Consider the following 144,179-nt stretch of genomic DNA (forward strand, 5'->3'; position numbering starts at 1 on the left):
TCATTTCCTGGAAAGATAATTGTGTATTTGAAGAGTTTTACCACATTTTGACAGTTTCCTTAGAAGTACATACTTGAACCTTCAGGATATGAACTGTTTCAGTCAAAAGACGCCTCGCCAATTCAGCGTCAATTGAAAACATAAACAGTATTCTCCACATTTATAAGTTTTATACACAAGTTCAGAGCTCTATAAACAGGAATTCTTGATGTTTGAAATCACAATTTACTGAAAACGCCACTTGAAATATCCGGAATTGTTTACATTTTGAGAATTCTCGTCATTTCAGAGCTTTCTTCCTGTGATCTCCGTAATTGAACTGGGAATTAAATGTAGTTAGATTCTATTTACTTGTGTTTCAACTGTTTGCTACACGTTCATATTCATTTTCTGGAGAGGTAATTGTGTATTAAAAGAGTTTTACCACATTTTGAGAGTTTCCTTAGAAGTACATACTAGAACCTTTAGGATATAAACTGTTTCAGTCAAAAGACGCCACTCCAATTCAACCTCAATTGTAAACATAAACACTATTCTCTACATATAAAAGCTTTATACACAAGTTCTGAGCTCTATAAACAGTAATTCCTGATGTTTGAAATCACATTTAGTGAAAACTCCACTTAAAATAGCCGGACTCTTTAATATTAAGAGAATTCTTGTCCTTTCAGAGCTTTCTACCTGTAATCTCGGTAATTGAACTCGGCCTTAAATGTAGTTAGGTTCTATTTCCTTGTGTTTCAACTGTTTGTTACACGTTCATATTCATTTCTTGGAGAGGTAATTGTGTATTTAAAGAGTTTTACAACAGTTTGAAAGTTTCCTTAGAAGTACATAAAGAACCTTCAGGATATCCACTGTTTCGTTCAAAAAACACGTGGCAAAGTAAGCCTCAATTGTAAACATAAACAGTATTATCCTCATTTAAAAGCTTTATACACAAATCGTGATCTCTACAAACAGGAATTCTTGATGTTTGAAATCACAATTTACTGAAAACGCGATTTAAAATATCCGGACTTGTTAATATTATGAGTATTCTCGTCATTTCACAACTTTCTTCCAGTAATCTCGGTAGTTGAACTCGGCCTTAAATGTAGTTAGATTCTATTTCCTTGTGTTTCAACTGTTTGTTACACGTTCATATTCATTTCCTGGAAAGATAATTGTATATTTGAAGAGTTTTACCACATTTTGACAGTTTCCTTAGAAGTACATACTAGAACCTTCAGGATAGGAACTGTTTCAGTCAAAAGACGCCTCGCCAATTCAGCGTCAATTGAAAACATAAACAGTATTCTCCACATTTATAAGTTTTATACACAAGTTCAGAGCTCTATAATCAGGAATTCTTGATGTTTGAAATCACAATTTACTGAAAACGCCACTTGAAATATCCGGAATTGTTTACATTTTGAGAATTCTCGTCATTTCAGAGCTTTCTTCCTGTGATCTCCGTAATTGAACTGGGAATTAAATGTAGTTAGATTCTATTTACTTGTGTTTCAACTGTTTGCTACACGTTCATATTCATTTTCTGGAGAGGTAATTGTGTATTAAAAGAGTTTTACACATTTTGAGAGTTTCCTTAGAAGTACATACTAGAACCTTTAGGATATAAACTGTTTCAGTCAAAAGACGCCACTCCAATTCAACCTCAATTGTAAACATAAACACTATTCTCTACATATAAAAGCTTTATACACAAGTTCTGAGCTTTATAAACAGTAATTCCTGATGTTTGAAATCACATTTAGTGAAAACTCCACTTAAAATAGCCGGACTCTTTAATATTAAGAGAATTCTTGTCCTTTCAGAGCTTTCTACCTGTAATCTCGGTAATTGAACTCGGCCTTAAATGTAGTTAGGTTCTATTTCCTTGTGTTTCAACTGTTTGTTACACGTTCATATTCATTTCCTGGAGAGGTAATTGTGTATTTAAAGAGTTTTACAACATTTTGACAGTTTCCTTAGAAGTACATAAAGAACCTTCAGGATATCCACTGTTTCATTCAAAAAACACGTGGCAAAGTAAGCCTCAATTGTAAACATAAACAGTATTATCCTCATTTAAAAGCTTTATACACAAATCCTGATCTCTACAAACAGGAATTCTTGATGTTTGAAATCACAATTTACTGAAAACGCCACTTGAAATATCCGGAATTGTTTACATTTTGAGAATTCTCGACATTTCAGAGCTTTGTTCTTGTAATCTCCGTAATTGAACTGGGAATTAAATGTAGTTAGATTCTATTTCCTTGTGTTTCAACTGTTTGTTACACGTTCATATTCATCTCCTGGAAAGATAATTGTGTATTTGAAGAGTTTTACCACATTTTGACAGTTTCCTTAGAAGTACATACTAGAACCTTCAGGATAGGAACTGTTTCAGTCAAAAGACGCCTCGCCAATTCAGCGTCAATTGAAAACATAAACAGTATTCTCCACATTTATAAGTTTATACACAAGTTCAGAGCTCTATAAACAGGAATTCTTAATGTTTGAAATCACAATTTACTGAAAACGCCACTTGAAATATCCGGAATTGTTTACATTTTGAGAATTCTCGCCATTTCAGAGCTTTGTTCTTGTAATCTCCGTAATTGAACTGGGAATTAAATGTAGTTAGATTCTATTTACTTGTGTTTCAACTGTTTGTTACACGTTCATATTGATTTCCTGGAGAGGTAATTGTGTATTAAAAGAGTTTTACCACATTTTGAGAGTTTCCTTAGAAGTACATACTAGAACCTTTAGGATATGGACTGTTTCAGTCAAAAGACGCCACTCCAATTCAACCTCAATTGTAAACATAAACACTATTCTCTACATATAAAAGCTTTATACACAAGTTCTGAGCTTTATAAACAGTAATTCCTGATGTTTGAAATCACATTTAGTGAAAACTCCACTTAAAATAGCCGGACTTTTTAATATTAAGAGAATTCTTGTCCTTTCATACCTTTCTACCTGTAATCTCGGTAATTGAACTCGGCCTTAAATGTAGTTAGGTTCTATTTCCTTGTGTTTCAACTGTTTGTTACACGTTCATATTCATTTCCTGGAGAGGTAATTGTGTATTTAAAGAGTTTTACAACATTTTGACAGTTTCCCTAGAAGTACATAAAGAACCTTCAGGATATCCACTGTTTCATGCAAAAAACACGTGGCAAAGTAAGCCTCAATTGTAAACATAAACAGTATTATCCTCATTTAAAAGCTTTATACACAAATCGTGATCTCTACAAACAGGAATTCTTGATGTTTGAAATCACAATTTACTGAAAACGCGATTTAAAATATCCGGACTTGTTAATATTATGAGTATTCTCGTCATTTCACAACTTTCTTCCAGTAATCTCGGTAATTGAACTCGGCCTTAAATGTAGTTAGATTCTATTTGCTTGTGTTTCAACTGTTTGTTACACGTTCATATTCATTTCCTGGAAAGATAATTGTGTATTTGAAGAGTTTTACCACATTTTGACAGTTTCCTTAGAAGTAGATACTAGAACCTTCAGGATATGAACTGTTTCAGTCAAAAGACGCCTCGCCAATTCAGCGTCAATTGAAAACATAAACAGTATTCTCCACATTTATAAGTTTATACACAAGTTCAGAGCTCTATAAACAGGAATTCTTAATGTTTGAAATCACAATTTACTGAAAACGCCACTTGAAATATCCGGAATTGTTTACATTTTGAGAATTCTCGCCATTTCAGAGCTTTGTTCTTGTAATCTCCGTAATTGAACTGGGAATTAAATGTAGTTAGATTCTATTTACTTGTGTTTCAACTGTTTGTTACACGTTCATATTGATTTCCTGGAGAGGTAATTGTGTATTAAAAGAGTTTTACCACATTTTGAGAGTTTCCTTAGAAGTACATACTAGAACCTTTAGGATATGGACAGTTTCAGTCAAAAGACGCCACTCCAATTCAACCTCAATTGTAAACATAAACACTATTCTCTACATATAAAAGCTTTATACACAAGTTCTGAGCTTTATAAACAGTAATTCCTGATGTTTGAAATCACATTTAGTGAAAACTCCACTTAAAATAGCCGGACTCTTTAATATTAAGAGAATTCTTGTCCTTTCATACCTTTCTACCTGTAATCTCGGTAATTGAACTCGGCCTTAAATGTAGTTAGGTTCTATTTCCTTGTGTTTCAACTGTTTGTTACACGTTCATATTCATTTCCTGGAGAGGTAATTGTGTATTTAAAGAGTTTTACAACATTTTGACAGTTTCCCTAGAAGTACATAAAGAACCTTCAGGATATCCACTGTTTCATTCAAAAAACACGTGGCAAAGTAAGCCTCAATTGTAAACATAAACAGTATTATCCTCATTTAAAAGCTTTATACACAAATCGTGATCTCTACAAACAGGAATTCTTGATGTTTGAAATCACAATTTACTGAAAACGGGATTTAAAATATCCGGACTTGTTAATATTATGAGTATTCTCGTCATTTCACAACTTTCTTCCAGTAATCTCGGTAATTGAACTCGGCCTTAAATGTAGTTAGATTCTATTTGCTTGTGTTTCAACTGTTTGTTACACGTTCATATTCATCTCCTGGAAAGATAATTGTGTATTTGAAGAGTTTTACCACATTTTGACAGTTTCCTTAGAAGTACATACTAGAACCTTCAGGATAGGAACTGTTTCAGTCAAAAGACGCCTCGCCAATTCAGCGTCAATTGAAAACATAAACAGTATTCTCCACATTTATAAGTTTATACACAAGTTCAGAGCTCTATAAACAGGAATTCTTAATGTTTGAAATCACAATTTACTGAAAACGCCACTTGAAATATCCGGAATTGTTTACATTTTGAGAATTCTCGCCATTTCAGAGCTTTGTTCTTGTAATCTCCGTAATTGAACTGGGAATTAAATGTAGTTAGATTCTATTTACTTGTGTTTCAACTGTTTGTTACACGTTCATATTGATTTCCTGGAGAGGTAATTGTGTATTAAAAGAGTTTTACCACATTTTGAGAGTTTCCTTAGAAGTACATACTAGAACCTTTAGGATATGGACTGTTTCAGTCAAAAGACGCCACTCCAATTCAACCTCAATTGTAAACATAAACACTATTCTCTACATATAAAAGCTTTATACACAAGTTCTGAGCTTTATAAACAGTAATTCCTGATGTTTGAAATCACATTTAGTGAAAACTCCACTTAAAATAGCCGGACTTTTTAATATTAAGAGAATTCTTGTCCTTTCATACCTTTCTACCTGTAATCTCGGTAATTGAACTCGGCCTTAAATGTAGTTAGGTTCTATTTCCTTGTGTTTCAACTGTTTGTTACACGTTCATATTCATTTCCTGGAGAGGTAATTGTGTATTTAAAGAGTTTTACAACATTTTGACAGTTTCCCTAGAAGTACATAAAGAACCTTCAGGATATCCACTGTTTCATTCAAAAAACACGTGGCAAAGTAAGCCTCAATTGTAAACATAAACAGTATTATCCTCATTTAAAAGCTTTATACACAAATCGTGATCTCTACAAACAGGAATTCTTGATGTTTGAAATCACAATTTACTGAAAACGGGATTTAAAATATCCGGACTTGTTAATATTATGAGTATTCTCGTCATTTCACAACTTTCTTCCAGTAATCTCGGTAATTGAACTCGGCCTTAAATGTAGTTAGATTCTATTTGCTTGTGTTTCAACTGTTTGTTACACGTTCATATTCATTTCCTGGAAAGATAATTGTGTATTTGAAGAGTTTTACCACATTTTGACAGTTTCCTTAGAAGTAGATACTAGAACCTTCAGGATATGAACTGTTTCAGTCAAAAGACGCCTCGCCAATTCAGCGTCAATTGAAAACATAAACAGTATTCTCCACATTTATAAGTTTATACACAAGTTCAGAGCTCTATAAACAGGAATTCTTAATGTTTGAAATCACAATTTACTGAAAACGCCACTTGAAATATCCGGAATTGTTTACATTTTGAGAATTCTCGCCATTTCAGAGCTTTGTTCTTGTAATCTCCGTAATTGAACTGGGAATTAAATGTAGTTAGATTCTATTTACTTGTGTTTCAACTGTTTGTTACACGTTCATATTGATTTCCTGGAGAGGTAATTGTGTATTAAAAGAGTTTTACCATATTTTGAGAGTTTCCTTAGAAGTACATACTAGAACCTTTAGGATATGGACAGTTTCAGTCAAAAGACGCCACTCCAATTCAACCTCAATTGTAAACATAAACACTATTCTCTACATATAAAAGCTTTATACACAAGTTCTGAGCTTTATAAACAGTAATTCCTGATGTTTGAAATCACATTTAGTGAAAACTCCACTTAAAATAGCCGGACTCTTTAATATTAAGAGAATTCTTGTCCTTTCATACCTTTCTACCTGTAATCTCGGTAATTGAACTCGGCCTTAAATGTAGTTAGGTTCTATTTCCTTGTGTTTCAACTGTTTGTTACACGTTCATATTCATTTCCTGGAGAGGTAATTGTGTATTTAAAGAGTTTTACAACATTTTGACAGTTTCCCTAGAAGTACATAAAGAACCTTCAGGATATCCACTGTTTCATTCAAAAAACACGTGGCAAAGTAAGCCTCAATTGTAAACATAAACAGTATTATCCTCATTTAAAAGCTTTATACACAAATCGTGATCTCTACAAACAGGAATTCTTGATGTTTGAAATCACAATTTACTGAAAACGGGATTTAAAATATCCGGACTTGTTAATATTATGAGTATTCTCGTCATTTCACAACTTTCTTCCAGTAATCTCGGTAATTGAACTCGGCCTTAAATGTAGTTAGATTCTATTTGCTTGTGTTTCAACTGTTTGTTACACGTTCATATTCATTTCCTGGAAAGATAATTTTGTATTTGAAGAGTTTTACCACATTTTGACAGTTTCCTTAGAAGTACATACTAGAACCTTCAGGATATGAACTGTTTCAGTCAAAAGACGCCTCGCCAATTCAGCGTCAATTGAAAACATAAACAGTATTCTCCACATTTATAAGTTTTATACACAAGTGCAGAGCTCTATCAACAGGAATTCTTAATGTTTGAAATCACAATTTACTGAAAACGCCACTTGAAATATCCGGAATTGTTTACATTTTGAGAATTCTCGTCATTTCAGAGCTTTCTTCCTGTGATCTCCGTAATTGAACTGGGAATTAAATGTAGTTAGATTCTATTTACTTGTGTTTCAACTGTTTGTTACACGTTCATATTCATTTCCTGGAGAGGTAATTGTGTATTAAAAGAGTTTTACCACATTTTGAGAGTTTCCTTAGAAGTACATACTAGAACCTTTAGGATATGGACTGTTTCAGTCAAAAGACCCCACTCCAATTCAACCTCAAATGTAAACATAAACACTATTCTCTACATATAAAAGCTTTATACACAAGTTCTGAGGTTTATAAACAGTAATTCCTGATGTTTGAAATCACATTTAGTGAAAACTCCACTTAAAATAGCCGGACTTTTTAATATTAAGAGAATTCTTGTCCTTTCAGAGCTTTCGACCTGTAATCTCGGTAACTGAACTCGGCCTTAAATGTAGTTAGGTTCTATTTCCTTGTGTTTCAACTGTTTGTTACACGTTCATATTCATTTCCTGGAGAGGTAATCGTGTATTTAAAGAGTTTTACAATACTTTGACAGTTTCCTTAGAAGTACATAAAGAACCTTCAGGATACCCACTGTTTCGTTCAAAAAACACGTGGCAAAGTAAGCCTCAATTGTAAACATAAACAGTATTATCCTCATTTAAAAGCTTTATACACATATCCTGATCTCTACAAACAGGAATTCTTGATGTTTGAAATCACAATTTACTGAAAACGCCACTTGAAATATCCGAAATTGTTTACATTTTGAGAATTCTCATCATTTCAGAGCTTTGTTCTTGTAATCTCCGTAATTGAACTGGGAATTAAATGTAGTTAGATTCAATTTACTTGTGTTTCAACTGTTTGTTACACGTTCATATTCCTTTCCTGGAAAGATAATTGTGTATTTGAAGAGTTTTACCACATTTTGAGAGTTCCCTTAGAAGTACATACTAGAACCTTCAGGATATGAACTGTTTCAGTCAAAAGACGCCTCGCCAATTCAGCGTCAATTGAAAACATAAACAGTATTCTCCACATTTATAAGTTTTATACACAAGTTCAGAGCTCTATAAACAGGAATTCTTAATGTTTGAAATCACAATTTACTGAAAACGCCACTTGAAATATCCGGAATTGTTTACATTTTGAGAATTCTCGCCATTTCAGAGCTTTGTTCTTGTAATCTCCGTAATTGAACTGGGAATTAAATGTAGTTAGATTCTATTTACTTGTGTTTCAACTGTTTGTTACACGTTCATATTGATTTCCTGGAGAGGTAATTGTGTATTAAAAGAGTTTTACCACATTTTGACAGTTTCCCTAGAAGTACATAAAGAACCTTCAGGATATCCACTGTTTCATTCAAAAAACACGTGGCAAAGTAAGCCTCAATTGTAAACATAAACAGTATTATCCTCATTTAAAAGCTTTATACACAAATCGTGATCTCTACAAACAGGAATTCTTGATGTTTGAAATCACAATTTACTGAAAACGCGATTTAAAATATCCGGACTTATTAATATTATGAGTATTCTCGTCATTTCACAACTTTCTTCCAGTAATCTCGGTAATTGAACTCGGCCTTAAATGTAGTTAGATTCTATTTGCTTGTGTTTCAACTGTTTGTTACACGTTCATATTCATTTCCTGGAAAGATAATTGTGTATTTGAAGAGTTTTACCACATTTTGACAGTTTCCTTAGAAGTACATACTAGAACCTTCAGCATATGAACTGTTTCAGTCAAAAGACGCCTCGCCAATTCAGCGTCAATTGAAAACATAAACAGTATTCTCCACATTTATAAGTTTATACACAAGTTCAGAGCTCTATAAACAGGAATTCTTAATGTTTGAAATCACAATTTACTGAAAACGCCACTTGAAATATCCGGAATTGTTTACATTTTGAGAATTCTCGTCATTTCAGAGCTTTCTTCCTGTGATCTCCGTAATTGAACTGGGAATTAAATGTAGTTAGATTCTATTTACTTGTGTTTCAACTGTTTGTTACACGTTCATATTCATTTCCTGGAGAGGTAATTGTGTATTAAAAGAGTTTTACCACATTTTGAGAGTTTCCTTAGAAGTACATACTAGAACCTTTAGGATATGGACTGTTTCAGTCAAAAGACCCCACTCCAATTCAACCTCAAATGTAAACATAAACACTATTCTCTACATATAAAAGCTTTATACACAAGTTCTGAGGTTTATAAACAGTAATTCCTGATGTTTGAAATCACATTTAGTGAAAACTCCACTTAAAATAGCCGGACTTTTTAATATTAAGAGAATTCTTGTCCTTTCAGAGCTTTCGACCTGTAATCTCGGTAACTGAACTCGGCCTTAAATGTAGTTAGGTTCTATTTCCTTGTGTTTCAACTGTTTGTTACACGTTCATATTCATTTCCTGGAGAGGTAATCGTGTATTTAAAGAGTTTTACAATACTTTGACAGTTTCCTTAGAAGTACATAAAGAACCTTCAGGATACCCACTGTTTCGTTCAAAAAACACGTGGCAAAGTAAGCCTCAATTGTAAACATAAACAGTATTATCCTCATTTAAAAGCTTTATACACATATCCTGATCTCTACAAACAGGAATTCTTGATGTTTGAAATCACAATTTACTGAAAACGCCACTTGAAATATCCGAAATTGTTTACATTTTGAGAATTCTCATCATTTCAGAGCTTTGTTCTTGTAATCTCCGTAATTGAACTGGGAATTAAATGTAGTTAGATTCAATTTACTTGTGTTTCAACTGTTTGTTACACGTTCATATTCCTTTCCTGGAAAGATAATTGTGTATTTGAAGAGTTTTACCACATTTTGACAGTCCTTAGAAGTACATACTAGAACCTTCAGGATATGAACTGTTTCAGTCAAAAGACGCCTCGCCAATTCAGCGTCAATTGAAAACATAAACAGTATTCTCCACATTTATAAGTTTTATACACAAGTTCAGAGCTCTATAAACAGGAATTCTTAATGTTTGAAATCACAATTTACTGAAAACGCCACTTGAAATATCCGGAATTGTTTACATTTTGAGAATTCTCGCCATTTCAGAGCTTTGTTCTTGTAATCTCCGTAATTGAACTGGGAATTAAATGTAGTTAGATTCTATTTACTTGTGTTTCAACTGTTTGTTACACGTTCATATTGATTTCCTGGAGAGGTAATTGTGTATTAAAAGAGTTTTACCACATTTTGACAGTTTCCCTAGAAGTACATAAAGAACCTTCAGGATATCCACTGTTTCATTCAAAAAACACGTGGCAAAGTAAGCCTCAATTGTAAACATAAACAGTATTATCCTCATTTAAAAGCTTTATACACAAATCGTGATCTCTACAAACAGGAATTCTTGATGTTTGAAATCACAATTTACTGAAAACGCGATTTAAAATATCCGGACTTATTAATATTATGAGTATTCTCGTCATTTCACAACTTTCTTCCAGTAATCTCGGTAATTGAACTCGGCCTTAAATGTAGTTAGATTCTATTTCCTTGTGTTTCAACTGTTTGTTACACGTTCATATTCATCTCCTGGAAAGATAATTGTGTATTTGAAGAGTTTTACCACATTTTGACAGTTTCCTTAGAAGTACATACTAGAACCTTCAGGATATGAACTGTTTCAGGCAAAAGACGCCTCGCCAATTCAGCGTCAATTGAAAACATAAACAGTATTCTCCACATTTATAAGTTTTATACACAAGTTCAGAGCTCTATAAACAGGAATTCTTGATGTTTGAAATCACAATTTCCTGAAAACGCCACTTGAAATATCCGGAATTGTTTACATTTTGAGAATTCTCGTCATTTCAGAGCTTTGTTCTTGTAATCTCCATAATTGAACTGGGAATTAAATGTAGTAAGATTCTATTTACTTGTGTTTCAACTGTTTGTTACACGTTCATATTCATTTCCTTGAGAGGTAATTGTGTATTAAAAGAGTTTTACCACATTTTGAGAGTTTCCTTAGAAGTACATACTAGAACCTTTAGGATATGGACTGTTTCAGTCAAAAGACGCCACTCCAATTCAACCTCAATTGTAAACATAAACACTATTCTCTACATATAAAAGCTTTATACACAAGTTCTGAGCTCTATAAACAGTAATTCCTGATGTTTGAAATCACATTTAGTGAAAACTCCACTTAAAATAGCCGGACTTTTTAATATTAAGAGAATTCTTGTCCTCCAGAGCTTTCTACCTGTAATCTGGGTAATTGAACTCGGCCTTAAATGTAGTTAGGTTCTATTTCCTTGTGTTTCAACTGTTTGTTACACGTTCATATTCATTTCCTGGAGAGGTAATCGTGTATTTAAAGAGTTTTACAACATTTTGACAGTTTCCTTAGAAGTACATAAAGAACCTTCAGGATATCCACTGTTTCATTCAAAAAACACGTGGCAAAGTAAGCCTCAACTGTAAACATAAACAGTATTATCCTCATTTAAAAGCTTTATACACAAATCGTGATCTCTACAAACAGGAATTCTTAATGTTTGATATCACAATTTCCTGAAAACGCGATTTAAAATATCCGGACTTGTTAATATTATGAGTATTCTCGTCATTTCACAACTTTCTTCCAGTAATCTCGGTAATTGAACTCGGCCTTAAATGTAGTTAGATTCTATTTGCTTGAGTTTCAACTGTTTGTTACACGTTCATATTCATTTCCTGGAAAGATAATTGTGTATTTGAAGAGTTTTACCACATTTTGACAGTTTCCTTAGAAGTACATACTAGAACCTTCAGGATATGAACTGTTTCAGTCAAAAGACGCCTCGCCAATTCAGCGTCAATTGAAAACATAAACAGTATTCTCCACATTTATAAGTTTTATACACAAGTTCAGAGCTCTATAAACAGGAATTCTTAATGTTTGAAATCACAATTTACTGAAAACGCCACTTGAAATATCCGGAATTGTTTACATTTTGAGAATTCTCGTCATTTCAGAGCTTTCTTCCTGTGATCTCCGTAATTGAACTGGGAATTAAATGTAGTTAGATTCTATTTACTTGTGTTTCAACTGTTTGTTACACGTTCATATTCATTTCCTGGAGAGGTAATTGTGTATTAAAAGAGTTTTACCACATTTTGAGAGTTTCCTTAGAAGTACATACTAGAACCTTTAGGATATGGACTGTTTCAGTCAAAAGACCCCACTCCAATTCAACCTCAAATGTAAACATAAACACTATTCTCTACATATAAAAGCTTTATACACAAGTTCTGAGGTTTATAAACAGTAATTCCTGATGTTTGAAATCACATTTAGTGAAAACTCCACTTAAAATAGCCGGACTTTTTAATATTAAGAGAATTCTTGTCCTTTCAGAGCTTTCGACCTGTAATCTCGGTAACTGAACTCGGCCTTAAATGTAGTTAGGTTCTATTTCCTTGTGTTTCAACTGTTTGTTACACGTTCATATTCATTTCCTGGAGAGGTAATCGTGTATTTAAAGAGTTTTACAATACTTTGACAGTTTCCTTAGAAGTACATAAAGAACCTTCAGGATACCCACTGTTTCGTTCAAAAAACACGTGGCAAAGTAAGCCTCAATTGTAAACATAAACAGTATTATCCTCATTTAAAAGCTTTATACACATATCCTGATCTCTACAAACAGGAATTCTTGATGTTTGAAATCACAATTTACTGAAAACGCCACTTGAAATATCCGAAATTGTTTACATTTTGAGAATTCTCATCATTTCAGAGCTTTGTTCTTGTAATCTCCGTAATTGAACTGGGAATTAAATGTAGTTAGATTCAATTTACTTGTGTTTCAACTGTTTGTTACACGTTCATATTCCTTTCCTGGAAAGATAATTGTGTATTTGAAGAGTTTTACCACATTTTGACAGTCCTTAGAAGTACATACTAGAACCTTCAGGATATGAACTGTTTCAGTCAAAAGACGCCTCGCCAATTCAGCGTCAATTGAAAACATAAACAGTATTCTCCACATTTATAAGTTTTATACACAAGTTCAGAGCTCTATAAACAGGAATTCTTAATGTTTGAAATCACAATTTACTGAAAACGCCACTTGAAATATCCGGAATTGTTTACATTTTGAGAATTCTCGCCATTTCAGAGCTTTGTTCTTGTAATCTCCGTAATTGAACTGGGAATTAAATGTAGTTAGATTCTATTTACTTGTGTTTCAACTGTTTGTTACACGTTCATATTGATTTCCTGGAGAGGTAATTGTGTATTAAAAGAGTTTTACCACATTTTGACAGTTTCCCTAGAAGTACATAAAGAACCTTCAGGATATCCACTGTTTCATTCAAAAAACACGTGGCAAAGTAAGCCTCAATTGTAAACATAAACAGTATTATCCTCATTTAAAAGCTTTATACACAAATCGTGATCTCTACAAACAGGAATTCTTGATGTTTGAAATCACAATTTACTGAAAACGCGATTTAAAATATCCGGACTTATTAATATTATGAGTATTCTCGTCATTTCACAACTTTCTTCCAGTAATCTCGGTAATTGAACTCGGCCTTAAATGTAGTTAGATTCTATTTGCTTGTGTTTCAACTGTTTGTTACACGTTCATATTCATTTCCTGGAAAGATAATTGTGTATTTGAAGAGTTTTACCACATTTTGACAGTTTCCTTAGAAGTACATACTAGAACCTTCAGGATAGGAACTGTTTCAGTCAAAAGACGCCTCGCCAATTCAGCGTCAATTGAAAACATAAACAGTATTCTCCACATTTATAAGTTTATACACAAGTTCAGAGCTCTATAAACAGGAATTCTTAATGTTTGAAATCACAATTTACTGAAAACGCCACTTGAAATATCCGGAATTGTTTACATTTTGAGAATTCTCGTCATTTCAGAGCTTTGTTCTTGTAATCTCCATAATTGAACTGGGAATTAAATGTAGTTAGATTCTATTTACTTGTGTTTCAACTGTTTGTTACACGTTCATATTCATTTCCTGGAGAGGTAATTGTGCATTAAAAGAGTTTTACCACATTTTGAGAGTTTCCTTAGAAGTACATACTAGAACCTTTAGGATATGGACTGTTTCAGTCAAAAGACGCCACTCCAATTCAACCTCAATTGTAAACATAAACACTATTCTCTACATATAAAAGCTTTATACACAAGTTCTGAGCTCTATAAACAGTAATTCCTGATGTTTGAAATCACATTTAGTGAAAACTCCACTTAAAATAGCCGGACTTTTTAATATTAAGAGAATTCTTGTCCATTCAGAGCTTTCTACCTGTAATCTCGGTAATTGAACTCGGCCTTAAATGTAGTTAGGTTCTATTTCCTTGTGTTTCAAGTGTTTGTTACCCGTTCATATTCATTTCCTGGAGAGGTAATCGTGTATTTAAAGAGTTTTACAATACTTTGACAGTTTCCTTAGAAGTACATAAAGAACCTTCAGGATATCCACTGTTTCGTTCAAAAAACACGTGGCAAATTAAGCCTCAATTGTAAACATAAACAGTATTATCCTCATTTAAAAGCTTTATACACAAATCCTGATCTCTACAAACAGGAATTCTTGATGTTTGAAATCACAATTTACTGAAAACGCCACTTGAAATATCCGGTATTGTTTACATTTTGAGAATTCTCGTCATTTCAGAGCTTTGTTCTTGTAATCTCCGTAATTGAACTGGGAATTAAATGTAGTTAGATTCTATTTCCTTGTGTTTCAACTGTTTGTTACACGTTCATATTCATCTCCTGGAAAGATAATTGTGTATTTGAAGAGTTTTACCACATTTTGACAGTTTCCTTAGAAGTACATACTAGAACCTTCAGGATATGAACTGTTTCAGGCAAAAGACGCCTCGCCAATTCAGCGTCAATTGAAAACATAAACAGTATTCTCCACATTTATAAGTTTTATACACAAGTTCAGAGCTCTATAAACAGGAATTCTTGATGTTTGAAATCACAATTTCCTGAAAACGCCACTTGAAATATCCGGAATTGTTTACATTTTGAGAATTCTCGTCATTTCAGAGCTTTGTTCTTGTAATCTCCATAATTGAACTGGGAATTAAATGTAGTAAGATTCTATTTACTTGTGTTTCAACTGTTTGTTACACGTTCATATTCATTTCCTTGAGAGGTAATTGTGTATTAAAAGAGTTTTACCACATTTTGAGAGTTTCCTTAGAAGTACATACTAGAACCTTTAGGATATGGACTGTTTCAGTCAAAAGACGCCACTCCAATTCAACCTCAATTGTAAACATAAACACTATTCTCTACATATAAAAGCTTTATACACAAGTTCTGAGCTCTATAAACAGTAATTCCTGATGTTTGAAATCACATTTAGTGAAAACTCCACTTAAAATAGCCGGACTTTTTAATATTAAGAGAATTCTTGTCCTCCAGAGCTTTCTACCTGTAATCTGGGTAATTGAACTCGGCCTTAAATGTAGTTAGGTTCTATTTCCTTGTGTTTCAACTGTTTGTTACACGTTCATATTCATTTCCTGGAGAGGTAATCGTGTATTTAAAGAGTTTTACAACATTTTGACAGTTTCCTTAGAAGTACATAAAGAACCTTCAGGATATCCACTGTTTCATTCAAAAAACACGTGGCAAAGTAAGCCTCAATTGTAAACATAAACAGTATTATCCTCATTTAAAAGCTTTATACACAAATCGTGATCTCTACAAACAGGAATTCTTAATGTTTGATATCACAATTTCCTGAAAACGCGATTTAAAATATCCGGACTTGTTAATATTATGAGTATTCTCGTCATTTCACAACTTTCTTCCAGTAATCTCGGTAATTGAACTCGGCCTTAAATGTAGTTAGATTCTATTTGCTTGAGTTTCAACTGTTTGTTACACGTTCATATTCATTTCCTGGAAAGATAATTGTGTATTTGAAGAGTTTTACCACATTTTGACAGTTTCCTTAGAAGTACATACTAGAACCTTCAGGATATGAACTGTTTCAGTCAAAAGACGCCTCGCCAATTCAGCGTCAATTGAAAACATAAACAGTATTCTCCACATTTATAAGTTTTATACACAAGTTCAGAGCTCTATAAACAGGAATTCTTAATGTTTGAAATCACAATTTACTGAAAACGCCACTTGAAATATCCGGAATTGTTTACATTTTGAGAATTCTCGTCATTTCAGAGCTTTGTTCTTGTAATCTCCGTAATTGAACTGGGAATTAAATGTAGTTAGATTCTATTTACTTGTGTTTCAACTGTTTGCTACACGTTCATATTCATTTTCTGGAGAGGTAATTGTGTATTAAAAGAGTTTTACCACATTTTGAGAGTTCCCTTAGAAGTACATACTAGAACCTTTAGGATATAAACTGTTTCAGTCAAAAGACGCCACTCCAATTCAACCTCAATTGTAAACATTAACACTATTCTCTACATATAACAGCATTATACACAAGTTCTGAGCTTTATAAACAGTAATTCCTGATGTTTGAAATCACCTTTAGTGAAAACTCCACTTAAAATAGCCGGACTCTTTAATATTAAGAGAATTCTTGTCCTTTCAGAGCTTTCTACCTGTAATCTCGGTAATTGAACTCGGACTTAAATGTAGTTAGGTTCTATTTCCTTGTGTTTCAACTGTTTGTGACACGTTCATATTCATTTCCTGGAGAGGTAATTGTGTATTTAAAGAGTTTTACAACGGTTGACAGTTTCCTTAGAAGTACATAAAGAACCTTCAGGATATCCACTGTTTCGTTCAAAAAACACGTGGCAAATTAAGCCTCATTTGTAAACATAAACAGTATTATCCTCATTTAAAAGCTTTATACACAAATCCTGATCTCTACCAACAGGAATTCTTGATGTTTGAAATCACAATTTACTGAAAACGCCACTTGAAATATCCGGAATTGTTTACATTTTGAAAATTCTCATCATTTCAGAGCTTTGTTCTTGTAATCTCCGTAATTGAACTGGGAATTAAATGTAGTTAGATTCTATTTACTTGTGTTTCAACTGTTTGTTACACGTTCATATTCCTTTCCTGGACAGATAATTGTGTATTTGAAGAGTTTTACCACATTTTGACAGTTTCCTTAGAAGTACATACTAGAACCTTCAGGATATGAACTGTTTCAGTCAAAAGACGCCTCGCCAATTCAGCGTCAATTGAAAACATAAACAGTATTCTCCACATTTATAAGTTTTATACACAAGTTCAGAGCTCTATAAACAGGAATTCTTAATGTTTGAAATCACAATTTACTGAAAACGCCACTTGAAATATCCGGAATTGTTTACATTTTGAGAATTCTCGCCATTTCAGAGCTTTGTTCTTGTAATCTCCGTAATTGAACTGGGAATTAAATGTAGTTAGATTCTATTTACTTGTGTTTCAACTGTTTGTTACACGTTCATATTGATTTCCTGGAGAGGTAATTGTGTATTAAAAGAGTTTTACCACATTTTGACAGTTTCCCTAGAAGTACATAAAGAACCTTCAGGATATCCACTGTTTCATTCAAAAAACACGTGGCAAAGTAAGACTCAATTGTAAACATAAACAGTATTATCCTCATTTAAAAGCTTTATACACAAATCGTGATCTCTACAAACAGGAATTCTTGATGTTTGAAATCACAATTTACTGAAAACGCGATTTAAAATATCCGGACTTGTTAATATTATGAGTATTCTCGTCATTTCACAACTTTCTTCCAGTAATCTCGGTAATTGAACTCGGCCTTTAATGTAGTTAGATTCTATTTCCTTGTGTTTCAACTGTTTGTTACACGTTCATATTCATTTCCTGGAAAGATAATTGTGTATTTGAAGAGTTTTACCACATTTTGACAGTTTCCTTAGAAGTACATACTAGAACCTTCAGGATATGAACTGTTTCAGTCAAAAGACGCCTCGCCAATTCAGCGTCAATTGAAAACATAAACAGTATTCTCCACATTTATAAGTTTATACACAAGTTCAGAGCTCTATAAACAGGAATTCTTAATGTTTGAAATCACAATTTACTGAAAACGCCACTTGAAATATCCGGAATTGTTTACATTTTGAGAATTCTGGTCATTTCAGAGCTTTGTTCTTGTAATCTCCATAATTCAACTGGGAATTAAATGTAGTTAGATTCTATTTACTTGTGTTTCAACTGTTTGTTACACGTTCATATTCATTTCCTGGAGAGGTAATTGTGCATTAAAAGAGTTTTACCACATTTTGAGAGTTTCCTTAGAAGTACATACTAGAACCTTTAGGATATGGACTGTTTCAGTCAAAAGACGCCACTCCAATTCAACCTCAATTGTAAACATAAACACTATTCTCTACATATAAAAGCTTTATACACAAGTTCTGAGCTCTATAAACAGTAATTCCTGATGTTTGAAATCACATTTAGTGAAAACTCCACTTAAAATAGCCGGACTTTTTAATATTAAGAGAATTCTTGTCCATTCAGAGCTTTCTACCTGTAATCTCGGTAATTGAACTCGGCCTTAAATGTAGTTAGGTTCTATTTCCTTGTGTTTCAAGTGTTTGTTACCCGTTCATATTCATTTCCTGGAGAGGTAATCGTGTATTTAAAGAGTTTTACAATACTTTGACAGTTTCCTTAGAAGTACATAAAGAACCTTCAGGATATCCACTGTTTCGTTCAAAAAACACGTGGCAAATTAAGCCTCAATTGTAAACATAAACAGTATTATCCTCATTTAAAAGCTTTATACACAAATCCTGATCTCTACAAACAGGAATTCTTGATGTTTGAAATCACAATTTACTGAAAACGCCACTTGAAATATCCGGAATTGTTTACATTTTGAGAATTCTCGTCATTTCAGAGCTTTGTTCTTGTAATCTCCGTAATTGAACTGGGAATTAAATGTAGTTAGATTCTATTTCCTTGTGTTTCAACTGTTTGTTACACGTTCATATTCATCTCCTGGAAAGATAATTGTGTATTTGAAGAGTTTTACCACATTTTGACAGTTTCCTTAGAAGTACATACTAGAACCTTCAGGATATGAACTGTTTCAGGCAAAAGACTCCTCGCCAATTCAGCGTCAATTGAAAACATAAACAGTATTCTCCACATTTATAAGTTTTATACACAAGTTCAGAGCTCTATAAACAGGAATTCTTGATGTTTGAAATCACAATTTCCTGAAAACGCCACTTGAAATATCCGGAATTGTTTACATTTTGAGAATTCTCGCCATTTCAGAGCTTTGTTCTTGTAATCTCCGTAATTGAACTGGGAATTAAATGTAGTTAGATTCTATTTACTTGTGTTTCAACTGTTTGTTACACGTTCATATTGATTTCCTGGAGAGGTAATTGTGTATTAAAAGAGTTTTACCACATTTTGAGAGTTTCCTTAGAAGTACATACTAGAACCTTTAGGATATGGACAGTTTCAGTCAAAAGACGCCACTCCAATTCAACCTCAATTGTAAACATAAACACTATTCTCTACATATAAAAGCTTTATACACAAGTTCTGAGCTTTATAAACAGTAATTCCTGATGTTTGAAATCACATTTAGTGAAAACTCCACTTAAAATAGCCGGACTCTTTAATATTAAGAGAATTCTTGTCCTTTCATACCTTTCTACCTGTAATCTCGGTAATTGAACTCGGCCTTAAATGTAGTTAGGTTCTATTTCCTTGTGTTTCAACTGTTTGTTACACGTTCATATTCATTTCCTGGAGAGGTAATTGTGTATTTAAAGAGTTTTACAACATTTTGACAGTTTCCCTAGAAGTACATAAAGAACCTTCAGGATATCCACTGTTTCATTCAAAAAACACGTGGCAAAGTAAGCCTCAATTGTAAACATAAACAGTATTATCCTCATTTAAAAGCTTTATACACAAATCGTGATCTCTACAAACAGGAATTCTTGATGTTTGAAATCACAATTTACTGAAAACGGGATTTAAAATATCCGGACTTGTTAATATTATGAGTATTCTCGTCATTTCACAACTTTCTTCCAGTAATCTCGGTAATTGAACTCGGCCTTAAATGTAGTTAGATTCTCTTTGCTTGTGTTTCAACTGTTTGTTACACGTTCATATTCATTTCCTGGAAAGATAATTTTGTATTTGAAGAGTTTTACCACATTTTGACAGTTTCCTTAGAAGTACATACTAGAACCTTCAGGATATGAACTGTTTCAGTCAAAAGACGCCTCGCCAATTCAGCGTCAATTGAAAACATAAACAGTATTCTCCACATTTATAAGTTTTATACACAAGTGCAGAGCTCTATCAACAGGAATTCTTAATGTTTGAAATCACAATTTACTGAAAACGCCACTTGAAATATCCGGAATTGTTTACATTTTGAGAATTCTCGTCATTTCAGAGCTTTCTTCCTGTGATCTCCGTAATTGAACTGGGAATTAAATGTAGTTAGATTCTATTTACTTGTGTTTCAACTGTTTGTTACACGTTCATATTCATTTCCTGGAGAGGTAATTGTGTATTAAAAGAGTTTTACCACATTTTGAGAGTTTCCTTAGAAGTACATACTAGAACCTTTAGGATATGGACTGTTTCAGTCAAAAGACCCCACTCCAATTCAACCTCAAATGTAAACATAAACACTATTCTCTACATATAAAAGCTTTATACACAAGTTCTGAGGTTTATAAACAGTAATTCCTGATGTTTGAAATCACATTTAGTGAAAACTCCACTTAAAATAGCCGGACTTTTTAATATTAAGAGAATTCTTGTCCTTTCAGAGCTTTCGACCTGTAATCTCGGTAACTGAACTCGGCCTTATATGTAGTTAGGTTCTATTTCCTTGTGTTTCAACTGTTTGTGACACGTTCATATTCATTTCCTGGAGAGGTAATCGTGTATTTAAAGAGTTTTACAATACTTTGACAGTTTCCTTAGAAGTACATAAAGAACCTTCAGGATACCCACTGTTTCGTTCAAAAAACACGTGGCAAATTAAGCCTCAATTGTAAACATAAACAGTATTATCCCCATTTAAAAGCTTTATACACATATCCTGATCTCTACAAACAGGATTTCTTGATGTTTGAAATCACAATTTACTGAAAACGCCACTTGAAATATCCGAAATTGTTTACATTTTGAGAATTCTCATCATTTCAGAGCTTTGTTCTTGTAATCTCCGTAATTGAACTGGGAATTAAATGTAGTTAGATTCAATTTACTTGTGTTTCAACTGTTCGTTACACGTTCATATTCCTTTCCTGGAAAGATAATTGTGTATTTGAAGAGTTTTACCACATTTTGACAGTTTCCTTAGAAGTACATACTAGAACCTTCAGGATATGAACTGTTTCAGTCAAAAGACGCCTCGCCAATTCAGCGTCAATTGAAAACATAAACAGTATTCTCCACATTTATAAGTTTTATACACAAGTTCAGAGCTCTATAAACAGGAATTCTTAATGTTTGAAATCACAATTTACTGAAAACGCCACTTGAAATATCCGGAATTGTTTACATTTTGAGAATTCTCGCCATTTCAGAGCTTTGTTCTTGTAATCTCCGTAATTGAACTGGGAATTAAATGTAGTTAGATTCTATTTACTTGTGTTTCAACTGTTTGTTACACGTTCATATTGATTTCCTGGAGAGGTAATCGTGTATTTAAAGAGTTTTACAACATTTTGACAGTTTCCTTAGAAGTACATAAAGAACCTTCAGGATATCCACTGTTTCATTCAAAAAACACGTGGCAAAGTAAGCCTCAATTGTAAACATAAACAGTATTATCCTCATATAAAAGCTTTATACACAAATCGTGATCTCTACAAACAGGAATTCTTAATGTTTGAAATCACAATTTACTGAAAACGAGATTTAAAATATCCGGACTTGTTAATATTATGAGTATTCTCGTCATTTCACAACTTTCTTCCAGTAATCTCGGTAATTGAACTCGGCCTTAAATGTAGTTAGATTCTATTTCCTTGTGTTTCAACTGTTTGTTACACGTTCATATTCATTTCCTGGAAAGATAATTGTGTATTTGAAGAGTTTTACTACATTTTGACAGTTTCCTTAGAAGTACATACTAGAACCTTCAGGATATGAACTGTTTCAGTCAAAAGACGCCTCGCCAATTCAGCGTCAATTGAAAACATAAACAGTATTCTCCACATTTATAAGTTTTATACACAAGTTCAGAGCTCTATAAACAGGAATTCTTGATGTTTGAAATCACAATTTACTGAAAACGCCACTTGAAATATCCGGAATTGTTTACATTTTGAGAATTCTCGTCATTTCAGAGCTTTGTTCTTGTAATCTCCGTAATTGAACTGGGAATTAAATGTAGTTAGATTCTATTTCCTTGTGTTTCAACTGTTTGTTACACGTTCATATTCATCTCCTGGAAAGATAATTGTGTATTTGAAGAGTTTTACCACATTTTGACAGTTTCCTTAGAAGTACATACTAGAACCTTCAGGATATGAACTGTTTCAGGCAAAAGACTCCTCGCCAATTCAGCGTCAATTGAAAACATAAACAGTATTCTCCACATTTATAAGTTTTATACACAAGTTCAGAGCTCTATAAACAGGAATTCTTGATGTTTGAAATCACAATTTCCTGAAAACGCCACTTGAAATATCCGGAATTGTTTACATTTTGAGAATTCTCGTCATTTCAGAGCTTTGTTCTTGTAATCTCCATAATTGAACTGGGAATTAAATGTAGTAAGATTCTATTTACTTGTGTTTCAACTGTTTGTTACACGTTCATATTCATTTCCTTGAGAGGTAATTGTGTATTAAAAGAGTTTTACCACATTTTGAGAGTTTCCTTAGAAGTACATACTAGAACCTTTAGGATATGGACTGTTTCAGTCAAAAGACGCCACTCCAATTCAACCTCAATTGTAAACATAAACACTATTCTCTACATATAAAAGCTTTATACACAAGTTCTGAGCTCTATAAACAGAAATTCCTGATGTTTGAAATCACATTTAGTGAAAACTCCACTTAAAATAGCCGGACTTTTTAATATTAAGAGAATTCTTGTCCTTTCAGAGCTTTCTACCTGTAATCTGGGTAATTGAACTCGGCCTTAAATGTAGTTAGGTTCTATTTCCTTGTGTTTCAACTGTTTGTTACACGTTCATATTCATTTCCTGGAGAGGTAATCGTGTATTTAAAGAGTTTTACAACATTTTGACAGTTTCCTTAGAAGTACATAAAGAACCTTCAGGATATCCACTGTTTCATTCAAAAAACACGTGGCAAAGTAAGCCTCAATTGTAAACATAAACAGTATTATCCTCATTTAAAAGCTTTATACACAAATCGTGATCTCTACAAACAGGAATTCTTAATGTTTGAAATCACAATTTCCTGAAAACGCGATTTAAAATATCCGGACTTGTTAATATTATGATTATTCTCGTCATTTCACAACTTTCTTCCAGTAATCTCGGTAATTGAACTCGGCCTTAAATGTAGTTAGATTCTATTTGCTTGAGTTTCAACTGTTTGTTACACGTTCATATTCATTTCCTGGAAAGATAATTGTGTATTTGAAGAGTTTTACCACATTTTGACAGTTTCCTTAGAAGTACATACTAGAACCTTCAGGATATGAACTGTTTCAGTCAAAAGACGCCTCGCCAATTCAGCGTCAATTGAAAACATAAACAGTATTCTCCACATTTATAAGTTTTATACACAAGTTCAGAGCTCTATAAACAGGAATTCTTAATGTTTGAAATCACAATTTACTGAAAACGCCACTTGAAATATCCGGAATTGTTTACATTTTGAGAATTCTCGTCATTTCAGAGCTTTGTTCTTGTAATCTCCGTAATTGAACTGGGAATTAAATGTAGTTAGATTCTATTTACTTGTGTTTCAACTGTTTGCTACACGTTCATATTCATTTTCTGGAGAGGTAATTGTGTATTAAAAGAGTTTTACCACATTTTGAGAGTTCCCTTAGAAGTACATACTAAAACCTTTAGGATATAAACTGTTTCAGTCAAAAGACGCCACTCCAATTCAACCTCAATTGTAAACATAAACACTATTCTCTACATATAAAAGCTTTATGCACAAGTTCTGAGCTTTATAAACAGTAATTCCTGATGTTTGAAATCACATTTAGTGAAAACTCCACTTAAAATAGCCGGACTCTTTAATATTAAGAGAATTCTTGTCCTTTCAGAGCTTTCTACCTGTAATCTCGGTAATTGAACTCGGCCTTAAATGTAGTTAGGTTCTATTTCCTTGTGTTTCAACTGTTTGTGACACGTTCATATTCATTTCCTGGAGAGGTAATTGTGTATTTAAAGAGTTTTACAACGGTTGACAGTTTCCTTAGAAGTACATAAAGAACCTTCAGGATATCCACTGTTTCGTTCAAAAAACACGTGGCAAATTAAGCCTCATTTGTAAACATAAACAGTATTATCCTCATTTAAAAGCTTTATACACAAATCCTGATCTCTACAAACAGGAATTCTTGATGTTTGAAATCACAATTTACTGAAAACGCCACTTGAAATATCCGGAATTGTTTACATTTTGAGAATTCTCATCATTTCAGAGCTTTGTTCTTGTAATCTCCGTAATTGAACTGGGAATTAAATGTAGTTAGATTCTATTTACTTGTGTTTCAACTGTTTGTTACACGTTCATATTCCTTTCCTGGACAGATAATTGTGTATTTGAAGAGTTTTACCACATTTTGACAGTTTCCTTAGAAGTACATACTAGAACCTTCAGGATATGAACTGTTTCAGTCAAAAGACGCCTCGCCAATTCAGCGTCAATTGAAAACATAAACAGTATTCTCCACATTTATAAGTTTTATACACAAGTTCAGAGCTCTATAAACAGGAATTCTTAATGTTTGAAATCACAATTTACTGAAAACGCCAATTGAAATATCCGGAATTGTTTACATTTTGAGAATTCTCGCCATTTCAGAGCTTTGTTCTTGTAATCTCCGTAATTGAACTGGGAATTAAATGTAGTTAGATTCTATTTACTTGTGTTTCAACTGTTTGTTACACGTTCATATTGATTTCCTGGAGAGGTAATTGTGTATAAAAAGAGTTTTACCACATTTTGACAGTTTCCCTAGAAGTACATAAAGAACCTTCAGGATATCCACTGTTTCATTCAAAAAACACGTGGCAAAGTAAGCCTCAATTGTAAACATAAACAGTATTATCCTCATTTAAAAGCTTTATACACAAATCGTGATCTCTACAAACAGGAATTCTTGATGTTTGAAATCACAATTAACTGAAAACGCGATTTAAAATATCCGGACTTGTAAATATTATGAGTATTCTCGTCATTTCACAACTTTCTTCCAGTAATCTCGGTCATTGAACTCGGCCTTAAATGTAGTTAGGTTCTATTTCCTTGTGTTTCAACTGTTTGCTACACGTTCATATTCATTTCCTGGAGAGGTAATTGTGTATTTAAAGAGTTTTACAACATTTTGACAGTTTCCCTAGAAGTACATAAAGAACCTTCAGGATATCCACTGTTTCATTCAAAAAACACGTGGCAAATTAAGCCTCAATTGTAAACATAAACAGTATTATCCTCATTTAAAAGCTTTATACACAAATCGTGATCTCTACAAACAGGAATTCTTGATGTTTGAAATCACAATTTACTGAAAACGGGATTTAAAATATCCGGACTTGTTAATATTATGAGTATTCTCGTCATTTCACAACTTTCTTCCAGTAATCTCGGTAATTGAACTCGGCCTTAAATGTAGTTAGATTCTCTTTGCTTGTGTTTCAACTGTTTGTTACACGTTCATATTCATTTCCTGGAAAGATAATTTTGTATTTGAAGAGTTTTACCACATTTTGACAGTTTCCTTAGAAGTACATACTAGAACCTTCAGGATATGAACTGTTTCAGTCAAAAGACGCCTCGCCAATTCAGCGTCAATTGAAAACATAAACAGTATTCTCCACATTTATAAGTTTTATACACAAGTGCAGAGCTCTATCAACAGGAATTCTTAATGTTTGAAATCACAATTTACTGAAAACGCCACTTGAAATATCCGGAATTGTTTACATTTTGAGAATTCTCGTCATTTCAGAGCTTTCTTCCTGTGATCTCCGTAATTGACCTGGGAATTAAATGTAGTTAGATTCTATTTACTTGTGTTTCAACTGTTTGTTACACGTTCATATTCATTTCCTGGAGAGGTAATTGTGTATTAAAAGAGTTTTACCACATTTTGAGAGTTTCCTTAGAAGTACATACTAGAACCTTTAGGATATGGACTGTTTCAGTCAAAAGACCCCACTCCAATTCAACCTCAAATGTAAACATAAACACTATTCTCTACATATAAAAGCTTTATACACAAGTTCTGAGCTTTATAAACAGTAATTCCTGATGTTTGAAATCACATTTAGTGAAAACTCCACTTAAAATAGCCGGACTTTTTAATATTAAGAGAATTCTTGTCCTTTCAGAGCTTTCGATCTGTAATCTCGGTAACTGAACTCGGCCTTAAATGTAGTTAGGTTCTATTTCCTTGTGTTTCAACTGTTTGTTACACGTTCATATTCATTTCCTGGAGAGGTAATCGTGTATTTAAAGAGTTTTACAATACTTTGACAGTTTCCTTAGAAGTACATAAAGAACCTTCAGGATACCCACTGTTTCGTTCAAAAAACACGTGGCAAATTAAGCCTCAATTGTAAACATAAACAGTATTATCCTCATTTAAAAGCTTTATACACATATCCTGATCTCTACAAACAGGAATTCTTGATGTTTGAAATCACAATTTACTGAAAACGCCACTTGAAATATCCGAAATTGTTTACATTTTGAGAATTCTCATCATTTCAGAGCTTTGTTCTTATAATCTCCGTAATTGAACTGGGAATTAAATGTAGTTAGATTCAATTTACTTGTGTTTCAACTGTTTGTTACACGTTCATATTCATTTCCTGGAAAGATAATTGTGTATTTGAAGAGTTTTACCACATTTTGACAGTTTCCTTAGAAGTACATACTAGAACCTTCAGGATATGAACTGTTTCAGTCAAAAGACGCCTTGCCAATTCAGCGTCAATTGAAAACATAAACAGTATTCTCCACATTTATAAGTTTTATACACAAGTTCAGAGCTCTATAAACAGGAATTCTTAATGTTTGAAATCACAATTTACTGAAAACGCCACTTCAAATATCCGGAATTGTTTACATTTTGAGAATTCTCGTCATTTCAGAGCTTTCTTCCTGTAATCTCCGTAATTGAACTGGGAATTAAATGTAGTTAGATTCTATTTACTTGTGTTTCAACTGTTTGTTACACGTTCATATTGATTTCCTGGAGAGGTAATTGTGTATTAAAAGAGTTTTACCACATTTTGACAGTTTCCCTAGAAGTACATAAAGAACCTTCAGGATATCCACTGTTTCATTCAAAAAACACGTGGCAAAGTAAGCCTCAATTGTAAACATAAACAGTATTATCCTCATTTAAAAGCTTTATACACAAATCGTGATCTCTACAAACAAGAATTCTTGATGTTTGAAATCACAATTTACTGAAAACGCGATTTAAAATATCCGGACTTGTTAATATTATGAGTATTCTCGTCATTTCACAACTTTCTTCCAGTAATCTCGGTAATTGAACTCGGCCTTAAATGTAGTTAGATTCTATTTCCTTGTGTTTCAACTGTTTGTTACACGTTCATATTCATTTCCTGGAAAGATAATTGTGTATTTGAAGAGTTTTACCACATTTTGACAGTTTCCTTAGAAGTACATACTAGAACCTTCAGGATATGAACTGTTTCAGTCAAAAGACGCCTCGCCAATTCAGCGTCAATTGAAAACATAAACAGTATTCTCCACATTTATAAGTTTTATACACAAGTTCAGAGCACTATAAACAGGAATTCTTAATGTTTGAAATCACAATTTACTGAAAACGCCACTTGAAATATCCGGAATTGTTTACATTTTGAGAATTCTCGTCATTTCAGAGCTTTGTTCTTGTAATCTCCATAATTGAACTGGGAATTAAATGTAGTTAGATTCTATTTACTTGTGTTTCAACTGTTTGTTACACGTTCATATTCATTTCCTGGAGAGGTAATTGTGCATTAAAAGAGTTTTACCACATTTTGAGAGTTTCCTTAGAAGTACATACTAGAACCTTTAGGATATGGACTGTTTCAGTCAAAAGACGCCACTCCAATTCAACCTCAATTGTAAACATAAACACTATTCTCTACATATAAAAGCTTTATACACAAGTTCTGAGCTCTATAAACAGTAATTCCTGATGTTTGAAATCACATTTAGTGAAAACTCCACTTAAAATAGCCGGACTTTTTAATATTAAGAGAATTCTTGTCCATTCAGAGCTTTCTACCTGTAATCTCGGTAATTGAACTCGGCCTTAAATGTAGTTAGGTTCTATTTCCTTGTGTTTCAAGTGTTTGTTACCCGTTCATATTCATTTCCTGGAGAGGTAATCGTGTATTTAAAGAGTTTTACAATACTTTGACAGTTTCCTTAGAAGTACATAAAGAACCTTCAGGATATCCACTGTTTCGTTCAAAAAACACGTGGCAAATTAAGCCTCAATTGTAAACATAAACAGTATTATCCTCATTTAAAAGCTTTATACACAAATCCTGATCTCTACAAACAGGAATTCTTGATGTTTGAAATCACAATTTACTGAAAACGCCACTTGAAATATCCGGAATTGTTTACATTTTGAGAATTCTCGTCATTTCAGAGCTTTGTTCTTGTAATCTCCGTAATTGAACTGGGAATTAAATGTAGTTAGATTCTATTTCCTTGTGTTTCAACTGTTTGTTACACGTTCATATTCATCTCCTGGAAAGATAATTGTGTATTTGAAGAGTTTTACCACATTTTGACAGTTTCCTTAGAAGTACATACTAGAACCTTCAGGATATGAACTGTTTCAGGCAAAAGACGCCTCGCCAATTCAGCGTCAATTGAAAACATAAACAGTATTCTCCACATTTATAAGTTTTATACACAAGTTCAGAGCTCTATAAACAGGAATTCTTGATGTTTGAAATCACAATTTCCTGAAAAAGCCACTTGAAATATCCGGAATTGTTTACATTTTGAGAATTCTCGTCATTTCAGAGCTTTGTTCTTGTAATCTCCATAATTGAACTGGGAATTAAATGTAGTAAGATTCTATTTACTTGTGTTTCAACTGTTTGTTACACGTTCATATTCATTTCCTTGAGAGGTAATTGTGTATTAAAAGAGTTTTACCACATTTTGAGAGTTTCCTTAGAAGTACATACTAGAACCTTTAGGATATGGACTGTTTCAGTCAAAAGACGCCACTCCAATTCAACCTCAATTGTAAACATAAACACTATTCTCTACATATAAAAACTTTATACACAAGTTCTGAGCTTTATAAACAGTAATTCCTGATGTTTGAAATCACATTTAGTGAAAACTCCACTTAAAATAGCCGGACTCTTTAATATTAAGAGAATTCTTGTCCTTTCAGAGCTTTCTACCTGTAATCTCGGTAATTGAACTCGGCCTTAAATGTAGTTAGGTTCTATTTCCTTGTGTTTCAACTGTTTGTGACACGTTCATATTCATTTCCTGGAGAGGTAATTGTGTATTTAAAGAGTATTACAACGGTTGACAGTTTCCTTAGAAGTACATAAAGAACCTTCAGGATATCCACTGTTTCGTTCAAAAAACACGTGGCAAATTAAGCCTCATTTGTAAACATAAACAGTATTATCCTCATTTAAAAGCTTTATACACAAATCCTGATCTCTACAAACAGGAATTCTTGATGTTTGAAATCACAATTTACTGAAAACGCCACTTGAAATATCCGAAATTGTTTACATTTTGAGAATTCTCATCATTTCAGAGCTTTGTTCTTGTAATCTCCGTAATTGAACTGGGAATTAAATGTAGTTAGATTCTATTTACTTGTGTTTCAACTGTTTGTTACACGTTCATATTCCTTTCCTGGACAGATAATTGTGTATTTGAAGAGTTTTACCACATTTTGACAGTTTCCTTAGAAGTACATACTAGAACCTTCAGGATATGAACTGTTTCAGTCAAAAGACGCCTCGCCAATTCAGCGTCAATTGAAAACATAAACAGTATTCTCCACATTTATAAGTTTTATACACAAGTTCAGAGCTCTATAAACAGGAATTCTTAATGTTTGAAATCACAATTTACTGAAAACGCCACTTGAAATATCCGGAATTGTTTACATTTTGAGAATTCTCGCCATTTCAGAGCTTTGTTCTTGTAATCTCCGTAATTGAACTGGGAATTAAATGTAGTTAGATTCTATTTACTTGTGTTTCAACTGTTTGTTACACGTTCATATTCATTTCCTGGAGAGGTAATTGTGCATTAAAAGAGTTTTACCACATTTTGAGAGTTTCCTTAGAAGTACATACTAGAACCTTTGGGATATAAACTGTTTCAGTCAAAAGACGCCACTCCAATTCAACCTCAATTGTAAACATAAACACTATTCTCTACATATAAAAGCTTTATACACAAGTTCTGAGCTCTATAAACAGTAATTCCTGATGTTTGAAATCACATTTAGTGAAAACTCCAGTTAAAATAGCCGGACTCTTTAATATTAAGAGAATTCTTGTCCTTTCATACCTTTCTACCTGTAATCTCGGTAATTGAACTCGGCCTTAAATGTAGTTAGGTTCTATTTCCTTGTGTTTCAACTGTTTGTTACACGTTCATATTCATTTCCTGGAGAGGTAATTGTGTATTTAAAGAGTTTTACAACATTTTGACAGTTTCCCTAGAAGTACATAAAGAACCTTCAGGATATCCACTGTTTCATTCAAAAAACACGTGGCAAAGTAAGCCTCAATTGTAAACATAAACAGTATTATCCTCATTTAAAAGCTTTATACACAAATCGTGATCTCTACAAACAGGAATTCTTGATGTTTGAAATCACAATTTACTGAAAACGGGATTTAAAATATCCGGACTTGTTAATATTATGAGTATTCTCGTCATTTCACAACTTTCTTCCTGTAATCTCGGTAATTGAACTCGGCCTTAAATGTAGTTAGATTCTCTTTGCTTGTGTTTCAACTGTTTGTTACACGTTCATATTCATTTCCTGGAAAGATAATTTTGTATTTGAAGAGTTTTACCACATTTTGACAGTTTCCTTAGAAGTACATACTAGAACCTTCAGGATATGAACTGTTTCAGTCAAAAGACGCCTCGCCAATTCAGCGTCAATTGAAAACATAAACAGTATTCTCCACATTTATAAGTTTTATACACAAGTGCAGGGCTCTATCAACAGGAATTCTTAATGTTTGAAATCACAATTTACTGAAAACGCCACTTGAAATATCCGGAATTGTTTACATTTTGAGAATTCTCGTCATTTCAGAGCTTTCTTCCTGTGATCTCCGTAATTGAACTGGGAATTAAATGTAGTTAGATTCTATTTACTTGTGTTTCAACTGTTTGTTACACGTTCATATTCATTTCCTGGAGAGGTAATTGTGTATTAAAAGAGTTTTACCACATTTTGAGAGTTTCCTTAGAAGTACATACTAGAACCTTTAGGATATGGACTGTTTCAGTCAAAAGACCCCACTCCAATTCAACCTCAAATGTAAACATAAACACTATTCTCTACATATAAAAGCTTTATACACAAGTTCTGAGCTTTATAAACAGTAATTCCTGATGTTTGAAATCACATTTAGTGAAAACTCCACTTAAAATAGCCGGACTTTTTAATATTAAGAGAATTCTTGTCCTTTCAGAGCTTTCGATCTGTAATCTCGGTAACTGAACTCGGCCTTAAATGTAGTTAGGTTCTATTTCCTTGTGTTTCAACTGTTTGTTACACGTTCATATTCATTTCCTGGAGAGGTAATCGTGTATTTAAAGAGTTTTACAATACTTTGACAGTTTCCTTAGAAGTACATAAAGAACCTTCAGGATACCCACTGTTTCGTTCAAAAAACACGTGGCAAATTAAGCCTCAATTGTAAACATAAACAGTATTATCCTCATTTAAAAGCTTTATACACATATCCTGATCTCTACAAACAGGAATTCTTGATGTTTGAAATCACAATTTACTGAAAACGCCACTTGAAATATCCGGAATTGTTTACATTTTGAGAATTCTCATCATTTCAGAGCTTTGTTCTTGTAATCTCCGTAATTGAACTGGGAATTAAATGTAGTTAGATTCTATTTACTTGTGTTTCAACTGTTTGTTACACGTTCATATTCCTTTCCTGGACAGATAATTGTGTATTTGAAGAGTTTTACCACATTTTGACAGTTTCCTTAGAAGTACATACTAGAACCTTCAGGATATGAACTGTTTCAGTCAAAAGACGCCTCGCCAATTCAGCGTCAATTGAAAACATAAACAGTATTCTCCACATTTATAAGTTTTATACACAAGTTCAGAGCTCTATAAACAGGAATTCTTAATGTTTGAAATCACAATTTACTGAAAACGCCACTTGAAATATCCGGAATTGTTTACATTTTGAGAATTCTCGCCATTTCAGAGCTTTGTTCTTGTAATCTCCGTAATTGAACTGGGAATTAAATGTAGTTAGATTCTATTTACTTGTGTTTCAACTGTTTGTTACACGTTCATATTGATTTCCTGGAGAGGTAATTGTGTATTAAAAGAGTTTTACCACATTTTGAGAGTTTCCTTAGAAGTACATACTAGAACCTTTAGGATATGGACAGTTTCAGTCAAAAGACGCCACTCCAATTCAACCTCAATTGTAAACATAAACACTATTCTCTACATATAAAAGCTTTATACACAAGTTCTGAGCTTTATAAACAGTAATTCCTGATGTTTGAAATCACATTTAGTGAAAACTCCACTTAAAATAGCCGGACTCTTTAATATTAAGAGAATTCTTGTCCTTTCAGAGCTTTCTACCTGTAATCTCGGTCATTGAACTCGGCCTTAAATGTAGTTAGGTTCTATTTCCTTGTGTTTCAACTGTTTGCTACACGTTCATATTCATTTCCTGGAGAGGTAATTGTGTATTTAAAGAGTTTTACAACATTTTGACAGTTTCCCTAGAAGTACATAAAGAACCTTCAGGATATCCACTGTTTCATTCAAAAAACACGTGGCAAAGTAAGCCTCAATTGTAAACATAAACAGTATTATCCTCATTTAAAAGCTTTATACACAAATCGTGATCTCTACAAACAGGAATTCTTGATGTTTGAAATCACAATTTACTGAAAACGGGATTTAAAATATCCGGACTTGTTAATATTATGAGTATTCTCGTCATTTCACAACTTTCTTCCAGTAATCTCGGTAATTGAACTCGGCCTTAAATGTAGTTAGATTCTCTTTGCTTGTGTTTCAACTGTTTGTTACACGTTCATATTCATTTCCTGGAAAGATAATTTTGTATTTGAAGAGTTTTACCACATTTTGACAGTTTCCTTAGAAGTACATACTAGAACCTTCAGGATATGAACTGTTTCAGTCAAAAGACGCCTCGCCAATTCAGCGTCAATTGAAAACATAAACAGTATTCTCCACATTTATAAGTTTTATACACAAGTGCAGGGCTCTATCAACAGGAATTCTTAATGTTTGAAATCACAATTTACTGAAAACGCCACTTGAAATATCCGGAATTGTTTACATTTTGAGAATTCTCGTCATTTCAGAGCTTTCTTCCTGTGATCTCCGTAATTGAACTGGGAATTAAATGTAGTTAGATTCTATTTACTTGTGTTTCAACTGTTTGTTACACGTTCATATTCATTTCCTGGAGAGGTAATTGTGTATTAAAAGAGTTTTACCACATTTTGAGAGTTTCCTTAGAAGTACATACTAGAACCTTTAGGATATGGACTGTTTCAGTCAAAAGACCCCACTCCAATTCAACCTCAAATGTAAACATAAACACTATTCTCTACATATAAAAGCTTTATACACAAGTTCTGAGCTTTATAAACAGTAATTCCTGATGTTTGAAATCACATTTAGTGAAAACTCCACTTAAAATAGCCGGACTTTTTAATATTAAGAGAATTCTTGTCCTTTCAGAGCTTTCGATCTGTAATCTCGGTAACTGAACTCGGCCTTAAATGTAGTTAGGTTCTATTTCCTTGTGTTTCAACTGTTTGTTACACGTTCATATTCATTTCCTGGAGAGGTAATCGTGTATTTAAAGAGTTTTACAATACTTTGACAGTTTCCTTAGAAGTACATAAAGAACCTTCAGGATACCCACTGTTTCGTTCAAAAAACACGTGGCAAATTAAGCCTCAATTGTAAACATAAACAGTATTATCCTCATTTAAAAGCTTTATACACATATCCTGATCTCTACAAACAGGAATTCTTGATGTTTGAAATCACAATTTACTGAAAACGCCACTTGAAATATCCGAAATTGTTTACATTTTGAGAATTCTCATCATTTCAGAGCTTTGTTCTTGTAATCTCCGTAATTGAACTGGGAATTAAATGTAGTTAGATTCAATTTACTTGTGTTTCAACTGTTTGTTACACGTTCATATTCCTTTCCTGGAAAGATAATTGTGTATTTGAAGAGTTTTACCACATTTTGACAGTTTCCTTAGAAGTACATACTAGAACCTTCAGGATATGAACTGTTTCAGTCAAAAGACGCCTTGCCAATTCAGCGTCAATTGAAAACATAAACAGTATTCTCCACATTTATAAGTTTTATACACAAGTTCAGAGCTCTATAAACAGGAATTCTTAATGTTTGAAATCACAATTTACTGAAAACGCCACTTGAAATATCCGGAATTGTTTACATTTTGAGAATTCTCGTCATTTCAGAGCTTTCTTCCTGTAATCTCCGTAATTGAACTGGGAATTAAATGTAGTTAGATTCTATTTACTTGTGTTTCAACTGTTTGTTACACGTTCATATTGATTTCCTGGAGAGGTAATTGTGTATTAAAAGAGTTTTACCACATTTTGACAGTTTCCCTAGAAGTACATAAAGAACCTTCAGGATATCCACTGTTTCATTCAAAAAACACGTGGCAAAGTAAGCCTCAATTGTAAACATAAACAGTATTATCCTCATTTAAAAGCTTTATACACAAATCGTGATCTCTACAAACAGGAATTCTTGATGTTTGAAATCACAATTTACTGAAAACGCGATTTAAAATATCCGGACTTGTTAATATTATGAGTATTCTCGTCATTTCACAACTTTCTTCCAGTAATCTCGGTAATTGAACTCGGCCTTAAATGTAGTTAGATTCTCTTTCCTTGTGTTTCAACTGTTTGTTACACGTTCATATTCATTTCCTGGAAAGATAATTGTGTATTTGAAGAGTTTTACCACATTTTGACAGTTTCCTTAGAAGTACATACTAGAACCTTCAGGATATGAACTGTTTCAGTCAAAAGACGCCTCGCCAATTCAGCGTCAATTGAAAACATAAACAGTATTCTCCACATTTATAAGTTTTATACACAAGTTCAGAGCTCTATAAACAGGAATTCTTAATGTTTGAAATCACAATTTACTGAAAACGCCACTTGAAATATCCGGAATTGTTTACATTTTGAGAATTCTCGTCATTTCAGAGCTTTGTTCTTGTAATCTCCATAATTGAACTGGGAATTAAATGTAGTTAGATTCTATTTACTTGTGTTTCAACTGTTTGTTACACGTTCATATTCATTTCCTGGAGAGGTAATTGTGCATTAAAAGAGTTTTACCACATTTTGAGAGTTTCCTTAGAAGTACATACTAGAACCTTTAGGATATGGACTGTTTCAGTCAAAAGACGCCACTCCAATTCAACCTCAATTGTAAACATAAACACTATTCTCTACATATAAAAGCTTTATACACAAGTTCTGAGCTCTATAAACAGTAATTCCTGATGTTTGAAATCACATTTAGTGAAAACTCCACTTAAAATAGCCGGACTTTTTAATATTAAGAGAATTCTTGTCCATTCAGAGCTTTCTACCTGTAATCTCGGTAATTGAACTCGGCCTTAAATGTAGTTAGGTTCTATTTCCTTGTGTTTCAAGTGTTTGTTACCCGTTCATATTCATTTCCTGGAGAGGTAATCGTGTATTTAAAGAGTTTTACAATACTTTGACAGTTTCCTTAGAAGTACATAAAGAACCTTCAGGATATCCACTGTTTCGTTCAAAAAACACGTGGCAAATTAAGCCTCAATTGTAAACATAAACAGTATTATCCTCATTTAAAAGCTTTATACACAAATCCTGATCTCTACAAACAGGAATTCTTGATGTTTGAAATCACAATTTACTGAAAACGCCACTTGAAATATCCGGAATTGTTTACATTTTGAGAATTCTCGTCATTTCAGAGCTTTGTTCTTGTAATCTCCGTAATTGAACTGGGAATTAAATGTAGTTAGATTCTATTTCCTTGTGTTTCAACTGTTTGTTACACGTTCATATTCATCTCCTGGAAAGATAATTGTGTATTTGAAGAGTTTTACCACATTTTGACAGTTTCCTTAGAAGTACATACTAGAACCTTCAGGATATGAACTGTTTCAGGCAAAAGACGCCTCGCCAATTCAGCGTCAATTGAAAACATAAACAGTATTCTCCACATTTATAAGTTTTATACACAAGTTCAGAGCTCTATAAACAGGAATTCTTGATGTTTGAAATCACAATTTCCTGAAAACGCCACTTGAAATATCCGGAATTGTTTACATTTTGAGAATTCTCGTCATTTCAGAGCTTTGTTCTTGTAATCTCCATAATTGAACTGGGAATTAAATGTAGTAAGATTCTATTTACTTGTGTTTCAACTGTTTGTTACACGTTCATATTCATTTCCTTGAGAGGTAATTGTGTATTAAAAGAGTTTTACCACATTTTGAGAGTTTCCTTAGAAGTACATACTAGAACCTTTAGGATATGGACTGTTTCAGTCAAAAGACGCCACTCCAATTCAACCTCAATTGTAAACATAAACACTATTCTCTACATATAAAAACTTTATACACAAGTTCTGAGCTTTATAAACAGTAATTCCTGATGTTTGAAATCACATTTAGTGAAAACTCCACTTAAAATAGCCGGACTCTTTAATATTAAGAGAATTCTTGTCCTTTCAGAGCTTTCTACCTGTAATCTCGGTAATTGAACTCGGCCTTAAATGTAGTTAGGTTCTATTTCCTTGTGTTTCAACTGTTTGTGACACGTTCATATTCATTTCCTGGAGAGGTAATTGTGTATTTAAAGAGTATTACAACGGTTGACAGTTTCCTTAGAAGTACATAAAGAACCTTCAGGATATCCACTGTTTCGTTCAAAAAACACGTGGCAAATTAAGCCTCATTTGTAAACATAAACAGTATTATCCTCATTTAAAAGCTTTATACACAAATCCTGATCTCTACAAACAGGAATTCTTGATGTTTGAAATCACAATTTACTGAAAACGCCACTTGAAATATCCGGAATTGTTTACATTTTGAGAATTCTCATCATTTCAGAGCTTTGTTCTTGTAATCTCCGTAATTGAACTGGGAATTAAATGTAGTTAGATTCTATTTACTTGTGTTTCAACTGTTTGTTACACGTTCATATTCCTTTCCTGGACAGATAATTGTGTATTTGAAGAGTTTTACCACATTTTGACAGTTTCCTTAGAAGTACATACTAGAACCTTCAGGATATGAACTGTTTCAGTCAAAAGACGCCTCGCCAATTCAGCGTCAATTGAAAACATAAACAGTATTCTCCACATTTATAAGTTTTATACACAAGTTCAGAGCTCTATAAACAGGAATTCTTAATGTTTGAAATCACAATTTACTGAAAACGCCACTTGAAATATCCGGAATTGTTTACATTTTGAGAATTCTCGCCATTTCAGAGCTTTGTTCTTGTAATCTCCGTAATTGAACTGGGAATTAAATGTAGTTAGATTCTATTTACTTGTGTTTCAACTGTTTGTTACACGTTCATATTGATTTCCTGGAGAGGTAATTGTGTATAAAAAGAGTTTTACCACATTTTGACAGTTTCCCTAGAAGTACATAAAGAACCTTCAGGATATCCACTGTTTCATTCAAAAAACACGTGGCAAAGTAAGCCTCAATTGTAAACATAAACAGTATTATCCTCATTTAAAAGCTTTATACACAAATCGTGATCTCTACAAACAGGAATTCTTGATGTTTGAAATCACAATTTACTGAAAACGCGATTTAAAATATCCGGACTTGTAAATATTATGAGTATTCTCGTCATTTCACAACTTTCTTCCAGTAATCTCGGTAATTGAACTCGGCCTTAAATGTAGTTAGATTCTATTTCCTTGTGTTTCAACTGTTCGTTACACGTTCATATTCATTTACTGGAAAGATAATTGTGTATTTGAAGAGTTTTACCACATTTTGACAGTTTCCTTAGAAGTACATACTAGAACCTTCAGGATATGAACTGTTTCAGTCAAAAGACGCCTCGCCAATTCAGCGTCAATTGAAAACATAAACAGTATTCTCCACATTTATAAGATTATACACAAGTTCAGAGCTCTATAAACAGGAATTCTTAATGTTTGAAATCACAATTTACTGAAAACGCCACTTGAAATATCTGGAATTGTTTGCATTTTGAGAATTCTCGTCATTTCAGAGCTTTGTTCTTGTAATCTCCGTAATTGAACTGGGAATTAAATGTAGTTAGATTCTATTTACTTGTGTTTCAACTGTTTGTTACACGTTCATATTCATTTCCTGGAGAGGTAATTGTGCATTAAAAGAGTTTTACCACATTTTGAGAGTTTCCTTAGAAGTACATACTAGAACCTTTAGGATATAAACTGTTTCAGTCAAAAGACGCCACTCCAATTCAACCTCAATTGTAAACATAAACACTATTCTCTACATATAAAAGCTTTATACACAAGTTCTGAGCTCTATAAACAGTAATTCCTGATGTTTGAAATCACATTTAGTGAAAACTCCAGTTAAAATAGCCGGACTCTTTAATATTAAGAGAATTCTTGTCCTTTCATACCTTTCTACCTGTAATCTCGGTAATTGAACTCGGCCTTAAATGTAGTTAGGTTCTATTTCCTTGTGTTTCAACTGTTTGTTACACGTTCATATTCATTTCCTGGAGAGGTAATTGTGTATTTAAAGAGTTTTACAACATTTTGACAGTTTCCCTAGAAGTACATAAAGAACCTTCAGGATATCCACTGTTTCATTCAAAAAACACGTGGCAAAGTAAGCCTCAATTGTAAGCATAAACAGTATTATCCTCATTTAAAAGCTTTATACACAAATCGTGATCTCTACAAACAGGAATTCTTGATGTTTGAAATCACAATTTACTGAAAACGGGATTTAAAATATCCGGACTTGTTAATATTATGAGTATTCTCGTCATTTCACAACTTTCTTCCAGTAATCTCGGTAATTGAACTCGGCCTTAAATGTAGTTAGATTCTATTTGCTTGTGTTTCAACTGTTTGTTACACGTTCATATTCATTTCCTGGAAAGATAATTTTGTATTTGAAGAGTTTTACCACATTTTGACAGTTTCCTTAGAAGTACATACTAGAACCTTCAGGATATGAACTGTTTCAGTCAAAAGACGCCTCGCCAATTCAGCGTCAATTGAAAACATAAACAGTATTCTCCACATTTATAAGTTTTATACACAAGTGCAGGGCTCTATCAACAGGAATTCTTAATGTTTGAAATCACAATTTACTGAAAACGCCACTTGAAATATCCGGAATTGTTTACATTTTGAGAATTCTCGTCATTTCAGAGCTTTCTTCCTGTGATCTCCGTAATTGAACTGGGAATTAAATGTAGTTAGATTCTATTTACTTGTGTTTCAACTGTTTGTTACACGTTCATATTCATTTCCTGGAGAGGTAATTGTGTATTAAAAGAGTTTTACCACATTTTGAGAGTTTCCTTAGAAGTACATACTAGAACCTTTAGGATATGGACTGTTTCAGTCAAAAGACCCCACTCCAATTCAACCTCAAATGTAAACATAAACACTATTCTCTACATATAAAGGCTTTATACACAAGTTCTGAGCTTTATAAACAGTAATTCCTGATGTTTGAAATCACATTTAGTGAAAACTCCACTTAAAATAGCCGGACTTTTTAATATTAAGAGAATTCTTGTCCTTTCAGAGCTTTCGATCTGTAATCTCGGTAACTGAACTCGGCCTTAAATGTAGTTAGGTTCTATTTCCTTGTGTTTCAACTGTTTGTTACACGTTCATATTCATTTCCTGGAGAGGTAATCGTGTATTTAAAGAGTTTTACAATACTTTGACAGTTTCCTTAGAAGTACATAAAGAACCTTCAGGATACCCACTGTTTCGTTCAAAAAACACGTGGCAAATTAAGCCTCAATTGTAAACATAAACAGTATTATCCTCATTTAAAAGCTTTATACACATATCCTGATCTCTAAAACAGGAATTCTTGATGTTTGAAATCACAATTTACTGAAAACGCCACTTGAAATATCCGAAATTGTTTACATTTTGAGAATTCTCATCATTTCAGAGCTTTGTTCTTGTAATCTCCGTAATTGAACTGGGAATTAAATGTAGTTAGATTCAATTTACTTGTGTTTCAACTGTTTGTTACACGTTCATATTCCTTTCCTGGAAAGATAATTGTGTATTTGAAGAGTTTTACCACATTTTGACAGTTTCCTTAGAAGTACATACTAGAACCTTCAGGATATGAACTGTTTCAGTCAAAAGACGCCTTGCCAATTCAGCGTCAATTGAAAACATAAACAGTATTCTCCACATTTATAAGTTTTATACACAAGTTCAGAGCTCTATAAACAGGAATTCTTAATGTTTGAAATCACAATTTACTGAAAACGCCACTTGAAATATCCGGAATTGTTTACATTTTGAGAATTCTCGTCATTTCAGAGCTTTCTTCCTGTAATCTCCGTAATTGAACTGGGAATTAAATGTAGTTAGATTCTATTTACTTGTGTTTCAACTGTTTGTTACACGTTCATATTGATTTCCTGGAGAGGTAATTGTGTATTAAAAGAGTTTTACCACATTTTGACAGTTTCCCTAGAAGTACATAAAGAACCTTCAGGATATCCACTGTTTCATTCAAAAAACACGTGGCAAAGTAAGCCTCAATTGTAAACATAAACAGTATTATCCTCATTTAAAAGCTTTATACACAAATCGTGATCTCTACAAACAGGAATTCTTGATGTTTGAAATCACAATTTACTGAAAACGCGATTTAAAATATCCGGACTTGTTAATATTATGAGTATTCTCGTCATTTCACAACTTTCTTCCAGTAATCTCGGTAATTGAACTCGGCCTTAAATGTAGTTAGATTCTCTTTGCTTGTGTTTCAACTGTTTGTTACACGTTCATATTCATTTCCTGGAAAGATAATTGTGTATTTGAAGAGTTTTACCACATTTTGACAGTTTCCTTAGAAGTACATACTAGAACCTTCAGGATATGAACTGTTTCAGTCAAAAGACGCCTCGCCAATTCAGCGTCAATTGAAAACATAAACAGTATTCTCCACATTTATAAGTTTTATACACAAGTTCAGAGCTCTATAAACAGGAATTCTTAATGTTTGAAATCACAATTTACTGAAAACGCCACTTGAAATATCCGGAATTGTTTACATTTTGAGAATTCTCGTCATTTCAGAGCTTTGTTCTTGTAATCTCCATAATTGAACTGGGAATTAAATGTAGTTAGATTCTATTTACTTGTGTTTCAACTGTTTGTTACACGTTCATATTCATTTCCTGGAGAGGTAATTGTGCATTAAAAGAGTTTTACCACATTTTGAGAGTTTCCTTAGAAGTACATACTAGAACCTTTAGGATATGGACTGTTTCAGTCAAAAGACGCCACTCCAATTCAACCTCAATTGTAAACATAAACACTATTCTCTACATATAAAAGCTTTATACACAAGTTCTGAGCTCTATAAACAGTAATTCCTGATGTTTGAAATCACATTTAGTGAAAACTCCACTTAAAATAGCCGGACTTTTTAATATTAAGAGAATTCTTGTCCATTCAGAGCTTTCTACCTGTAATCTCGGTAATTGAACTCGGCCTTAAATGTAGTTAGGTTCTATTTCCTTGTGTTTCAAGTGTTTGTTACCCGTTCATATTCATTTCCTGGAGAGGTAATCGTGTATTTAAAGAGTTTTACAATACTTTGACAGTTTCCTTAGAAGTACATAAAGAACCTTCAGGATATCCACTGTTTCGTTCAAAAAACACGTGGCAAATTAAGCCTCAATTGTAAACATAAACAGTATTATCCTCATTTAAAAGCTTTATACACAAATCCTGATCTCTACAAACAGGAATTCTTGATGTTTGAAATCACAATTTACTGAAAACGCCACTTGAAATATCCGGAATTGTTTACATTTTGAGAATTCTCGTCATTTCAGAGCTTTGTTCTTGTAATCTCCGTAATTGAACTGGGAATTAAATGTAGTTAGATTCTATTTCCTTGTGTTTCAACTGTTTGTTACACGTTCATATTCATCTCCTGGAAAGATAATTGTGTATTTGAAGAGTTTTACCACATTTTGACAGTTTCCTTAGAAGTACATACTAGAACCTTCAGGATATGAACTGTTTCAGGCAAAAGACGCCTCGCCAATTCAGCGTCAATTGAAAACATAAACAGTATTCTCCACATTTATAAGTTTTATACACAAGTTCAGAGCTCTATAAACAGGAATTCTTGATGTTTGAAATCACAATTTCCTGAAAACGCCACTTGAAATATCCGGAATTGTTTACATTTTGAGAATTCTCGTCATTTCAGAGCTTTGTTCTTGTAATCTCCATAATTGAACTGGGAATTAAATGTAGTAAGATTCTATTTACTTGTGTTTCAACTGTTTGTTACACGTTCATATTCATTTCCTTGAGAGGTAATTGTGTATTAAAAGAGTTTTACCACATTTTGAGAGTTTCCTTAGAAGTACATACTAGAACCTTTAGGATATGGACTGTTTCAGTCAAAAGACGCCACTCCAATTCAACCTCAATTGTAAACATAAACACTATTCTCTACATATAAAAACTTTATACACAAGTTCTGAGCTTTATAAACAGTAATTCCTGATGTTTGAAATCACATTTAGTGAAAACTCCACTTAAAATAGCCGGACTCTTTAATATTAAGAGAATTCTTGTCCTTTCAGAGCTTTCTACCTGTAATCTCGGTAATTGAACTCGGCCTTAAATGTAGTTAGGTTCTATTTCCTTGTGTTTCAACTGTTTGTGACACGTTCATATTCATTTCCTGGAGAGGTAATTGTGTATTTAAAGAGTATTACAACGGTTGACAGTTTCCTTAGAAGTACATAAAGAACCTTCAGGATATCCACTGTTTCGTTCAAAAAACACGTGGCAAATTAAGCCTCATTTGTAAACATAAACAGTATTATCCTCATTTAAAAGCTTTATACACAAATCCTGATCTCTACAAACAGGAATTCTTGATGTTTGAAATCACAATTTACTGAAAACGCCACTTGAAATATCCGGAATTGTTTACATTTTGAGAATTCTCATCATTTCAGAGCTTTGTTCTTGTAATCTCCGTAATTGAACTGGGAATTAAATGTAGTTAGATTCTATTTACTTGTGTTTCAACTGTTTGTTACACGTTCATATTCCTTTCCTGGACAGATAATTGTGTATTTGAAGAGTTTTACCACATTTTGACAGTTTCCTTAGAAGTACATACTAGAACCTTCAGGATATGAACTGTTTCAGTCAAAAGACGCCTCGCCAATTCAGCGTCAATTGAAAACATAAACAGTATTCTCCACATTTATAAGTTTTATACACAAGTTCAGAGCTCTATAAACAGGAATTCTTAATGTTTGAAATCACAATTTACTGAAAACGCCACTTGAAATATCCGGAATTGTTTACATTTTGAGAATTCTCGCCATTTCAGAGCTTTGTTCTTGTAATCTCCGTAATTGAACTGGGAATTAAATGTAGTTAGATTCTATTTACTTGTGTTTCAACTGTTTGTTACACGTTCATATTGATTTCCTGGAGAGGTAATTGTGTATAAAAAGAGTTTTACCACATTTTGACAGTTTCCCTAGAAGTACATAAAGAACCTTCAGGATATCCACTGTTTCATTCAAAAAACACGTGGCAAAGTAAGCCTCAATTGTAAACATAAACAGTATTATCCTCATTTAAAAGCTTTATACACAAATCGTGATCTCTACAAACAGGAATTCTTGATATTTGAAATCACAATTTACTGAAAACGCGATTTAAAATATCCGGACTTGTAAATATTATGAGTATTCTCGTCATTTCACAACTTTCTTCCAGTAATCTCGGTAATTGAACTCGGCCTTAAATGTAGTTAGATTCTATTTCCTTGTGTTTCAACTGTTCGTTACACGTTCATATTCATTTACTGGAAAGATAATTGTGTATTTGAAGAGTTTTACCACATTTTGACAGTTTCCTTAGAAGTACATACTAGAACCTTCAGGATATGAACTGTTTCAGTCAAAAGACGCCTCGCCAATTCAGCGTCAATTGAAAACATAAACAGTATTCTCCACATTTATAAGATTATACACAAGTTCAGAGCTCTATAAACAGGAATTCTTAATGTTTGAAATCACAATTTACTGAAAACGCCACTTGAAATATCCGGAATTGTTTGCATTTTGAGAATTCTCGTCATTTCAGAGCTTTGTTCTTGTAATCTCCGTAATTGAACTGGGAATTAAATGTAGTTAGATTCTATTTACTTGTGTTTCAACTGTTTGTTACACGTTCATATTCATTTCCTGGAGAGGTAATTGTGCATTAAAAGAGTTTTACCACATTTTGAGAGTTTCCTTAGAAGTACATACTAGAACCTTTAGGATATAAACTGTTTCAGTCAAAAGACGCCACTCCAATTCAACCTCAATTGTAAACATAAACACTATTCTCTACATATAAAAGCTTTATACACAAGTTCTGAGCTCTATAAACAGTAATTCCTGATGTTTGAAATCACATTTAGTGAAAACTCCAGTTAAAATAGCCGGACTCTTTAATATTAAGAGAATTCTTGTCCTTTCATACCTTTCTACCTGTAATCTCGGTAATTGAACTCGGCCTTAAATGTAGTTAGGTTCTATTTCCTTGTGTTTCAACTGTTTGTTACACGTTCATATTCATTTCCTGGAGAGGTAATTGTGTATTTAAAGAGTTTTACAACATTTTGACAGTTTCCCTAGAAGTACATAAAGAACCTTCAGGATATCCACTGTTTCATTCAAAAAACACGTGGCAAAGTAAGCCTCAATTGTAAACATAAACAGTATTATCCTCATTTAAAAGCTTTATACACAAATCGTGATCTCTACAAACAGGAATTCTTGATGTTTGAAATCACAATTTACTGAAAACGGGATTTAAAATATCCGGACTTGTTAATATTATGAGTATTCTCGTCATTTCACAACTTTCTTCCAGTAATCTCGGTAATTGAACTCGGCCTTAAATGTAGTTAGATTCTCTTTGCTTGTGTTTCAACTGTTTGTTACACGTTCATATTCATTTCCTGGAAAGATAATTTTGTATTTGAAGAGTTTTACCACATTTTGACAGTTTCCTTAGAAGTACATACTAGAACCTTCAGGATATGAACTGTTTCAGTCAAAAGACGCCTCGCCAATTCAGCGTCAATTGAAAACATAAACAGTATTCTCCACATTTATAAGTTTTATACACAAGTGCAGGGCTCTATCAACAGGAATTCTTAATGTTTGAAATCACAATTTACTGAAAACGCCACTTGAAATATCCGGAATTGTTTACATTTTGAGAATTCTCGTCATTTCAGAGCTTTCTTCCTGTGATCTCCGTAATTGAACTGGGAATTAAATGTAGTTAGATTCTATTTACTTGTGTTTCAACTGTTTGTTACACGTTCATATTCATTTCCTGGAGAGGTAATTGTGTATTAAAAGAGTTTTACCACATTTTGAGAGTTTCCTTAGAAGTACATACTAGAACCTTTAGGATATGGACTGTTTCAGTCAAAAGACCCCACTCCAATTCAACCTCAAATGTAAACATAAACACTATTCTCTACATATAAAAGCTTTATACACAAGTTCTGAGCTTTATAAACAGTAATTCCTGATGTTTGAAATCACATTTAGTGAAAACTCCACTTAAAATAGCCGGACTTTTTAATATTAAGAGAATTCTTGTCCTTTCAGAGCTTTCGATCTGTAATCTCGGTAACTGAACTCGGCCTTAAATGTAGTTAGGTTCTATTTCCTTGTGTTTCAACTGTTTGTTACACGTTCATATTCATTTCCTGGAGAGGTAATCGTGTATTTAAAGAGTTTTACAATACTTTGACAGTTTCCTTAGAAGTACATAAAGAACCTTCAGGATACCCACTGTTTCGTTCAAAAAACACGTGGCAAATTAAGCCTCAATTGTAAACATAAACAGTATTATCCTCATTTAAAAGCTTTATACACATATCCTGATCTCTACAAACAGGAATTCTTGATGTTTGAAATCACAATTTACTGAAAACGCCACTTGAAATATCCGAAATTGTTTACATTTTGAGAATTCTCATCATTTCAGAGCTTTGTTCTTGTAATCTCCGTAATTGAACTGGGAATTAAATGTAGTTAGATTCAATTTACTTGTGTTTCAACTGTTTGTTACACGTTCATATTCCTTTCCTGGAAAGATAATTGTGTATTTGAAGAGTTTTACCACATTTTGACAGTTTCCTTAGAAGTACATACTAGAACCTTCAGGATATGAACTGTTTCAGTCAAAAGACGCCTTGCCAATTCAGCGTCAATTGAAAACATAAACAGTATTCTCCACATTTATAAGTTTTATACACAAGTTCAGAGCTCTATAAACAGGAATTCTTAATGTTTGAAATCACAATTTACTGAAAACGCCACTTGAAATATCCGGAATTGTTTACATTTTGAGAATTCTCGTCATTTCAGAGCTTTCTTCCTGTAATCTCCGTAATTGAACTGGGAATTAAATGTAGTTAGATTCTATTTACTTGTGTTTCAACTGTTTGTTACACGTTCATATTGATTTCCTGGAGAGGTAATTGTGTATTAAAAGAGTTTTACCACATTTTGACAGTTTCCCTAGAAGTACATAAAGAACCTTCAGGATATCCACTATTTCATTCAAAAAACACGTGGCAAAGTAAGCCTCAATTGTAAACATAAACAGTATTATCCTCATTTAAAAGCTTTATACACAAATCGTGATCTCTACAAACAGGAATTCTTGATGTTTGAAATCACAATTTACTGAAAACGCGATTTAAAATATCCGGACTTGTTAATATTATGAGTATTCTCGTCATTTCACAACTTTCTTCCAGTAATCTCGGTAATTGAACTCGGCCTTAAATGTAGTTAGATTCTCTTTGCTTGTGTTTCAACTGTTTGTTACACGTTCATATTCATTTCCTGGAAAGATAATTGTGTATTTGAAGAGTTTTACCACATTTTGACAGTTTCCTTAGAAGTACATACTAGAACCTTCAGGATATGAACTGTTTCAGTCAAAAGACGCCTCGCCAATTCAGCGTCAATTGAAAACATAAACAGTATTCTCCACATTTATAAGTTTTATACACAAGTTCAGAGCTCTATAAACAGGAATTCTTAATGTTTGAAATCACAATTTACTGAAAACGCCACTTGAAATATCCGGAATTGTTTACATTTTGAGAATTCTCGTCATTTCAGAGCTTTGTTCTTGTAATCTCCATAATTGAACTGGGAATTAAATGTAGTTAGATTCTATTTACTTGTGTTTCAACTGTTTGTTACACGTTCATATTCATTTCCTGGAGAGGTAATTGTGCATTAAAAGAGTTTTACCACATTTTGAGAGTTTCCTTAGAAGTACATACTAGAACCTTTAGGATATGGACTGTTTCAGTCAAAAGACGCCACTCCAATTCAACCTCAATTGTAAACATAAACACTATTCTCTACATATAAAAGCTTTATACACAAGTTCTGAGCTCTATAAACAGTAATTCCTGATGTTTGAAATCACATTTAGTGAAAACTCCACTTAAAATAGCCGGACTTTTTAATATTAAGAGAATTCTTGTCCATTCAGAGCTTTCTACCTGTAATCTCGGTAATTGAACTCGGCCTTAAATGTAGTTAGGTTCTATTTCCTTGTGTTTCAAGTGTTTGTTACCCGTTCATATTCATTTCCTGGAGAGGTAATAGTGTATTTAAAGAGTTTTACAATACTTTGACAGTTTCCTTAGAAGTACATAAAGAACCTTCAGGATATCCACTGTTTCGTTCAAAAAACACGTGGCAAATTAAGCCTCAATTGTAAACATAAACAGTATTATCCTCATTTAAAAGCTTTATACACAAATCCTGATCTCTACAAACAGGAATTCTTGATGTTTGAAATCACAATTTACTGAAAACGCCACTTGAAATATCCGGAATTGTTTACATTTTGAGAATTCTCGTCATTTCAGAGCTTTGTTCTTGTAATCTCCGTAATTGAACTGGGAATTAAATGTAGTTAGATTCTATTTCCTTGTGTTTCAACTGTTTGTTACACGTTCATATTCATCTCCTGGAAAGATAATTGTGTATTTGAAGAGTTTTACCACATTTTGACAGTTTCCTTAGAAGTACATACTAGAACCTTCAGGATATGAACTGTTTCAGGCAAAAGACGCCTCGCCAATTCAGCGTCAATTGAAAACATAAACAGTATTCTCCACATTTATAAGTTTTATACACAAGTTCAGAGCTCTATAAACAGGAATTCTTGATGTTTGAAATCACAATTTCCTGAAAACGCCACTTGAAATATCCGGAATTGTTTACATTTTGAGAATTCTCGTCATTTCAGAGCTTTGTTCTTGTAATCTCCATAATTGAACTGGGAATTAAATGTAGTAAGATTCTATTTACTTGTGTTTCAACTGTTTGTTACACGTTCATATTCATTTCCTTGAGAGGTAATTGTGTATTAAAAGAGTTTTACCACATTTTGAGAGTTTCCTTAGAAGTACATACTAGAACCTTTAGGATATGGACTGTTTCAGTCAAAAGACGCCACTCCAATTCAACCTCAATTGTAAACATAAACACTATTCTCTACATATAAAAACTTTATACACAAGTTCTGAGCTTTATAAACAGTAATTCCTGATGTTTGAAATCACATTTAGTGAAAACTCCACTTAAAATAGCCGGACTCTTTAATATTAAGAGAATTCTTGTCCTTTCAGAGCTTTCTACCTGTAATCTCGGTAATTGAACTCGGCCTTAAATGTAGTTAGGTTCTATTTCCTTGTGTTTCAACTGTTTGTGACACGTTCATATTCATTTCCTGGAGAGGTAATTGTGTATTTAAAGAGTATTACAACGGTTGACAGTTTCCTTAGAAGTACATAAAGAACCTTCAGGATATCCACTGTTTCGTTCAAAAAACACGTGGCAAATTAAGCCTCATTTGTAAACATAAACAGTATTATCCTCATTTAAAAGCTTTATACACAAATCCTGATCTCTACAAACAGGAATTCTTGATGTTTGAAATCACAATTTACTGAAAACGCCACTTGAAATATCCGGAATTGTTTACATTTTGAGAATTCTCATCATTTCAGAGCTTTGTTCTTGTAATCTCCGTAATTGAACTGGGAATTAAATGTAGTTAGATTCTATTTACTTGTGTTTCAACTGTTTGTTACACGTTCATATTCCTTTCCTGGACAGATAATTGTGTATTTGAAGAGTTTTACCACATTTTGACAGTTTCCTTAGAAGTACATACTAGAACCTTCAGGATATGAACTGTTTCAGTCAAAAGACGCCTCGCCAATTCAGCGTCAATTGAAAACATAAACAGTATTCTCCACATTTATAAGTTTTATACACAAGTTCAGAGCTCTATAAACAGGAATTCTTAATGTTTGAAATCACAATTTACTGAAAACGCCACTTGAAATATCCGGAATTGTTTACATTTTGAGAATTCTCGCCATTTCAGAGCTTTGTTCTTGTAATCTCCGTAATTGAACTGGGAATTAAATGTAGTTAGATTCTATTTACTTGTGTTTCAACTGTTTGTTACACGTTCATATTGATTTCCTGGAGAGGTAATTGTGTATAAAAAGAGTTTTACCACATTTTGACAGTTTCCCTAGAAGTACATAAAGAACCTTCAGGATATCCACTGTTTCATTCAAAAAACACGTGGCAAAGTAAGCCTCAATTGTAAACATAAACAGTATTATCCTCATTTAAAAGCTTTATACACAAATCGTGATCTCTACAAACAGGAATTCTTGATGTTTGAAATCACAATTTACTGAAAACGCGATTTAAAATATCCGGACTTGTAAATATTATGAGTATTCTCGTCATTTCACAACTTTCTTCCAGTAATCTCGGTAATTGAACTCGGCCTTAAATGTAGTTAGATTCTATTTCCTTGTGTTTCAACTGTTCGTTACACGTTCATATTCATTTACTGGAAAGATAATTGTGTATTTGAAGAGTTTTACCACATTTTGACAGTTTCCTTAGAAGTACATACTAGAACCTTCAGGATATGAACTGTTTCAGTCAAAAGACGCCTCGCCAATTCAGCGTCAATTGAAAACATAAACAGTATTCTCCACATTTATAAGATTATACACAAGTTCAGAGCTCTATAAACAGGAATTCTTAATGTTAGAAATCACAATTTACTGAAAACGCCACTTGAAATATCCGGAATTGTTTGCATTTTGAGAATTCTCGTCATTTCAGAGCTTTGTTCTTGTAATCTCCGTAATTGAACTGGGAATTAAATGTAGGTAGATTCTATTTCCTTGTGTTTCAACTGTTTGTTACACGTTCATATTCATTTCCTTGAGAGGTAATTGTGTATTAAAAGAGTTTTACCACATTTTGAGAGTTTCCTTAGAAGTACATACTAGAACCTTTAGGATATGGACTGTTTCAGTCAAAAGACGCCACTCCAATTCAACCTCAATTGTAAACATAAACACTATTCTCTACATATAAAAGCTTTATACACAAGTTCTGAGCTCTATAAACAGTAATTCCTGATGTTTGAAATCACATTTAGTGAAAACTCCACTTAAAATAGCCGGACTCTTTAATATTAAGAGAATTCTTGTCCTTTCATACCTTTCTACCTGTAATCTCGGTAATTGAACTCGGCCTTAAATGTAGTTAGGTTCTATTTCCTTGTGTTTCAACTGTTTGTTACACGTTCATATTCATTTCCTGGAGAGGTAATTGTGTATTTAAAGAGTTTTACAACATTTTGACAGTTTCCCTAGAAGTACATAAAGAACCTTCAGGATATCCACTGTTTCATTCAAAAAACACGTGGCAAAGTAAGCCTCAATTGTAAACATAAACAGTATTATCCTCATTTAAAAGCTTTATACACAAATCGTGATCTCTACAAACAGGAATTCTTGATGTTTGAAATCACAATTTACTGAAAACGGGATTTAAAATATCCGGACTTGTTAATATTATGAGTATTCTCGTCATTTCACAACTTTCTTCCAGTAATCTCGGTAATTGAACTCGGCCTTAAATGTAGTTAGATTCTCTTTGCTTGTGTTTCAACTGTTTGTTACACGTTCATATTCATTTCCTGGAAAGATAATTTTGTATTTGAAGAGTTTTACCACATTTTGACAGTTTCCTTAGAAGTACATACTAGAACCTTCAGGATATGAACTGTTTCAGTCAAAAGACGCCTCGCCAATTCAGCGTCAATTGAAAACATAAACAGTATTCTCCACATTTATAAGTTTTATACACAAGTGCAGAGCTCTATCAACAGGAATTCTTAATGTTTGAAATCACAATTTACTGAAAACGCCACTTGAAATATCCGGAATTGTTTACATTTTGAGAATTCTCGTCATTTCAGAGCTTTCTTCCTGTGATCTCCGTAATTGAACTGGGAATTAAATGTAGTTAGATTCTATTTACTTGTGTTTCAACTGTTTGTTACACGTTCATATTCATTTCCTGGAGAGGTAATTTTGTATTAAAAGAGTTTTACCACATTTTGAGAGTTTCCTTAGAAGTACATACTAGAACCTTTAGGATATGGACTGTTTCAGTCAAAAGACCCCACTCCAATTCAACCTCAAATGTAAACATAAACACTATTCTCTACATATAAAAGATTTATACACAAGTTCTGAGCTTTATAAACAGTAATTCCTGATGTTTGAAATCACATTTAGTGAAAACTCCACTTAAAATAGCCGGACTTTTTAATATTAAGAGAATTCTTGTCCTTTCAGAGCTTTCGACCTGTAATCTCGGTAACTGAACTCGGCCTTAAATGTAGTTAGGTTCTATTTCCTTGTGTTTCAACTGTTTGTTACACGTTCATATTCATTTCCTGGAGAGGTAATCGTGTATTTAAAGAGTTTTACAATACTTTGACAGTTTCCTTAGAAGTACATAAAGAACCTTCAGGATACCCACTGTTTCGTTCAAAAAACACGTGGCAAATTAAGCCTCAATTGTAAACATAAACAGTATTATCCTCATTTAAAAGCTTTATACACATATCCTGATCTCTACAAACAGGAATTCTTGATGTTTGAAATCACAATTTACTGAAAACGCCACTTGAAATATCCGAAATTGTTTACATTTTGAGAATTCTCATCATTTCAGAGCTTTGTTCTTGTAATCTCCGTAATTGAACTGGGAATTAAATGTAGTTAGATTCAATTTACTTGTGTTTCAACTGTTAATTACACGTTCATATTCCTTTCCTGGAAAGATAATTGTGTATTTGAAGAGTTTTACCACATTTTGACAGTTTCCTTAGAAGTACATACTAGAACCTTCAGGATATGAACTGTTTCAGTCAAAAGACGCCTCGCCAATTCAGCGTCAATTGAAAACATAAACAGTATTCTCCACATTTATAAGTTTTATACACAAGTTCAGAGCTCTATAAACAGGAATTCTTAATGTTTGAAATCACAATTTACTGAAAACGCCACTTGAAATATCCGGAATTGTTTACATTTTGAGAATTCTCGCCATTTCAGAGCTTTGTTCTTGTAATCTCCGTAATTGAACTGGGAATTAAATGTAGTTAGATTCTATTTACTTGTGTTTCAACTGTTTGTTACACGTTCATATTGATTTCCTGGAGAGGTAATTGTGTATTAAAAGAGTTTTACCACATTTTGACAGTTTCCCTAGAAGTACATAAAGAACCTTCAGGATATCCACTGTTTCATTCAAAAAACACGTGGCAAAGTAAGCCTCAATTGTAAACATAAACAGTATTATCCTCATTTAAAAGCTTTATCCACAAATCGTGATCTCTACAAACAGGAATGCTTGATGTTTGAAATCACAATTTACTGAAAACGCGATTTAAAATATCCGGACTTGTTAATATTATGAGTATTCTCGTCATTTCACAACTTTCTTCCAGTAATCTCGGTAATTGAACTCGGCCTTAAATGTAGTTAGATTCTATTTCCTTGTGTTTCAACTGTTTGTTACACGTTCATATTCATCTCCTGGAAAGATAATTGTGTATTTGAAGAGTTTTACCACATTTTGACAGTTTCCTTAGAAGTACATACTAGAACCTTCAGGATAGGAACTGTTTCAGTCAAAAGACGCCTCGCCAATTCAGCGTCAATTGAAAACATAAACAGTATTCTCCACATTTATAAGTTTATACACAAGTTCAGAGCTCTATAAACAGGAATTCTTAATGTTTGAAATCACAATTTACTGAAAACGCCACTTGAAATATCCGGAATTGTTTACATTTTGAGAATTCTCGTCATTTCAGAGCTTTGTTCTTGTAATCTCCATAATTGAACTGGGAATTAAATGTAGTTAGATTCTATTTACTTGTGTTTCAACTGTTTGTTACACGTTCATATTCATTTCCTGGAGAGGTAATTGTGCATTAAAAGAGTTTTACCACATTTTGAGAGTTTCCTTAGAAGTACATACTAGAACCTTTAGGATATGGACTGTTTCAGTCAAAAGACGCCACTCCAATTCAACCTCAATTGTAAACATAAACACTATTCTCTACATATAAAAGCTTTATACACAAGTTCTGAGCTCTATAAACAGTAATTCCTGATGTTTGAAATCACATTTAGTGAAAACTCCACTTAAAATAGCCGGACTTTTTAATATTAAGAGAATTCTTGTCCATTCAGAGCTTTCTACCTGTAATCTCGGTAATTGAACTCGGCCTTAAATGTAGTTAGGTTCTATTTCCTTGTGTTTCAAGTGTTTGTTACCCGTTCATATTCATTTCCTGGAGAGGTAATCGTGTATTTAAATAGTTTTACAATACTTTGACAGTTTCCTTAGAAGTACATAAAGAACCTTCAGGATATCCACTGTTTCGTTCAAAAAACACGTGGCAAATTAAGCCTCAATTGTAAACATAAACAGTATTATCCTCATTTAAAAGCTTTATACACAAATCCTGATCTCTACAAACAGGAATTCTTGATGTTTGAAATCACAATTTACTGAAAACGCCACTTGAAATATCCGGAATTGTTTACATTTTGAGAATTCTCGTCATTTCAGAGCTTTGTTCTTGTAATCTCCGTAATTGAACTGGGAATTAAATGTAGTTAGATTCTATTTCCTTGTGTTTCAACTGTTTGTTACACGTTCATATTCATCTCCTGGAAAGATAATTGTGTATTTGAAGAGTTTTACCACATTTTGACAGTTTCCTTAGAAGTACATACTAGAACCTTCAGGATATGAACTGTTTCAGGCAAAAGACGCCTCGCCAATTCAGCGTCAATTGAAAACATAAACAGTATTCTCCACATTTATAAGATTATACACAAGTTCAGAGCTCTATAAACAGGAATTCTTAATGTTTGAAATCACAATTTACTGAAAACGCCACTTGAAATATCCGGAATTGTTTGCATTTTGAGAATTCTCGTCATTTCAGAGCTTTGTTCTTGTAATCTCCGTAATTGAACTGGGAATTAAATGTAGTTAGATTCTATTTACTTGTGTTTCAACTGTTTGTTACACGTTCATATTCATTTCCTGGAGAGGTAATTGTGCATTAAAAGAGTTTTACCACATTTTGAGAGTTTCCTTAGAAGTACATACTAGAACCTTTAGGATATAAACTGTTTCAGTCAAAAGACGCCACTCCAATTCAACCTCAATTGTAAACATAAACACTATTCTCTACATATAAAAGCTTTATACACAAGTTCTGAGCTTTATAAACAGTAATTCCTGATGTTTGAAATCACATTTAGTGAAAACTCCACTTAAAATAGCCGGACTCTTTAATATTAAGAGAATTCTTGTCCTTTCAGAGCTTTCTACCTGTAATCTCGGTAATTGAACTCGGCCTTAAATGTAGTTAGGTTCTATTTCCTTGTGTTTCAACTGTTTGTTACACGTTCATATTCATTTCCTGGAGAGGTAATTGTGTATTTAAAGAGTTTTACAACATTTTGACAGTTTCCTTAGAAGTACATAAAGAACCTTCAGGATATCCACTGTTTCGTTCAAAAAACACGTGGCAAATTAAGCCTCAATTGTAAACATAAACAGTATTATCCTCATTTAAAAGCTTTTTTTTTTTTTTTTTTTTTATTAATTAAATCTTTATTGTTCAGATTATTACATTTGTTCCTCTTTTTTCCCCCCATAACTCCCCTCCTCCCAGTTCCCGCCCCACCATCCGCCCTCACTCCCCACCCACTGTCCTCATCCATAGGTGCACGATTTTTGTCCAGTCTCTTCCCGCATCTCCGACACCCCTTTCCCCCCCAAGAATAGTCAGTCCATTCCCTTTCTATGTCCCTCATTCTATTATAATCACCAGTTCATTCTGTTCATCGGATTATTTATTCACTTGATTCTTAGATTCACTTGTTGATAGATGCATATTTGTTGTTCATAATTTGTATCTTTACCTTTTTCTTCCTCTTCCTCTTCTTAAAGGATACCTTTCAGCATTTCATATAATCCTGATTTGGTGGTGATGAACTCCTTTAGCTTTTCCTTATCTGTGAAGCTCTTTATCTGACCTTCAATTCTGAATGATAGCTTTGCTGGATAAAGTAATCTTGGTTGTAGGTTCTTGGTATTCATCACTTTGAATATTTCTTGCCACTCCCTTCTGGCCTGCAAAGTTTCTGTTGAGAAATCAGCTGACAGTCGTATGGGTATTCCCTTGTAGGTAACTGAGTTTCTTTCTCTTGCTGTTTTTAAGATTCTCTCTTTATCTTTTGCTCTTGGCATTTTAATTATGATGTGTCTTGGTGTGGTCCTCTTTGGATTCCTTTTGTTTGGGGTTCTCCGCGCTTCTTGGACCTGTAAGTCCATTTCTTTCACCAGGTGAGGGAAGTTTTCTGTCATTATTTCTTCAAATAGGTTTTTAATATCTTGGTCTCTCTCATCTTCTGGCACCCCTATAATTCTGATGTTGGTACGCCTGAAGCTGTCCCAGAGGCTCCTTACACTATCCTCGCATTTTTGGATTCTTTTTTCATTTTGCTTTTCCGGTTGGGTGTTTTTTGCTTCCTCACATTTCAAATCATTGACTTGATTCTTGCGCTCCTCTGGTCTGCTGTCGGGAGTCTGTATAATATTCTTTATTTCAGTCAGTGTATGCTTAATTTCTAGTTGATTCCCCAATATAACATCGAGGGTCTCATTAGTTTTCTTGTAGATCTCATTAAGTTTATCGGCGGCTTCTAAACAGTTCTTGAGAGACCTTAAAAGTGTGGTTCTGAACTCTAGATCTTCCATTGACAATTTTGTCCTGTTTCTTTGTCTCCGCATTTTGTTATGCTTCCTTGGTGCACCCCCTAGTGGTCTTTGTTCGTGGTTTTATAGTTAAATCTTGATTGTTGTAGCTAATTCCAGGGAGGGTTTGACCACCAGGCCAAGTGGCTATGAGAATCAGCTGTATCAGCAGTGAGAGAACTTCTGTCCTCTAGGGAGGTGCTAATCTAGCCTTTGCCTGAGGCTATCCGGCAAATGCCTGTGTGCAGGGCTTGGGCGGGGCGGGTCGCACAGGATCAACAGGGTGGGCCGGAGAGAGCAGTGATGGCGGCTCTCAGTCCTGTCCCCAGGGGCTCTGCCTCTCTGAGTCCCAGCACCCGCTGCAAAGCTCGGAGAGAAAGCTGCACTCGCTCTGACCGAAGCCAGGCAGACCCGCTTCTCCCGTTTGAGTCTGGGTCCCTAAAGACTCGCCCGGATCTGGAGCTCAGAGTCTGCGACTCCCTCCCGATTGAAAACGCCAACCTCGCCCTCCGCCGCCAGCCCGCTCCACGCTCGCACTCCGCACCTCAGAATTTGACTTCAGCACTGCGCCTCCTCTGAGTGTCCGTATGCGTTTCTCTTTCCTCCTAGTTGTAGGACTTCCATTCAGCCAGCGTTCCAGTGGTTTTGGGTGATGTCCGTTCTATCTTTTAGTTTCACTTTTGAAGTAGTTGTTCAAAGCAGCAAACTCCGGCGTTAACCTATGCCGCCATCTTGGTTCTCCCCATTTAAAAGCTTTATACACAAATCCTGATCTCTACAAACAGGAATTCTTGATGTTTGAAATCACAATTTACTGAAAACGCCACTTGAAATATCCGGAATTGTTTACATTTTGAGAATTCTCGTCATTTCAAAGCTTTGTTCTTGTAATCTCCGTAATTGAACTGGGAATTAAATGTAGTTAGATTCTATTTCCTTGTGTTTCAACTGTTTGTTACACGTTCATATTCATCTCCTGGAAAGATAATTGTGTATTTGAAGAGTTTTACCACATTTTGACAGTTTCCTTAGAAGTACATACTAGAACCTTCAGGATATGAACTGTTTCAGGCAAAAGACGCCTCGCCAATTCAGCGTCAATTGAAAACATAAACAGTATTCTCCACATTTATAAGTTTTATACACAATTTCAGAGCTCTATAAACAGGTATTCTTGATGTTTGAAATCACAATTTCCTGAAAACGCCACTTGAAATATCCGGAATTGTTTACATTTTGAGAATTCTCGTCATTTCAGAGCTTTGTTCTTGTAATCTCCATAATTGAACTGGGAATTAAATGTAGTTAGATTCTATTTACTTGTGTTTCAACTGTTTGTTACACGTTCATATTCATTTCCTTGAGAGGTAATTGTGTATTAAAAGAGTTTTACCACATTTTGAGAGTTTCCTTAGAAGTACATACTAGAACCTTTAGGATATGGACTGTTTCAGTCAAAAGACGCCACTCCAATTCAACCTCAATTGTAAACATAAACACTATTCTCTACATATAAAAGCTTTATACACAAGTTCTGAGCTCTATAAACAGTAATTCCTGATGTTTGAAATCACATTTAGTGAAAACTCCACTTAAAATAGCCGGACTCTTTAATATTAAGAGAATTCTTGTCCTTTCATACCTTTCTACCTGTAATCTCGGTAATTGAACTCGGCCTTAAATGTAGTTAGGTTCTATTTCCTTGTGTTTCAACTGTTTGTTACACGTTCATATTCATTTCCTGGAGAGGTAATTGTGTATTTAAAGAGTTTTACAACATTTTGACAGTTTCCCTAGAAGTACATAAAGAACCTTCAGGATATCCACTGTTTCATTCAAAAAACACGTGGCAAAGTAAGCCTCAATTGTAAACATAAACAGTATTATCCTCATTTAAAAGCTTTATACACAAATCGTGATCTCTACAAACAGGAATTCTTGATGTTTGAAATCACAATTTACTGAAAACGGGATTTAAAATATCCGGACTTGTTAATATTATGAGTATTCTCGTCATTTCACAACTTTCTTCCAGTAATCTCGGTAATTGAACTCGGCCTTAAATGTAGTTAGATTCTATTTGCTTGTGTTTCAACTGTTTGTTACACGTTCATATTCATTTCCTGGAAAGATAATTTTGTATTTGAAGAGTTTTACCACATTTTGACAGTTTCCTTAGAAGTACATACTAGAACCTTCAGGATATGAACTGTTTCAGTCAAAAGACGCCTCGCCAATTCAGCGTCAATTGAAAACATAAACAGTATTCTCCACATTTATAAGTTTTATACACAAGTGCAGAGCTCTATCAACAGGAATTCTTAATGTTTGAAATCACAATTTACTGAAAACGCCACTTGAAATATCCGGAATTGTTTACATTTTGAGAATTCTCGTCATTTCAGAGCTTTCTTCCTGTGATCTCCGTAATTGAACTGGGAATTAAATGTAGTTAGATTCTATTTACTTGTGTTTCAACTGTTTGTTACACGTTCATATTCATTTCCTGGAGAGGTAATTGTGTATTAAAAGAGTTTTACCACATTTTGAGAGTTTCCTTAGAAGTACATACTAGAACCTTTAGGATATGGACTGTTTCAGTCAAAAGACCCCACTCCAATTCAACCTCAAATGTAAACATAAACACTATTCTCTACATATAAAAGCTTTATACACAAGTTCTGAGCTTTATAAACAGTAATTCCTGATGTTTGAAATCACATTTAGTGAAAACTCCACTTAAAATAGCCGGACTTTTTAATATTAAGAGAATTCTTGTCCTTTCAGAGCTTTCGACCTGTAATCTCGGTAACTGAACTCGGCCTTAAATGTAGTTAGGTTCTATTTCCTTGTGTTTCAACTGTTTGTTACACGTTCATATTCATTTCCTGGAGAGGTAATCGTGTATTTAAAGAGTTTTACAATACTTTGACAGTTTCCTTAGAAGTACATAAAGAACCTTCAGGATACCCACTGTTTCGTTCAAAAAACACTTGGCAAATTAAGCCTCAATTGTAAACATAAACAGTATTATCCTCATTTAAAAGCTTTATACACATATCCTGATCTCTACAAACAGGAATTCTTGATGTTTGAAATCACAATTTACTGAAAACGCCACTTGAAATATCCGAAATTGTTTACATTTTGAGAATTCTCATCATTTCAGAGATTTGTTCTTGTAATCTCCGTAATTGAACTGGGAATTAAATGTAGTTAGATTCAATTTACTTGTGTTTCAACTGTTTGTTACACGTTCATATTCCTTTCCTGGAAAGATAATTGTGTATTTGAAGAGTTTTACCACATTTTGACAGTTTCCTTAGAAGTACATACTAGAACCTTCAGGATATGAACTGTTTCAGTCAAAAGACGCCTCGCCAATTCAGCGTCAATTGAAAACATAAACAGTATTCTCCACATTTATAAGTTTTATACACAAGTTCAGAGCTCTATAAACAGGAATTCTTAATGTTTGAAATCACAATTTACTGAAAACGCCACTTGAAATATCCGGAATTGTTTACATTTTGAGAATTCTCGCCATTTCAGAGCTTTGTTCTTGTAATCTCCGTAATTGAACTGGGAATTAAATGTAGTTAGATTCTATTTACTTGTGTTTCAACTGTTTGTTACACGTTCATATTGATTTCCTGGAGAGGTAATTGTGTATTAAAAGAGTTTTACCACATTTTGACAGTTTCCCTAGAAGTACATAAAGAACCTTCAGGATATCCACTGTTTCATTCAAAAAACACGTGGCAAAGTAAGCCTCAATTGTAAACATAAACAGTATTATCCTCATTTAAAAGCTTTATACACAAATCGTGATCTCTACAAACAGGAATGCTTGATGTTTGAAATCACAATTTACTGAAAACGCGATTTAAAATATCCGGACTTGTTAATATTATGAGTATTCTCATCATTTCACAACTTTCTTCCAGTAATCTCGGTAATTGAACTCGGCCTTAAATGTAGTTAGATTCTATTTCCTTGTGTTTCAACTGTTTGTTACACGTTCATATTCATTTCCTGGAGAGGTAATTGTGCATTAAAAGAGTTTTACCACATTTTGAGAGTTTCCTTAGAAGTACATACTAGAACCTTAAGGATATGGACTGTTTCAGTCAAAAGACGCCACTCCAATTCAACCTCAATTGTAAACATAAACACTATTCTCTACATATAAAAGCTTTATACACAAGTTCTGAGCTCTATAAACAGTAATTCCTGATGTTTGAAATCACATTTAGTGAAAACTCCACTTAAAATAGCCGGACTTTTTAATATTAAGAGAATTCTTGTCCATTCAGAGCTTTCTACCTGTAATCTCGGTAATTGAACTCGGCCTTAAATGTAGTTAGGTTCTATTTCCTTGTGTTTCAACTGTTTGTTACCCGTTCATATTCATTTCCTGGAGAGGTAATCGTGTATTTAAATAGTTTTACAATACTTTGACAGTTTCCTTAGAAGTACATAAAGAACCTTCAGGATATCCACTGTTTCGTTCAAAAAACACGTGGCAAATTAAGCCTCAATTGTAAACATAAACAGTATTATCCTCATTTAAAAGCTTTATACACAAATCCTGATCTCTACAAACAGGAATTCTTGATGTTTGAAATCACAATTTACTGAAAACGCCACTTGAAATATCCGGAATTGTTTACATTTTGAGAATTCTCGTCATTTCAGAGCTTTGTTCTTGTAATCTCCGTAATTGAACTGGAAATTAAATGTAGTTAGATTCTATTTCCTTGTGTTTCAACTGTTTGTTACACGTTCATATTCATCTCCTGGAAAGATAATTGTGTATTTGAAGAGTTTTACCACATTTTGACAGTTTCCTTAGAAGTACATACTAGAACCTTCAGGATATGAACTGTTTCAGGCAAAAGACGCCTCGACAATTCAGCGTCAATTGAAAACATAAACAGTATTCTCCACATTTATAAGTTTTATACACAAGTTCAGAGCTCTATAAACAGGAATTCTTGATGTTTGAAATCACAATTTCCTGAAAACGCCACTTGAAATATCCGGAATTGTTTACATTTTGAGAATTCTCTTCATTTCAGAGCTTTGTTCTTGTAATCTCCATAATTGAACTGGGAATTAAATGTAGTAAGATTCTATTTACTTGTGTTTCAACTGTTTGTTACACGTTCATATTCATTTCCTTTAGAGGTAATTGTGTATTAAAAGAGTTTTACCACATTTTGAGAGTTTCCTTACAAGTACATACTAGAACCTTTAGGATATGGACTGTTTCAGTCAAAAGACGCCACTCCAATTCAACCTCAATTGTAAACATAAACACTATTCTCTACATATAAAAGCTTTATACACAAGTTCTGAGCTCTATAAACAGTAATTCCTGATGTTTGAAATCACATTTTGTGAAAACTCCACTTAAAATAGCCGGACTCTTTAATATTAAGAGAATTCTTGTCCTTTCAGAGCTTTCTACCTGTAATCTCGGTAATTGAACTCGGCCTTAAATGTAGTTAGGTTCTATTTCCTTGTGTTTCAACTGTTTGTTACACGTTCATATTCATTTCCTGGAGAGGTAATCGTGTATTTAAAGAGTTTTACAACATTTTGACAGTTTCCTTAGAAGTACATAAAGAACCTTCAGGATATCCACTGTTTCATTCAAAAAACACGTGGCAAAGTAAGCCTCAATTGTAAACATAAACAGTATTATCCTCATTTAAAAGCTTTATACACAAATCGTGATCTCTACAAACAGGAATTCTTAATGTTTGAAATCACAATTTCCTGAAAACGCGATTTAAAATATCCGGACTTGTTAATATTATGAGTATTCTCGTCATTTCACAACTTTCTTCCAGTAATCTCGGTAATTGAACTCGGCCTTAAATGTAGTTAGATTCTATTTGCTTGTGTTTCAACTGTTTGTTACACGTTCATATTCATTTCCTGGAAAGATAATTTTGTATTTGAAGAGTTTTACCACATTTTGACAGTTTCCTTAGAAGTACATACTAGAACCTTCAGGATATGAACTGTTTCAGTCAAAAGACGCCTCGCCAATTCAGCGTCAATTGAAAACATAAACAGTATTCTCCACATTTATAAGTTTTATACACAAGTGCAGAGCTCTATCAACAGGAATTCTTAATGTTTGAAATCACAATTTACTGAAAACGCCACTTGAAATATCCGGAATTGTTTACATTTTGAGAATTCTCGTCATTTCAGAGCTTTCTTCCTGTGATCTCCGTAATTGAACTGGGAATTAAATGTAGTTAGATTCTATTTACTTGTGTTTCAACTGTTTGTTACACGTTCATATTCATTTCCTGGAGAGGTAATTGTGTATTAAAAGAGTTTTACCACATTTTGAGAGTTTCCTTAGAAGTACATACTAGAACCTTTAGGATATGGACTGTTTCAGTCAAAAGACCCCACTCCAATTCAACCTCAAATGTAAACATAAACACTATTCTCTACATATAAAAGCTTTATACACAAGTTCTGAGCTTTATAAACAGTAATTCCTGATGTTTGAAATCACATTTAGTGAAAACTCCACTTAAAATAGCCGGACTTTTTAATATTAAGAGAATTCTTGTCCTTTCAGAGCTTTCGACCTGTAATCTCGGTAACTGAACTCGGCCTTAAATGTAGTTAGGTTCTATTTCCTTGTGTTTCAACTGTTTGTTACACGTTCATATTCATTTCCTGGAGAGGTAATCGTGTATTTAAAGAGTTTTACAATACTTTGACAGTTTCCTTAGAAGTACATAAAGAACCTTCAGGATACCCACTGTTTCGTTCAAAAAACACGTGGCAAATTAAGCCTCAATTGTAAACATAAACAGTATTATCCTCATTTAAAAGCTTTATACACATATCCTGATCTCTACAAACAGGAATTCTTGATGTTTGAAATCACAATTTACTGAAAACGCCACTTGAAATATCCGAAATTGTTTACATTTTGAGAATTCTCATCATTTCAGAGCTTTGTTCTTGTAATCTCCGTAATTGAACTGGGAATTAAATGTAGTTAGATTCAATTTACTTGTGTTTCAACTGTTTGTTACACGTTCATATTCCTTTCCTGGAAAGATAATTGTGTATTTGAAGAGTTTTACCACATTTTGACAGTTTCCTTAGAAGTACATACTAGAACCTTCAGGATATGAACTGTTTCAGTCAAAAGACGCCTCGCCAATTCAGCGTCAATTGAAAACATAAACAGTATTCTCCACATTTATAAGTTTTATACACAAGTTCAGAGCTCTATAAACAGGAATTCTTAATGTTTGAAATCACAATTTACTGAAAACGCCACTTGAAATATCCGGAATTGTTTACATTTTGAGAATTCTCGCCATTTCAGAGCTTTGTTCTTGTAATCTCCGTAATTGAACTGGGAATTAAATGTAGTTAGATTCTATTTACTTGTGTTTCAACTGTTTGTTACACGTTCATATTGATTTCCTGGAGAGGTAATTGTGTATTAAAAGAGTTTTACCACATTTTGACAGTTTCCCTAGAAGTACATAAAGAACCTTCAGGATATCCACTGTTTCATTCAAAAAACACGTGGCAAAGTAAGCCTCAATTGTAAACATAAACAGTATTATCCTCATTTAAAAGCTTTATACACAAATCGTGATCTCTACAAATAGGAATTCTTGATGTTTGAAATCACAATCTACTGAAAACGCGATTTAAAATATCCGGACTTGTTAATATTATGAGTATTCTGGTCATTTCACAACTTTCTTCCAGTAATCTCGGTAATTGAACTCGGCCTTAAATGTAGTTAGATTCTATTTCCTTGTGTTTCAACTGTTTGTTACACGTTCATATTCATCTCCTGGAAAGATAATTGGGTATTTGAAGAGTTTTACCACATTTTGACAGTTTCCTTAGAAGTACATACTAGAACCTTCAGGATAGGAACTGTTTCAGTCAAAAGACGCCACTCCAATTCAACCTCAATTGTAAACATAAACACTATTCTCTACATATAAAAGCTTTATACACAAGTTCTGAGCTCTATAAACAGTAATTCCTGATGTTTGAAATCACATTTAGTGAAAACTCCACTTAAAATAGCCGGACTTTTTAATATTAAGAGAATTCTTGTCCATTCAGAGCTTTCTACCTGTAATCTCGGTAATTGAACTCGGCCTTAAATGTAGTTAGGTTCTATTTCCTTGTGTTTCAACTGTTTGTTACCCGTTCATATTCATTTCCTGGAGAGGTAATCGTGTATTTAAATAGTTTTACAATACTTTGACAGTTTCCTTAGAAGTACATAAAGAACCTTCAGGATATCCACTGTTTCGTTCAAAAAACAGGTGGCAAATTAAGCCTCAATTGTAAACATAAACAGTATTATCCTCATTTAAAAGCTTTATACACAAATCCTGATCTCTACAAACAGGAATTCTTGATGTTTGAAATCACAATTTACTGAAAACGCCACTTGAAATATCCGGAATTGTTTACATTTTGAGAATTCTCGTCATTTCAGAGCTTTGTTCTTGTAATCTCCGTAATTGAACTGGAAATTAAATGTAGTTAGATTCTATTTCCTTGTGTTTCAACTGTTTGTTACACGTTCATATTCATCTCCTGGAAAGATAATTGTGTATTTGAAGAGTTTTACCACATTTTGACAGTTTCCTTAGAAGTACATACTAGAACCTTCAGGATATGAACTGTTTCAGGCAAAAGACGCCTCGACAATTCAGCGTCAATTGAAAACATAAACAGTATTCTCCACATTTATAAGTTTTATACACAAGTTCAGAGCTCTATAAACAGGAATTCTTGATGTTTGAAATCACAATTTCCTGAAAACGCCACTTGAAATATCCGGAGTTGTTTACATTTTGAGAATTCTCTTCATTTCAGAGCTTTGTTCTTGTAATCTCCATAATTGAACTGGGAATTAAATGTAGTAAGATTCTATTTACTTGTGTTTCAACTGTTTGTTACACGTTCATATTCATTTCCTTGAGAGGTAATTGTGTATTAAAAGAGTTTTACCACATTTTGAGAGTTTCCTTAGAAGTACATACTAGAACCTTTAGGATATGGACTGTTTCAGTCAAAAGACGCCACTCCAATTCAACCTCAATTGTAAACATAAACACTATTCTCTACATATAAAAGCTTTATACACAAGTTCTGAGCTTTATAAACAGTAATTCCTGATGTTTGAAATCACATTTAGTGAAAACTCCACTTAAAATAGCCGGACTCTTTAATATTAAGAGAATTCTTGTCCTTTCAGAGCTTTCTACCTGTAATCTCGGTAATTGAACTCGGCCTTAAATGTAGTTAGGTTCTATTTCCTTGTGTTTCAACTGTTTGTTACACGTTCATATTCATTTCCTGGAGAGGTAATTGTGTATTTAAAGAGTTTTACAACATTTTGACAGTTTCCTTAGAAGTACATAAAGAACCTTCAGGATATCCACTGTTTCGTTCAAAAAACACGTGGCAAATTAAGCCTCAATTGTAAACATAAACAGTATTATCCTCATTTAAAAGCTTTATACACAAATCGTGATCTCTACAAACAGGAATTCTTGATGTTTGAAATCACAATTTACTGAAAACGCCACTTGAAATATCCGGAATTGTTTACATTTTGAGAATTCTCGTCATTTCAGAGCTTTGTTCTTGTAATCTCCGTAATTGAACTGGGAATTAAATGTAGTTAGATTCTATTTCCTTGTGTTTCAACTGTTTGTTACACGTTGATATTCGTCTCCTGGAAAGATAATTGTGTATTTGAAGAGTTTTACCACATTTTGACAGTTTCCTTAGAAGTACATACTAGAACCTTCAGGATATGAACTGTTTCAGTCAAAAGACGCCTCGCCAATTCAGCGTCAATTGAAAACATAAACAGTATTCTCCACATTTATAAGTTTTATACACAAGTTCAGAGCTCTATAAACAGGTATTCTTGATGTTTGAAATCACAATTTCCTGAAAACGCCACTTGAAATATCCGGAATTGTTTACATTTTGAGAATTCTCGTCATTTCAGAGCTTTGTTCTTGTAATCTCCATAATTGAACTGGGAATTAAATGTAGTTAGATTCTATTTACTTGTGTTTCAACTGTTTGTTACACGTTCATATTCATTTCCTTGAGAGGTAATTGTGTATTAAAAGAGTTTTACCACATTTTGAGAGTTTCCTTAGAAGTACATACTAGAACCTTTAGGATATGGACTGTTTCAGTCAAAAGACGCCACTCCAATTCAACCTCAATTGTAAACATAAACACTATTCTCTACATATAAAAGCTTTATACACAAGTTCTGAGCTCTATAAACAGTAATTCCTGATGTTTGAAATCACATTTAGTGAAAACTCCACTTAAAATAGCTGGACTTTTTTATATTAAGAGAATTCTTTTCCTTTCAGAGCTTTCTACCTGTAATCTCGGTAATTGAACTCGGCCTTAAATGTAGTTAGGTTCTATTTCCTTGTGTTTCAACTGTTTGTTACACGTTCATATTCATTTCCTGGAGAGGTAATCGTGTATTTAAAGAGTTTTACAACATTTTGACAGTTTCCTTAGAAGTACATAAAGAACCTTCAGGATATCCACTGTTTCATTCAAAAAACACGTGGCAAATTAAGCCTCAATTGTAAACATAAACAGTATTATCCTCATTTAAAAGCTTTATACACAAATCGTGATCTCTACAAACAGGAATTCTTAATGTTTAAAATCACAATTTACTGAAAACGCGATTTAAAATATCCGGACTTGTTAATATTATGAGTATTCTCGTCATTTCACAACTTTCTTCCAGTATTCTCGGTAATTGAACTCGGCCTTAAATGTAGTTAGATTCTATTTCCTTGTGTTTCAACTGTTTGTTACACGTTCATATTCATTTCCTGGAAAGATAATTGTGTATTTGAAGAGTTTTACTACATTTTGACAGTTTCCTTAGAAGTACATACTAGAACCTTCAGGATATGAACTGTTTCAGTCAAAAGACGCCTCACCAATTCAGCGTCAATTGAAAACATAAACAGTATTCTCCACATTTATAAGTTTTATACACAAGTTCAGAGCTCTATAAACAGGAATTCTTGATGTTTGAAATCACAATTTACTGAAAACGCCACTTGAAATATCCGGAATTGTTTACATTTTGAGAATTCTCGTCATTTCAGAGCTTTCTTCCTGTAATCTCCGTAATTGAACTGGGAATTAAATGTAGTTAGATTCTATTTACTTGTCTTTCAACTGTTTGCTACACGTTCATATTCATTTTCTGGAGAGGTAATTGTGTATTAAAAGACTTTTACCACATTTTGAGAGTTTCCTTAGAAGTACATACTAGAACCTTTAGGATATAAACTGTTTCAGTCAAAAGACGCCACTCCAATTCAACCTCAATTGTAAACATTAACATTATTCTCTACATATAAAAGCTTTATACACAAGTTCTGAGCTTTATAAACAGTAATTCCTGATGTTTGAAATCACATTTAGTGAAAACTCCACTTAAAATAGCCGGACTCTTTAATATTAAGAGAATTCTTGTCCTTTCATAGCTTTCTACCTGTAATCTCGGTAATTGAACTCGGCCTTAAATGTAGTTAGGTTCTATTTTATTGTGTTTCAACTGTTTGTTACACGTTCATATTCATTTCCTGGAGAGGTAATTGTGTATTTAAAGAGTTTTACAACATTTTGACAGTTTCCTTAGAAGTACATAAAGAACCTTCATGATATCCACTGTTTCGTTCAAAAAACACTTGGCAAATTAAGCCTCAATTGTAAACATAAACAGTATTATCCTCATTTAAAAGCTTTATACACAAATCATGATCTCTACAAACAGGAATTCTTGATGTTTGAAATCACAATTTACTGAAAACGCCACTTGAAATATCCGGAATTGTTTACATTTTGAGAATTCTCGTCATTTCAGAGCTTTGTTCTTCTAATCTCCGTAATTGAACTGGGAATTAAATGTAGTTAGATTCTATTTACTTGTGTTTCAACTGTTTGTTACACGTTCATATTCATTTCCTGGAGAGGTAATTGTGTATTAAAAGAGTTTTACCACATTTTGAGAGTTTCCTTAGAAGTACATACTAGAACCTTTAGGATATGGACTGTTTCAGTCAAAAGACGCCACTCCAATTCAACCTCAATTGTAAACATAAACACTATTCTCTACATATAAAAGCTTTATACACAAGTTCTGAGCTTTATAAACAGTAATTCCTGATTTTTGAAATCACATTTAGTGAAAACTCCACTTAAAATAGCCGGACTTTTTAATATTAAGAGAATTCTTGTCCTTTCATAGCTTTCTACCTGTAATCTCGGTAACTGATATCGGCCTTCAATGTAGTTAGGTTCTATTTCCTTGTGTTTCAACTGTTTGTTACACGTTCATATTCATTTCCTGGAGAGGTAATCGTGTATTTAAAGAGTTTTACAACATTTTGACAGTTTCCTTAGAAGTACATAAAGAACCTTCAGGATATCCACTGTTTCATTCAAAAAACACGTGGCAAAGTAAGCCTCAATTTTAAACATAAACAGTATTATCCTCATTTAAAAGCTTTATACACAAATCGTGATCTCTACAAACAGGAATTCTTAATGTTTGAAATCACAATTTACTGAAAACGCGATTTAAAATATCCGGACTTGTTAATATTATGAGTATTCTCGTCATTTCACAACTTTCTTCCAGTAATCTCGGTAATTGAACTCGGCCTTAAATGTAGTTAGATTCTATTTCCTTGTGTTTCAACTGTTTGTTACACGTTCATATTCATTTCCTGGAAAGATAATTGTGTATTTGAAGAGTTTTACTACATTTTGACAGTTTCCTTAGAAGTACATACTAGAACCTTCAGGATATGAACTGTTTCAGTCAAAAAACGCCTTGCCAATTCAGCGTCAATTGAAAACATAAACAGTATTCTCCACATTTATAAGTTTTATACACAAGTTCAGAGCTCTATAAACAGGAATTCTTGATGTTTGAAATCACAATTTACTGAAAACGCCACTTGAAATATCCGGAATTGTTTACATTTTGAGAATTCTCGTCATTTCAGAGCTTTCTTCCTGTAATCTCCGTAATTGAACTGGGAATTAAATGTAGTTAGATTCTATTTACTTGTGTTTCAACTGTTTGCTACACGTTCATATTCATTTTCTGGAGAGGTAATTGTGTATTAAAAGAGTTTTACCACATTTTGAGAGTTTCCTTAGAAGTACATACTAGAACCTTTAGGATATAAACTGTTTCAGTCAAAAGACGCCACTCCGATTCAACCTCAATTGTAAACATAAACACTATTCTCTACATATAAAAGCTTTATACACAAGTTCTGAGCTCTATAAACAGTAATTCCTGATGTTTGAAATCACATTTAGTGAAAACTCCACTTAAAATAGCCGGACTCTTTAATATTAAGAGAATTCTTGTCCTTTCATAGCTTTCTACCTGTAATCTCGGTAATTGAACTCGGCCTTAAATGTAGTTAGGTTCTATTTCCTTGTGTTTCAACTGTTTGTTACACGTTCATATTCATTTCCTGGAGAGGTAATTGTGTATTTGAAGAGTTTTACTACATTTTGACAGTTTCCTTAGAAGTACATACTAGAACCTTCAGGATATGAACTGTTTCAGTCAAAAGACGCCTCGCCAATTCAGCGTCAATTGAAAACATAAACAGTATTCTCCACATTTATAAGTTTTATACACAAGTTCAGAGCTCTATAAACAGGAATTCTTGATGTTTGAAATCACAATTTACTGAAAACGCCACTTGAAATATCCGGAATTGTTTACATTTTGAGAATTCTCGTCATTTCAGAGCTTTCTTCCTGTAATCTCCGTAATTGAACTGGGAATTAAATGTAGTTAGATTCTATTTACTTGTGTTTCAACTGTTTGCTACACGTTCATATTCATTTTCTGGAGAGGTAATTGTGTATTAAAAGACTTTTACCACATTTTGAGAGTTTCCTTAGAAGTACATACTAGAACCTTTAGGATATGGACTGTTTCAGTCAAAAGACGCCACTCCAATTCAACCTCAATTGTAAACATAAACACTATTCTCTACATATAAAAGCTTTATACACAAGTTCTGAGCTTTATAAACAGTAATTCCTGATGTTTGAAATCACATTTAGTGAAAACTCCACTTAAAATAGCCGGACTCTTTAATATTAAGAGAATTCTTGTCCTTTCAGAGCTTTCTACCTGTAATCTCGGTAATTGAACTCGGCCTTAAATGTAGTTAGGTTCTATTTCCTTGTGTTTCAACTGTTTGTTACACGTTCATATTCATTTCCTGGAGAGGTAATTGTGTATTTAAAGAGTTTTACAACATTTTGACAGTTTCCTTAGAAGTACATAAAGAACCTTCAGGATATCCACTGTTTCGTTCAAAAAACACGTGGCAAATTAAGCCTCAATTGTAAACATAAACAGTATTATCCTCATTTAAAAGCTTTATACACAAATCCTGATCTCTACAAACAGGAATTCTTGATGTTTGAAATCACAATTTACTGAAAACGCCACTTGAAATATCCGGAATTGTTTACATTTTGAGAATTCTCGTCATTTCAGAGCTTTGTTCTTGTAATCTCCGTAATTGAACTGGGAATTAAATGTAGTTAGATTCTATTTCCTTGTGTTTCAACTGTTTGTTACACGTTCATATTCATCTCCTGGAAAGATAATTGTGTATTTGAAGAGTTTTACCACATTTTGACAGTTTCCTTAGAAGTACATACTAGAACCTTCAGGATATGAACTGTTTCAGGCAAAAGACGCCTCGCCAATTCAGCGTCAATTGAAAACATAAACAGTATTCTCCACATTTATAAGTTTTATACCCAAGTTCAGAGCTCTATAAACAGGGATTCTTGATGTTTGAAATCACAATTACCTGAAAACGACACTTGAAATATCCGGAATTGTTTACATTTTGAGAATTCTCGTCATTTCAGAGCTTTGTTCTTGTAATCTCCATAATTGAACTGGGAATTAAATGTAGTTAGATTCTATTTACTTGTGTTTCAACTGTTTGTTACACGTTCATATTCATTTCCTTGAGAGGTAATTGTGTATTAAAAGAGTTTTACCACATTTTGAGAGTTTCCTTAGAAGTACATACTAGAACCTTTAGGATATGGACTGTTTCAGTCAAAAGACGCCACTCAAATTCAACCTCAATTGTAAACATAAACACTATTCTCTACATATAAAAGCTTTATACACAAGTTCTGAGCTCTATAAACAGTAATTCCTGATGTTTGAAATCACATTTAGTGAAAACTCCACTTAAAATAGCCGGACTTTTTAATATTAAGAGAATTCTTGTCCTTTCAGAGCTTTCTACCTGTAATCTCGGTAATTGAACTCGGCCTTAAATGTAGTTAGGTTCTATTTCCTTGTGTTTCAACTGTTTGTTACACGTTCATATTCATTTCCTGGAGAGGTAATCGTGTATTTAAAGAGTTTTACAACATTTTGACAGTTTCCTTAGAAGTACATAAAGAACCTTCAGGATATCCACTGTTTCATTCAAAAAACACGTGGCAAAGTAAGCCTCAATTGTAAACATAAACAGTATTATCCTCATTTAAAAGCTTTATACACAAATCGTGATCTCTACAAACAGGAATTCTTAATGTTTGAAATCACAATTTACTGAAAACGCGATTTAAAATATCCGGACTTGTTAATATGATGAGTATTCTCGTCATTTCACAACTTTCTTCCAGTAATCTCGGTAATTGAACTCGGCCTTAAATGTAGTTAGATTCTATTTGCTTGAGTTTCAACTGTTTGTTACACGTTCATATTCATTTCCTGGAAAGATAATTGTGTATTAGAAGAGTTTTACCACATTTTGACAGTTTCCTTAGAAGTACATACTAGAACCTTCAGGATATGAACTGTTTCAGTCAAAAGACGCCTCGCCAATTCAGCGTCAATTGAAAACATAAACAGTATTCTCCACATTTATAAGTTTTATACACAAGTTCAGAGCTCTATAAACAGGAATTCTTAATGTTTGAAATCACAATTTACTGAAAACGCCACTTGAAATATCCGGAATTGTTTACATTTTGAGAATTCTCGTCATTTCAGAGCTTTGTTCTTGTAATCTCCGTAATTGAACTGGGAATTAAATGTAGTTAGATTCTATTTACTTGTGTTTCAACTGTTTGTTACACGTTCATATTCATTTCCTGGAGAGGTAATTGTGCATTATAAGAGTTTTACCACATTTTGAGAGTTTCCTTAGAAGTACATACTAGAACCTTTAGGATATAAACTGTTTCAGTCAAAAGACGCCACTCCAATTCAACCTCAATTGTAAACATAAACACTATTCTCTACATATAAAAGCTTTATACACAAGTTCTGAGCTTTATAAACAGTAATTCCTGATGTTTGCAATCACATTTAGTGAAAACTCCACTTAAAATAGCCGGACTCTTTAATATTAAGAGAATTCTTGTCCTTTCAGAGCTTTCTACCTGTAATCTCGGTAATTGAACTCGGCCTTAAATGTAGTTAGGTTCTATTTCCTTGTGTTTCAACTGTTTGTTACACGTTCATATTCATTTCCTGGAGAGGTAATTGTGTATTTAAAGAGTTTTACAACATTTTGACAGTTTCCTTAGAAGTACATAAAGAACCTTCAGGATATCCACTGTTTCGTTCAAAAAACACGTGGCAAATTAAGCCTCAATTGTAAACATAAACAGTATTATCCTCATTTAAAAGCTTTATACACAAAACCTGATCTCTACAAACAGGAATTCTTGATGTTTGAAATCACAATTTACTGAAAACGCCACTTGAAATATCCGGAATTGTTTACATTTTGAGAATTCTCGTCATTTCAGAGCTTTGTTCTTGTAATCTCCGTAATTGAACTGGGAATTAAATGTAGTTAGATTCTATTTCCTTGTGTTTCAACTGTTTGTTACACGTTCATATTCATCTCCTGGAAAGATAATTGTGTATTTGAAGAGTTTTACCACATTTTGAGAGTTTCCTTAGAAGTACATACTAGAACCTTTAGGATATGGACTGTTTCAGTCAAAAGACGCCACTCCAATTCAACCTCAATTGTAAACATAAACACTATTCTCTACATATAAAAGCTTTATACACAAGTTCTGAGCTTTATAAACAGTAATTCCTGATGTTTGAAATCACATTTAGTGAAAACTCCACTTAAAATAGCCGGACTTTTTAATATTAAGAGAATTCTTGTCCTTTCATAGCTTTCTACCTGTAATCTCGGTAACTGATATCGGCCTTCAATGTAGTTAGGTTCTATTTCCTTGTGTTTCAACTGTTTGTTACACGTTCATATTCATTTCCTGGAGAGGTAATCGTGTATTTAAAGAGTTTTACAACATTTTGACAGTTTCCTTAGAAGTACATAAAGAACCTTCAGGATATCCACTGTTTCATTCAAAAAACACGTGGCAAAGTAAGCCTCAATTGTAAACATAAACAGTATTATCCTCATATAAAAGCTTTATACACAAATCGTGATCTCTACAAACAGGAATTCTTAATGTTTGAAATCACAATTTACTGAAAACGAGATTTAAAATATCCGGACTTGTTAATATTATGAGTATTCTCGTCATTTCACAATTTTCTTCCAGTAATCTCGGTAATTGAACTCGGCCTTAAATGTAGTTAGATTCTATTTCCTTGTGTTTCAACTGTTTGTTACACGTTCATATTCATCTCCTGGAAAGATAATTGTGTATTTGAAGAGTTTTACCACATTTTGAGAGTTTCCTTAGAAGTACATACTAGAACCTTTAGGATATGGACTGTTTCAGTCAAAAGACGCCACTCCAATTCAACCTCAATTGTAAACATAAACACTATTCTCTACATATAAAAGCTTTATACACAAGTTCTGAGCTTTATAAACAGTAATTCCTGATGTTTGAAATCACATTTAGTGAAAACTCCACTTAAAATAGCCGGACTCTTTAATATTAAGAGAATTCTTGTCCTTTCAGAGCTTTCTACCTGTAATCTCGGTAATTGAACTCGGCCTTAAATGTAGTTAGGTTCTATTTCCTTGTGTTTCAACTGTTTGTTACACGTTCATATTCATTTCCTGGAGAGGTAATTGTGTATTTAAAGAGTTTTACAACATTTTGACAGTTTCCTTAGAAGTACATAAAGAACCTTCAGGATATCCACTGTTTCGTTCAAAAAACACGTGGCAAATTAAGCCTCAATTGTAAACATAAACAGTATTATCCTCATTTAAAAGCTTTATACACAAATCCTGATCTCTACAAACAGGAATTCTTGATGTTTGAAATCACAATTTACTGAAAACGCCACTTGAAATATCCGGAATTGTTTACATTTTGAGAATTCTCGTCATTTCAGAGCTTTGTTCTTGTAATCTCCGTAATTGAACTGGGAATTAAATGTAGTTAGATTCTATTTCCTTGTGTTTCAACTGTTTGTTACACGTTCATATTCATCTCCTGGAAAGATAATTGTGTATTTGAAGAGTTTTACCACATTTTGACAGTTTCCTTAGAAGTACATACTAGAACCTTCAGGATATGAACTGTTTCAGGCAAAAGACGCCTCGCCAATTCAGCGTCAATTGAAAACATAAACAGTATTCTCCACATTTATAAGTTTTATACCCAAGTTCAGAGCTCTATAAACAGGGATTCTTGATGTTTGAAATCACAATTACCTGAAAACGACACTTGAAATATCCGGAATTGTTTACATTTTGAGAATTCTCGTCATTTCAGAGCTTTGTTCTTGTAATCTCCATAATTGAACTGGGAATTAAATGTAGTTAGATTCTATTTACTTGTGTTTCAACTGTTTGTTACACGTTCATATTCATTTCCTTGAGAGGTAATTGTGTATTAAAAGAGTTTTACCACATTTTGAGAGTTTCCTTAGAAGTACATACTAGAACCTTTAGGATATGGACTGTTTCAGTCAAAAGACGCCACTCAAATTCAACCTCAATTGTAAACATAAACACTATTCTCTACATATAAAAGCTTTATACACAAGTTCTGAGCTCTATAAACAGTAATTCCTGATGTTTGAAATCACATTTAGTGAAAACTCCACTTAAAATAGCCGGACTTTTTAATATTAAGAGAATTCTTGTCCTTTCAGAGCTTTCTACCTGTAATCTCGGTAATTGAACTCGGCCTTAAATGTAGTTAGGTTCTATTTCCTTGTGTTTCAACTGTTTGTTACACGTTCATATTCATTTCCTGGAGAGGTAATCGTGTATTTAAAGAGTTTTACAACATTTTGACAGTTTCCTTAGAAGTACATAAAGAACCTTCAGGATATCCACTGTTTCATTCAAAAAACACGTGGCAAAGTAAGCCTCAATTGTAAACATAAACAGTATTATCCTCATTTAAAAGCTTTATACACAAATCGTGATCTCTACAAACAGGAATTCTTAATGTTTGAAATCACAATTTACTGAAAACGCGATTTAAAATATCCGGACTTGTTAATATGATGAGTATTCTCGTCATTTCACAACTTTCTTCCAGTAATCTCGGTAATTGAACTCGGCCTTAAATGTAGTTAGATTCTATTTGCTTGAGTTTCAACTGTTTGTTACACGTTCATATTCATTTCCTGGAAAGATAATTGTGTATTAGAAGAGTTTTACCACATTTTGACAGTTTCCTTAGAAGTACATACTAGAACCTTCAGGATATGAACTGTTTCAGTCAAAAGACGCCTCGCCAATTCAGCGTCAATTGAAAACATAAACAGTATTCTCCACATTTATAAGTTTTATACACAAGTTCAGAGCTCTATAAACAGGAATTCTTAATGTTTGAAATCACAATTTACTGAAAACGCCACTTGAAATATCCGGAATTGTTTACATTTTGAGAATTCTCGTCATTTCAGAGCTTTGTTCTTGTAATCTCCGTAATTGAACTGGGAATTAAATGTAGTTAGATTCTATTTACTTGTGTTTCAACTGTTTGTTACACGTTCATATTCATTTCCTGGAGAGGTAATTGTGCATTATAAGAGTTTTACCACATTTTGAGAGTTTCCTTAGAAGTACATACTAGAACCTTTAGGATATAAACTGTTTCAGTCAAAAGACGCCACTCCAATTCAACCTCAATTGTAAACATAAACACTATTCTCTACATATAAAAGCTTTATACACAAGTTCTGAGCTTTATAAACAGTAATTCCTGATGTTTGCAATCACATTTAGTGAAAACTCCACTTAAAATAGCCGGACTCTTTAATATTAAGAGAATTCTTGTCCTTTCAGAGCTTTCTACCTGTAATCTCGGTAATTGAACTCGGCCTTAAATGTAGTTAGGTTCTATTTCCTTGTGTTTCAACTGTTTGTTACACGTTCATATTCATTTCCTGGAGAGGTAATTGTGTATTTAAAGAGTTTTACAACATTTTGACAGTTTCCTTAGAAGTACATAAAGAACCTTCAGGATATCCACTGTTTCGTTCAAAAAACACGTGGCAAATTAAGCCTCAATTGTAAACATAAACAGTATTATCCTCATTTAAAAGCTTTATACACAAAACCTGATCTCTACAAACAGGAATTCTTGATGTTTGAAATCACAATTTACTGAAAACGCCACTTGAAATATCCGGAATTGTTTACATTTTGAGAATTCTCGTCATTTCAGAGCTTTGTTCTTGTAATCTCCGTAATTGAACTGGGAATTAAATGTAGTTAGATTCTATTTCCTTGTGTTTCAACTGTTTGTTACACGTTCATATTCATCTCCTGGAAAGATAATTGTGTATTTGAAGAGTTTTACCACATTTTGAGAGTTTCCTTAGAAGTACATACTAGAACCTTTAGGATATGGACTGTTTCAGTCAAAAGACGCCACTCCAATTCAACCTCAATTGTAAACATAAACACTATTCTCTACATATAAAAGCTTTATACACAAGTTCTGAGCTTTATAAACAGTAATTCCTGATGTTTGAAATCACATTTAGTGAAAACTCCACTTAAAATAGCCGGACTTTTTAATATTAAGAGAATTCTTGTCCTTTCATAGCTTTCTACCTGTAATCTCGGTAACTGATATCGGCCTTCAATGTAGTTAGGTTCTATTTCCTTGTGTTTCAACTGTTTGTTACACGTTCATATTCATTTCCTGGAGAGGTAATCGTGTATTTAAAGAGTTTTACAACATTTTGACAGTTTCCTTAGAAGTACATAAAGAACCTTCAGGATATCCACTGTTTCATTCAAAAAACACGTGGCAAAGTAAGCCTCAATTGTAAACATAAACAGTATTATCCTCATATAAAAGCTTTATACACAAATCGTGATCTCTACAAACAGGAATTCTTAATGTTTGAAATCACAATTTACTGAAAACGAGATTTAAAATATCCGGACTTGTTAATATTATGAGTATTCTCGTCATTTCACAATTTTCTTCCAGTAATCTCGGTAATTGAACTCGGCCTTAAATGTAGTTAGATTCTATTTCCTTGTGTTTCAACTGTTTGTTACACGTTCATATTCATTTCCTGGAAAGATAATTGTGTATTTGAAGAGTTTTACTACATTTTGACAGTTTCCTTAGAAGTACATACTAGAACCTTCAGGATATGAACTGTTTCAGTCAAAAGACGCCTCGCCAATTCAGCGTCAATTGAAAACATAAACAGTATTCTCCACATTTATAAGTTTTATACACAAGTTCAGAGCTCTATAAACAGGAATTCTTGATGTTTGAAATCACAATTTACTGAAAACGCCACTTGAAATATCCGGAATTGTTTACATTTTGAGAATTCTCGTCATTTCAGAGCTTTCTTCCTGTAATCTCCGTAATTGAACTGGGAATTAAATGTAGTTAGATTCTATTTACTTGTGTTTCAACTGTTTGCTACACGTTCATATTCATTTTCTGGAGAGGTAATTGTGTATTAAAAGAGTTTTACCACATTTTGAGAGTTTCCTTAGAAGTACATACTAGAACCTTTAGGATATAAACTGTTTCAGTCAAAAGACGCCACTCCAATTCAACCTCAATTGTAAACATAAACACTATTCTCTACATATAAAAGCTTTATACACAAGTTCTGAGCTTTATAAACAGTAATTCCTGATGTTTGAAATCACATTTAGTGAAAACTCCACTTAAAATAGCCGGACTCTTTAATATTAAGAGAATTCTTGTCCTTTCATAGCTTTCTACCTGTAATCTTGGTAATTGAACTCGGCCTTAAATGTAGTTAGGTTCTATTTCCTTGTGTTTCAACTGTTTGTTACACGTTCATATTCATTTCCTGGAGAGGTAATTGTGTATTTAAAGAGTTTTACAACAGTTTGACAGTTTCCTTAGAAGTACATAAAGAACCTTCAGGATATCCACTGTTTCGTTCAAAAAACACGTGGCAAATTAAGCCTCAATTGTAAACATAAACAGTATTATCCTCATTTAAAAGCTTTATACACAAATCCTGATCTCTACAAACAGGAATTCTTGATGTTTGAAATCACAATTTACTGAAAACGCCACTTGAAATTTCCGGAATTGTTTACATTTTGAGAATTCTCGTCATTTCGGAGCTTTGTTCTTGTAATCTCCGTAATTGAACTGGGAATTAAATGTAGTTAGATTCTATTTACTTGTGTTTCAACTGTTTGTTACACGTTCATATTCCTTTCCTGGAAAGATAATTTTGTATTTGAAGAGTTTTACCACATTTTGACAGTTTCCTTAGAAGTACATTCTAGAACCTTCAGGATATGAACTGTTTCAGTCAAAAGACGCCTCGCCAATTCAGCGTCAATTGAAAACATAAACAGTATTCTCCACATTTATAAGTTTTATACACAAGTTCAGAGCTCTATAAACAGGAATTCTTAATGTTTGAAATCACAATTTACTGAAAACGCCACTTGAAATATCCGGAATTGTTTACATTTTGAGAATTCTCGTCATTTCAGAGCTTTGTTCTTGTAATCTCCGTAATTGAACTGGGAATTAAATGTAGTTAGATTCTATTTACTTGTGTTTCAACTGTTTGTTACACGTTCATATTCATTTCCTGGAGAGGTAATTGTGTATTAAAAGAGTTTTACCACATTTTGAGAGTTTCCTTAGAAGTACATACTAGAACCTTTAGGATATGAAATGTTTCCGTCAAAAGACGCCACTCCAATTCAACCTCAATTGTAAACATAAACACTATTCTCTACATATAAAAGCTTTATACACAAGTTCTGAGCTTTATAAACAGTAATTCCTGATGTTTGAAATCACATTTAGTGAAAACTCCACTTAAAATAGCCGGACTTTTTAATATTAAGAGAATTCTTGTCCTTTCATACCTTTCTACCTGTAATCTCGGTAACTGATATCGGCCTTAAGTGTAGTTATGTTCTATTTCCTTGTGTTTCAACTGTTTGTTACACGTTCATATTCATTTCCTGGAGAGGTAATTGTGTATTTAAAGAGTTTTACAACATTTTGACAGTTTCCCTAGAAGTACATAAAGAACCTTCAGGATATCCACTGTTTCATTCAAAAAACACGTGGCAAAGTAAGCCTCAATTGTAAACATAAACAGTATTATCCTCATTTAAAAGCTTTATACACAAATCCAGATCTCTACAAACAGGAATTCTTGATGTTTGAAATCACAATTTACTGAAAACGCCACTTGAAATATCCGGAATTGTTTACATTTTGAGAATTCTCGACATTTCAGAGCTTTGTTCTTGTAATCTCCGTAATTGAACTGGGAATTAAATGTAGTTAGATTCTATTTACTTGTGTTTCAACTGTTTGTTACACGTTCATATTCATTTCCTTGAAAGATAATTGTGTATTTGAAGAGTTTTACCACATTTTGACAGTTTCCTTAGAAGTACATTCTAGAACCTTCAGGATAGGAACTGTTTCAGTCAAAAGACGCCTCGCCAATTCAGCGTCAATTGAAAACATAAACAGTATTCTCCACATTTATAAGTTTATACACAAGTTCAGAGCTCTATAAACAGGAATTCTTAATGTTTGAAATCACAATTTACTGAAAACGCCACTTGAAATATCCGGAATTGTTTACATTTTGATAATTCTCGCCATTTCAGAGCTTTGTTCTTGTAATGTCCGTAATTGAACTGGGAATTAAATGTAATTAGATTCTATTTACTTGTGTTTCAACTGTTTGTTACACGTTCATATTGATTTCCTGGAGAGGTAATTTTGTATTAAAAGAGTTTTACCACATTTTGAGAGTTTCCTTAGAAGTACATACTAGAACCTTTAGGATATGGACTGTTTCAGTCAAAAGACGCCACTCCAATTCAACCTCAATTGTAAACATAAACACTATTCTCTACATATAAAAGCTTTATACACAAGTTCTGAGCTTTATAAACAGTAATTCCTGATGTTTGAAATCACATTTAGTGAAAACTCCACTTAAAATAGCCGGACTCTTTAATATTAAGAGAATTCTTGTCCTTTCAGAGCTTTCTACCTGTAATCTCGGTAATTGAACTCGGCCTTAAATGTAGTTAGGTTCTATTTCCTTGTGTTTCAACTGTTTGTTACACGTTCATATTCATTTCCTGGAGAGGTAATTGTGTATTTAAAGAGTTTTACAACATTTTGACAGTTTCCTTAGAAGTACATAAAGAACCTTCAGGATATCCACTGTTTCGTTCAAAAAACACGTGGCAAATTAAGCCTCAATTGTAAACATAAACAGTATTATCCTCATTTAAAAGCTTTATACACAAATCCTGATCTCTACAAACAGGAATTCTTGATGTTTGAAATCACAATTTACTGAAAACGCCACTTGAAATATCCGGAATTGTTTACATTTTGAGAATTCTCGTCATTTCAGAGCTTTGTTCTTGTAATCTCCGTAATTGAACTGGGAATTAAATGTAGTTAGATTCTATTTCCTTGTGTTTCAACTGTTTGTTACACGTTCATATTCATCTCCTGGAAAGATAATTGTGTATTTGAAGAGTTTTACCACATTTTGACAGTTTCCTTAGAAGTACATACTAGAACCTTCAGGATATGAACTGTTTCAGGCAAAAGACGCCTAGCCAATTCAGCGTCAATTGAAAACATAAACAGTATTCTCCACATTTATAAGTTTTATACCCAAGTTCAGAGCTCTATAAACAGGGATTCTTGATGTTTGAAATCACAATTTCCTGAAAACGACACTTGAAATATCCGGAATTGTTTACATTTTGAGAATTCTCGTCATTTCAGAGCTTTGTTCTTGTAATCTCCATAATTGAACTGGGAATTAAATGTAGTTAGATTCTATTTACTTGTGTTTCAACTGTTTGTTACACGTTCATATTCATTTCCTTGAGAGGTAATTGTGTATTAAAAGAGTTTTACCACATTTTGAGAGTTTCCTTAGAAGTACATACTAGAACCTTTAGGATATGGACTGTTTCAGTCAAAAGACGCCACTCAAATTCAACCTCAATTGTAAACATAAACACTATTCTCTACATATAAAAGCTTTATACACAAGTTCTGAGCTCTATAAACAGTAATTCCTGATGTTTGAAATCACATTTAGTGAAAACTCCACTTAAAATAGCCGGACTTTTTAATATTAAGAGAATTCTTGTCCTTTCAGAGCTTTCTACCTGTAATCTCGGTAATTGAACTCGGCCTTAAATGTAGTTAGGTTCTATTTCCTTGTGTTTCAACTGTTTGTTACACGTTCATATTCATTTCCTGGAGAGGTAATCGTGTATTTAAAGAGTTTTACAACATTTTGACAGTTTCCTTAGAAGTACATAAAGAACCTTCAGGATATCCACTGTTTCATTCAAAAAACACGTGGCAAAGTAAGCCTCAATTGTAAACATAAACAGTATTATCCTCATTTAAAAGCTTTATACACAAATCGTGATCTCTACAAACAGGAATTCTTAATGTTTGAAATCACAATTTACTGAAAACGCGATTTAAAATATCCGGACTTGTTAATATTATGAGTATTCTCGTCATTTCACAACTTTCTTCCAGTAATCTCGGTAATTGAACTCGGCCTTAAATGTAGTTAGATTCTATTTGCTTGAGTTTCAACTGTTTGTTACACGTTCATATTCATTTCCTGGAAAGATAATTGTGTATTTGAAGAGTTTTACCACATTTTGACAGTTTCCTTAGAAGTACATACTAGAACCTTCAGGATATGAACTGTTTCAGTCAAAAGACGCCTCGCCAATTCAGCGTCAATTGAAAACATAAACAGTATTCTCCACATTTATAAGTTTTATACACAAGTTCAGAGCTCTATAAACAGGAATTCTTAATGTTTGAAATCACAATTTACTGAAAACGCCACTTGAAATATCCGGAATTGTTTACATTTTGAGAATTCTCGTCATTTCAGAGCTTTGTTCTTGTAATCTCCGTAATTGAACTGGGAATTAAATGTAGTTAGATTCTATTTACTTGTGTTTCAACTGTTTGTTACACGTTCATATTCATTTCCTGGAGAGGTAATTGTGCATTATAAGAGTTTTACCACATTTTGAGAGTTTCCTTAGAAGTACATACTAGAACCTTTAGGATATAAACTGTTTCAGTCAAAAGACGCCACTCCAATTCAACCTCAATTGTAAACATAAACACTATTCTCTACATATAAAAGCTTTATACACAAGTTCTGAGCTTTATAAACAGTAATTCCTGATGTTTGAAATCACATTTAGTGAAAACTCCACTTAAAATAGCCGGACTCTTTAATATTAAGAGAATTCTTGTCCTTTCAGAGCTTTCTACCTGTAATCTCGGTAATTGAACTCGGCCTTAAATGTAGTTAGGTTCTATTTCCTTGTGTTTCAACTGTTTGTTACACGTTCATATTCATTTCCTGGAGAGGTAATTGTGTATTTAAAGAGTTTTACAACATTTTGACAGTTTCCTTAGAAGTACATAAAGAACCTTCAGGATATCCACTGTTTCATTCAAAAAACACGTGGCAAAGTAAGCCTCAATTGTAAACATAAACAGTATTATCCTCATTTAAAAGCTTTATACACAAAACCTGATCTCTACAAACAGGAATTCTTGATGTTTGAAATCACAATTTACTGAAAACGCCACTTGAAATATCCGGAATTGTTTACATTTTGAGAATTCTCGTCATTTCAGAGCTTTGTTCTTGTAATCTCCGTAATTGAACTGGGAATTAAATGTAGTTAGATTCTATTTCCTTGTGTTTCAACTGTTTGTTACACGTTCATATTCATCTCCTGGAAAGATAATTGTGTATTTGAAGAGTTTTACCACATTTTGAGAGTTTCCTTAGAAGTACATACTAGAACCTTTAGGATATGGACTGTTTCAGTCAAAAGACGCCACTCCAATTCAACCTCAATTGTAAACATAAACACTATTCTCTACATATAAAAGCTTTATACACAAGTTCTGAGCTTTATAAACAGTAATTCCTGATGTTTGAAATCACATTTAGTGAAAACTCCACTTAAAATAGCCGGACTCTTTAATATTAAGAGAATTCTTGTCCTTTCAGAGCTTTCTACCTGTAATCTCGGTAATTGAACTCGGCCTTAAATGTAGTTAGGTTCTATTTCCTTGTGTTTCAACTGTTTGTTACACGTTCATATTCATTTCCTGGAGAGGTAATTGTGTATTTAAAGAGTTTTACAACATTTTGACAGTTTCCTTAGAAGTACATAAAGAACCTTCAGGATATCCACTGTTTCGTTCAAAAAACACGTGGCAAATTAAGCCTCAATTGTAAACATAAACAGTATTATCCTCATTTAAAAGCTTTATACACAAATCCTGATCTCTACAAACAGGAATTCTTGATGTTTGAAATCACAATTTACTGAAAACGCCACTTGAAATATCCGGAATTGTTTACATTTTGAGAATTCTCGTCATTTCAGAGCTTTGTTCTTGTAATCTCCGTAATTGAACTGGGAATTAAATGTAGTTAGATTCTATTTCCTTGTGTTTCAACTGTTTGTTACACGTTCATATTCATCTCCTGGAAAGATAATTGTGTATTTGAAGAGTTTTACCACATTTTGACAGTTTCCTTAGAAGTACATACTAGAACCTTCAGGATATGAACTGTTTCAGGCAAAAGACGCCTCGCCAATTCAGCGTCAATTGAAAACATAAACAGTATTCTCCACATTTATAAGTTTTATACCCAAGTTCAGAGCTCTATAAACAGGGATTCTTGATGTTTGAAATCACAATTACCTGAAAACGACACTTGAAATATCCGGAATTGTTTACATTTTGAGAATTCTCGTCATTTCAGAGCTTTGTTCTTGTAATCTCCATAATTGAACTGGGAATTAAATGTAGTTAGATTCTATTTACTTGTGTTTCAACTGTTTGTTACACGTTCATATTCATTTCCTTGAGAGGTAATTGTGTATTAAAAGAGTTTTACCACATTTTGAGAGTTTCCTTAGAAGTACATACTAGAACCTTTAGGATATGGACTGTTTCAGTCAAAAGACGCCACTCAAATTCAACCTCAATTGTAAACATAAACACTATTCTCTACATATAAAAGCTTTATACACAAGTTCTGAGCTCTATAAACAGTAATTCCTGATGTTTGAAATCACATTTAGTGAAAACTCCACTTAAAATAGCCGGACTTTTTAATATTAAGAGAATTCTTGTCCTTTCAGAGCTTTCTACCTGTAATCTCGGTAATTGAACTCGGCCTTAAATGTAGTTAGGTTCTATTTCCTTGTGTTTCAACTGTTTGTTACACGTTCATATTCATTTCCTGGAGAGGTAATCGTGTATTTAAAGAGTTTTACAACATTTTGACAGTTTCCTTAGAAGTACATAAAGAACCTTCAGGATATCCACTGTTTCATTCAAAAAACACGTGGCAAAGTAAGCCTCAATTGTAAACATAAACAGTATTATCCTCATTTAAAAGCTTTATACACAAATCGTGATCTCTACAAACAGGAATTCTTAATGTTTGAAATCACAATTTACTGAAAACGCGATTTAAAATATCCGGACTTGTTAATATGATGAGTATTCTCGTCATTTCACAACTTTCTTCCAGTAATCTCGGTAATTGAACTCGGCCTTAAATGTAGTTAGATTCTATTTGCTTGAGTTTCAACTGTTTGTTACACGTTCATATTCATTTCCTGGAAAGATAATTGTGTATTTTAAGAGTTTTACCACATTTTGACAGTTTCCTTAGAAGTACATACTAGAACCTTCAGGATATGAACTGTTTCAGTCAAAAGACGCCTCGCCAATTCAGCGTCAATTGAAAACATAAACAGTATTCTCCACATTTATAAGTTTTATACACAAGTTCAGAGCTCTATAAACAGGAATTCTTAATGTTTGAAATCACAATTTACTGAAAACGCCACTTGAAATATCCGGAATTGTTTACATTTTGAGAATTCTCGTCATTTCAGAGCTTTGTTCTTGTAATCTCCGTAATTGAACTGGGAATTAAATGTAGTTAGATTCTATTTACTTGTGTTTCAACTGTTTGTTACACGTTCATATTCATTTCCTGGAGAGGTAATTGTGCATTATAAGAGTTTTACCACATTTTGAGAGTTTCCTTAGAAGTACATACTAGAACCTTTAGGATATAAACTGTTTCAGTCAAAAGACGCCACTCCAATTCAACCTCAATTGTAAACATAAACACTATTCTCTACATATAAAAGCTTTATACACAAGTTCTGAGCTTTATAAACAGTAATTCCTGATGTTTGCAATCACATTTAGTGAAAACTCCACTTAAAATAGCCGGACTCTTTAATATTAAGAGAATTCTTGTCCTTTCAGAGCTTTCTACCTGTAATCTCGGTAATTGAACTCGGCCTTAAATGTAGTTAGGTTCTATTTCCTTGTGTTTCAACTGTTTGTTACACGTTCATATTCATTTCCTGGAGAGGTAATTGTGTATTTAAAGAGTTTTACAACATTTTGACAGTTTCCTTAGAAGTACATAAAGAACCTTCAGGATATCCACTGTTTCGTTCAAAAAACACGTGGCAAATTAAGCCTCAATTGTAAACATAAACAGTATTATCCTCATTTAAAAGCTTTATACACAAAACCTGATCTCTACAAACAGGAATTCTTGATGTTTGAAATCACAATTTACTGAAAACGCCACTTGAAATATCCGGAATTGTTTACATTTTGAGAATTCTCGTCATTTCAGAGCTTTGTTCTTGTAATCTCCGTAATTGAACTGGGAATTAAATGTAGTTAGATTCTATTTCCTTGTGTTTCAACTGTTTGTTACACGTTCATATTCATCTCCTGGAAAGATAATTGTGTATTTGAAGAGTTTTACCACATTTTGAGAGTTTCCTTAGAAGTACATACTAGAACCTTTAGGATATGGACTGTTTCAGTCAAAAGACGCCACTCCAATTCAACCTCAATTGTAAACATAAACACTATTCTCTACATATAAAAGCTTTATACACAAGTTCTGAGCTTTATAAACAGTAATTCCTGATGTTTGAAATCACATTTAGTGAAAACTCCACTTAAAATAGCCGGACTTTTTAATATTAAGAGAATTCTTGTCCTTTCATAGCTTTCTACCTGTAATCTCGGTAACTGATATCGGCCTTCAATGTAGTTAGGTTCTATTTCCTTGTGTTTCAACTGTTTGTTACACGTTCATATTCATTTCCTGGAGAGGTAATCGTGTATTTAAAGAGTTTTACAACATTTTGACAGTTTCCTTAGAAGTACATAAAGAACCTTCAGGATATCCACTGTTTCATTCAAAAAACACGTGGCAAAGTAAGCCTCAATTGTAAACATAAACAGTATTATCCTCATATAAAAGCTTTATACACAAATCGTGATCTCTACAAACAGGAATTCTTAATGTTTGAAATCACAATTTACTGAAAACGAGATTTAAAATATCCGGACTTGTTAATATTATGAGTATTCTCGTCATTTCACAACTTTCTTCCAGTAATCTCGGTAATTGAACTCGGCCTTAAATGTAGTTAGATTCTATTTCCTTGTGTTTCAACTGTTTGTTACACGTTCATATTCATTTCCTGGAAAGATAATTGTGTATTTGAAGAGTTTTACTACATTTTGACAGTTTCCTTAGAAGTACATACTAGAACCTTCAGGATATGAACTGTTTCAGTCAAAAGACGCCTCGCCAATTCAGCGTCAATTGAAAACATAAACAGTATTCTCCACATTTATAAGTTTTATACACAAGTTCAGAGCTCTATAAACAGGAATTCTTGATGTTTGAAATCACAATTTACTGAAAACGCCACTTGAAATATCCGGAATTGTTTACATTTTGAGAATTCTCGTCATTTCAGAGCTTTCTTCCTGTAATCTCCGTAATTGAACTGGGAATTAAATGTAGTTAGATTCTATTTACTTGTGTTTCAACTGTTTGCTACACGTTCATATTCATTTTCTGGAGAGGTAATTGTGTATTAAAAGAGTTTTACCACATTTTGAGAGTTTCCTTAGAAGTACATACTAGAACCTTTAGGATATAAACTGTTTCAGTCAAAAGACGCCACTCCAATTCAACCTCAATTGTAAACATAAACACTATTCTCTACATATAAAAGCTTTATACACAAGTTCTGAGCTTTATAAACAGTAATTCCTGATGTTTGAAATCACATTTAGTGAAAACTCCACTTAAAATAGCCGGACTCTTTAATATTAAGAGAATTCTTGTCCTTTCATAGCTTTCTACCTGTAATCTTGGTAATTGAACTCGGCCTTAAATGTAGTTAGGTTCTATTTCCTTGTGTTTCAACTGTTTGTTACACGTTCATATTCATTTCCTGGAGAGGTAATTGTGTATTTAAAGAGTTTTACAACAGTTTGACAGTTTCCTTAGAAGTACATAAAGAACCTTCAGGATATCCACTGTTTCGTTCAAAAAACACGTGGCAAATTAAGCCTCAATTGTAAACATAAACAGTATTATCCTCATTTAAAAGCTTTATACACAAATCCTGATCTCTACAAACAGGAATTCTTGATGTTTGAAATCACAATTTACTGAAAACGCCACTTGAAATTTCCGGAATTCTTTACATTTTGAGAATTCTCGTCATTTCGGAGCTTTGTTCTTGTAATCTCCGTAATTGAACTGGGAATTAAATGTAGTTAGATTCTATTTACTTGTGTTTCAACTGTTTGTTACACGTTCATATTCCTTTCCTGGAAAGATAATTTTGTATTTGAAGAGTTTTACCACATTTTGACAGTTTCCTTAGAAGTACATTCTAGAACCTTCAGGATATGAACTGTTTCAGTCAAAAGACGCCTCGCCAATTCAGCGTCAATTGAAAACATAAACAGTATTCTCCACATTTATAAGTTTTATACACAAGTTCAGAGCTCTATAAACAGGAATTCTTAATGTTTGAAATCACAATTTACTGAAAACGCCACTTGAAATATCCGGAATTGTTTACATTTTGAGAATTCTCGTCATTTCAGAGCTTTGTTCTTGTAATCTCCGTAATTGAACTGGGAATTAAATGTAGTTAGATTCTATTTACTTGTGTTTCAACTGTTTGTTACACGTTCATATTCATTTCCTGGAGAGGTAATTGTGTATTAAAAGAGTTTTACCACATTTTGAGAGTTTCCTTAGAAGTACATACTAGAACCTTTAGGATATGAAATGTTTCCGTCAAAAGACGCCACTCCAATTCAACCTCAATTGTAAACATAAACACTATTCTCTACATATAAAAGCTTTATACACAAGTTCTGAGCTTTATAAACAGTAATTCCTGATGTTTGAAATCACATTTAGTGAAAACTCCACTTAAAATAGCCGGACTTTTTAATATTAAGAGAATTCTTGTCCTTTCATACCTTTCTACCTGTAATCTCGGTAACTGATATCGGCCTTAAGTGTAGTTATGTTCTATTTCCTTGTGTTTCAACTGTTTGTTACACGTTCATATTCATTTCCTGGAGAGGTAATTGTGTATTTAAAGAGTTTTACAACATTTTGACAGTTTCCCTAGAAGTACATAAAGAACCTTCAGGATATCCACTGTTTCATTCAAAAAACACGTGGCAAAGTAAGCCTCAATTGTAAACATAAACAGTATTATCCTCATTTAAAAGCTTTATACACAAATCCAGATCTCTACAAACAGGAATTCTTGATGTTTGAAATCACAATTTACTGAAAACGCCACTTGAAATATCCGGAATTGTTTACATTTTGAGAATTCTCGACATTTCAGAGCTTTGTTCTTGTAATCTCCGTAATTGAACTGGGAATTAAATGTAGTTAGATTCTATTTACTTGTGTTTCAACTGTTTGTTACACGTTCATATTCATTTCCTTGAAAGATAATTGTGTATTTGAAGAGTTTTACCACATTTTGACAGTTTCCTTAGAAGTACATTCTAGAACCTTCAGGATAGGAACTGTTTCAGTCAAAAGACGCCTCGCCAATTCAGCGTCAATTGAAAACATAAACAGTATTCTCCACATTTATAAGTTTATACACAAGTTCAGAGCTCTATAAACAGGAATTCTTAATGTTTGAAATCACAATTTACTGAAAACGCCACTTGAAATATCCGGAATTGTTTACATTTTGATAATTCTCGCCATTTCAGAGCTTTGTTCTTGTAATGTCCGTAATTGAACTGGGAATTAAATGTAATTAGATTCTATTTACTTGTGTTTCAACTGTTTGTTACACGTTCATATTGATTTCCTGGAGAGGTAATTTTGTATTAAAAGAGTTTTACCACATTTTGAGAGTTTCCTTAGAAGTACATACTAGAACCTTTAGGATATGGACTGTTTCAGTCAAAAGACGCCACTCCAATTCAACCTCAATTGTAAACATAAACACTATTCTCTACATATAAAAGCTTTATACACAAGTTCTGAGCTTTATAAACAGTAATTCCTGATGTTTGAAATCACATTTAGTGAAAACTCCACTTAAAATAGCCGGACTCTTTAATATTAAGAGAATTCTTGTCCTTTCAGAGCTTTCTACCTGTAATCTCGGTAATTGAACTCGGCCTTAAATGTAGTTAGGTTCTATTTCCTTGTGTTTCAACTGTTTGTTACACGTTCATATTCATTTCCTGGAGAGGTAATTGTGTATTTAAAGAGTTTTACAACATTTTGACAGTTTCCTTAGAAGTACATAAAGAACCTTCAGGATATCCACTGTTTCGTTCAAAAAACACGTGGCAAATTAAGCCTCAATTGTAAACATAAACAGTATTATCCTCATTTAAAAGCTTTATACACAAATCCTGATCTCTACAAACAGGAATTCTTGATGTTTGAAATCACAATTTACTGAAAACGCCACTTGAAATATCCGGAATTGTTTACATTTTGAGAATTCTCGTCATTTCAGAGCTTTGTTCTTGTAATCTCCGTAATTGAACTGGGAATTAAATGTAGTTAGATTCTATTTCCTTGTGTTTCAACTGTTTGTTACACGTTCATATTCATCTCCTGGAAAGATAATTGTGTATTTGAAGAGTTTTACCACATTTTGACAGTTTCCTTAGAAGTACATACTAGAACCTTCAGGATATGAACTGTTTCAGGCAAAAGACGCCTAGCCAATTCAGCGTCAATTGAAAACATAAACAGTATTCTCCACATTTATAAGTTTTATACCCAAGTTCAGAGCTCTATAAACAGGGATTCTTGATGTTTGAAATCACAATTTCCTGAAAACGACACTTGAAATATCCGGAATTGTTTACATTTTGAGAATTCTCGTCATTTCAGAGCTTTGTTCTTGTAATCTCCATAATTGAACTGGGAATTAAATGTAGTTAGATTCTATTTACTTGTGTTTCAACTGTTTGTTACACGTTCATATTCATTTCCTTGAGAGGTAATTGTGTATTAAAAGAGTTTTACCACATTTTGAGAGTTTCCTTAGAAGTACATACTAGAACCTTTAGGATATGGACTGTTTCAGTCAAAAGACGCCACTCAAATTCAACCTCAATTGTAAACATAAACACTATTCTCTACATATAAAAGCTTTATACACAAGTTCTGAGCTCTATAAACAGTAATTCCTGATGTTTGAAATCACATTTAGTGAAAACTCCACTTAAAATAGCCGGACTTTTTAATATTAAGAGAATTCTTGTCCTTTCAGAGCTTTCTACCTGTAATCTCGGTAATTGAACTCGGCCTTAAATGTAGTTAGGTTCTATTTCCTTGTGTTTCAACTGTTTGTTACACGTTCATATTCATTTCCTGGAGAGGTAATCGTGTATTTAAAGAGTTTTACAACATTTTGACAGTTTCCTTAGAAGTACATAAAGAACCTTCAGGATATCCACTGTTTCATTCAAAAAACACGTGGCAAAGTAAGCCTCAATTGTAAACATAAACAGTATTATCCTCATTTAAAAGCTTTATACACAAATCGTGATCTCTACAAACAGGAATTCTTAATGTTTGAAATCACAATTTACTGAAAACGCGATTTAAAATATCCGGACTTGTTAATATTATGAGTATTCTCGTCATTTCACAACTTTCTTCCAGTAATCTCGGTAATTGAACTCGGCCTTAAATGTAGTTAGATTCTATTTGCTTGAGTTTCAACTGTTTGTTACACGTTCATATTCATTTCCTGGAAAGATAATTGTGTATTTGAAGAGTTTTACCACATTTTGACAGTTTCCTTAGAAGTACATACTAGAACCTTCAGGATATGAACTGTTTCAGTCAAAAGACGCCTCGCCAATTCAGCGTCAATTGAAAACATAAACAGTATTCTCCACATTTATAAGTTTTATACACAAGTTCAGAGCTCTATAAACAGGAATTCTTAATGTTTGAAATCACAATTTACTGAAAACGCCACTTGAAATATCCGGAATTGTTTACATTTTGAGAATTCTCGTCATTTCAGAGCTTTGTTCTTGTAATCTCCGTAATTGAACTGGGAATTAAATGTAGTTAGATTCTATTTACTTGTGTTTCAACTGTTTGTTACACGTTCATATTCATTTCCTGGAGAGGTAATTGTGCATTATAAGAGTTTTACCACATTTTGAGAGTTTCCTTAGAAGTACATACTAGAACCTTTAGGATATAAACTGCTTCAGTCAAAAGACGCCACTCCAATTCAACCTCAATTGTAAACATAAACACTATTCTCTACATATAAAAGCTTTATACACAAGTTCTGAGCTTTATAAACAGTAATTCCTGATGTTTGAAATCACATTTAGTGAAAACTCCACTTAAAATAGCCGGACTCTTTAATATTAAGAGAATTCTTGTCCTTTCAGAGCTTTCTACCTGTAATCTCGGTAATTGAACTCGGCCTTAAATGTAGTTAGGTTCTATTTCCTTGTGTTTCAACTGTTTGTTACACGTTCATATTCATTTCCTGGAGAGGTAATTGTGTATTTAAAGAGTTTTACAACATTTTGACAGTTTCCTTAGAAGTACATAAAGAACCTTCAGGATATCCACTGTTTCATTCAAAAAACACGTGGCAAAGTAAGCCTCAATTGTAAACATAAACAGTATTATCCTCATTTAAAAGCTTTATACACAAAACCTGATCTCTACAAACAGGAATTCTTGATGTTTGAAATCACAATTTACTGAAAACGCCACTTGAAATATCCGGAATTGTTTACATTTTGAGAATTCTCGTCATTTCAGAGCTTTGTTCTTGTAATCTCCGTAATTGAACTGGGAATTAAATGTAGTTAGATTCTATTTCCTTGTGTTTCAACTGTTTGTTACACGTTCATATTCATCTCCTGGAAAGATAATTGTGTATTTGAAGAGTTTTACCACATTTTGAGAGTTTCCTTAGAAGTACATACTAGAACCTTTAGGATATGGACTGTTTCAGTCAAAAGACGCCACTCCAATTCAACCTCAATTGTAAACATAAACACTATTCTCTACATATAAAAGCTTTATACACAAGTTCTGAGCTTTATAAACAGTAATTCCTGATGTTTGAAATCACATTTAGTGAAAACTCCACTTAAAATAGCCGGACTCTTTAATATTAAGAGAATTCTTGTCCTTTCAGAGCTTTCTACCTGTAATCTCGGTAATTGAACTCGGCCTTAAATGTAGTTAGGTTCTATTTCCTTGTGTTTCAACTGTTTGTTACACGTTCATATTCATTTCCTGGAGAGGTAATTGTGTATTTAAAGAGTTTTACAACATTTTGACAGTTTCCTTAGAAGTACATAAAGAACCTTCAGGATATCCACTGTTTCGTTCAAAAAACACGTGGCAAATTAAGCCTCAATTGTAAACATAAACAGTATTATCCTCATTTAAAAGCTTTATACACAAATCCTGATCTCTACAAACAGGAATTCTTGATGTTTGAAATCACAATTTACTGAAAACGCCACTTGAAATATCCGGAATTGTTTACATTTTGAGAATTCTCGTCATTTCAGAGCTTTGTTCTTGTAATCTCCGTAATTGAACTGGGAATTAAATGTAGTTAGATTCTATTTCCTTGTGTTTCAACTGTTTGTTACACGTTCATATTCATCTCCTGGAAAGATAATTGTGTATTTGAAGAGTTTTACCACATTTTGACAGTTTCCTTAGAAGTACATACTAGAACCATTAGGATATGGACTGTTTCAGTCAAAAGACGCCACTCCAATTCAACCTCAATTGTAAACATAAACACTATTCTCTACATATAAAAGCTTTATACACAAGTTCTGAGCTTTATAAACAGTAATTCCTGATGTTTGAAATCACATTTAGTGAAAACTCCACTTAAAATAGCCGGACTTTTTAATATTAAGAGAATTCTTGTCCTTTCATACCTTTCTACCTGTAATCTCGGTAACTGATATCGGCCTTAAGTGTAGTTAGGTTCTATTTCCTTGTGTTTCAACTGTTTGTTACACGTTCATATTCATTTCCTGGAGAGGTAATTGTGTATTTAAAGAGTTTTACAACATTTTGACAGTTTCCCTAGAAGTACATAAAGAACCTTCAGGATATCCACTGTTTCATTCAAAAAACACGTGGCAAAGTAAGCCTCAATTGTTAACATAAACAGTATTATCCTCATTTAAAAGCTTTATACACAAATCGTGATCTCTACAAACAGGAATTCTTGATGTTTGAAATCACAATTTACTGAAAACGCGATTTAAAATATCCGGACTTGTTAATATTATGAGTATTGTCGTCATTTCACAACTTTCTTCCAGTAATCTCGGTAATTGAACTCGGCCTAAAATGTAGTTAGATTCTATTTCTTTGTGTTTCAACTGTTTGTTACACGTTCATATTCATTTCCTGGAAAGATAATTGTGTATTTGAAGAGTTTTACCACATTTTGACAGTTTCCTTAGAAGTACATACTAGAACCTTCAGGATATGAACTGTTTCAGTCAAAAGACGCCTCGCCAATTCAGCGTCAATTGAAAACATAAACAGTATTCTCCACATTTATAAGTTTTATACACAAGTTCAGAGCTCTCTAAACAGGAATTCTTGATTTTTGAAATCACAATTTACTGAAAACGCCACTTGAAATATCCGGAATTGTTTACATTTTGAGAATTCTCGTCATTTCAGAGCTTTCTTCCTGTGATCTCCGTAATTGAACTGGGAATTAAATGTAGTTAGATTCTATTTACTTGTGTTTCAACTGTTTGCTACACGTTCATATTCATTTTCTGGAGAGGTAATTGTGTATTAAAAGAGTTTTACCACATTTTGAGAGTTTCCTTAGAAGTACATACTAGAACCTTTAGGATATAAACTGTTTCAGTCAAAAGACGCCACTCCAATTCAACCTCAATTGTAAACATAAACACTATTCTCTACATATAAAAGCTTTATACACAAGTTCTGAGCTTTATAAACAGTAATTCCTGATGTTTGAAATCACATTTAGTGAAAACTCCACTTAAAATAGCCGGACTCTTTAATATTAAGAGAATTCTTGTCCTTTCAGAGCTTTCTACCTGTAATCTCGGTAATTGAACTCGGCCTTAAATGTAGTTAGGTTCTATTTCCTTGTGTTTCAACTGTTTGTTACACGTTCATATTCATTTCCTGGAGAGGTAATTGTGTATTTAAAGAGTTTTACAACAGTTTGAAAGTTTCCTTAGAAGTACATAAAGAACCTTCAGGATATCCACTGTTTCGTTCAAAAAACACGTGGCAAATTAAGCCTCAATTGTAAACATAAACAGTATTATCCTCATTTAAAAGCTTTATACACAAATCCAGATCTCTACAAACAGGAATTCTTGATGTTTGAAATCACAATTTACTGAAAAAGCCACTTGAAATATCCGGAATTGTTTACATTTTGAGAATTCTCGACATTTCAGAGCTTTGTTCTTGTAATCTCCGTAATTGAACTGGGAATTAAATGTAGTTAGATTCTATTTACTTGTGTTTCAACTGTTTGTTACACGTTCATATTCATTTCCTGGAAAGATAATTGTGTATTTGAAGAGTTTTACCACATTTTGACAGTTTCCTTAGAAGTACATTCTAGAACCTTCAGGATAGGAACTGTTTCAGTCAAAAGACGCCTCGCCAATTCAGCGTCAATTGAAAACATAAACAGTATTCTACACATTTATAAGTTTATACACAAGTTCAGAGCTCTATAAACAGGAATTCTTAATGTTTGAAATCACAATTTACTGAAAACGCCACTTGAAATATCCGGAATTGTTTACATTTTGAGAATTTTCGCCATTTCAGAGCTTTGTTCTTGTAATCTCCGTAATTGAACTGGGAATTAAATGTAGTTAGATTCTATTTACTTGTGTTTCAACTGTTTGTTACACGTTCATATTGATTTCCTGGAGAGGTAATTTTGTATTAAAAGAGTTTTACCACATTTTGAGAGTTTCCTTAGAAGTACATACTAGAACCTTTAGGATATGGACTGTTTCAGTCAAAAGACGCCACTCCAATTCAACCTCAATTGTAAACATAAACACTATTCTCTACATATAAAAGCTTTATACACAAGTTCTGAGCTTTATAAACAGTAATTCCTGATGTTTGAAATCACATTTAGTGAAAACTCCACTTAAAATAGCCGGACTCTTTAATATTAAGAGAATTCTTGTCCTTTCAGAGCTTTCTACCTGTAATCTCGGTAATTGAACTCGGCCTTAAATGTAGTTAGGTTCTATTTCCTTGTGTTTCAACTGTTTGTTACACGTTCATATTCATTTCCTGGAGAGGTAATTGTGTATTTAAAGAGTTTTACAACATTTTGACAGTTTCCTTAGAAGTACATAAAGAACCTTCAGGATATCCACTGTTTCGTTCAAAAAACACGTGGCAAATTAAGCCTCAATTGTAAACATAAACAGTATTATCCTCATTTAAAAGCTTTATACACAAATCCTGATCTCTACAAACAGGAATTCTTGATGTTTGAAATCACAATTTACTGAAAACGCCACTTGAAATATCCGGAATTGTTTACATTTTGAGAATTCTCGTCATTTCAGAGCTTTGTTCTTGTAATCTCCGTAATTGAACTGGGAATTAAATGTAGTTAGATTCTATTTCCTTGTGTTTCAACTGTTTGTTACACGTTCATATTCATCTCCTGGAAAGATAATTGTGTATTTGAAGAGTTTTACCACATTTTGACAGTTTCCTTAGAAGTACATACTAGAACCATTAGGATATAAACTGTTTCAGTCAAAAGACGCCACTCCAATTCAACCTCAATTGTAAACATAAACACTATTCTCTACATATAAAAGCTTTATACACAAGTTCTGAGCTTTATAAACAGTAATTCCTGATGTTTGAAATCACATTTAGTGAAAACTCCACTTAAAATAGCCGGACTCTTTAATATTAAGAGAATTCTTGTCCTTTCAGAGCTTTCTACCTGTAATCTCGGTAATTGAACTCGGCCTTAAATGTAGTTAGGTTCTATTTCCTTGTGTTTCAACTGTTTGTTACACGTTCATATTCATTTCCTGGAGAGGTAATTGTGTATTTAAAGAGTTTTACAACAGTTTGAAAGTTTCCTTAGAAGTACATAAAGAACCTTCAGGATATCCACTGTTTCGTTCAAAAAACACGTGGCAAATTAAGCCTCAATTGTAAACATAAACAGTATTATCCTCATTTAAAAGCTTTATACACAAATCCAGATCTCTACAAACAGGAATTCTTGATGTTTGAAATCACAATTTACTGAAAAAGCCACTTGAAATATCCGGAATTGTTTACATTTTGAGAATTCTCGACATTTCAGAGCTTTGTTCTTGTAATCTCCGTAATTGAACTGGGAATTAAATGTAGTTAGATTCTATTTACTTGTGTTTCAACTGTTTGTTACACGTTCATATTCATTTCCTTGAAAGATAATTGTGTATTTGAAGAGTTTTACCACATTTTGACAGTTTCCTTAGAAGTACATTCTAGAACCTTCAGGATAGGAACTGTTTCAGTCAAAAGACGCCTCGCCAATTCAGCGTCAATTGAAAACATAAACAGTATTCTCCACATTTATAAGTTTATACACAAGTTCAGAGCTCTATAAACAGGAATTCTTAATGTTTGAAATCACAATTTACTGAAAACGCCACTTGAAATATCCGGAATTGTTTACATTTTGAGAATTTTCGCCATTTCAGAGCTTTGTTCTTGTAATCTCCGTAATTGAACTGGGAATTAAATGTAGTTAGATTCTATTTACTTGTGTTTCAACTGTTTGTTACACGTTCATATTGATTTCCTGGAGAGGTAATTTTGTATTAAAAGAGTTTTACCACATTTTGAGAGTTTCCTTAGAAGTACATACTAGAACCTTTAGGATATGGACTGTTTCAGTCAAAAGACGCCACTCCAATTCAACCTCAATTGTAAACATAAACACTATTCTCTACATATAAAAGCTTTATACACAAGTTCTGAGCTTTATAAACAGTAATTCCTGATGTTTGAAATCACATTTAGTGAAAACTCCACTTAAAATAGCCGGACTCTTTAATATTAAGAGAATTCTTGTCCTTTCAGAGCTTTCTACCTGTAATCTCGGTAATTGAACTCGGCCTTAAATGTAGTTAGGTTCTATTTCCTTGTGTTTCAACTGTTTGTTACACGTTCATATTCATTTCCTGGAGAGGTAATTGTGTATTTAAAGAGTTTTACAACATTTTGACAGTTTCCTTAGAAGTACATAAAGAACCTTCAGGATATCCACTGTTTCGTTCAAAAAACACGTGGCAAATTAAGCCTCAATTGTAAACATAAACAGTATTATCCTCATTTAAAAGCTTTATACACAAATCCTGATCTCTACAAACAGGAATTCTTGATGTTTGAAATCACAATTTACTGAAAACGCCACTTGAAATATCCGGAATTGTTTACATTTTGAGAATTCTCGTCATTTCAGAGCTTTGTTCTTGTAATCTCCGTAATTGAACTGGGAATTAAATGTAGTTAGATTCTATTTCCTTGTGTTTCAACTGTTTGTTACACGTTCATATTCATCTCCTGGAAAGATAATTGTGTATTTGAAGAGTTTTACCACATTTTGACAGTTTCCTTAGAAGTACATACTAGAACCTTCAGGATATGAACTGTTTCAGGCAAAAGACGCCTCGCCAATTCAGCGTCAATTGAAAACATAAACAGTATTCTCCACATTTATAAGTTTTATACCCAAGTTCAGAGCTCTATAAACAGGGATTCTTGATGTTTGAAATCACAATTACCTGAAAACGACACTTGAAATATCCGGAATTGTTTACATTTTGAGAATTCTCGTCATTTCAGAGCTTTGTTCTTGTAATCTCCATAATTGAACTGGGAATTAAATGTAGTTAGATTCTATTTACTTGTGTTTCAACTGTTTGTTACACGTTCATATTCATTTCCTTGAGAGGTAATTGTGTATTAAAAGAGTTTTACCACATTTTGAGAGTTTCCTTAGAAGTACATACTAGAACCTTTAGGATATGGACTGTTTCAGTCAAAAGACGCCACTCAAATTCAACCTCAATTGTAAACATAAACACTATTCTCTACATATAAAAGCTTTATACACAAGTTCTGAGCTCTATAAACAGTAATTCCTGATGTTTGAAATCACATTTAGTGAAAACTCCACTTAAAATAGCCGGACTTTTTAATATTAAGAGAATTCTTGTCCTTTCAGAGCTTTCTACCTGTAATCTCGGTAATTGAACTCGGCCTTAAATGTAGTTAGGTTCTATTTCCTTGTGTTTCAACTGTTTGTTACACGTTCATATTCATTTCCTGGAGAGGTAATCGTGTATTTAAAGAGTTTTACAACATTTTGACAGTTTCCTTAGAAGTACATAAAGAACCTTCAGGATATCCACTGTTTCATTCAAAAAACACGTGGCAAAGTAAGCCTCAATTGTAAACATAAACAGTATTATCCTCATTTAAAAGCTTTATACACAAATCGTGATCTCTACAAACAGGAATTCTTAATGTTTGAAATCACAATTTACTGAAAACGCGATTTAAAATATCCGGACTTGTTAATATGATGAGTATTCTCGTCATTTCACAACTTTCTTCCAGTAATCTCGGTAATTGAACTCGGCCTTAAATGTAGTTAGATTCTATTTGCTTGAGTTTCAACTGTTTGTTACACGTTCATATTCATTTCCTGGAAAGATAATTGTGTATTAGAAGAGTTTTACCACATTTTGACAGTTTCCTTAGAAGTACATACTAGAACCTTCAGGATATGAACTGTTTCAGTCAAAAGACGCCTCGCCAATTCAGCGTCAATTGAAAACATAAACAGTATTCTCCACATTTATAAGTTTTATACACAAGTTCAGAGCTCTATAAACAGGAATTCTTAATGTTTGAAATCACAATTTACTGAAAACGCCACTTGAAATATCCGGAATTGTTTACATTTTGAGAATTCTCGTCATTTCAGAGCTTTGTTCTTGTAATCTCCGTAATTGAACTGGGAATTAAATGTAGTTAGATTCTATTTACTTGTGTTTCAACTGTTTGTTACACGTTCATATTCATTTCCTGGAGAGGTAATTGTGCATTATAAGAGTTTTACCACATTTTGAGAGTTTCCTTAGAAGTACATACTAGAACCTTTAGGATATAAACTGTTTCAGTCAAAAGACGCCACTCCAATTCAACCTCAATTGTAAACATAAACACTATTCTCTACATATAAAAGCTTTATACACAAGTTCTGAGCTTTATAAACAGTAATTCCTGATGTTTGCAATCACATTTAGTGAAAACTCCACTTAAAATAGCCGGACTCTTTAATATTAAGAGAATTCTTGTCCTTTCAGAGCTTTCTACCTGTAATCTCGGTAATTGAACTCGGCCTTAAATGTAGTTAGGTTCTATTTCCTTGTGTTTCAACTGTTTGTTACACGTTCATATTCATTTCCTGGAGAGGTAATTGTGTATTTAAAGAGTTTTACAACATTTTGACAGTTTCCTTAGAAGTACATAAAGAACCTTCAGGATATCCACTGTTTCGTTCAAAAAACACGTGGCAAATTAAGCCTCAATTGTAAACATAAACAGTATTATCCTCATTTAAAAGCTTTATACACAAAACCTGATCTCTACAAACAGGAATTCTTGATGTTTGAAATCACAATTTACTGAAAACGCCACTTGAAATATCCGGAATTGTTTACATTTTGAGAATTCTCGTCATTTCAGAGCTTTGTTCTTGTAATCTCCGTAATTGAACTGGGAATTAAATGTAGTTAGATTCTATTTCCTTGTGTTTCAACTGTTTGTTACACGTTCATATTCATCTCCTGGAAAGATAATTGTGTATTTGAAGAGTTTTACCACATTTTGAGAGTTTCCTTAGAAGTACATACTAGAACCTTTAGGATATGGACTGTTTCAGTCAAAAGACGCCACTCCAATTCAACCTCAATTGTAAACATAAACACTATTCTCTACATATAAAAGCCTTATACACAAGTTCTGAGCTTTATAAACAGTAATTCCTGATGTTTGAAATCACATTTAGTGAAAACTCCACTTAAAATAGCCGGACTTTTTAATATTAAGAGAATTCTTGTCCTTTCATAGCTTTCTACCTGTAATCTCGGTAACTGATATCGGCCTTCAATGTAGTTAGGTTCTATTTCCTTGTGTTTCAACTGTTTGTTACACGTTCATATTCATTTCCTGGAGAGGTAATCGTGTATTTAAAGAGTTTTACAACATTTTGACAGTTTCCTTAGAAGTACATAAAGAACCTTCAGGATATCCACTGTTTCATTCAAAAAACACGTGGCAAAGTAAGCCTCAATTGTAAACATAAACAGTATTATCCTCATTTAAAAGCTTTATACACAAATCGTGATCTCTACAAACAGGAATTCTTAATGTTTGAAATCACAATTTACTGAAAACGCGATTTAAAATATCCGGACTTGTTAATATTATGAGTATTGTCGTCATTTCACAACTTTCTTCCAGTAATCTCGGTAATTGAACTCGGCCTTAAATGTAGTTAGATTCTATTTCCTTGTGTTTCAACTGTTTGTTACACGTTCATATTCATTTCCTGGAAAAATAATTGTGTATTTGAAGAGTTTTACTACATTTTGACAGTTTCCTTAGAAGTACATACTAGAACCTTCAGGATATGAACTGTTTCAGTCAAAAGACGCCTCGCCAATTCAGCGTCAATTGAAAACATAAACAGTATTCTCCACATTTATAAGTTTTATACACAAGTTCAGAGCTCTATAAACAGGAATTCTTGATGTTTGAAATCACAATTTACTGAAAACGCTCCTTGAAATATCCGGAATTGTTTACATTTTGAGAATTTTCGTCATTTCAGAGCTTTCTTCCTGTAATCTCCGTAATTGAACTGGGAATTAAATGTAGTTAGATTCTATTTACTTGTGTTTCAACTGTTTGCTACACGTTCATATTCATTTCCTGGAGAGGTAATTGTGTATTAAAAGAGTTTTACCACATTTTGAGAGTTTCCTTAGAAGTACATACTAGAACCTTTAGTATATATACTGTTTCAGTCAAAAGACGCCACTCCAATTCAACCTCAATTGTAAACATAAACACTATTCTCTACATATAAAAGCTTTATACACAAGTTCTGAGCTTTATAAACAGTAATTCCTGATGTTTGAAATCACATTTAGTGAAAACTCCACTTAAAATAGCCGGACTCTTTAATATTAAGAGAATTCTTGTCCTTTCATAGCTTTCTACCTGTAATCTCGGTAATTGAACTCGGCCTTAAATGTAGTTAGGTTCTATTTCCTTGTGTTTCAACTGTTTGTTACACGTTCATATTCATTTCCTGGAGAGGTAATTGTGTATTTAAAGAGTTTTACAACAGTTTGACAGTTTCCTTAGAAGTACATAAAGAACCTTCAGGATATCCACTGTTTCGTTCAAAAAACACGTGGCAAATTAAGCCTCAATTGTAAACATAAACAGTATTATCCTCATTTAAAAGCTTTATACACAAATCCTGATCTCTACAAACAGGAATTCTTGATGTTTGAAATCACAATTTACTGAAAACGCCACTTGAAATATCCGGAATTGTTTACATTTTGAGAATTCTCGTCATTTCGGAGCTTTGTTCTTGTAATCTCCGTAATTGAACTGGGAATTAAATGTAGTTAGATTCTATTTACTTGTGTTTCAACTGTTTGTTACACGTTCATATTCCTTTCCTGTAAAGATAATTTTGTATTTGAAGAGTTTTACCACATTTTGACAGTTTCCTTAGAAGTACATTCTAGAACCTTCAGGATATGAACTGTTTCAGTCAAAAGACGCCTCGCCAATTCAGCGTCAATTGAAAACATAAACAGTATTCTCCACATTTATAAGTTTTATACACAAGTTCAGAGCTCTATAAACAGGAATTCTTAATGTTTGAAATCACAATTTACTGAAAACGCCACTTGAAATATCCGGAATTGTTTACATTTTGAGAATTCTCGTCATTTCAGAGCTTTGTTCTTGTAATCTCCGTAATTGAACTGGGAATTAAATGTAGTTAGATTCTATTTACTTGTGTTTCAACTGTTTGTTACACGTTCATATTCATTTCCTGGAGAGGTAATTGTGTATTAAAAGAGTTTTACCACATTTTGAGAGTTTCCTTAGAAGTACATACTAGAACCTTTAGGATATAAACTGTTTCAGTCAAAAGACGCCACTCCAATTCAACCTCAATTGTAAACATAAACACTATTCTCTACATATAAAAGCTTTATACACAAGTTCTGAGCTTTATAAACAGTAATTCCTGATGTTTGAAATCACATTTAGTGAAAACTCCACTTAAAATAGCCGGACTCTTTAATATTAAGAGAATTCTTGTCCTTTCATAGCTTTCTACCTGTAATCTCGGTAATTGAACTCGGCCTTAAATGTAGTTAGGTTCTATTTCCTTGTGTTTCAACAGTTTGTTACACGTTCATATTCATTTCCTGGAGAGGTAATTGTGTATTTAAAGAGTTTTACAACAGTTTGACAGTTTCCTTAGAAGTACATAAAGAACCTTCAGGATATCCACTGTTTCGTTCAAAAAACACGTGGCAAAATAAGCCTCAATTGTAAACATAAACAGTATTATCCTCATTTAAAAGCTTTATACACAAATCCTGATCTCTACAAACAGGAATTCTTGATGTTTGAAATCACAATTTACTGAAAACGCCACTTGAAATATCCGGAATTGTTTACATTTTGAGAATTCTCGTCATTTCGGAGCTTTGTTCTTGTAATCTCCGTAATTGAACTGGGAATTAAATGTAGTTAGATTCTATTTCCTTGTGTTTCAACTGTTTGTTACACGTTCATATTCCTTTCCTGGAAAGATAATTGTGTATTTGAAGAGTTTTACCACATTTTGACAGTTTCCTTAGAAGTACATTCTAGAACCTTCAGGATATGAACTGTTTCAGTCAAAAGACGCCTCGCCAATTCAGCGTCAATTGAAAACATAAACAGTATTCTCCACATTTATAAGTTTTATACACAAGTTCAGAGCTCTATAAACAGGAATTCTTAATGTTTGAAATCACAATTTACTGAAAACGCCACTTGAAATATCCGGAATTGTTTACATTTTGAGAATTCTCGTCATTTCAGAGCTTTGTTCTTGTAATCTCCGTAATTGAACTGGGAATTAAATGTAGTTAGATTCTATTTACTTGTGTTTCAACTGTTTGTTACACGTTCATATTCATTTCCTGGAGAGGTAATTGTGTATTAAAAGAGTTTTACCACATTTTGAGAGTTTCCTTAGAAGTACATACTAGAACCATTAGGATATGGACTGTTTCAGTCAAAAGACGCCACTCCAATTCAACCTCAATTGTAAACATAAACACTATTCTCTACATATAAAAGCTTTATACACAAGTTCTGAGCTTTATAAACAGTAATTCCTGATGTTTGAAATCACATTTAGTGAAAACTCCACTTAAAATAGCCGGACTTTTTAATATTAAGAGAATTCTTGTCCTTTCATACCTTTCTACCTGTAATCTCGGTAACTGATATCGGCCTTCAATGTAGTTAGGTTCTATTTCCTTGTGTTTCAACTGTTTGTTACACGTTCATATTCATTTCCTGGAGAGGTAATTGTGTATTTAAAGAGTTTTACAACATTTTGACAGTTTCCCTAGAAGTACATAAAGAACCTTCAGGATATCCACTGTTTCATTCAAAAAACACGTGGCAAAGTAAGCCTCAATTGTAAACATAAACAGTATTATCCTCATTTAAAAGCTTTATACACAAATCGTGATCTCTACAAACAGGAATTCTTGATGTTTGAAATCACAATTTACTGAAAACGCGATTTAAAATATCCGGACTTGTTAATATTATGAGTATTGTCGTCATTTCACAACTTTCTTCCAGTAATCTCGGTAATTGAACTCGGCCTAAAATGTAGTTAGATTCTATTTCTTTGTGTTTCAACTGTTTGTTACACGTTCATATTCATTTCCTGGAAAGATAATTGTGTATTTGAAGAGTTTTACCACATTTTGACAGTTTCCTTAGAAGTACATACTAGAACCTTCAGGATATGAACTGTTTCAGTCAAAAGACGCCTCGCCAATTCAGCGTCAATTGAAAACATAAACAGTATTCTCCACATTTATAAGTTTTATACACAAGTTCAGAGCTCTATAAACAGGAATTCTTGATGTTTGAAATCACAATTTACTGAAAACGCTACTTGAAATATCCGGAATTGTTTACATTTTGAGAATTTTCGTCATTTCAGAGCTTTCTTCCTGTAATCTCCGTAATTGAACTGGGAATTAAATGTAGTTAGATTCTATTTACTTGTGTTTCAACTGTTTGCTACACGTTCATATTCATTTCCTGGAGAGGTAATTGTGTATTAAAAGAGTTTTACCACATTTTGAGAGTTTCCTTAGAAGTACATACTAGAACCTTTAGTATATATACTGTTTCAGTCAAAAGACGCCACTCCAATTCAACCTCAATTGTAAACATAAACACTATTCTCTACATATAAAAGCTTTATACACAAGTTCTGAGCTTTATAAACAGTAATTCCTGATGTTTGAAATCACATTTAGTGAAAACTCCACTTAAAATAGCCGGACTCTTTAATATTAAGAGAATTCTTGTCCTTTCATAGCTTTCTACCTGTAATCTCGGTAATTGAACTCGGCCTTAAATGTAGTTAGGTTCTATTTCCTTGTGTTTCAACTGTTTGTTACACGTTCATATTCATTTCCTGGAGAGGTAATTGTGTATTTAAAGAGTTTTACAACAGTTTGACAGTTTCCTTAGAAGTACATAAAGAACCTTCAGGATATCCACTGTTTCGTTCAAAAAACACGTGGCAAATTAAGCCTCAATTGTAAACATAAACAGTATTATCCTCATTTAAAAGCTTTATACACAAATCCTGATCTCTACAAACAGGAATTCTTGATGTTTGAAATCACAATTTACTGAAAACGCCACTTGAAATATCCGGAATTGTTTACATTTTGAGAATTCTCGTCATTTCGGAGCTTTGTTCTTGTAATCTCCGTAATTGAACTGGGAATTAAATGTAGTTAGATTCTATTTACTTGTGTTTCAACTGTTTGTTACACGTTCATATTCCTTTCCTGGAAAGATAATTTTGTATTTGAAGAGTTTTACCACATTTTGACAGTTTCCTTAGAAGTACATTCTAGAACCTTCAGGATATGAACTGTTTCAGTCAAAAGACGCCTCGCCAATTCAGCGTCAATTGAAAACATAAACAGTATTCTCCACATTTATAAGTTTTATACACAAGTTCAGAGCTCTATAAACAGGAATTCTTAATGTTTGAAATCACAATTTACTGAAAACGCCACTTGAAATATCCGGAATTGTTTACATTTTGAGAATTCTCGTCATTTCAGAGCTTTGTTCTTGTAATCTCCGTAATTGAACTGGGAATTAAATGTAGTTAGATTCTATTTACTTGTGTTTCAACTGTTTGTTACACGTTCATATTCATTTCCTGGAGAGGTAATTGTGTATTAAAAGAGTTTTACCACATTTTGAGAGTTTCCTTAGAAGTACATACTAGAACCTTTAGGATATAAACTGTTTCAGTCAAAAGACGCCACTCCAATTCAACCTCAATTGTAAACATAAACACTATTCTCTACATATAAAAGCTTTATACACAAGTTCTGAGCTTTATAAACAGTAATTCCTGATGTTTGAAATCACATTTAGTGAAAACTCCACTTAAAATAGCCGGACTCTTTAATATTAAGAGAATTCTTGTCCTTTCAGAGCTTTCTACCTGTAATCTCGGTAATTGAACTCGGCCTTAAATGTAGTTAGGTTCTATTTCCTTGTGTTTCAATTGTTTGTTACACGTTCATATTCATTTCCTGGAGAGGTAATTGTGTATTTAAAGAGTTTTACAACAGTTTGACAGTTTCCTTAGAAGTACATAAAGAACCTTCAGGATATCCACTGTTTCGTTCAAAAAACACGTGGCAAATTAAGCCTCAATTGTAAACATAAACAGTATTATCCTCATTTAAAAGCTTTATACACAAATCCTGATCTCTACAAACAGGAATTCTTGATGTTTGAAATCACAATTTACTGAAAACGCCACTTGAAATATCCGGAATTGTTTACATTTTGAGAATTCTCGTCATTTCGGAGCTTTGTTCTTGTAATCTCCGTAATTGAACTGGGAATTAAATGTAGTTAGATTCTATTTCCTTGTGTTTCAACTGTTTGTTACACGTTCATATTCCTTTCCTGGAAAGATAATTGTGTATTTGAAGAGTTTTACCACATTTTGACAGTTTCCTTAGAAGTACATTCTAGAACCTTCAGGATATGAACTGTTTCAGTCAAAAGACGCCTCGCCAATTCAGCGTCAATTGAAAACATAAACAGTATTCTCCACATTTATAAGTTTTATACACAAGTTCAGAGCTCTATAAACAGGAATTCTTAATGTTTGAAATCACAATTTACTGAAAACGCCACTTGAAATATCCGGAATTGTTTACATTTTGAGAATTCTCGTCATTTCAGAGCTTTGTTCTTGTAATCTCCGTAATTGAACTGGGAATTAAATGTAGTTAGATTCTATTTACTTGTGTTTCAACTGTTTGTTACACGTTCATATTCATTTCCTGGAGAGGTAATTGTGTATTAAAAGAGTTTTACCACATTTTGAGAGTTTCCTTAGAAGTACATACTAGAACCATTAGGATATGGACTGTTTCAGTCAAAAGACGCCACTCCAATTCAACCTCAATTGTAAACATAAACACTATTCTCTACATATAAAAGCTTTATACACAAGTTCTGAGCTTTATAAACAGTAATTCCTGATGTTTGAAATCACATTTAGTGAAAACTCCACTTAAAATAGCCGGACTTTTTAATATTAAGAGAATTCTTGTCCTTTCATACCTTTCTACCTGTAATCTCGGTAACTGATATCGGCCTTCAATGTAGTTAGGTTCTATTTCCTTGTGTTTCAAGTGTTTGTTACACGTTCATATTCATTTCCTGGAGAGGTAATTGTGTATTTAAAGAGTTTTACAACATTTTGACAGTTTCCCTAGAAGTACATAAAGAACCTTCAGGATATCCACTGTTTCATTCAAAAAACACGTGGCAAAGTAAGCCTCAATTGTAAACATAAACAGTATTATCCTCATTTAAAAGCTTTATACACAAATCGTGATCTCTACAAACAGGAATTCTTGATGTTTGAAATCACAATTTACTGAAAACGCGATTTAAAATATCCGGACTTGTTAATATTATGAGTATTGTCGTCATTTCACAACTTTCTTCCAGTAATCTCGGTAATTGAACTCGGCCTAAAATGTAGTTAGATTCTATTTCTTTGTGTTTCAACTGTTTGTTACACGTTCATATTCATTTCCTGGAAAGATAATTGTGTATTTGAAGAGTTTTACCACATTTTGACAGTTTCCTTAGAAGTACATACTAGAACCTTCAGGATAGGAACTGTTTCAGTCAAAAGACGCCTCGCCAATTCAGCGTCAATTGAAAACATAAACAGTATTCTCCACATTTATAAGTTTATACACAAGTTCAGAGCTCTATAAACAGGAATTCTTAATGTTTGAAATCACAATTTACTGAAAACGCCACTTGAAATATCCGGAATTGTTTACATTTTGAGAATTCTCGCCATTTCAGAGCTTTGTTCTTGTAATCTCCGTAATTGAACTGGGAATTAAATGTAGTTAGATTCTATTTACTTGTGTTTCAACTGTTTGTTACACGTTCATATTCATTTCCTGGAGAGGTAATTGTGTATTAAAAGAGTTTTACCACATTTTGAGAGTTTCCTTAGAAGTACATACTAGAACCATTAGGATATGGACTGTTTCAGTCAAAAGACGCCACTCCAATTCAACCTCAATTGTAAACATAAACACTATTCTCTACATATAAAAGCTTTATACACAAGTTCTGAGCTTTATAAACAGTAATTCCTGATGTTTGAAATCACATTTAGTGAAAACTCCACTTAAAATAGCCGGACTTTTTAATATTAAGAGAATTCTTGTCCTTTCATACCTTTCTACCTGTAATCTCGGTAATTGAACTCGGCCTTAAATGTAGTTAGGTTCTATTTCCTTGTGTTTCAACTGTTTGTTACACGTTCATATTCATTTCCTGGAGAGGTAATTGTCTATTTAAAGAGTTTTACAACATTTTGACAGTTTCCCTAGAAGTACATAAAGAACCTTCAGGATATCCACTGTTTCATTCAAAAAACACGTGGCAAAGTAAGCCTCAATTGTAAACATAAACAGTATTATCCTCATTTAAAAGCTTTATACACAAATCGTGATCTATACAAACAGGAATTCTTAATGTTTGAAATCACAATTTACTGAAAACGCGATTTAAAATATCCGGACTTGTTAATATTATGAGTATTCTCGTCATTTCACAACTTTCTTCCAGTAATCTCGGTAATTGAACTCGGCCTTAAATGTAGTTAGATTCTATTTGCTTGTGTTTCAACTGTTTGTTACACGTTCATATTCATTTCCTGGAAAGATAATTGTGTATTTGAAGAGTTTTACCACATTTTGACAGTTTCCTTAGAAGTACATACTAGAACCTTCAGGATATGAACTGTTTCAGTCAAAAGACGCTTCGCCAATTCAGCGTCAATTGAAAACATAAACAGTATTCTCCACATTTATAAGTTTATACACAAGTTCAGAGCTCTATAAACCGGAATTCTTAATGTTTGAAATCACAATTTAATGAAAACGCCACTTGAAATATCCGGAATTGTTTACATTTTGAGAATTCTCGTCATTTCAGAGCTTTGTTCTTGTAATCTCCGTAATTGAACTGGGAATTAAATGTAGTTAGATACTATTTACTTGTGTTTCAACTGTATGCTACACGTTCATATTCATTTTCTGGAGAGGTAATTGTGTATTAAAAGAGTTTTACCACATTTTGAGAGTTCCCTTAGAAGTACATACTAGAACCTTTAGGATATAAACTGTTTCAGTCAAAAGACGCCACTCCAATTCAACCTCAATTGTAAACATAAACACTATTCTCTACATATAAAAGCTTTATACACAAGTTCTGAGCTTTATAAACAGTAATTCCTGATGTTTGAAATCACATTTAGTGAAAACTCCACTTAAAATAGCCGGACTCTTTAATATTAAGAAAATTCTTGTCCTTTCAGAGCTTTCTACCTGTAATCTCGGTAATTGAACTCGGCCTTAAATGTAGTTAGGTTCTATTTCCTTGTGTTTCAACTGTTTGTGACACGTTCATATTCATTTCCTGGAGAGGTAATTGTGTATTTAAAGAGTTTTACAACGGTTGACAGTTTCCTTAGAAGTACATAAAGAACCTTCAGGATATCCACTGTTTCGTTCAAAAAACACGTGGCAAATTAAGCCTCAATTGTAAACATAAACAGTATTATCCTCATTTAAAAGCTTTATACACAAATCCTGATCTCTACAAACAGGAATTCTTGATGTTTGAAATCACAATTTACTGAAAACGCCACTTGAAATATCCGAAATTGTTTACATTTTGAGAATTCTCATCATTTCAGTGCTTTGTTCTTGTAATCTCCGTAATTGAACTGGGAATTAAATGTAGTTAGATTCTATTTACTTGTGTTTCAACTGTTTGTTACACGTTCATATTCCTTTCCTGGAAAGATAATTGTGTATTTGAAGAGTTTTACAACATTTTGACAGTTTCCTTAGAAGTACATAAAGAACCTTCAGGATATCCACTGTTTCATTCAAAAAACACGTGGCAAAGTAAGCCTCAATTGTAAACATAAACAGTATTATCCTCATTTAAAAGCTTTATACACAAATCGTGATCTCTACAAACAGGAATTCTTGATGTTTGAAATCACAATTTACTGAAAACGCGATTTAAAATATCCGGACTTGTAAATATTATGAGTATTCTCGTCATTTCACAACTTTCTTCCAGTAATCTCAGTAATTGAACTCGGCCTTAAATGTAGTTAGGTTCTATTTCCTTGTGTTTCAACTGTTTGTTACACGTTCATATTCATTTCCTGGAAAGATAATTGTGTATTTGAAGAGTTTTACCACATTTTGACAGTTTCCTTAGAAGTACATACTAGAACCTTCAGGATATGAACTGTTTCAGTCAAAAGACGCCTCGCCAATTCAGCGTCAATTGAAAACATAAACAGTATTCTCCACATTTATAAGTTTTATACACAAGTTCAGAGCTCTATAAACAGGTATTCTTGATGTTTGAAATCACAATTTACTGAAAACGCCACTTGAAATATCCGGAATTGTTTACATTTTGAGAATTCTCGTCATTTCAGAGCTTTGTTCTTGTAATCTCCATAATTGAACTGGGAATTAAATGTAGTTAGATTCTATTTACTTGTGTTTCGACTGTTTGTTACACGTTCATATTCATTTCCTGGAGAGGTAATTGTGTATTAAAAGAGTTTTACCACATTTTGAGAGTTTCCTTAGAAGTACATACTAGAACCTTTAGGATATGGACTGTTTCAGTCACAAGACGCCACTCCAATTCAACCTCAATTGTAAACATAAATATTATTCTCTACATATAAAAGCTTTATACACAAGTTCTGAGCTCTATAAACAGTAATTCCTGATGTTTGAAATCACATTTAGTGAAAACTCCACTTAAAATAGCCGGACTTTTTAATATTAAGAGAATTCTTGTCCTTTCAGAGCTTTCTACCTGTAATCTCGGTAATTGAACTCGGCCTTAAATGTAGTTAGGTTCTATTTCCTTGTGTTTCAACTGTTTGTTACACGTTCATATTCATTTCCTGGAGAGGTAATCGTGTATTTAAAGAGTTTTACAACATTTTGACAGTTTCCTTAGAAGTACATAAAGAACCTTCAGGATATCCACTGTTTCATTCAAAAAACACGTGGCAAAGTAAGCCTCAATTGTAAACATAAACAGTATTATCCTCATTTAAAAGCTTTATACACAAATCCTGATCTCTACAAACAGGAATTCTTGATGTTTGAAATCACAATTTACTGAAAACGCCACTTGAAATATCCGGAATTGTTTACATTTTGAGAATTCTCGTCATTTCAGAGCTTTGTTCTTGTAATCTCCGTAATTGAACTGGGAATTAAATGTAGTTAGATTCTATTTCCTTGTGTTTCAACTGTTTGTTACACGTTCATATTCATCTCCTGGAAAGATAATTGTGTATTTGAAGAGTTTTACCACATTTTGACAGTTTCCTTAGAAGTACATACTAGAACCTTCAGGATATGAACTGTTTCAGGCAAAAGACGCCTCGCCAATTCAGCGTCAATTGAAAACATAAACAGTATTCTCCACATTTATAAGTTTTATACACAAGTTCAGAGCTCTATAAACAGGTATTCTTGATGTTTGAAATCACAATTTCCTGAAAACGCCACTTGAAATATCCGGAATTGTTTACATTTTGAGTATTCTCGTCATTTCAGAGCTTTCTTCCTGTGATCTCCGTAATTGAACTGGGAATTAAATGTAGTTAGATTCTATTTACTTGTGTTTCGACTGTTTGTTACACGTTCATATTCATTTCCTGGAGAGGTAATTGTGTATTAAAAGAGTTTTACCACATTTTGAGAGTTTCCTTAGAAGTACATACTAGAACCATTAGGATATGGACTGTTTCAGTCAAAAGACGCCACTCCAATTCAACCTCAATTGTAAACATAAACACTATTCTCTACATATAAAAGCTTTATACACAAGTTCTGAGCTTTATAAACAGTAATTCCTGATGTTTGAAATCACATTTAGTGAAAACTCCACTTAAAATAGCCGGACTTTTTAATATTAAGAGAATTCTTGTCCTTTCATACCTTTCTACCTGTAATCTCGGTAATTGAACTCGGCCTTAAATGTAGTTAGGTTCTATTTCCTTGTGTTTCAACTGTTTGTTACACGTTCATATTCATTTCCTGGAGAGGTAATTGTCTATTTAAAGAGTTTTACAACATTTTGACAGTTTCCCTAGAAGTACATAAAGAACCTTCAGGATATCCACTGTTTCATTCAAAAAACACGTGGCAAAGTAAGCCTCAATTGTAAACATAAACAGTATTATCCTCATTTAAAAGCTTTATACACAAATCGTGATCTATACAAACAGGAATTCTTAATGTTTGAAATCACAATTTACTGAAAACGCGATTTAAAATATCCGGACTTGTTAATATTATGAGTATTCTCGTCATTTCACAACTTTCTTCCAGTAATCTCGGTAATTGAACTCGGCCTTAAATGTAGTTAGATTCTATTTGCTTGTGTTTCAACTGTTTGTTACACGTTCATATTCATTTCCTGGAAAGATAATTGTGTATTTGAAGAGTTTTACCACATTTTGACAGTTTCCTTAGAAGTACATACTAGAACCTTCAGGATATGAACTGTTTCAGTCAAAAGACGCTTCGCCAATTCAGCGTCAATTGAAAACATAAACAGTATTCTCCACATTTATAAGTTTATACACAAGTTCAGAGCTCTATAAACCGGAATTCTTAATGTTTGAAATCACAATTTAATGAAAACGCCACTTGAAATATCCGGAATTGTTTACATTTTGAGAATTCTCGTCATTTCAGAGCTTTGTTCTTGTAATCTCCGTAATTGAACTGGGAATTAAATGTAGTTAGATACTATTTACTTGTGTTTCAACTGTATGCTACACGTTCATATTCATTTTCTGGAGAGGTAATTGTGTATTAAAAGAGTTTTACCACATTTTGAGAGTTCCCTTAGAAGTACATACTAGAACCTTTAGGATATAAACTGTTTCAGTCAAAAGACGCCACTCCAATTCAACCTCAATTGTAAACATAAACACTATTCTCTACATATAAAAGCTTTATACACAAGTTCTGAGCTTTATAAACAGTAATTCCTGATGTTTGAAATCACATTTAGTGAAAACTCCACTTAAAATAGCCGGACTCTTTAATATTAAGAAAATTCTTGTCCTTTCAGAGCTTTCTACCTGTAATCTCGGTAATTGAACTCGGCCTTAAATGTAGTTAGGTTCTATTTCCTTGTGTTTCAACTGTTTGTGACACGTTCATATTCATTTCCTGGAGAGGTAATTGTGTATTTAAAGAGTTTTACAACGGTTGACAGTTTCCTTAGAAGTACATAAAGAACCTTCAGGATATCCACTGTTTCGTTCAAAAAACACGTGGCAAATTAAGCCTCAATTGTAAACATAAACAGTATTATCCTCATTTAAAAGCTTTATACACAAATCCTGATCTCTACAAACAGGAATTCTTGATGTTTGAAATCACAATTTACTGAAAACGCCACTTGAAATATCCGAAATTGTTTACATTTTGAGAATTCTCATCATTTCAGTGCTTTGTTCTTGTAATCTCCGTAATTGAACTGGGAATTAAATGTAGTTAGATTCTATTTACTTGTGTTTCAACTGTTTGTTACACGTTCATATTCCTTTCCTGGAAAGATAATTGTGTATTTGAAGAGTTTTACAACATTTTGACAGTTTCCTTAGAAGTACATAAAGAACCTTCAGGATATCCACTGTTTCATTCAAAAAACACGTGGCAAAGTAAGCCTCAATTGTAAACATAAACAGTATTATCCTCATTTAAAAGCTTTATACACAAATCGTGATCTCTACAAACAGGAATTCTTGATGTTTGAAATCACAATTTACTGAAAACGCGATTTAAAATATCCGGACTTGTAAATATTATGAGTATTCTCGTCATTTCACAACTTTCTTCCAGTAATCTCGGTAATTGAACTCGGCCTTAAATGTAGTTAGGTTCTATTTCCTTGTGTTTCAACTGTTTGTTACACGTTCATATTCATTTCCTGGAAAGATAATTGTGTATTTGAAGAGTTTTACCACATTTTGACAGTTTCCTTAGAAGTACATACTAGAACCTTCAGGATATGAACTGTTTCAGTCAAAAGACGCCTCGCCAATTCAGCGTCAATTGAAAACATAAACAGTATTCTCCACATTTATAAGTTTTATACACAAGTTCAGAGCTCTATAAACAGGTATTCTTGATGTTTGAAATCACAATTTACTGAAAACGCCACTTGAAATATCCGGAATTGTTTACATTTTGAGAATTCTCGTCATTTCAGAGCTTTGTTCTTGTAATCTCCATAATTGAACTGGGAATTAAATGTAGTTAGATTCTATTTACTTGTGTTTCGACTGTTTGTTACACGTTCATATTCATTTCCTGGAGAGGTAATTGTGTATTAAAAGAGTTTTACCACATTTTGAGAGTTTCCTTAGAAGTACATACTAGAACCTTTAGGATATGGACTGTTTCAGTCACAAGACGCCACTCCAATTCAACCTCAATTGTAAACATAAATATTATTCTCTACATATAAAAGCTTTATACACAAGTTCTGAGCTCTATAAACAGTAATTCCTGATGTTTGAAATCACATTTAGTGAAAACTCCACTTAAAATAGCCGGACTTTTTAATATTAAGAGAATTCTTGTCCTTTCAGAGCTTTCTACCTGTAATCTCGGTAATTGAACTCGGCCTTAAATGTAGTTAGGTTCTATTTCCTTGTGTTTCAACTGTTTGTTACACGTTCATATTCATTTCCTGGAGAGGTAATCGTGTATTTAAAGAGTTTTACAACATTTTGACAGTTTCCTTAGAAGTACATAAAGAACCTTCAGGATATCCACTGTTTCATTCAAAAAACACGTGGCAAAGTAAGCCTCAATTGTAAACATAAACAGTATTATCCTCATTTAAAAGCTTTATACACAAATCCTGATCTCTACAAACAGGAATTCTTGATGTTTGAAATCACAATTTACTGAAAACGCCACTTGAAATATCCGGAATTGTTTACATTTTGAGAATTCTCGTCATTTCAGAGCTTTGTTCTTGTAATCTCCGTAATTGAACTGGGAATTAAATGTAGTTAGATTCTATTTCCTTGTGTTTCAACTGTTTGTTACACGTTCATATTCATCTCCTGGAAAGATAATTGTGTATTTGAAGAGTTTTACCACATTTTGACAGTTTCCTTAGAAGTACATACTAGAACCTTCAGGATATGAACTGTTTCAGGCAAAAGACGCCTCGCCAATTCAGCGTCAATTGAAAACATAAACAGTATTCTCCACATTTATAAGTTTTATACACAAGTTCAGAGCTCTATAAACAGGTATTCTTGATGTTTGAAATCACAATTTCCTGAAAACGCCACTTGAAATATCCGGAATTGTTTACATTTTGAGTATTCTCGTCATTTCAGAGCTTTCTTCCTGTGATCTCCGTAATTGAACTGGGAATTAAATGTAGTTAGATTCTATTTACTTGTGTTTCGACTGTTTGTTACACGTTCATATTCATTTCCTGGAGAGGTAATTGTGTATTAAAAGAGTTTTACCACATTTTGAGAGTTTCCTTAGAAGTACATACTAGAACCTTTAGGATATGGACTGTTTCAGTCACAAGACGCCACTCCAATTCAACCTCAATTGTAAACATAAATACTATTCTCTACATATAAAAGCTTTATACACAAGTTCTGAGCTCTATAAACAGTAATTCCTGATGTTTGAAATCACATTTAGTGAAAACTCCACTTAAAATAGCCGGACTCTTTAATATTAAGAGAATTCTTGTCCTTTCAGAGCTTTCTACCTGTAATCTCGGTAACTGAACTCGGCCTTAAATGTAGTTAGGTTCTATTTCCTTGTGTTTCAACTGTTTGTGACACGTTCATATTCATTTCCTGGAGAGGTAATTGTGTATTTAAAGAGTTTTACAACGGTTGACAGTTTGCTTAGAAGTACATAAAGAACCTTCAGGATATCCACTGTTTCGTTCAAAAAACACGTGGCAAATTAAGCCTCAATTGTAAACATAAACAGTATTATCCTCATTTAAAAGCTTTATACACAAATCCTGATCTCTACAAACAGGAATTCTTGATGTTTGAAATCACAATTTACTGAAAACGCCACTTGAAACATCCGGAATTGTTTACATTTTGAGAATTCTCATCATTTCAGAGCTTTGTTCTTGTAATCTCCGTAATTGAACTGGGAATTAAATGTAGTTAGATTCTATTTACTTGTGTTTCAACTGTTTGTTACACGTTCATATTCCTTTCCTGGAAAGATAATTGTGTATTTGAAGAGTTTTACCACATTTTGACAGTTTCCTTAGAAGTACATACTAGAACCTTCAGGATATGAACTGTTTCAGTCAAAAGACGCCTCGCCAATTCAGCGTCAATTGAAAACATAAACAGTATTCTCCACATTTATAAGTTTTATACACAAGTTCAGAGCTCTATAAACAGGAATTCTTAATGTTTGAAATCACAATTTACTGAAAACGCCACTTGAAATATCCGGAATTGTTTACATTTTGAGAATTCTCGTCATTTCAGAGCTTTGTTCTTGTAATCTCCGTAATTGAACTGGGAATTAAATGTAGTTAGATTCTATTTACTTGTGTTTCAACTGTTTGTTACACGTTCATATTGATTTCCTGGAGAGGTAATTGTGTATTAAAAGAGTTTTACCACATTTTGAGAGTTTCCTTAGAAGTACATACTAGAACCTTTAGGATATGAAATGTTTCCGTCAAAAGACGCCACTCCAATTCAACCTCAATTGTAAACATAAACACTATTCTCTACATATAAAAGCTTTATACACAAGTTCTGAGCTTTATAAACAGTAATTCCTGATGTTTGAAATCACATTTAGTGAAAACTCCACTTAAAATAGCCGGACTTTTTAATATTAAGAGAATTCTTGTCCTTTCATAGCTTTCTACCTGTAATCTCGGTAATTGAACTCGGCCTTAAATGTAGTTAGGTTCTATTTCCTTGTGTTTCAACTGTTTGTTACACGTTCATATTCATTTCCTGGAGAGGTAATTGTGTATTTAAAGAGTTTTACAACATTTTGACAGTTTCCCTAGAAGTACATAAAGAACCTTCAGGATATCCACTGTTTCATTCAAAAAACACGTGGCAAAGTAAGCCTCAATTGTAAACATAAACAGTATTATCCTCATTTAAAAGCTTTATACACAAATCGTGATCTCTACAAACAGGAATACTTGATGTTTGAAATCACAATTTACTGAAAACGCGATTTAAAATATCCGGACTTGTTAATATTATGAGTATTCTCGTCATTTCACAACTTTCTTCCAGTAATCTCGGTAATTGAACTCGGCCTTAAATGTAGTTAGATTCTATTTGCTTGTGTTTCAACTGTTTGTTACACTTTCATATTCATTTCCTGGAAAGATAATTGTGTATTTTAAGAGTTTTACTACATTTTGACAGTTTCCTTAGAAGTACATACTAGAACCTTCAGGATATGAACTGTTTCAGGCAAAAGACGCCTCGCCAATTCAGCGTCAATTGAAAACATAAACAGTATTCTCCACATTTATAAGTTTATACACAAGTTCAGAGCTCTATAAACAGGAATTCTTAATGTTTGAAATCACAATTTACTGAAAATGCCACTTGAAATATCCGGAATTGTTTACATTTTGAGAATTCTCGTCATTTCAGAGCTTTGTTCTTGTAATCTCCGTAATTGAACTGGGAATTAAATGTAGTTAGATTCTATTTACTTGTGTTTCAACTGTTTGTTACACGTTCATATTGATTTCCTGGAGAGGTAATTGTGTATTAAAAGAGTTTTACCACATTTTGAGAGTTTCCTTAGAAGTACATACTAGAACCTTTAGGATATAAACTGCTTCAGTCAAAAGACGCCACTCCAATTCAACCTCAATTGTAAACATAAACACTATTCTCTACATATAAAAGCTTTATACACAAGTTCTGAGCTTTATAAACAGTAATTCCTGATGTTTGAAATCACATTTAGTGAAAACTCCACTTAAAATAGCCGGACTTTTTAATATTAAGAGAATTCTTGTCCTTTCATAGCTTTCTACCTGTAATCTCGGTAATTGAACTCGGCCTTAAATGTAGTTAGGTTCTATTTCCTTGTGTTTCAACTGTTTGTTACACGTTCATATTCATTTCCTGGAGAGGTAATTGTGTATTTAAAGAGTTTTACAACATTTTGACAGTTTCCTTAGAAGTACATAAAGAACCTTCAGGATATCCACTGTTTCGTTCAAAAAACACGTGGCAAATTAAGCCTCAATTGTAAACATAAACAGTATTATCCTCATTTAAAAGCTTTATACACAAATCCTGATCTCTACAAACAGGAATTCTTGATGTTTGAAATCACAATTAACTGAAAACGCCACTTGAAATATCCGGAATTGTTTACATTTTGAGAATTCTCGTCATTTCAGAGCTTTGTTCTTGTAATCTCCGTAATTGAACTGGGAATTAAATGTAGTTAGATTCTATTTCCTTGTGTTTCAACTGTTTGTTACACGTTCATATTCATCTCCTGGAAAGATAATTGTGTATTTGAAGAGTTTTACCACATTTTGACAGTTTCCTTAGAAGTACATACTAGAACCTTCAGGATATGAACTGTTTCAGGCAAAAGACGCCTCGCCAATTCAGCGTCATTTGAAAACATAAACAGTATTCTCCACATTTATAAGTTTATACACAAGTTCAGAGCTCTATAAACAGGAATTCTTAATGTTTGAAATCACAATTTACTGAAAACGCCACTTGAAATATCCGGAATTGTTTACATTTTGAGAATTCTCGTCATTTCAGAGCATTGTTCTTGTAATCTCCGTAATTGAACTGGGAATTAAATGTAGTTAGATTCTATTTACTTGTGTTTCAACTGTTTGTTACACGTTCATATTGATTTCCTGGAGAGGTAATTGTGTATTAAAAGAGTTTTACCACATTTTGAGAGTTTCCTTAGAAGTACATACTAGAACCTTTAGGATATGAAATGTTTCCGTCAAAAGACGCCACTCCAATTCAACCTCAATTGTAAACATAAACACTATTCTCTACATATAAAAGCTTTATACACAAGTTCTGAGCTTTATAAACAGTAATTCCTGATGTTTGAAATCACATTTAGTGAAAACTCCACTTAAAATAGCCGGACTCTTTAATATTAAGAGAATTCTTGTCCTTTCAGAGCTTTCTACCTGTAATCTCGGTAATTGAACTCGGCCTTAAATGTAGTTAGGTTCTATTTCCTTGTGTTTCAACTGTTTGTTACACGTTCATATTCATTTCCTGGAGAGGTAATTGTGTATTTAAAGAGTTTTACAACATTTTGACAGTTTCCTTAGAAGTACATAAAGAACCTTCAGGATATAGACTGTTTCGTTCAAAAAACACGTGGCAAATTAAGCCTCAATTGTAAACATAAACAGTATTATCCTCATTTAAAAGCTTTATACACAAATCCTGATCTCTACAAACAGGAATTCTTGATGTTTGAAATCACAATTTACTGAAAACGCCACTTGAAATATCCGGAATTGTTTACATTTTGAGAATTCTCGTCATTTCAGAGCTTTGTTCTTGTAATCTCCGTAATTGAACTGGGAATTAAATGTAGTTAGATTCTATTTCCTTGTGTTTCAACTGTTTGTTACACGTTCATATTCATCTCCTGGAAAGATAATTGTGTATTTGAAGAGTTTTACCACATTTTGACAGTTTCCTTAGAAGTACATACTAGAACCTTCAGGATATGAACTGTTTCAGGCAAAAGACGCCTCGCCAATTCAGCGTCAATTGAAAACATAAACAGTATTCTCCACATTTATAAGTTTTATACACAAGTTCAGAGCTCTATAAACAGGGATTCTTGATGTTTGAAATCACAATTTCCTGAAAACGACACTTGAAATATCCGGAATTGTTTACATTTTGAGAATTCTCGTCATTTCAGAGCTTTGTTCTTGTAATCTCCATAATTGAACTGGGAATTAAATGTAGTTAGATTCTATTTACTTGTGTTTCAACTGTTTGTTACACGTTCATATTCATTTCCTTGAGAGGTAATTGTGTATTAAAAGAGTTTTACCACATTTCGAGAGTTTCCTTAGAAGTACATACTAGAACCTTTAGGATATGGACTGTTTCAGTCAAAAGACGCCACTCCAATTCAACCTCAATTGTAAACATAAACACTATTCTCTACATATAAAAGCTTTATACACAAGTTCTGAGCTCTATAAACAGTAATTCCTGATGTTTGAAATCACATTTAGTGAAAACTCCACTTAAAATAGCCAGACTTTTTAATATTAAGAGAATTCTTGTCCTTTCAGAGCTTTCTACCTGTAATCTCGGTAATTGAACTCGGCCTTAAATGTAGTTAGGTTCTATTTCCTTGTGTTTCAACTGTTTGTTACACGTTCATATTCATTTCCTGGAGAAGTAATCGTGTATTTAAAGAGTTTTACAACATTTTGACAGTTTCCTTAGAAGTACATAAAGAACCTTCAGGATATCCACTGTTTCGTTCAAAAAACACGTGGCAAATTAAGCCTCAATTGTAAACATAAACAGTATTATCCTCATTTAAAAGCTTTATACACAAATCGTGATCTCTACAAACAGGAATTCTTAATGTTTGAAATCACAATTTACTGAAAACGCGATTTAAAATATCCGGACTTGTTAATATTATGAGTATTCTCGTCATTTCACAACTTTCTTCCAGTAATCTCGGTAATTGAACTCGGCCTTAAATGTAGTTAGATTCTATTTGCTTGTGTTTCAACTGTTTGTTACACGTTCATATTCATTTCCTGGAAAGATAATTGTGTATTTTAAGAGTTTTACCACATTTTGACAGTTTCCTTAGAAGTACATACTAGAACCTTCAGGATATGAACTGTTTCAGTCAAAAGACGCCTCGCCAATTCAGCGTCAATTGAAAACATAAACAGTATTCTCCACATTTATAAGTTTTATACACAAGTTCAGAGCTCTATAAACAGGAATTCTTGATGCTTGAAATCACAATTTACTGAAAACGCCACTTGAAATATCCGGAATTGTTTACATTTTGAGAATTCTCCTCATTTCAGAGCTTTGTTCTTGTAATCTCCGTAATTGAGCTGGGAATTAATTGTAGTTAGATTCTATTTACTTGTGTTTCAACTGTTTGCTACACGTTCATATTCATTTTCTGGAGAGGTAATTGTGTATTAAAAGAGTTTTACCACATTTTGAGAGTTCCCTTAGAAGTACATACTAGAACCTTTAGGATGTAAACTGTTTCAGTCAAAAGACGCCACTCCAATTCAACCTCAATTGTAAACATAAACACTATTCTCTACATATAAAAGCTTTATACACAAGTTCTGAGCTTTATAAACAGTAATTCCTGATGTTTGAAATCACATTTAGTGAAAACTCCATTTAAAATAGCCGGACTCTTTAATATTAAGAGAATTCTTGTCCTTTCAGAGCTTTCTACCTGTAATCTCGGTAATTGAACTCGGCCTTAAATGTAGTTAGGTTCTATTTCCTTGTGTTTCAACTGTTTGTGACACGTTCATATTCATTTCCTGGAGAGGTAATTGTGTATTTAAAGAGTTTTACAACGGTTGACAGTTTGCTTAGAAGTACATAAAGAACCTTCAGGATATCCACTGTTTCGTTCAAAAAACACGTGGCAAATTAAGCCTCAATTGTAAACATAAACAGTATTATCCTCATTTAAAAGCTTTATACACAAATCCTGATCTCTACAAACAGGAATTCTTGATGTTTGAAATCACAATTTACTGAAAACGCCACTTGAAACATCCGGAATTGTTTACATTTTGAGAATTCTCATCATTTCAGAGCTTTGTTCTTGTAATCTCCGTAATTGAACTGGGAATTAAATGTAGTTAGATTCTATTTACTTGTGTTTCAACTGTTTGTTACACGTTCATATTCCTTTCCTGGAAAGATAATTGTGTATTTGAAGAGTTTTACCACATTTTGACAGTTTCCTTAGAAGTACATACTAGAACCTTCAGGATATGAACTGTTTCAGGCAAAAGACGCCTCGCCAATTCAGCGTCAATTGAAAACATAAACAGTATTCTCCACATTTATAAGTTTATACACAAGTTCAGAGCTCTATAAACAGGAATTCTTAATGTTTGAAATCACAATTTACTGAAAACGCCACTTGAAATATCCGGAATTGTTTACATTTTGAGAATTCTCCTCATTTCAGAGCTTTGTTCTTGTAATCTCCGTAATTGAACTGGGAATTAAATGTAGTTAGATTCTATTTACTTGTGTTTCAACTGTTTGTTACACGTTCATATTGATTTCCTGGAGAGGTAATTGTGTATTAAAAGAGTTTTACCACATTTTGAGAGTTTCCTTAGAAGTACATACTAGAACCTTTAGGATATGAAATGTTTCCGTCAAAAGACGCCACTCCAATTCAACCTCAATTGTAAACATAAACACTATTCTCTACATATAAAAGCTTTATACACAAGTTCTGAGCTTTATAAACAGTAATTCCTGATGTTTGAAATCACATTTAGTGAAAACTCCACTTAAAATAGCCGGACTTTTTAATATTAAGAGAATTCTTGTCCTTTCATAGCTTTCTACCTGTAATCTCGGTAATTGAACTCGGCCTTAAATGTAGTTAGGTTCTATTTCCTTGTGTTTCAACTGTTTGTTACACGTTCATATTCATTTCCTGGAGAGGTAATTGTGTATTTAAAGAGTTTTACAACATTTTGACAGTTTCCCTAGAAGTACATAAAGAACCTTCAGGATATCCACTGTTTCATTCAAAAAACACGTGGCAAAGTAAGCCTCAATTGTAAACATAAACAGTATTATCCTCATTTAAAAGCTTTATACACAAATCGTGATCTCTACAAACAGGAATACTTGATGTTTGAAATCACAATTTACTGAAAACGCGATTTAAAATATCCGGACTTGTTAATATTATGAGTATTCTCGTCATTTCACAACTTTCTTCCAGTAATCTCGGTAATTGAACTCGGCCTTAAATGTAGTTAGATTCTATTTGCTTGTGTTTCAACTGTTTGTTACACTTTCATATTCATTTCCTGGAAAGATAATTGTGTATTTTAAGAGTTTTACTACATTTTGACAGTTTCCTTAGAAGTACATACTAGAACCTTCAGGATATGAACTGTTTCAGGCAAAAGACGCCTCGCCAATTCAGCGTCAATTGAAAACATAAACAGTATTCTCCACATTTATAAGTTTATACACAAGTTCAGAGCTCTATAAACAGGAATTCTTAATGTTTGAAATCACAATTTACTGAAAATGCCACTTGAAATATCCGGAATTGTTTACATTTTGAGAATTCTCGTCATTTCAGAGCTTTGTTCTTGTAATCTCCGTAATTGAACTAGGAATTAAATGTAGTTAGATTCTATTTACTTGTGTTTCAACTGTTTGTTACACGTTCATATTGATTTCCTGGAGAGGTAATTGTGTATTAAAAGAGTTTTACCACATTTTGAGAGTTTCCTTAGAAGTACATACTAGAACCTTTAGGATATAAACTGCTTCAGTCAAAAGACGCCACTCCAATTCAACCTCAATTGTAAACATAAACACTATTCTCTACATATAAAAGCTTTATACACAAGTTCTGAGCTTTATAAACAGTAATTCCTGATGTTTGAAATCACATTTAGTGAAAACTCCACTTAAAATAGCCGGACTTTTTAATATTAAGAGAATTCTTGTCCTTTCATAGCTTTCTACCTGTAATCTCGGTAATTGAACTCGGCCTTAAATGTAGTTAGGTTCTATTTCCTTGTGTTTCAACTGTTTGTTACACGTTCATATTCATTTCCTGGAGAGGTAATTGTGTATTTAAAGAGTTTTACAACATTTTGACAGTTTCCTTAGAAGTACATAAAGAACCTTCAGGATATCCACTGTTTCGTTCAAAAAACACGTGGCAAATTAAGCCTCAATTGTAAACATAAACAGTATTATCCTCATTTAAAAGCTTTATACACAAATCCTGATCTCTACAAACAGGAATTCTTGATGTTTGAAATCACAATTAACTGAAAACGCCACTTGAAATATCCGGAATTGTTTACATTTTGAGAATTCTCGTCATTTCAGAGCTTTGTTCTTGTAATCTCCGTAATTGAACTGGGAATTAAATGTAGTTAGATTCTATTTCCTTGTGTTTCAACTGTTTGTTACACGTTCATATTCATCTCCTGGAAAGATAATTGTGTATTTGAAGAGTTTTACCACATTTTGACAGTTTCCTTAGAAGTACATACTAGAACCTTCAGGATATGAACTGTTTCAGGCAAAAGACGCCTCGCCAATTCAGCGTCAATTGAAAACATAAACAGTATTCTCCACATTTATAAGTTTATACACAAGTTCAGAGCTCTATAAACAGGAATTCTTAATGTTTGAAATCACAATTTACTGAAAACGCCACTTGAAATATCCGGAATTGTTTACATTTTGAGAATTCTCGTCATTTCAGAGCTTTGTTCTTGTAATCTCCGTAATTGAACTGGGAATTAAATGTAGTTAGATTCTATTTACTTGTGTTTCAACTGTTTGTTACACGTTCATATTGATTTCCTGGAGAGGTAATTGTGTATTAAAAGAGTTTTACCACATTTTGAGAGTTTCCTTAGAAGTACATACTAGAACCTTTAGGATATGAAATGTTTCCGTCAAAAGACGCCACTCCAATTCAACCTCAATTGTAAACATAAACACTATTCTCTACATATAAAAGCTTTATACACAAGTTCTGAGCTTTATAAACAGTAATTCCTGATGTTTGAAATCACATTTAGTGAAAACTCCACTTAAAATAGCCGGACTCTTTAATATTAAGAGAATTCTTGTCCTTTCAGAGCTTTCTACCTGTAATCTCGGTAATTGAACTCGGCCTTAAATGTAGTTAGGTTCTATTTCCTTGTGTTTCAACTGTTTGTTACACGTTCATATTCATTTCCTGGAGAGGTAATTGTGTATTTAAAGAGTTTTACAACATTTTGACAGTTTCCTTAGAAGTACATAAAGAACCTTCAGGATATCCACTGTTTCGTTCAAAAAACACGTGGCAAATTAAGCCTCAATTGTAAACATAAACAGTATTATCCTCATTTAAAAGCTTTATACACAAATCCTGATCTCTACAAACAGGAATTCTTGATGTTTGAAATCACAATTTACTGAAAACGCCACTTGAAATATCCGGAATTGTTTACATTTTGAGAATTCTCGTCATTTCAGAGCTTTGTTCTTGTAATCTCCGTAATTGAACTGGGAATTAAATGTAGTTAGATTCTATTTCCTTGTGTTTCAACTGTTTGTTACACGTTCATATTCATCTCCTGGAAAGATAATTGTGTATTTGAAGAGTTTTACCACATTTTGACAGTTTCCTTAGAAGTACATACTAGAACCTTCAGGATATGAACTGTTTCAGGCAAAAGACGCCTCGCCAATTCAGCGTCAATTGAAAACATAAACAGTATTCTCCACATTTATAAGTTTTATACACAAGTTCAGAGCTCTATAAACAGGGATTCTTGATGTTTGAAATCACAATTTCCTGAAAACGACACTTGAAATATCCGGAATTGTTTACATTTTGAGAATTCTCGTCATTTCAGAGCTTTGTTCTTGTAATCTCCATAATTGAACTGGGAATTAAATGTAGTTAGATTCTATTTACTTGTGTTTCAACTGTTTGTTACACGTTCATATTCATTTCCTTGAGAGGTAATTGTGTATTAAAAGAGTTTTACCACATTTCGAGAGTTTCCTTAGAAGTACATACTAGAACCTTTAGGATATGGACTGTTTCAGTCAAAAGACGCCACTCCAATTCAACCTCAATTGTAAACATAAACACTATTCTCTACATATAAAAGCTTTATACACAAGTTCTGAGCTCTATAAACAGTAATTCCTGATGTTTGAAATCACATTTAGTGAAAACTCCACTTAAAATAGCCAGACTTTTTAATATTAAGAGAATTCTTGTCCTTTCAGAGCTTTCTACCTGTAATCTCGGTAATTGAACTCGGCCTTAAATGTAGTTAGGTTCTATTTCCTTGTGTTTCAACTGTTTGTTACACGTTCATATTCATTTCCTGGAGAAGTAATCGTGTATTTAAAGAGTTTTACAACATTTTGACAGTTTCCTTAGAAGTACATAAAGAACCTTCAGGATATCCACTGTTTCGTTCAAAAAACACGTGGCAAATTAAGCCTCAATTGTAAACATAAACAGTATTATCCTCATTTAAAAGCTTTATACACAAATCGTGATCTCTACAAACAGGAATTCTTAATGTTTGAAATCACAATTTACTGAAAACGCGATTTAAAATATCCGGACTTGTTAATATTATGAGTATTCTCGTCATTTCACAACTTTCTTCCAGTAATCTCGGTAATTGAACTCGGCCTTAAATGTAGTTAGATTCTATTTGCTTGTGTTTCAACTGTTTGTTACACGTTCATATTCATTTCCTGGAAAGATAATTGTGTATTTTAAGAGTTTTACCACATTTTGACAGTTTCCTTAGAAGTACATACTAGAACCTTCAGGATATGAACTGTTTCAGTCAAAAGACGCCTCGCCAATTCAGCGTCAATTGAAAACATAAACAGTATTCTCCACATTTATAAGTTTTATACACAAGTTCAGAGCTCTATAAACAGGAATTCTTGATGCTTGAAATCACAATTTACTGAAAACGCCACTTGAAATATCCGGAATTGTTTACATTTTGAGAATTCTCGTCATTTCAGAGCTTTGTTCTTGTAATCTCCGTAATTGAGCTGGGAATTAAATGTAGTTAGATTCTATTTACTTGTGTTTCAACTGTTTGCTACACGTTCATATTCATTTTCTGGAGAGGTAATTGTGTATTAAAAGAGTTTTACCACATTTTGAGAGTTCCCTTAGAAGTACATACTAGAACCTTTAGGATGTAAACTGTTTCAGTCAAAAGACGCCACTCCAATTCAACCTCAATTGTAAACATAAACACTATTCTCTACATATAAAAGCTTTATACACAAGTTCTGAGCTTTATAAACAGTAATTCCTGATGTTTGAAATCACATTTAGTGAAAACTCCACTTAAAATAGCCGGACTCTTTAATATTAAGAGAATTCTTGTCCTTTCAGAGCTTTCTACCTGTAATCTCGGTAATTGAACTCGGCCTTAAATGTAGTTAGGTTCTATTTCCTTGTGTTTCAACTGTTTGTGACACGTTCATATTCATTTCCTGGAGAGGTAATTGTGTATTTAAAGAGTTTTACAACGGTTGACAGTTTGCTTAGAAGTACATAAAGAACCTTCAGGATATCCACTGTTTCGTTCAAAAAACACGTGGCAAATTAAGCCTCAATTGTAAACATAAACAGTATTATCCTCATTTAAAAGCTTTATACACAAATCCTGATCTCTACAAACAGGAATTCTTGATGTTTGAAATCACAATTTACTGAAAACGCCACTTGAAACATCCGGAATTGTTTACATTTTGAGAATTCTCATCATTTCAGAGCTTTGTTCTTGTAATCTCCGTAATTGAACTGGGAATTAAATGTAGTTAGATTCTATTTACTTGTGTTTCAACTGTTTGTTACACGTTCATATTCCTTTCCTGGAAAGATAATTGTGTATTTGAAGAGTTTTACCACATTTTGACAGTTTCCTTAGAAGTACATACTAGAACCTTCAGGATATGAACTGTTTCAGGCAAAAGACGCCTCGCCAATTCAGCGTCAATTGAAAACATAAACAGTATTCTCCACATTTATAAGTTTATACACAAGTTCAGAGCTCTATAAACAGGAATTCTTAATGTTTGAAATCACAATTTACTGAAAACGCCACTTGAAATATCCGGAATTGTTTACATTTTGAGAATTCTCCTCATTTCAGAGCTTTGTTCTTGTAATCTCCGTAATTGAACTGGGAATTAAATGTAGTTAGATTCTATTTACTTGTGTTTCAACTGTTTGTTACACGTTCATATTGATTTCCTGGAGAGGTAATTGTGTATTAAAAGAGTTTTACCACATTTTGAGAGTTTCCTTAGAAGTACATACTAGAACCTTTAGGATATAAACTGCTTCAGTCAAAAGACGCCACTCCAATTCAACCTCAATTGTAAACATAAACACTATTCTCTACATATAAAAGCTTTATACACAAGTTCTGAGCTTTATAAACAGTAATTCCTGATGTTTGAAATCACATTTAGTGAAAACTCCACTTAAAATAGCCGGACTCTTTAATATTAAGAGAATTCTTGTCCTTTCAGAGCTTTCTACCTGTAATCTCGGTAATTGAACTCGGCCTTAAATGTAGTTAGGTTCTATTTCCTTGTGTTTCAACTGTTTGTTACACGTTCATATTCATTTCCTGGAGAGGTAATTGTGTATTTAAAGAGTTTTACAACATTTTGACAGTTTCCTTAGAAGTACATAAAGAACCTTCAGGATATCCACTGTTTCGTTCAAAAAACACGTGGCAAATTAAGCCTCAATTGTAAACATAAACAGTATTATCCTCATTTAAAAGCTTTATACACAAATCCTGATCTCTACAAACAGGAATTCTTGATGTTTGAAATCACAATTTACTGAAAACGCCACTTGAAATATCCGGAATTGTTTACATTTTGAGAATTCTCGTCATTTCAGAGCTTTGTTCTTGTAATCTCCGTAATTGAACTGGGAATTAAATGTAGTTAGATTCTATTTCCTTGTGTTTCAACTGTTTGTTACACGTTCATATTCATCTCCTGGAAAGATAATTGTGTATTTGAAGAGTTTTACCACATTTTGACAGTTTCCTTAGAAGTACATACTAGAACCTTCAGGATATGAACTGTTTCAGGCAAAAGACGCCTCGCCAATTCAGCGTCAATTGAAAACATAAACAGTATTCTCCACATTTATAAGTTTTATACACAAGTTCAGAGCTCTATAAACAGGGATTCTTGATGTTTGAAATCACAATTTCCTGAAAACGACACTTGAAATATCCGGAATTGTTTACATTTTGAGAATTCTCGTCATTTCAGAGCTTTGTTCTTGTAATCTCCATAATTGAACTGGGAATTAAATGTAGTTAGATTCTATTTACTTGTGTTTCAACTGTTTGTTACACGTTCATATTCATTTCCTTGAGAGGTAATTGTGTATTAAAAGAGTTTTACCACATTTCGAGAGTTTCCTTAGAAGTACATACTAGAACCTTTAGGATATGGACTGTTTCAGTCAAAAGACGCCACTCCAATTCAACCTCAATTGTAAACATAAACACTATTCTCTACATATAAAAGCTTTATACACAAGTTCTGAGCTCTATAAACAGTAATTCCTGATGTTTGAAATCACATTTAGTGAAAACTCCACTTAAAATAGCCAGACTTTTTAATATTAAGAGAATTCTTGTCCTTTCAGAGCTTTCTACCTGTAATCTCGGTAATTGAACTCGGCCTTAAATGTAGTTAGGTTCTATTTCCTTGTGTTTCAACTGTTTGTTACACGTTCATATTCATTTCCTGGAGAGGTAATTGTGTATTTAAAGAGTTTTACAACATTTTGACAGTTTCCTTAGAAGTACATAAAGAACCTTCAGGATATCCACTGTTTCGTTCAAAAAACACGTGGCAAATTAAGCCTCAATTGTAAACATAAACAGTATTATCCTCATTTAAAAGCTTTATACACAAATCCTGATCTCTACAAACAGGAATTCTTGATGTTTGAAATCACAATTAACTGAAAACGCCACTTGAAATATCCGGAATTGTTTACATTTTGAGAATTCTCGTCATTTCAGAGCTTTGTTCTTGTAATCTCCGTAATTGAACTGGGAATTAAATGTAGTTAGATTCTATTTCCTTGTGTTTCAACTGTTTGTTACACGTTCATATTCATCTCCTGGAAAGATAATTGTGTATTTGAAGAGTTTTACCACATTTTGACAGTTTCCTTAGAAGTACATACTAGAACCTTCAGGATATGAACTGTTTCAGGCAAAAGACGCCTCGCCAATTCAGCGTCAATTGAAAACATAAACAGTATTCTCCACATTTATAAGTTTATACACAAGTTCAGAGCTCTATAAACAGGAATTCTTAATGTTTGAAATCACAATTTACTGAAAACGCCACTTGAAATATCCGGAATTGTTTACATTTTGAGAATTCTCCTCATTTCAGAGCTTTGTTCTTGTAATCTCCGTAATTGAACTGGGAATTAAATGTAGTTAGATTCTATTTACTTGTGTTTCAACTGTTTGTTACACGTTCATATTGATTTCCTGGAGAGGTAATTGTGTATTAAAAGAGTTTTACCACATTTTGAGAGTTTCCTTAGAAGTACATACTAGAACCTTTAGGATATGAAATGTTTCCGTCAAAAGACGCCACTCCAATTCAACCTCAATTGTAAACATAAACACTATTCTCTACATATAAAAGCTTTATACACAAGTTCTGAGCTTTATAAACAGTAATTCCTGATGTTTGAAATCACATTTAGTGAAAACTCCACTTAAAATAGCCGGACTTTTTAATATTAAGAGAATTCTTGTCCTTTCATAGCTTTCTACCTGTAATCTCGGTAATTGAACTCGGCCTTAAATGTAGTTAGGTTCTATTTCCTTGTGTTTCAACTGTTTGTTACACGTTCATATTCATTTCCTGGAGAGATAATTGTGTATTTAAAGAGTTTTACAACATTTTGACAGTTTCCTTAGAAGTACATAAAGAACCTTCAGGATATCCACTGTTTCGTTCAAAAAACACGTGGCAAATTAAGCCTCAATTGTAAACATAAACAGTATTATCCTCATTTAAAAGCTTTATACACAAATCCTGATCTCTACAAACAGGAATTCTTGATGTTTGAAATCACAATTTACTGAAAACGCCACTTGAAATATCCGGAATTGTTTACATTTTGAGAATTCTCGTCATTTCAGAGCTTTGTTCTTGTAATCTCCGTAATTGAACTGGGAATTAAATGTAGTTAGATTCTATTTCCTTGTGTTTCAACTGTTTGTTACACGTTCATATTCATCTCCTGGAAAGATAATTGTGTATTTGAAGAGTTTTACCACATTTTGACAGTTTCCTTAGAAGTACATACTAGAACCTTCAGGATATGAACTGTTTCAGGCAAAAGACGCCTCGCCAATTCAGCGTCAATTGAAAACATAAACAGTATTCTCCACATTTATAAGTTTTATACCCAAGTTCAGAGCTCTATAAACAGGGATTCTTGATGTTTGAAATCACAATTTCCTGAAAACGCCACTTGAAATATCCGGAATTGTTTACATTTTGAGAATTCTCGTCATTTCAGAGCTTTGTTCTTGTAATCTCCATAATTGAACTGGGAATTAAATGTAGTTAGATTCTATTTACTTGTGTTTCAACTGTTTGTTACACGTTCATATTCATTTCCTTGAGAGGTAATAGTGTATTAAAAGAGTTTTACCACATTTTGAGAGTTTCCTTAGAAGTACATACTAGAACCTTTAGGATATGGACTGTTTCAGTCAAAAGACGCCACTCCAATTCAACCTCAATTGTAAACATAAACACTATTCTCTACATATAAAAGCTTTATACACAAGTTCTGAGCTCTATAAACAGTAATTCCTGATGTTTGAAATCACATTTAGTGAAAACTCCACTTAAAATAGCCGGACTTTTTAATATTAAGAGAATTCTTGTCCTTTCAGAGCTTTCTACCTGTAATCTCGGTAATTGAACTCGGCCTTAAATGTAGTTAGGTTCTATTTCCTTGTGTTTCAACTGTTTGTTACACGTTCATATTCATTTCCTGGAGAAGTAATCGTGTATTTAAAGAGTTTTAAACCATTTTGACAGTTTCCTTAGAAGTACATAAAGAACCTTCAGGATATCCACTGTTTCATTCAAAAAACACGTGGCAAAGTAAGCCTCAATTGTAAACATAAACAGTATTATCCTCATTTAAAAGCTTTATACACAAATCGTGATCTCTACAAACAGGAATTCTTAATGTTTGAAATCACAATTTACTGAAAACGCGATTTAAAATATCCGGACTTGTTAATATTATGAGTATTCTCTTCATTTCACAACTTTCTTCCAGTAATCTCGGTAATTGAACTCGGCCTTAAATGTAGTTAGATTCTATTTGCTTGTGTTTCAACTGTTTGTTACACGTTCATATTCATTTCCTGGAAAGATAATTGTGTATTTGAAGAGTTTTACTACATTTTGACAGTTTCCTTAGAAGTACATACTAGAACCTTCAGGATATGAACTGTTTCAGTCAAAAGACGCCTCGCCAATTCAGCGTCAATTGAAAACATAAACAGTATTCTCCACATTTATAAGTTTTATACACAAGTTCAGAGCTCTATAAACAGGAATTCTTGATGTTTGAAATCACAATTTACTGAAAACGCCACTTGAAATATCCGGAATTGTTTACATTTTGAGAATTCTCGTCATTTCAGAGCTTTGTTCTTGTAATCTCCGTAATTGAGCTGGGAATTAAATGTAGTTAGATTCTATTTACTTGTGTTTCAACTGTTTGCTACACGTTCATATTCATTTTATGGAGAGGTAATTGTGTATTAAAAGAGTTTTACCACATTTTGAGAGTTCCCTTAGAAGTACATACTAGAACCTTTAGGATATAAACTGTTACAGTCAAAAGACGCCACTCCAATTCAACCTCAATTGTAAACATAAACACTATTCTCTACATATAAAAGCTTTATACACAAGTTCTGAGCTTTATAAACAGTAATTCCTGATGTTTGAAATCACATTTAGTGAAAACTCCACTTAAAATAGCCGGACTCTTTAATATTAAGAGAATTCTTGTCCTTTCAGAGCTTTCTACCTGTAATCTCGGTAATTGAACTCGGCCTTAAATGTAGTTAGGTTCTATTTCCTTGTGTTTCAACTGTTTGTGACACGTTCATATTCATTTCCTGGAGAGGTAATTGTGTATTTAAAGAGTTTTAAAACGGTTGACAGTTTCCTTAGAAGTACATAAAGAACCTTCAGGATATCCACTGTTTCGTTCAAAAAACACGTGGCAAATTAAGCCTCAATTGTAAACATAAACAGTATTATCCTCATTTAAAAGCTTTATACACAAATCCTGATCTCTACAAACAGGAATTCTTGATGTTTGAAAACACAATTTACTGAAAACGCCACTTGAAACATCCGGAATTGTTTACATTTTGAGAATTCTCATCATTTCAGAGCTTTGTTCTTGTAATCTCCGTAATTGAACTGGGAATTAAATGTAGTTAGATTCTATTTACTTGTGTTTCAACTGTTTGTTACACGTTCATATTCCTTTCCTGGAAAGATAATTGTGTATTTGAAGAGTTTTACCACATTTTGACAGTTTCCTTAGAAGTACATACTAGAACCTTCAGGATATGAACTGTTTCAGTCAAAAGACGCCTCGCCAATTCAGCGTCAATTGAAAACATAAACAGTATTCTCCACATTTATAAGTTTTATACACAAGTTCAGAGCTCTATAAACAGGAATTCTTAATGTTTGAAATCACAATTTACTGAAAACGCCACTTGAAATATCCGGAATTGTTTACATTTTGAGAATTCTCGTCATTTCAGAGCTTTGTTCTTGTAATCTCCGTAATTGAACTGGGAATTAAATGTAGTTAGATTCTATTTACTTGTGTTTCAACTGTTTGTTACACGTTCATATTGATTTCCTGGAGAGGTAATTGTGTATTAAAAGAGTTTTACCACATTTTGAGAGTTTCCTTAGAAGTACATACTAGAACCTTTAGGATATGAAATGTTTCCGTCAAAAGACGGCACTCCAATTCAACCTCAATTGTAAACATAAACACTATTCTCTACATATAAAAGCTTTATACACAAGTTCTGAGCTTTATAAACAGTAATTCCTGATGTTTGAAATCACATTTAGTGAAAACTCCACTTAAAATAGCCGGACTTTTTAATATTAAGAGAATTCTTGTCCTTTCATAGCTTTCTACCTGTAATCTCGGTAATTGAACTCGGCCTTAAATGTAGTTAGGTTCTATTTCCTTGTGTTTCAACTGTTTGTTACACGTTCATATTCATTTCCTGGAGAGGTAATTGTGTATTTAAAGAGTTTTACAACATTTTGACAGTTTCCCTAGAAGTACATAAAGAACCTTCAGGATATCCACTGTTTCATTCAAAAAACACGTGGCAAAGTAAGCCTCAATTGTAAACATAAACAGTATTATCCACATTTAAAAGCTTTATACACAAATCGTGATCTCTACAAACAGGAATACTTGATGTTTGAAATCACAATTTACTGAAAACGCGATTTAAAATATCCGGACTTGTTAATATTATGAGTATTCGCGTCATTTCACAACTTTCTTCCAGTAATCTCGGTAATTGAACTCGGCCTTAAATGTAGTTAGGTTCTATTTCCTTGTGTTTCAACTGTTTGTTACACGTTCATATTCATTTCCTGGAGAGGTAATTGTGTATTTAAAGAGTTTTACAACATTTTGACAGTTTCCTTAGAAGCACATAAAGAACCTTCAGGATATCCACTGTTTCGTTCAAAAAACACGTGGCAAATTAAGCCTCAATTGTAAACATAAACAGTATTATCCTCATTTAAAAGCTTTATACACAAATCCTGATCTCTACAAACAGGAATTCTTGATGTTTGAAATCACAATTTCCTGAAAACGCCACTTGAAATATCCGGAATTGTTTACATTTTGGAATTCTCGTCATTTCAGAGCTTTGTTCTTGTAATCTCCGTAATTGAACTGGGAATTAAATGTAGTTAGATTCTATTTCCTTGTGTTTCAACTGTTTGTTACACGTTCATATTCATCTCCTGGAAAGATAATTGTGTATTTGAAGAGTTTTACCACATTTTGACAGTTTCCTTAGAAGTACATACTAGAACCTTCAGGATATGAACTGTTTCAGGCAAAAGACGCCTCGCCAATTCAGCGTCAATTGAAAACATAAACAGTATTCTCCACATTTATAAGTTTTATACTCAAGTTCAGAGCTCTATAAGCAGGGATTCTTGATGTTTGAAATCACAATTTCCTGAAAACGCCACTTGAAATATCCGGAATTGTTTACATTTTGAGAATTCTCGTCATTTCAGAGCTTTGTTCTTGTAATCTCCATAATTGAACTGGGAATTAAATGTAGTTAGATTCTATTTACTTGTGTTTCAACTGTTTGTTACACGTTCATATTCATTTCCTTGAGAGGTAATTGTGTATTAAAAGAGTTTTACCACATTTTGAGAGTTTCCTTAGAAGTACATACTAGAACCTTTAGGATATGGACTGTTTCAGTCAAAAGACGCCACTCCAATTCAACCTCAATTGTAAACATAAACACTATTCTCTACATATAAAAGCTTTATACACAAGTTCTGAGCTCTATAAACAGTAATTCCTGATGTTTGAAATCACATTTAGTGAAAACTCCACTTAAAATAGCCGGACTTTTTAATATTAAGAGAATTCTTGTCCTTTCATAGCTTTCTACCTGTAATCTCGGTAATTGAACTCGGCCTTAAATGTAGTTAGGTTCTATTTCCTTGTGTTTCAACTGTTTGTGACACGTTCATATTCATTTCCTGGAGAGGTAATTGTGTATTTAAAGAGTTTTACAACGGTTGACAGTTTCCTTAGAAGTACATAAAGAACCTTCAGGATATCCACTGTTTCGTTCAAAAAACACGTGGCAAATTAAGCCTCAATTGTAAACATAAACAGTATTATCCTCATTTAAAAGCTTTATACACAAATCCTGATCTCTACAAACAGGAATTCTTGATGTTTGAAATCACAATTTACTGAAAACGCCACTTGAAACATCCGGAATTGTTTACATTTTGAGAATTCTCATCATTTCAGAGCTTTGTTCTTGTAATCTCCGTAATTGAACTGGGAATTAAATGTAGTTAGATTCTATTTACTTGTGTTTCAACTGTTTGTTACACGTTCATATTCCTTTCCTGGAAAGATAATTGTGTATTTGAAGAGTTTTACCACATTTTGACAGTTTCCTTAGAAGTACATACTAGAACCTTCAGGATATGAACTGTTTCAGTCAAAAGACGCCTCGCCAATTCAGCGTCAATTGAAAACATAAACAGTATTCTCCACATTTATAAGTTTTATACACAAGTTCAGAGCTCTATAAACAGGAATTCTTAATGTTTGAAATCACAATTTACTGAAAACGCCACTTGAAATATCCGGAATTGTTTACATTTTGAGAATTCTCGTCATTTCAGAGCTTTGTTCTTGTAATCTCCGTAATTGAACTGGGAATTAAATGTAGTTAGATTCTATTTACTTGTGTTTCAACTGTTTGTTACACGTTCATATTGATTTCCTGGAGAGGTAATTGTGTATTAAAAGAGTTTTACCACATTTTGAGAGTTTCCTTAGAAGTACATACTAGAACCTTTAGGATATGAAATGTTTCCGTCAAAAGACGCCACTCCAATTCAACCTCAATTGTAAACATAAACACTATTCTCTACATATAAAAGCTTTATACACAAGTTCTGAGCTTTATAAACAGTAATTCCTGATGTTTGAAATCACATTTAGTGAAAACTCCACTTAAAATAGCCGGACTTTTTAATATTAAGAGAATTCTTGTCCTTTCATAGCTTTCTACCTGTAATCTCGGTAATTGAACTCGGCCTTAAATGTAGTTAGGTTCTATTTCCTTGTGTTTCAACTGTTTGTTACACGTTCATATTCATTTCCTGGAGAGGTAATTGTGTATTTAAAGAGTTTTACAACATTTTGACAGTTTCCCTAGAAGTACATAAAGAACCTTCAGGATATCCACTGTTTCATTCAAAAAACACGTGGCAAAGTAAGCCTCAATTGTAAACATAAACAGTATTATCCTCATTTAAAAGCTTTATACACAAATCGTGATCTCTACAAACAGGAATACTTGATGTTTGAAATCACAATTTACTGAAAACGCGATTTAAAATATCCGGACTTGTTAATATTATGAGTATTCTCGTCATTTCACAACTTTCTTCTAGTAATCTCGGTAATTGAACTCGGCCTTAAATGTAGTTAGGTTCTATTTCCTTGTGTTTCAACTGTTTGTTACACGTTCATATTCATTTCCTGGAGAGGTAATTGTGTATTTAAAGAGTTTTACAACATTTTGACAGTTTCCTTAGAAGCACATAAAGAACCTTCAGGATATCCACTGTTTCGTTCAAAAAACACGTGGCAAATTAAGCCTCAATTGTAAACATAAACAGTATTATCCTCATTTAAAAGCTTTATACACAAATCCTGATCTCTACAAACAGGAATTCTTGATGTTTGAAATCACAATTTCCTGAAAACGCCACTTGAAATATCCGGAATTGTTTACATTTTGGAATTCTCGTCATTTCAGAGCTTTGTTCTTGTAATCTCCGTAATTGAACTGGGAATTAAATGTAGTTAGATTCTATTTCCTTGTGTTTCAACTGTTTGTTACACGTTCATATTCATCTCCTGGAAAGATAATTGTGTATTTGAAGAGTTTTACCACATTTTGACAGTTTCCTTAGAAGTACATACTAGAACCTTCAGGATATGAACTGTTTCAGGCAAAAGACGCCTCGCCAATTCAGCGTCAATTGAAAACATAAACAGTATTCTCCACATTTATAAGTTTTATACCCAAGTTCAGAGCTCTATAAACAGGGATTCTTGATGTTTGAAATCACAATTTCCTGAAAACGCCACTTGAAATATCCGGAATTGTTTACATTTTGAGAATTCTCGTCATTTCAGAGCTTTGTTCTTGTAATCTCCATAATTGAACTGGGAATTAAATGTAGTTAGATTCTATTTACTTGTGTTTCAAATGTTTGTTACACGTTCATATTCATTTCCTTGAGAGGTAATTGTGTATTAAAAGAGTTTTACCACATTTTGAGAGTTTCCTTAGAAGTACATACTAGAACCTTTAGGATATGAACTGTTTCAGTCAAAACACGCCACTCCAATTCAACCTCAATTGTAAACATAAACACTATTCTCTACATATAAAAGCTTTATACACAAGTTCTGAGCTCTATAAACAGTAATTCCTGATGTTTGAAATCACATTTAGTGAAAACTCCACTTAAAATAGCCGGACTTTTTAATATTAAGAGAATTCTTGTCCTTTCAGAGCTTTCTACCTGTAATCTCGGTAATTGAACTCGGCCTTAAATGTAGTTAGGTTCTATTTCCTTGTGTTTCAACTGTTTGTGACACGTTCATATTCATTTCCTGGAGAGGTAATTGTGTATTTAAAGAGTTTTACAACGGTTGACAGTTGCCTTAGAAGTACATAAAGAACCTTCAGGATATCCACTGTTTCATTCAAAAAACACGTGGCAAAGTAAGCCTCAATTGTAAACATAAACAGTATTATCCTCATATAAAAGCTTTATACACAAATCCTGATCTCTACAAACAGGAATTCTTAATGTTTGAAATCACAATTTACTGAAAACGCGATTTAAAATATCCGGACTTGTTAATATTATGAGTATTCTCGTCATTTCACAACTTTCTTCCAGTAATCTCGGTAATTGAACTCGGCCTTAAATGTAGTTAGGTTCTATTTCCTTGTGTTTCAACTGTTTGTTACACGTTCATATTCATTTCCTGGAGAGGTAATTGTGTATTTAAAGAGTTTTACAACATTTTGACAGTTTCCTTAGAAGTACATAAAGAACCTTCAGGATATCCACTGTTTCGTTCAAAAAACACGTGGCAAATTAAGCCTCAATTGTAAACATAAACAGTATTATCCTCATTTAAAAGCTTTATACACAAATCCTGATCTCTACAAACAGGAATTCTTGATGTTTGAAATCACAATTTACTGAAAACGCCACTTGAAATATCCGGAATTGTTTACATTTTGAGAATTCTCGTCATTTCGGAGCTTTGTTCTTGTAATCTCCGTAATTGAACTGGGAATTAAATGTAGTTAGATTCTATTTCCTTGTGTTTCAACTGTTTGTTACACGTTCATATTCATCTCCTGGAAAGATAATTGTGTATTTGAAGAGTTTTACCACATTTTGACAGTTTCCTTAGAAGTACATACTAGAACCTTCAGGATATGAACTGTTTCAGTCAAAAGACGCCTCGCCAATTCAGCGTCAATTGAAAACATAAACAGTATTCTCCACATTTATAAGTTTTATACACAAGTTCAGAGCTCTATAAACAGGAATTCTTAATGTTTGAAATCACAATTTACTGAAAACGCCACTTGAAATATCCGGAATTGTTTACATTTTGAGAATTCTCGTCATTTCAGAGCTTTGTTCTTGTAATCTCCGTAATTGAGCTGGGAATTAAATGTAGTTAGATTCTATTTACTTGTGTTTCAACTGTTTGCTACACGTTCATATTCATTTTCTGGAGAGGTAATTGTTTTTTAAAAGAGTTTTACCACATTTTGAGAGTTCCCTTAGAAGTACATACTAGAACCTTTAGGATATGGACTGTTTCAGTCAAAAGACGCCACTCCAATTCAACCTCAATTGTAAACATAAACACTATTCTCTACATATAAAAGCTTTATACACAAGTTCTGAGCTCTATAAACAGTAATTCCTGATGTTTGAAATCACATTTAGTGAAAACTCCACTTAAAATAGCCGGACTTTTTAATATTAAGAGAATTCTTGTCCTTTCAGAGCTTTCTACCTGTAATCTCGGTAATTGAACTCGGCCTTAAATGTAGTTAGGTTCTATTTCCTTGTGTTTCAACTGTTTGTTACACGTTCATATTCATTTCCTGGAGAAGTAATCGTGTATTTAAAGAGTTTTACAACATTTTGACAGTTTCCTTAGAAGTACATAAAGAACCTTCAGGATATCCACTGTTTCATTCAAAAAACACGTGGCAAAGTAAGCCTCAATTGTAAACATAAACAGTATTATCCTCATTTAAAAGCTTTATACACAAATCGTGATCTCTACAAACAGGAATTCTTAATGTTTGAAATCACAATTTACTGAAAACGCGATTTAAAATATCCGGACTTGTTAATATTATGAGTATTCTCTTCATTTCACAACTTTCTTCCAGTAATCTCGGTAATTGAACTCGGCCTTAAATGTAGTTAGATTCTATTTGCTTGTGTTTCAACTGTTTGTTACACGTTCATATTCATTTCCTGGAAAGATAATTGTGTATTTGAAGAGTTTTACTACATTTTGACAGTTTCCTTAGAAGTACATACTAGAACCTTCAGGATATGAACTGTTTCAGTCAAAAGACGCCTCGCCAATTCAGCGTCAATTGAAAACATAAACAGTATTCTCAACATTTATAAGTTTTATACACAATTTCAGAGCTCTATAAACAGGAATTCTTGATGTTTGAAATCACAATTTACTGAAAACGCCACTTGAAATATCCGGAATTGTTTACATTTTGAGAATTCTCGTCATTTCAGAGCTTTGTTCTTGTAATCTCCGTAATTGAGCTGGGAATTAAATGTAGTTAGATTCTATTTACTTGTGTTTCAACTGTTTGCTACACGTTCATATTCATTTTCTGGAGAGGTAATTGTGTATTAAAAGAGTTTTACCACATTTTGAGAGTTCCCTTAGAAGTACATACTAGAACCTTTAGGATATAAACTGTTTCAGTCAAAAGACGCCACTCCAATTCAACCTCAATTGTAAACATAAACACTATTCTCTACATATAAAAGCTTTATACACAAGTTCTGAGCTTTATAAACAGTAATTCCTGATGTTTGAAATCACATTTAGTGAAAACTCCACTTAAAATAGCCGGACTCTTTAATATTAAGAGAATTCTTGTCCTTTCAGAGCTTTCTACCTGTAATCTCGGTAATTGAACTCGGCCTTCAATGTAGTTAGGTTCTATTTCCTTGTGTTTCAACTGTTTGTGACACGTTCATATTCATTTCCTGGAGAGTTAATTGTATATTTAAAGAGTTTTAAAACGGTTGACAGTTTCCTTAGAAGTACATAAAGAACCTTCAGGATATCCACTGTTTCGTTCAAAAAACACGTGGCAATTTAAGCCTCAATTGTAAACATAAACAGTATTATCCTCATTTAAAAGCTTTATACACAAATCCTGATCTCTACAAACAGGAATTCTTGATGTTTGAAAACACAATTTACTGAAAACGCCACTTGAAACATCCGGAATTGTTTACATTTTGAGAATTCTCATCATTTCAGAGCTTTGTTCTTGTAATCTCCGTAATTGAACTGGGAATTAAATGTAGTTAGATTCTATTTACTTGTGTTTCAACTGTTTGTTACACGTTCATATTCCTTTCCTGGAAAGATAATTGTGTATTTGAAGAGTTTTACCACATTTTGACAGTTTCCTTAGAAGTACATACTAGAACCTTCAGGATATGAACTGTTTCAGTCAAAAGACGCCTCGCCAATTCAGCGTCAATTGAAAACATAAACAGTATTCTCCACATTTATAAGTTTTATACACAAGTTCAGAGCTCTATAAACAGGAATTCTTAATGTTTGAAATCACAATTTACTGAAAACGCCACTTGAAATATCCGGAATTGTTTACATTTTGAGAATTCTCGTCATTTCAGAGCTTTGTTCTTGTAATCTCCGTAATTGAACTGGGAATTAAATGTAGTTAGATTCTATTTACTTGTGTTTCAACTGTTTGTTACACGTTCATATTGATTTCCTGGAGAGGTAATTGTGTATTAAAAGAGTTTTACCACATTTTGAGAGTTTCCTTAGAAGTACAT

Source organism: Myotis nattereri (assembly GCF_964212035.1).
Source record: "Myotis nattereri genome assembly, chromosome: 5".
Lineage (NCBI taxonomy): Eukaryota > Metazoa > Chordata > Mammalia > Chiroptera > Vespertilionidae > Myotis > Myotis nattereri.